At 36.7% G+C, this 144,179-nt stretch overlaps 1 pseudogene; it reads right to left on the reverse strand.

The window, feature by feature from the left end:
• Positions 1-49,338: 49,338 nt before the first annotated feature.
• On the reverse strand, positions 49,339-50,856 carry LOC116895950 (annotated as a pseudogene).
• Between the last annotated feature and the right edge of the window lie 93,323 nt (positions 50,857-144,179).

Consider the following 144,179-nt stretch of genomic DNA (forward strand, 5'->3'; position numbering starts at 1 on the left):
GCTATCCTGGGTTTTTTGTTATTCCAGATGAATTTGCAAATTGTTCTGTCTAACTCTTTGAAGAATTGGATTGGTATTTTGATGGGGATTGTATTGAATCTGTAGATCGCTTTTGGTAAAATGGCCATTTTTACTAATTAATCCTGCCAATCCATGAGCATGGGAGATCTTTCACCTTCTGAGGTCTTCTTCAATTTCTTTCTTCAGTGTCTTGAAGTTCTTATTGTACAGATCTTTTTACTTGTTTGGTTAAAGTCACACCGAGGTATTTTTATATTATTTGGGTCTATTATGAAGGGTGTCGTTTCCCTAATTTCTTTCGCTTGTTTTCTTTTGTGTAGAGGAAGGCTACTGATTTATTTGAGTTAATTTTATACCCAGCCACTTTGCTGAAGTTGTTTATCAGCTTTAGTAGTTCTCTGGTGGAACTTTTGGGATCACTTAAATATACTATCATATCATCTGCAAATAGTGATATTTTGACTTCTTCTTTTCCGATCTGTATCCCCTTGATCTCCTTTTGTTGTCTGATTGCTCTGGCTTGAACTTCAAGAACTATATTGAATAAGTAGGGAGAGAGTGGGCAGCCTTGTCTAGTCCCTGATTTTAGTGGGATTGCTTCAAGTTTCTCTCCATTTAGTTTAATGTTAGCAACTGGTTTGCTGTATATGGCTTTTACTATGTTTAGGTATGGTCCTTGAATTCCTATTCTTTCCAGGACTTTTATCATGAAGGGGTGTTGAATTTTGTCAAATGCTTTCTCAGCATCTAATGAAATGATCATGTGGTTTTGTTCTTTCAGTTTGTTTATATAATGGATCACGTTGATGGTTTTCCGTATATTAAACCATCCCTGCATGCCTGGGATGAAGCCTACTTGATCATGGTGAATGATTGTTTTGATGTGCTCTTGGATTCGGTTTGCCAGAATTTTGTTGAGTATTTTTGCGCCAATGTTCATAAGGGAAATTGGTCTGAAGTTCTCTTTCTTTGTTGGGTCTTTGTGTGGTTTAGGTATAAGAGTAATTGTGGCTTCATAGAAGGAATTCGGTAGTGCTCCATCTGTTTCAATTTTGTGGAATAGTTTGGATAATATTGATATGAGGTCTTCTATGAAGGTCTGATAGAATTCTGCACTAAACCCGTCTGGACCTGGGCTCTTTTTGGTTGGGAGACCTTTAATGACTGCTTCTATTTCCTTAGGAGTTATGGGGTTGTCTAACTGGTTTATCTGTTCTTGATTTAACTTCGGTACCTGGTATCTGTCTAGGAAATTGTCCATTTCCTGCAGATTTTCAAGTTTTGTTGAATATAGGCTTTTATAGTAAGATCTGATGATTTTTTGAATTTCCGTTGAATCTGTAGTTATGTCTCCCTTTTCATTTCTGATTTTGTTAATTTGGACACACTCTCTGTGTCCTCTTGTTAGTCTGGCTGGGGTTTATCTATCTTGTTGATTTTCTCAAAGAACCAACTTTTGGTTCTGTTGATTCTTTCTATGGTCCTTTTTGTTTCTACTTGGTTGATTTCAGCTCTGAGTTTGATTATTTCCTGCCTTCTACTCCTCCTGGGGTGTATTTGCTTCTTTTTGTTCTAGAGCTTTTAGGTGTGCTGTCAAGCTGCTGACATATGCTCTTTCCTGTTTCTTTCTGCAGGCACTCAGCGCTATGAGTTTTCCTCTCTTAGCACAGCTTTCATTGTGTCCCATAAGTTTGGGTATGTTGTACCTTCATTTTCATTAAATTCTAAAAGTTTTTAATTTCTTTCTTTATTTCTTCCTTGACCAGGTTATCATTGAGTAGAGCATTGTTCAATTTCCACGTATATGTGGGCATTCTTCCTTATTGTTATTGAAGACCAGCTTTAGGGCCGTGGTGGTCCGATAGCACGATGGGATTATTTCTATCTTTCTGTATCTGTTGAGGCCTGTTTTTTTGACCAATTATATGGTCAATTTTGGAGAAAGTACCATGAGGAGCTGAGAAGAAGGTATATCCTTTTGCTTTAGGGTAGAATGTTCTATAAATATCCGTTAAGTCCATTTGGCTCATGACTTCTCTTAGTCTGTCTCACGCCTCTGTTTAATTTCTGTTTCCATGATCTGTCCATTGATGAGAGTGGGGTGTTGAAATCTCCTACTATTATTGTGTGAGGTGCAATGTGTGTTTTGAGCTTTAGTAAGGTTTTTTTTACATATGTAGGTGCCCTTGTATTTGGGGCATAGATATTTAGGATTGAGAGTTCATCTTGGTGGATTTTTCCTTTGATGAATATAAAGTGTCCTTCCTTATCTTTTTTGATGACTTTTAGTTGGAAATTGATTTTATTTGATATTAGAATGGCTACTCTAGCTTGCTTCTTCTGACCATTTGCTTGGAAAGTTGTTTCCCAGCCTTTCACTCTGAGGTAGTGCCTGTCTTTGTCTCTGAGGTGTGTTTCCTGTAGGCAGCAGAACTGTTTACCCGGTCTGTTTCCTTCAGGTTCCGGCGGTGTCTCAGGCAGGGCTCCTGCCTCACCTGGGCCCTCTCCCACGGGAGCCCAGAGGCCTTATACAGTTTCCTCTTGGGCCAGGGATGTGGGCAGGGGTGGGCAGTGTTGGTGGTCTCTTCTGCTCTGCAGCCTCAGGGGTGCCCACCTGACCAGGCGGTGAGGTCTCTCTCCCACGGGTTTTGGGAGCGGAGAGCTGCTGCGGGCCGGGATCCGAGGGTGTGGGACTTCCGGTAAACACAGGACGTGCCCAGTCCTAGAGGAATTCTGCCTCCGTGTGTCCCGAGATCACCAGGCCGCTTTCTTGCAGCAGAAAAGTTGGTCTTACCTGTGTTCCCGAGGCTCAAGTTCGCTTGCGGGGTGCTGCCCACGGGCTCTCTGCGGTGGCAGCAACCGGGAAGATCTGCGCCGCCTCTTCCGGGAGCCTCCGTGCACCAGGGTTCCAGATGGCCTCCGGTGTTTTCCATGCTTCTGTTTCTTTAGGAATTGTGGAGTTGTTTAGATAGTTTATTTGTTCCTGATAACTGGAACTTTGGTACCTGGGACATGTCTAGAAAATTGTCCATTTTCTCCAGGTTTTCCAGTTTGGTGAATATAGGCTTTTGTAGTATGATGTGATGAGATTTTAATTTTTATGTCTCCCTTTTCATTTCTGATTTTGTTAATTTGGACACACTTTCTGTGACCTCTAGTTAGTCTGGCTAACGATTTATCTGTCTTGTTGATTTTCTCAAAGAACCAGCTCCTGGTTTTGGTGATTCTTTGTATAGTACTTTTCGTTTCTCTTTGGTTAATTTCAGCCCTGAGTTTGATTATTTCCTGCTGTCTACTTCTCTTTTGTTTATTTATTTCTTTTTATTCTAGAGCTTTTAAATGTGATGTCAAGCTGCTGACATATGTTCCCACTTGTCTCTTTTTGCAGACCCTCAGAGCTATGAGTTTCCCTCTTAGCACCGCTTTTCTTGTTCCCCAAATGTTTGGGTATACTCTACCTTCATTTTCATTAAATTCTAAGAAGTCATTAATTTCTTTCTTTATTACTTTCTTGATCATTATCATTGAGTAGCACATTGTTCAACTTCCATGTACATGTGGGCATTCTTTTCTTACTATTGTTATTGAAGACCAGTATTTGTCCGTGTTGGTCTTATAGGAAGCATGGGGCTATTTCTATCTTTCTGTATCTGTTGAGGCCTCTTTTGTGGCTGATTATATGGTGAATTTTAGGGAAAGCACAATGAGGTGGTGAGAAAAAGGTATATGCTTTTGTTTTGTTTTAGGCTGGAATGATCTATAAATATCTGTTAAGTCCATTTGGCTCATGACTTCTCTTAGTCTCTCTATGTCTCTGTTTAATTTCTGTTTCCATGATCCATTGATGAGAGTCGGGTGTTGAAATCTCCTACTATTATTGTATGAGGTGCAATATGTGCTTTGACATTTAGTAAGGTTCCTTTCATGTAAGTAGGTGCCCATATATTTGGAGCATAGATATTTAGGATTGAGAGTTCATTTTGGTGGATTTTTCCTTTGATGAATATGAAGTGTCCTTCCTTATCTTTTTTGATCACTTGGTTGATAGTTGACTTTAACCAATATTAGAATGGCTACGCCAGCTTGCTTCTTTAGACCATTTGATTGGAGAGTGGTTTTCCAGCCATTTATTCTGAGGTAGTGTCTGTCTTTGTCTCTGAGGTGTTTTTCCTGTAGGCAGCAAAATGTTGGGTCCTCTTTAGGCATCCAGTCTGTTAATCTGGTACTTTTTATTGGGGAATTGAGTGCATTGATGTTGAGAGATATTAAGGAATAGTGATTGTTGCTTCAGGTTATTTTTGTATTTGGAGATGGGACTATGTTTATGTGCTTCTCTTCTTTTGGTTTTATTGCAAAAAGATTACTTTCTTGCTTTTTCTAGGGTGTAGTTTGCCTCCTTATGTTGGGCTTTGCTATTTATAATCTTTTGGAGGGCTGGATTTCTAGAAAGATATTGTGTAAATTTGGTTTTGTCATGGAATATCTTTGTTTCTCCATCTATGTTAATTGAGAGTTTTGCTGGATACAATAACCTGGGCTGGCATTTGTGTTCTCTTAGGGTCTGTATGACATCTGTCCAGGATCTTCTTGCTTTCACAGTCTCCATTGAGAATTTTGATAGGTCTGCCTTTATTATATGCTACTTGACCTTTTCCCCTTACTACTTTTAATATTCTTTCTTTGTTTTGTGCATTTGGTGTTTTGACTATTATGTGACGGGAGGAGTTTCTTTTCTGGTTCAATCTATTTGGACTTCTGTAGACTTCTTTTATGTTTTTGGGTATCTCTTTCTTTAGATTAGGGGGTTTTCTTCTATGATTATGTCGAAGATATTTACTGGCCCTTCATGTTATGACTCTTTTCTACCTATTATGTTTAGGTTTGATCATCTCATTGTGTCTTGGATTTCCTGAATGTTTTGGGCTATGAACTTTTTCCATTTTCCATTACCTTAGACAGTTGAGTCAATGTTTTCTATGTTATCCTCTGATCTTGAGATTCTCTCCTCTATCTCTTGTAGACTGTTGGTGATTCCCACATCTGTGACTCCTGATCTCTTTCTTAATTTCTTCTATCTCCAGTTTTGTTTCCCTTTGTGCTTTCTTTATTGATTCTATTTCCATTTTTAACTCCTGGATGATTTTGTTCATTTCCTTCTCCTGTTTGCTTGGTTTTTTCCCAGTAGTTCTTAAAGGGATTTTTGTGTTTTCTCTTTAAGCGTTTCTAGTTGTTTACTTGTGTTGTTCTGTATTTCCTTAAGGGAATTATTTATTACCTTCTTAAAGTTCTCCATCATCATGATAGAATGTGATTTTAAATCTGCATCCTGCTTTTCTTGTGTGTTGGATATCCAGTGTTTGCTTTGGTGGAAGAATGTGGCTCTGATGATGCCAATTATTCTTGGTTTCTGTTGCTTGGGTTCCTTGCTTGCCTCTTGCTATCTGGTACTCTCTGGTGGTAGCTTGTCTTGCTGTTTCTGATGGTGGCTTGACCCTCCTCTAGACCTGTGTGTCAGGACTCCTGGAGACCTCTTTTCCTGTTACCTTTCAGCCAGTTATGGTAACAGAGTGTTCTGCCCTCAGGTCTGTAGTCGCTTCTGGCAGTTGGCTTTCAGCTCTCCATGAGGGAAGGAACTAGAAGGTTCCTGCCCCTACTTCTCCTAGGTCCCCGTATGCAGAGGACACGATGGCACAAGGTGTTTTCCTCTGGAGTTGGGAATGTGGGCAAATAGTAGTCTCCTCTGGTTTCACAGGAGTGTCTGCCCCTCTGATGGTCTAGCTCTCCCCCACACAGAATGTGGGGGCAGGGAGCTGTTTGACCAGTTCAGTTCAGATCCAGGAACGGATGTGGACCTTGGGACTCCTGCAGCTAACTGCTCCTATACTCCTGTGTCCAGAGGCACTATGCAGTTTTTCTCTTGGGCCAGGGATGTGGGCAAAGGTGGGCAGAAGTGGCAGTCTGTCCTGCCCTGCAGTCTCAGTATTGCCCACACTTCTGGGTGTTCAGCTCTCTCTCCCACAGAATTTCAGAGCCTTCTTTTGAGTTTTTGTAGCATACATTTTATTAACAACAACATAAAAACAAACTTCACATTTAATATTACTACTTTTCAATATGGAAGTATCCTCTTATTTCTACACAGATAGACATATGAATACCAATTTCTGGTTATAAGTCCCTTGAAAGAATGCAGCCAACAAAGCACTAGATGATAGCTAAAACCCATTATTTGTGATATAATCAACCTTATAAATAATAAATTAAAACAGAAATAAAAGAAAGAATGAGCATCTCAAGCCTGAGCACTAAGCAGTTGATGTATTTAAACCATTTACATGAGACTGAATGCTTTAGAAATCATTCCTGTGAAAGCTTGTTTGATCGTCAATAGAAGGGAATCTAAAGTTTATAGGGAAAGTTAGTTATTGAATAAATATTTTCATTCAATAAAAATTCACTGTTGAAATTCAATGACCAAGACAAATTTAATGAGTTTGTGAAGCATGTTATATTGGACATCATGAGCAATTGAATAAAATGTACAAATATGTTATCTTTTGTTGGATATAGTGATATGAAGACTATAAAGAGCCCTAGAGATGGAGATCAAGGATAAAGTGAGGGCATTAGCAGTACACTTGTGAATGAAGAATGAGAACTTGATTTTTGATGAGGAACTTGGACACTGACTAAAAGAACATTATTGGCAAAGGCTAATGTAAGAGCAATATTAGCATATATGGAGGGAATTCAACAGGCATTCCATATGAGCAAAGGAACAGAGGTAGGTTTGGAAAACATGGTGCAGAAACAAAAGAAGTGGGAGCAAAGGAATCTGGTCACACAGGCAGAGGACTTAACAGCACTGAGGTATAATGGGAAAACTAGAGAACTGTTGCATCCCTTTCCCTACTAAGATCTCTAAAATTGTTAGGTGGAGAGAAGACTATTAGGAGAAGTTAACAGTGAAACTGAGTTGATGGACACAAGTGCACAAGTGACTTGGACACTTGTGGTATTTATGAAAACAAGAAGATAATGTGTTTATAAAAGCTGATAATAATGGACAATTATATATAAGCATCGAATAGATTTGATCAACTGTATTTACTGATGGAATATGAATAGGTGGTGAATGTAAATGAAAAAGACATATCAAAGAGCATTTTTATTTTGTCCTACTAATATTGTGAATTGTAGAAGACTTTAATGTTATATGTAAAACTAAAAAGTAGAAGACTGAGGTAGACACACAAGGGAGTGAAAACAGATAACACATTAGTTTTTTTTATTTAAATTGTCTAAATATGACACTTTGTTCCTTTGACAAATTCTTGAATTCTGTAATCTAAACTTTTCCTAAGTACCTGACCCTTTACAACCTAAAAGCTTACATTAGGTCCTGATTTCTGCTATCATAAGATCCCTGACTTTTTCCTTTGACCTGTACCAATGTCTGCTTCTTCATTGTAAGTTGTGTGCAGTAGCGGCACATACTGAATACCTAGAATCAACCACAGATTCAATAAATGCCACTTTCAATCTTTAGAGATTATAAGGATATCAATTAAAAGATGTTATTGTGATAGAATTTTAGAATGCTCAGTGATATTGAGCAAATTAAGTGAAAATGGTAGGCTATAATAGTCTGTAGCATTAACTATCATGTTTGGACTATGTAATAATACATAAAATCTGCACATTGTAGATATGTAGACTTTTATCAAATTGCATGTATTCTAAATATAAGGAAGTAGACATTTATTACAGAGATATGGTGAAAAGGTCTATGGGGAAAATTCCTATATTTATCTAAGAAAATTTACTGTAATTTAGATTGTTCCCTTTGATTTTATATACTTTAAAATATTTTTTAAGAGTTTATTAGTGTACTCTCCTCTCCTGGACAAAAAAAAATATTATTTCACATCAATCTTCTGGCATTTATGTAATATTCCCTCCCTATTTTCAATTATATTCCCTGGGCTTTGTGAGAGTGGAAGTCATGATGTAGATCACTTATTTAAGACTAATAATTCCACAGTCACTTATACCATGCATGCTCTTTGGAAGTTAAGAGTCTTTATATCAATCACCATCTGCTTTATAAATATTCTTTTCTAATTGAGTATAAAAATTGTACCAGCCTTTGGGGACAAGCATAAGTATTTAGAAGTCAGTTTAACACTGTGTCCATTTAACAAATACAGTGGTAGAGCAAAATATTCCCTGAAGTATGGGTCCTTGGCCAGAAATACAATACCAACCATTAATTCTCTCCTGTGGAGTAGGCCTTGCATTTAATTAGTAAGTTATTGGTCATACCTCTAGCATGTGCACCATTCTTGTACCAATCAGTATATGTGACCAATCCTGTTATAACTATAGCTCACAGATTTATAGATGGATGAGACTGGTTGATGGCTCTTCTCCATACTAGCCTGCCAAGTATCTTTTATGAAAGTTAGCAGGCAGGGAGGAATTTATCAGGGCAGTAACAATTTGATTTTCCTAATCCCTGTGATCAAAAAATATGTATCCTCAGCAAGACAATATTGATGGTAAAATCCATTTTAAGCAGTTCAGCACTCTAGCACAGGGGATTATGAAGGCCCACTCTAGCCATGGAGCTATTGGCAATTGATGGCCATGTAGAAGAGAAAGTCAGTTTTATTTAGTTTCCTGATCCATAATTGGTTGCTTATGCTCCAATGGATGACCCCTCACTCCCTTATACATATAAACATCACAAAATTGACACAGTATATCACAAAAATGGGAGACAGGGAGCAAATGGGGTACAGGAGTAAAAGAGGAGGAAAAAGAATAGGAAGAGAAGAAAGAAGGGGAGAAAGAGAAGAAAGAGGATGAGGAAGAGGAATAAAAAGGGAGAGGGAAAAAGACATGATGTAGGAGAGGAATACAGGAGCAGAGAGGAGTTGGAGAGAAAAGCCAATGATAAATATGGTCAGAATACATTGTATTAATATATAATTTACCAAAAAAGAAATACATTTTTTAAAACTTAAAAGCTAAAATATTATAAGTAGTGCATGCCTTTTGTCCTAGCAGTTCGGTGACAGAGGCAAGCATATCTCTTTCAGCTCAAAGCTGGAATAATTTAGAAAATCCAGAAAACAGCAAAATATTCTAGGTAAAATGAGATTCACAGTCACTTTCATTTTTGGAGGAAAATTAAAAGAGGACAAGGATAATAAACGATTACTGAAATACCTTTTTTCTAAAAAATAAAATAAAAAACCTTTGAAAAAACTGAGGGCCAGCTTAAGCCTGAATAGAGATTAAGAATTCTGTGACCAATAGCTCAATAAAGAATATAAGTTTTCTAACCTTATAATATTTTCATTGAGTTACCATTAAGTACTTCTAGAGAATACTTAATGTTGCTGAGGACATGATACACTTAGGTCAAAGTAAGTGATTCCCATCCCAAACAAATATGAAGAAGTGCTTAACTACTATGAGATAGGTGGTAAGAGACTACAGATAGAACATCGATTGAGTCAAAGCAACAAAGGGCCAGTCAAGTCTTACATCAAGGACACATAGCAAAGAAGAGTCTCATAGCCACTCCATGCTTTCACCAACTCTACTCTATCATCACACTAAAAGTGAACAAATACCTTTAGGGGGAAGAGAAACCTAAAACAGGAAACTCTGGGGACATGATTGAGTTAGACAGCAGCCAATAGCCACTCAAGAACAGAGTAACATGCTTTAAACAAGGTGAGATTTTTCCATTTTTCTGAAGATGATGACAAGCTGTCAAAGGACTAAGCGGTAACTACAGTACTCTTGACACTAAGGTGTCAAGGCTTGTCAGAGGTTCTGTGCTTAGTTTGACTTCAAATCATTTGGCAAGATGGTTGAATTGTATTTAAATGAGGAAAACAGCATCCTGACTCATCTACACATGATCAACTCAGCCTACACTTACATGATCTGATGGAAAATGAACAACACCCTCTTCTGGGTTTTCCTATCATTTGCTTGAAACTCACTGTTCCTTAAAGTACAGGTTTTTACTTACAATAAGAAGTGATGATACATGTAGAAAAGTCAAGAAATATAGCTGATCATCAAAAGAAGCAGATGAAGAACCACAAGAGATACCAATAATGTTGAAGGGGAAAATTTGCCTATGAGCAATACACTAAATGAAACTGCAGAAGTAAATGTAAAGAAGTTTAAAGGTTATCATTGTCAATCATGAATCAAAAAAAGAACTAAATATAAAATAAAAAGTCACAATATTGCAGACAAAAATATTCATGTGGAAAGTTACTAGGACACTAAACACAATGAGTTTGCATAAAAGACAACTGAAGCTGTAAAAGCTGAAACAAAACCACGAAAAGAGCATCCATTAATAAGAAAAAACCAGGATAGAGAGTACTATCCTCAACAATAAAAGAGCTTCTGGGGGAATCACTATCTTTAACCTCAAGCTGTACTACAGAGCAATTATGATAAAAACTGCATGGTATTGGTACAGAGACAAACAGGCAGATCAATAGAATAGAATTGAAGACCCAGAAATGAAGTCACTTGTTCTTTAACAAAGGAGCTAAAACCATCCAATGGGGAAAAAGACAGCATTTTTGACAAATGGTGATGGTTCTACTGGAGGTCAGCATGTAGAAGAATGCAAATTGATCCATTCTTTTCACCTTATACAAAGCTCAAGTCCGAATGAATCAAGGATGTCCACATAAAACCAGATACACTCAAACTAACGGAAGATACAGTGGGGAAGAGCCTTGAACACAGAGCCACAAGGGAAATTTTCCTGAACAAGACACCAATGACTTATTCAATAATATCAACAATCCACGAATAGGACCTCATAAAATTGCAAAGTTTCTGTAAGTCAAAATATACTGTCAATAGGACAAAAGGGCAACCAACACATTGGGAAAATATCTTTACCAATCCTATAACTGATAGAGGGCTAATATCTAATATATACAAAGAACTCAAGAAGTGAGACTCCAGAGAATCAAATAACCCTATTAAAATTGGGTATAGAGCTAAACAAAGAATATTCAACTGAGGAAAATCAAATGGCTGAGAAGTACCTAAAGAAATGTTCAACATCTTTAGTTATTAGGGAAATGCAAATCAAAACTATCCTAAGAATCCACCTCACACCAGTCAGAATGACTAAGATAAAAATCTCAGGTGACAGCAGATGCTGGCAAGGTTGTAGACAAGGAAGAACACTCCTCCATTGTTGGTGGAATTGCAAGCTGGTACAATCACTCTGAAAATAAGTCTGACAGTTTCTCAGAAAACTGGGCATAGTACTATGTGAGGACCCAACTATAAATCTCCTGGGCATATACACAAAAGACTCTCCAAAATATACCAAGGCCACATGCTCCACTATGTTCATAGCAGCCTTATTTATAATAGCCAGAAGTGGAAAGAATGCACATGTCCTTCAACAGAGGAATGGATACAGAAAATGTGGTATATCTACACAATGGAGTACTACTCAGCTATTAAAAACAATGATTTCATGAGACGCTTAAGTAAATGGATGGAACTAGAAAATATCATTCTGAGTGAGATAATCCTATCATGAAAGAACACCCATGTTATGCACTTACTGAGAAATGGCTATTGGTCCAAAAGCTAAGAATTCCCAAGATACAATTTATAGACCACATGAAGCTCAAGAAGAAAAAAGACTAAAGTGTGGATGCTTCAGTCTTTCTTAGAATGGGGGACAAAATAATTACAGGAGGAAATACAGGTAGAAAATAGGAAGCAGAGATTGAAGGAAAGACCATCCAGAGACTGTCCCACTTGGGGATCCATTCCATATACTTTCACCACACCCAGACAACATTACAGCTGCCAAGAAGTGCACATTTTCAGGTGCCTGATATAGCTGTCTACTGAGAGGCTATGCCAGAACCTGACAAATGTAAAATTGAATGATCGTGGCCAACTGTTGGACTGAAAATGGGGTGCTCAATGGAGGATTTAGAGAGATTATTGAATGAGATGAAATGGTTTGCAACACCATAGGAAGAACAACAATATCAACCAATCAGACACTCCTGAACTCCCAGAGACTAAACCACCAACAAAAGAGTACACATGGGGGACCAATGGCTTCAGTGGCATATGTATCAGAGGTTGGCCTTGTTGAGCATCAACGGGAAGAGAGAATGCCAGGGCAGGGAGGAGGAAAGGAGTGGGTAGGTGGGTGCAGCAGCACCCTCATAGAAGCAGGGGTAGGGGGTATGGAATAGGGGATTGCTGGAGGGGAAATCAGAAAAAGGGAAAACATTTGAAATGCAAATAAAATATCCAATAAAAGAAAATTTTTAAAAAGGAAAAAAAAAAGAAGTGAAGATCAAAAGAACAAAAGGGGGTGGGGAGATGTGGCATCAATAGCAAATGTAGAGCAAAGAAGAGGGTGAAGTGTTTCCCAGGACAGTGGGCTTGGCAGCTGGGAACCTTATGGGACAGACGAGTGGAAGAGACCTGGAAGGAGAGCATGCAATCATGCCGATATGTTCATTTCATTCTGCTGAAAAAAAAAAAAGAGTATTCATTATGGGCAGAACAATTGCAAACGTAAAGTTATGACAAGCAAAGAACTGGAGCATAGAAGAAGCAGGAAAATGGGATAGAAAGAACATGTGAAAATACAAAAATATATCTAAAATAACATGCAATGAACACATCTATTTGTGAAACCCAAGTAGAATGAGGAGTAAGAAAACTGCACATAGGCATTATTTAAATAAGAACATATAGTTAAACTATTTTCTCTCTTCACAGCTCTCCAGCCATTCTTGTATACCCCAAATGCATGACCTCTTAGGCCAAATATAGATGATATGAATGTAGATATAGATGTAGACAGATATTTATGTGTATACACATACACACAAACACACACACAAATACATATACATATGTCCTGAGTATAAATTGGGCTTTTTTATGTGTATGATTTTAGGGCTGACGCCTTGGTATTATATAGTTATTTTGGAAATTTATTCACGGAGAATACAAGTGTAAGTAACCTTAAACAGAGACAAACAAACAAAAAGCACAGTTTCTTATAAAAAAAAGTATAAAAATATAATAATTTTAGAATTTACTCATTCCCACTCTATCCATGACAAGACTGAAATTTTTCCATGTTTATACTTTGCCATGTTAACAAATTTATAGATATTAGTGTCATTTTTAAGTATCTTATTTTATGAAAATAAAGCTTTTGCCAAAGCCAAAAGACATACCCCTTCTGCTGGAATTGTCTCCCCTGTGCAGCTGTAAATCGACATCCAGAGAATTTATGCTTAGCATAGACTGGCTAATATTTTTCTTTGAGGTAGCCCTTCATGTTCTTGCAAAAGCAGTTCTTTGACCACAAAGAATGTTTGTTAACTATAAACCAAACAGTGCTTTCTTTCCACAGAAGGGGAGACACACAGGTACAGTCCGAAACAGTTTTATAATGACAGAAGAAACAAGCTCACCCAAGAGCCGTACCAGTGTTTGTGTAATGATTATATTGAGCCCCTGAGTCACTTGATCACTCTTTGATTGTTCTTTATTCTTTTATTTCATTCTAAAATGCTGGATATGGAGGATATTAGAAGGCACTGTATCCTGCTAAGAAGTTAGCTTTATAGTATGGAAAGCCAGACATAAATTATTGCAGGTTTGACTTCTCTAGATCTCTCTTGCTGTTATTTCCCAAAACCTGAATCATTATTTTCCTCAAACTTCACTAAATTTTATTCATCCAAATGTTTTCCTTTTTTAAACAAATTAATAGATCAGGCACAAATCTATAGTTACTAGCATAATTAAAGTGTTTTAAATGGTACATTATACTAAGTACCATTTTTAAAGGTTTTAAAGCAACAATAGGTTCAAAACAAAAAAAACGAAAGAAAGAAAGAAAGAAAGAAAGAAAGAAAGAAAGAAAGGAAGGAAGGAAGGAAGGAAGGAAGAAGGAAAGAAAGAAAAGAGCCTGTGGTAGTATCCACAGAGAGACAGGAAAGTGGATGAGAAAACATGACACAAGTCAGCTGACGAATAGAAATATTGAGGATCAGTGAAAAGACTCAGATCATTTCAGGACTCTGAGGTCAGCTCTGAGGTTGGCTGGGATACTCTCTGGATCAATCATATGAGTTGATTACAATCAGATGCAAATGAAACTGGATCTGATAAATGAAAAGGATGCTGTACAGATGAAGGAAGAACATGTCCTGCTTTATAATCATAAATCCATGGGCCTCTTCAGAACCTCTCTCTATTTTTTAATAATAAGTAAACTAAAATATCTTTGTGTCTACTTTGAACAAGACCCCACAACTTCACTTTCTTGCATTAAATGTTGTTAGATCCTTGTAATATATTTTTGGAAGCAACAGAAATTTTTCTACCCAACCATATTCTCTTTGTACTATTGTTCATGCACAACAACGCTAGTAGTGCCCGTTGGACACACTCAGAAGAGGGCCTCCAAGTTACCTTCCTCTGTCAATTGCAGTATTTCAGAAGGGCAACCCTGAACTAGCATGTCCATGTCAGTATCCAAGTGGAATAATATGAATGCCAAAACAAATTATTGGAGTGTAAGTTTGTCTCTATTAACTGAAGTAACTTTAGAATAACTACACCAAAATAATGCAGAAAAAAGAAATCATGAAGGTTTTGTATGTACATTTTACAAATACTGAATTATTATCAAAAATTGAAAGTATCTTTTAAGTACATCTAGACCTACATCCTAATCTGATATCAACTCGGCCTGTTCACCTGTCCATACTGGAAACACTAGGGCTCACTTCACTGCCTGCATCGTGCTGGAATCTTGATACTAGTGGAGCCACCTAAGCTAAAATCCCTGTGCATCTTATCGTATGCCAAGCTTCTCTCTCTGTGAACATCATGTCTTTTTCATTCATACTGGGCACCAGGAGCCTGACTTATTTCTCCAATAGTGTAAATCCCCTATGGGCACAGTAGAGTCACCCTTGAATCCCAGCTCTGGCCACTGTTTTATTTATCTTTAGCAATTGGTTTCAGTTATCTTTTGTGCCATTTTGGAGCATGATCTCTGTTTCATGCACTGATTTCCCTATTACAGAATGAAAAACAGCCATGAAGTGATGGCACAATGTGGTAAGGCTCAGCCTCCTTCCTAGGCCTGTGGCACTTAATTATTACACTTTGTTTGCCAACTATTTCTTGGCATCTAATTTAATTTGGGGACTTGCCTAAGCATTTAATTGAACTTGGAGAACTCTTTTCAAATATTTATCACCACTTTTTTCTCATTCTCCTCCTGTCACATAATGGTTTTGCGCCAGATTTTTAGACCACATGCACTTTTTTCACTCTGAAACACTTGCTAAGTTTTTTTTTCTAAGTGTAGTCGCTCACAGCCTGAACTCCAATAAGATTTTATTACTTAACACTACAGTTTTTCTCTTTGTTTAAATGCTTTAAATGAACCACATTTTCTGTATCCATTATGCTGTGGGACATCTAGGTTGTTTCCAGCTTCTGGCTATCACACAAAAGGCTATTAAGAACATAGTGAAACACATGCCACTATGGTCTGGTGGGGAATCTTTTGGATGTATTCCCAAGAGTGGTATTGCTGGGTCTTCAGGTACATATATTTCCAATTTTCTGAGGAACCTCCAGATTGATTTGCAGAGTGCTTATACCAGCTTGCAATCCCACTAGCAATGGAGGGGTGTTCCTCTTTCTCCATATCCTGGCCACCTGAAGTTTTGAACTTATCCATTCTGATTGGTGTAAGGTGGAATCTCAGGTTTATTTTTGTTTGCATTTCTCTGATCACTAAGAACTTTGAACATTTCTTTAGGTGCTTCTCAGCCATTCCAGATTCCTCTGTTGTGAATTCTCTGATTAATTCTATACCTTATTTTTTGATTGGGGTTTTTTTGGGGGGGGTTGGTGGTTAACTTCTTGATTCTTTAAATATGTTAGATATTAAACCTCTATTAGATGTGGTGTTAGTGAGGATTTTGCCCCCACTCTGTAGGTTCCAATTTTTCCTATTGACTATGTCATTTGCTTTCCAGAAGCTCTCCAGTTTCATGAGGTCCCATTTATCATTTCTTCACATTGGACAATAATCCATTGCAGTTCTATTTAGGAAATTTCTAGTCAATTTTATTTTGCAAATTTTATGAGTCCAATATATGTGTCATTCTACCTCTTTTTCTTTCCACTCCAACTTCTCCAAACCCCTCTCAACTTCTTCTTTATTATTGTTTTATGATATAAATATACATATAATCCCATTTAGTGTTGTTCATGTGTTTTATTCATATATATGTACGCATCTATTTGTTGTTGTTGCTCTTTCTATGTGTATTTGTTTATAACATCTTAGAACTAGATAACGCATAGATGTAAATAGAAATCAAATGTGGAATGCATCCATAATACATATCGATTCAATTATACATATAATTATATACCTCATGTATGTATGCATGTATATATGTTTGTATGTATGTAAACATGTATATTTATGTTTAAATGTATTCATGATATATGTATATACATATATGCTAATGCTCAAATGTCAGATTCAGATTCTTTATTTCTGTATTTCTATATTAAACAATCATCTCTAGTCCACATTAACACTATACAGTGAATGCACATACATCTCTTAGTGCTCCATTAACTTGTATCATTATATTTAAGAAATCAAGGAGCAGCATAGGCTTCTTTAAGCATGTTGTGCAAATGTTAAGCCTATAAAGACTTTTAACATGTAAATAATGTAAAATGTGTCATAGTGACAGTTCTTATACTGCACTATTACATTTTCTGATGATGCCACATTTATACAGAATTTTTTACACATAGCCATTCCATATGCATATTAAAATGTGATATTTACAGCATCTACAAGATTTTAGAATTATGTCCTGATGACTTTACTTCTCAAGTGTGAGAAGGACTCTGTAAATATCCACTGTTGAGAAGATCATACACAGAGGATACACCAGCAAGGTGCATTTATTTACTCAAGTTGTTTGAAACAGAAATATGTGACCCTGGAAGGAATTTTTGAGGTCATTTTAGACTCAGTCAAGCTAACAGATAGCAAAATTCACCCCCAATATTTTCAGCAAATTTCTGGTAACCATATTGTTGCTTTTTTTCAAAGAAATTGCCTGCTTTCTGTGTTTTACATGCCATTGAAATGTCTTACTGTTCATGATACATATTCCCTGGCCTGCATTGTCATAGAAATCTTCTAATAGGAAAACTCTATAGTAATCAATTGTACCTTTAGTGAGGGCTCTTTTTTAAAAGAAAGAAAATATGCATTACCACCTATAAGGGAAGCAAGTACATCACTATAAAATTATCGCTCTTTTCAGTTACATGCAAATTTCTGACATCCCAGAACTTCTGGAATACAGGTCCCCAGGATCACAATTGTTTAATCAGCTGTGTACTATGATATAGATGGACAGCCAGATCTATTTTAATCCCAAATTTTATTCCTTTATTTTAAGTAATTTTGTTTTTAAAGTTATTTTCAACTTTGAAAAAGTAAGCATAAGATTGTTTTCAAAAGGAATTAGAGCTGAATACATTGAACTATTAACAAAGAAAAGGTAGGTTCCTTTTATGTCGTTCAAAGGCTTGATTTCTTATTTAGAGACATAAAAAAACCTATTTACAATAAAGACTCAGAAACTCAATACAAAAAATGAATATTTTAAACAATTAAAAATGTTTTAAAGCATTTAAGATTTTTTATTTTAACGTTTTATTGATTCAGCAGTTTCACATCATGTACCCTAGGACAGGTCATCTCCCTGTTCCTCCCAAAATAAAACACACACGCACACACACACACACGCACACACACACACACACACACACACACACACACGCACACTCACACACACACGGGCACAAAACAACAGCAAAACAACCAAATAAATAATAAAACAAAGCATAAGAAACATCTCATCATGTAAACTGTGATATGTGTGTCCCATAGCATATCCCTCTTTCCACACATCTTCACATGCAAATGTTCATAAAATGAGTCATAAGTCTAATTTGAGATCTCTAGTTTCTGTGACACTATCAATATTAGATCCTCATCTGGACTCTGAAGTGGATTTCTGGTTTCTGTGGAGACTCTGTTGAGTCATGTGATGATTTCTGGAAACTGTCTTATGAGAGGCTGTCCTTGCTGAATAACACACATGAGAGAATGTTTTGCTGAAAACAGACACATGGTATTTTTCTGGAAGCAGGCTGATAAAAGGACATGGGATGCTATTATATTGAATGACTGAGAGAACATGTGATGGTTGGAAAGGTTATAAAGATGATCAGAGCTATAGATGCAAGCATCACCAACAGAATAAAAGAGATAGAAGGGAAAACGCAAGCATAGAAGATACCATAGAATATATTGACACGTCAGACCAAGAAAATACAAAACCAAAAATGCTCCTAACACAAAATATCCAGGAAATTCAGAAAATAAGAAAAAGATAAAACCTAAGAATAATTTGAAAAGAAGAGGGTGAAGAATCCGGAATAAAGGGTCAAAAGATATCTTAAACCAAATCAGAAGAAAAGTCCCCTAACCTAAAAAAAGTGGTAGACAAAAATGGACAAGAGGCCTGAAAAACACCAAATAGATGGACTAGAAAAGAAAATCCTCTAATTGTATAATAACCAAATCCTAAATGCACAGAACAAAGAAATAATATTAAAAGCTGTAAGAGGAAAAGGCCAAGTACATATAAAAACAGACTAATCAGAATCACAGGAGACCTCATCAGACACTCTAAGGCCAGAAGATCCTGGAAAGACGTCATCCAGAACCTAAGAGAACACAAATGCCAATCAAGGATACTATATCCACCAAAATTCTCAATCACTATGTACGGAGAAACCAAGCTATATGAACAAAAACAAATTTAAACAACATCTTTCTCCTAAGTCAGCCCTAAGGAGGATACTAACGAAATCTCCAATACAAGGAGAGTAATCATACCCAAGAAAACTCAAGAAATTAAATATTTCACAACAAACCCAAAGGAAGAGAATCATAAACACAAAATAACATCTCCAGTAAAAAAATGACAGGAATTGACAAGCATGTGTCTTTAATATCAACATCAATGGACTCAATATCACAATAAAGTGACAAAGGCTAACAGACTGTATACATAAACTGGTTCCAGTACTATGCTGCATATACCTCAATGACAACAGCAGACACTACCTCAGAGCTAAACATAAGGAAATGTTTTCCAAGCAAGTGGTCTCAAGAAACAAGCTGGAGTTGACATTCTAATATCCAATAAAATAGATTTTCAACCAATATTTATCAAAAATGGAGAAGGACACTGCATAGTATTAAAGGAAAAAACACCAAGATGAACTCTCAATTCTGAACATGTATGCTCTAAATACAAGGGCTTCTATGCTTGTAACATTACTGAAGTTCAAAGCACACACTGAACACACAATTGTAGGAGATTCAACACCTCAATCTCATCAAAGAACAGACCGTGGAAAGAGAAACTAAACAGAGACAGAGGAAACTAACAGAAGTTATGAGCCAAACATATTTAACAGGTATCTACAGAACATTTCACCTTAAAACAACAGAGCATTCTTTGTTCTCAGCACCTCAGTGTATCTTCTCAAATATTGATGATATATTCTGACTCAAACAAACCTTAACAGATGTGAAGCATTGAATTAATCCCATATATTCGATGCTGAAATACTCAATAAAATACTTACAAACTGAATACAAGAACACTTCAAAACAATCATCCACCAAGTCCAAGTAGGCTTCATCCCAAGAATGCAGGGATGGTTCAATGTATGTATTTATATATGCATTAATGTAGCCCACTATATAAACTCAAAGGAAAAAAAAAAACACAAAATCATCTCATTAGATCCTGAGCATGCCTTCAAGAAAATAAAACACCTATTCATGTTAAAAGTATTGGAGAGATCAAGAATTCAATGTTCATCCTAAATATAATAAAAACAATATGCAGCAAACCAATAGCCAAAATTAAATTAAATAGAGAGAAACTTGAAGCAATCCCATTAAAATCGTGGACAAAAACAAGCTGCCCCTTCTTAGCCTACCTATTCAGTACAGTACTTGAAGTTCTGTTCAGAGCAATTAGACAACAAAAGGAGATCAAAGAGATACTAATTGGGAATAAGAAATTCAAGATATCGCTATTTGCAGATGATATGATAGTGTTCCCATACTCATGGATTTGCAAAATTAATATAGTAAAAATGGCCATCTTATTGAAAGCAATGTCCAGATTCAATGCAATCCTCCTCAAAATTCCAACTCAATTCTTCATACAGTTAGAAAGAGCAATTCTCAAATTCATTTGGAATACAAAATAAAAAAAAAAAAAGGATAGCAAAAATTATTCTCAACAATGAAAGAAATTCTGGGGGAGAATCACCATCCCTGACATCAAGTTGTATTACACAGCAATCATGATAAAAAAAACTACATGGTTGTGGTACAGTGACAGGCAGGTAGATCAATGGAATAGAACTTAAGGCCCAGAAATGAACCCACACACATTTTTGTCCATTCATGTTTGACAAAGGAGCTAAAAACATTCAATTGAAAACATTTATTAAAAGACAGCATTTTCAATAAATTCTGCTGGCTGAACTGGAGGTCAGCATATACAAGAATGCAAATTGACCCATTTTTATCTCCTTGTACAAAGCACAAGTCCAAGTGGATCAAGGACCTCCACATAAAACCAGTTATGCTGAATCTAATTGAAGAGAACGTGGAAAAGAGCCTCAAATTCTTAGGCACACAGGCAAATTTCCAGAACAGAACACCAATGGCTTATCCTTTAAGATCAACAATCAACAAATGGAACCTCATAAAATTGAAAAGCATCTGAAATAGAAAGGATAGTGTCAATAGGACAAAACAGCAACAAACAGATTGGGAAAAGATCTTTACCAACCTTACATACAATAAAGGGCTAATATCCAAAAAACAAACAAACAAACAAAAAAACAAAAAAAAATCCAAAGGACTCAAGAACTTAGACTCCAGACAACCAAATAACCCTATTAAAATGGGGTACAGAGCTAAACAAAGAATTCTCAACTAAGGAATATCAAATGGCCACGAAGCACCTAAAGAATGTTCAACATTGTTAGTCATCAGGGAAATGAAAGTCAAAGTCCCTGAGATTCCACCTCATAACAATCAATGGCTAAGATATTGGCTAAGATCAAAAATGAAGTTGACAGCAGATGTTGGTTGGCGAGGATGTGGAGAAAGAGGAACATTCCTCTTGGAAGGGAACCTGCCTTGATCTCTCTGGACACCAGAACCTGAGAGTAGTCAGGGACAGGATCATTCCAGTCTCTGCCTGAACCCAGAGCTGAAAGCCAGTCTCCAGGAGTTCTAGCATACCTGACAGCAGAGGTATGACTACCAGTTCTTCTCTGATGAACCTGCCTGAAGCCCTCAGGGCACAGGAACCCAGGAGTAGTCTGGGACAGGATCCTTCCAGTTTCTGCCTGCACCCAGAGCTGAGCAAGTTGTTGAGCTTCGAGTTGCTAAAACAATGTTGAAAAATATATCTAACCCAAAAGCTTACAATGCCCATGATATAATCTGCAGACCATATGGAGCTTAGAAAGCAGGAATACCAGGGTGTGGATTCCTCAGTTTGGCATGAGGCAGGAACAGGATGATCGTGGAAGGTGGAGGGGAAGGGAGGGAAAGAGGAGGGAGGGAGAGAGGAGGGAAAGGAACTGGGTATTAGGAACTGGGGGGGGGTGGGATATGAGAGAGATACAGAGGATCAGGAAGTCGAACAAAAATATGTAGCGGGAGTTGGGGGTGAGGAACTGGGGATAGCCACTGGAGGAGTCCCAGACAGCAGGGAAACATGAGATTCAAAGGACCCAACAGAGATGGCTTTAGCCAAAATGCACAGAGAGTGAGGTGATAAAAACTGTAAAGACCACCTCCAGAAGCTAGGTGTGGCTTCTGGTTGAGCGATGGGGCTACCCACCCATCTCAAAGTTTTTAACCCAGAAATCTTCCTGTCCAAAGGAATAACAGGGACAAACCAAAAAGAACAGAGACTAAAGGAAGAGCCATCTAAAGACTGTCCCACCTTGTAATCCAGCATGTCTGCAGACATCAAACCAACACTGGTTGTCTTGGTCAAGAGGCACCTGCTTACAGAAATCTGGTGTGGTGCTTTCTTGGGAGGTTCTGCCAGCAAGTGACTAATGCAGATGTGGATACATGGAGGTATCCATCAGACTGTGCTCAGGGAGCCTGGTGGTAGAGCTGGTAGAAAGATGGGAGGAGCTGAGGGAGATTGCAACCCCATTTGAAGAACAAAATAGGCTGGCCTGATTACCCAGTTCTACCAGAGGCTAGACAACCAACCCAGGAGTATACCTGGAGGGATCCATGCCTCCAGATGTGTAGCAGAGAATGGCCTTCCCTGGCAGTAATGGGAGGGGAGACCCTTGATCCTGGGGAGGTTTCATGCCCCAGAATATGTGACTGCTGGAGCAGTGTGTTGGGGAAGGTTGGGTGGGTGGGGAAGCACCCTCATGCAAGGCAAAGTAGGGAGGGGAGGGAAGATGAGGGATGGGGGTATGTGGAGGAGTAACCAGGAAGTGGTATATCATTTGAGATGTAAATGAATGGAATGAATAATTTAAAAAAAAAAAAGAAAACAAAGAAGACCTCAGAAGATGGATATATCTCTCATGCTCATGAATTGGTAGGATTAACATAGTGAAAATAGTCATTTTACCAAAAGCAATCAACAGACTCAATGTGATTCTCATCAAAATACAAATAAAATTCTTTATAGATATGAAAAGAGCAACTCACAATTCATACAGAAAAACAAAAAACTCAGGATAGCCAACAGTTCTCAACAAGAAGAACCTACATGATTGCTGGGACAGGATAATATCAGTGTCTGCCTGTGTCCAGAGCTGACCCAGTCCCACAGCTCATTGTATCTAAATCCAGTGGGGAAGAGAAACGGACTCTCAGAAGTGTAAACAATCCTGAATGCTCAGGAGAGACCACCATTTCTGCCCACATTCCTGGCTCAAGACGAACCGCCTAGATCCCTCTGGACACCAGAACCTGAGAGTAGTCAGGGACAGGATCATTCCAGTCTCTTCCTGAACCAGAGTTGAAAGCCAGTCTCCAAGAGTTCTGGCATACCTGATAGCAGAGTTATGATTACCAGTTCTGCTCTGAGGGACCTGCCTCAGAGCACAGGAACCCAGGAGCAGTCTGGGACAGGATCCTTTCAGTTTCTGCCTCCACCCAGAGCTGAGCAGGTTCTACAGGTCTCTGTACACAAATCCAGTGGTAGAGAGAGCTGTGCCCTCAGAAGTGTGGACAATCCTGAAAGCTCAGGGAGACCACTAGTTCTCACATTCCTGGCCCTTGAGGAACCTTCCTAGAGCTCTCTGGGCACAGCAACCAAGGAGCAGTCAGAAACAAGATCTTTCAGGTCTCTGCCTGCACCCAGAGCTGAAAGCCAGTCTCAGAGAACTCTGACACACATGAGAACAGAGACAACACCACCACTTCTGCTCTGAGGGACCTGACTGGAGCCCTCAGGGCACAGGAAACCAAGAGCATTCTGGGAATGGATCTTTTCACCTTCTGCCTGTGCCCACAGCTGACCCTGTGACATAGCTCTCTGTACCCAGATCGCGCTGGAAGAAAGATGGTCTCCAGGAGTGCTGTCAAAGAGGCTAACAGGTAGGTCAAGCCACTGTCAGAGACAGGAAGGCCAGCTAACACCAGAGAGAATCAGATGGCAAGAGGCAAGCTCACTAACCTAAGTAACAGAAACCAAGACTACTTGGCATCATCAGAGCCCATTTCTCCCACCAAAGCAAATACTGGATATTGCATTCACCAGAAAAGCAATATTTGGATTTAAAAATCACATCTCATGATGATGAGAGAAGACTTTAAGAAGAACATAAATAACTCCCTTAAAGAAATACAAAACAACACATGTAAAAAAGAAGCCCTTAAAGAGGAAACACAAAAATCCCTTAAAGAATTACAGGAAAAAATAACCAAATAGGTGAAGGAATTGAACAAAACCATTAGGATCTAAAAATGTAAATAGAAACAATAAAGAAATCACAAAGGGAAACAACCCTGGAGATAGAAAACCAAGGAGAGAGATCAGGATTGAAGAATCAAGCCAGAATCAAGTATTAGGTTGTCAGAGAGAAAGGGTTTCTAAATGCGTCCTCCATAACAGTTGGAAACAATTGATCATGAGAGTTCAATGGTAGTCACTGAAAAAACATCCTGTATTTCCACACAGAAAAATTTGGAGACATTTCCTAAGATCTCTGGTCACTGGGACATAGTATCTTCTTTGGCCAGTAAACCTTCTTTTGACATGCACACAGGAAAACTATTCAGGGTGAAACGTGTCCTTTGTTTTAGATTGCTTCTTCCAAAGAAGTCTAATTCCTGTGGCTGTTCCATCTTTTGGAAACAGAAAAATGCCTCCTGAATAGGTAATTGGATACATAAGTTTGAAGGTGGCAGATAGTAATATAAGTATTATGTCCAGGATTTTACAGTTAAGCAAACTAAACTGAAATAATAATCAACAAAAACTTTTCCAGAATGTCCTTCAGTCTAAAACCATACCATCCAAAATGCCAGATACTTAAATTATAGAAAGATAAGCTCTGCGTACCCAAACCCTAATGAAATTATAAATATGTTCAATGAGTTAAATTTAGCCTTGCTCAAATAACTGCCAGAGTATTTGATGACAATGTCTCATCAAATGTATGAAAGACAAATAAATATTCAAAGACCTTAATGGATTCAAACAATAATGTAACTGTCATCTTTTTCATCTGGTGCTAAGATAGAATACTCTGACTTAAGCAACTTAAAGGAGAAATTGTTTGTTTGTTTGTTATAATAATAGTAATAATAATAATAATAATAATAATAATAATAATAATAATAGTGGGGAAACAAAAGGAGAAGGAGCTTGAAGCAGCTGTCACATTGCTTCCATATTCAAGAAACAAAGGGTAACGAAGTCTCTTTACCCATTTATACAGTCCAGGATCCCAGCCATGGAATATTACCTGCCAATGTTGGCTGCTCTTACCATTTCTATTAAAGCAGTCAGCATAATTCCCTCAGCCTCCAAGGTCTGGACTCTAACTGATAATTACCAACAACCATAAAAATAACAAATGAACATTTTACACTCAAAAGATTGCTATTAGATGTAAACTAGCAGAAGAATTAATCAAGGAGGGAAACTACACCCTAGAGAAAGCAAGAAAGTAATCTCCTTGCAACAAAACCAAAAGAAGAGAAACAAATAAACATACTTCCACCTCTAACAACCAAAATAATAGGAAACAACTATAACTATTGCTTAATATCTCTTAACATCAATGGACTCAATTCCTCAATAAAAAGACATAGACTAACAGACTGGATATTTAAAGAGGACCCAACATTTTACTGCATACAGGAAACACACCTCAGTGACAAAGACAGTCAGACACTACCTCAAAGTAAGAGGTTGGAAAAAATTTTTCCAAGCAAATATATATATGGACACTTCACACTCATCAAAGGAAAAAAAGTCTACCAAGATGAACTCTTAATTCTGAGCATGTATGCAACAACTGCAAGGGCACCCACATTCTTAAAAGGAACCACTAAAATTCAAAGCACATATTGTACCACACACAAAAAGTAGTAGTAGATTTCAACACCCCCCATCCTCATCAATGGGCAGATCATGGAAACAGAAACTAAACAGAGACTCAGAGAAACTAACAGAACTTATGAACCAAATGTATTTAACAGACATCTATAGAAGAATGCATCATCCATATATATACAGCCACCAAAGCTAGATAAGGTTGATGAAGCCAAAAAATGCATGCTGAAAGGGACTGGATATAGATCTCTCCTGAGAGACACATCCAGAGCATAACCAATACAGGGGTCAATGCTAGCAGCAAACCACTGAAATAAGAATAGGACCTTCTTGGGGGTAATAAGATGGAGTGTTGAAAGATTTGAAGGAGCTTGCAACCCCATAAAATCGCTAATGCCAACCAAACAGAGCTTCCAGGGAATAAACCACTACTGAAAGACTATACATGGACTGACCTAGGGTTCCAACTCCATATGTAGCAGAGAATAGCCTTGTTGGGGAGCCAGTGGAAGGGGAAGCTCTTGGTCCTGCCAAGGTTGAACCCCCAGTGCAGGGGAATATGGGAGGAGGCAATAAGGGGGATGTATAAGGGGAATACCCTTATGGAGGAGGAGGAGTGGAGGGAGTGGGGGTTTATGGGAAGAGGAATAACATTTGAAATGTAACTAAAGAAATATATCTAATAAAAACTAAAAAAAAAGAGAAAAAGAAGAAGAATGCATCATAAAACAAAAGAATATACCTTCTTCTCACACCTTATGGTACTTTCTCAAAAACTGACCATATAATTGGTCATAAAACAGTCCTCAATAGACACAAGAAGACTGAAATAACCCCATGTATTTTATCAGATAACCATCTATTAAGGCTGGTCTTCAAACAACAAAAACATCAGAAAGCACACGTACACATGGAAGCTGAACAGTGCTCTATTCAATGACAACTTGATCCAAGATGAAAGAAAGAAAGAAATTAAAGAATTTTCAGAATTTAATGAAAATGAAGACACAGCATACAAAAACTTATGTGGTACAATGAAAACAGTGCTAAGAGGAAATCTCATAGCTCTGAGTGCCTCTAAAAAATAAACTGGAGAGAGCAGACGCTAAAAGCTTGACAGCACATCTGAAAGCTCTAGAACAAGAAGAAGCAAATTCACACAAGAGGCGTAAATGGATACCAGGTACCAAAGATAAATCAGGATCAGATAAACCAACCAAACAGTCTCATAAACCCTAAAGAAATAGAAGCAGGAAAAGATGGGTTTAGTGCAGAATTCTTTAAGACATTCAAAGAACACCTAATACTGATACTCTTCAAACTATTCCATAAAAGAGAAACAAAAGGAACACTACCCAATTTGTACTTTGAAGCCCCAATTCTCTAGCCAGAGCAGTTATAAAACAAAAAGAGATCAAAGGAAAAAGTCAAAATATCACTGTTTGAAGATGATAGGATAGTTTACTTAGTTGAACTGAAAAATTCTACCAGAGCACTCCTACAGCTGATAAACAACTTTAGTAAAGTAACTGGATATATAGTTAACACAAACAAATCAGTAGCTTTTCCTCTACCTAAAGAATAAACAGGCTGACAAAGAAGTTAGAGAAATGACACCATTCACATAGCCACAAACAATCTAAAATACCTTGGAGCTACTCTACTCAAGCAAGTATAAGATGTGTAATGCAAGAACTTCAAGACTCTGAAAAAAGAAATCAAAGAAAATCTCAGAAGATGGAAAAATCTTTGATGTTCATGGACTGGCAGGTTAATATAGTAAAAAAAAAATCAACATCTTGCTGAAAGAAATCTACAGACTCAATGCAATCCTCATCAAATTTCCAACTCAATCTTCCATAGAGTTAGAAACAGCAATTTGCAAATTCATTTGGAAAAGCAAAAAACTCAGGATAGTGAAAACTCTTCTCAACAATAAAAGAACTCCTGGGAGAATAAACATCCCTGACCTCAAGCAGTATTAAAGAGTAATGGTGATAAAAACTGCATGGTACTGGTACAGGGACAGACAGGTAGATCAATAGAATAGAACTGAAGACCCAGAAATGAACCCACACACCTATGGTCACTTGATCTTTGACAAAGGAACTAAAACCATCCAGTGGGGGAAAAATATCATTTTCAACAAATGGTGCTGGTTCAACTGGAGGTCAGCATGTAGAATAAAGCAAATTGACTCAATCTTACCTCTTTGTACAAAGCTCAAGTCCAAGTGGATTAAAGATTTCCACATAAAACCAGATACACTCAAACTAATAGAAGACAAAGTGCCGATGAGCTTTGAACTCATAGGCACTGGTAAAAATTTCCTAAACAAAACACTAATGGCTTATGCTCTAAGATCAAGAAAGGACAAATAATATCTTGTAAAATTGCAAAACTTCTGTAAGGCAAAGGACACTGTCAATAGGGCAAAGCAGCAATCCTATTTCTGATAGAGGGCTAATATCTAATATATACAAAGAACCCAAGAAGTGAGACTCCAGATAATCAAATAATCATATTAAAAATGGGGTACAGAGCTAAACAAATAATTCTCAACTGAGGAATACCAAATGAATGAGAAGCATCTAAAGAAATGTTCAACATCCTTAGTCATCAGGGAAATGTAAATGAAAACAACTCTGAGATATCACCTCACACCAGTCAGAATGGCTAAGATCAAAAACTCAGGTTACAGCAGATGCTGGCGAGAATGTGGAGAAAGAGAAACACTCCTCCATTTTTGATGGGACTATAAACTGGTACAACCACTCTGGAAATCAGTCTGATGGTTCCTCAGAAAATTAGGCACAGTGCTACCTGAGGACCCAGCTATACTACTCCTGGGCATATATTCAAACTATATTCCAACACATAACAAGGACATATACTCCACTATGTTCCCTGTAGCCTTATTTATAATAGCCAGAAGCTGGGAGAAAAACAGATGTCCTTTAAAGGAGGAATGGATACAGAAAAATGGTACATTTACACAATGGACTACTACTCAGCTATTAAAATCAATGACTATCTGAAATTCTTAGGCAAATTAATGGAACAAGGAAAATATCATCCTGAGTGAGGTAACTCAGACACAAAATAACACACATGGTATGTACTCACTGATAAATGGACATTAGCCCAAAAGCTTGGAATACCTAAGGAAAAAAATCACAGATTATATAAGGCCTAAGGAGAAGGAACACCAAAATGTGGACACTTCATTCATTCTTAGAAGAGAGAACAAAATACTCATGGAAGAAAATGCAGAGAGGAAGAGTGGAGCAGGGGCCGAAGAAAAAAGTTCATCTAGTGACTGCCCCACCTGGGGATCCATCACATAGGCTTCCAACAAACCCAGTCACTATTGCTGTTGCCAAGAAGTGCTTGCTGACAGGAGCCAGATATGGGTGTCTCCTGAGAGTTTCTGCCAGAGTCCTACTGATACAGATGAGGCTGGTTGCAGCTAACCATTGGACTGAACAAGGGGACTCCAATAGAGGAGTTAAAGACTGAAGGAGCTGAAGGGGTTTGCAACACCATAGGAAGAACAATAATATCAACCAACCAGATACAACCAGAGCTCCCAAGGACTCACCCACCAACCAATGAGTACACCTGGAGGGACCCATGACTCCAGCCACATACATAGAGGATGGCATTGTCCAGCATCAATAGGTGAAAAAGCCCTTGGTCCTGCTCATTCCCCAGTGTAGGATAATGCCAGGGCATTGATTTTTGGAGTGGGTTGGAGGAGTGGGATTATCCTCATGGAAACAGGGGAAGGGGGAAAGGGATATGGGAGGGGGGAAAGGGGATAACATTTGAAATGTATATACATAAAATATCCAAGAAAAAAAATTTTTTAAAAAGGTGTATGATCTCAAACTAGTAACTTAACTTTCTACCTTCCCATACTGGTAAATTAAGTCTGATGCAATAGAAAGTATAAAATAAATAAATAAATAAATAAATAAATAAATAAATAAATCATTGATTATTAAAATAAAAATGGAAAAACAAGGAAGAAATATCAATATAACTGCAATCTTTTTTGAAATTTTTTTTAAAGCTGACTGTAAAATGATCAGAAAAAAAATGGTTCTGGGTGCTTACACTGATTGGCTCTGGCCTGCTGTGCTGCAGTCTCTTCTGGCACAGTCAGCACCACTGCCTGCACTGCCTCAGGACCTACTGGGTGATTAAGCCACAATCTCCAATGAGAAGACATATTCCTCAGGTCTATGGTGTTCTATGGTGTTCTTGATCATACATTTATGGAGTTTCTGAAGGGTAGTGGAGATTACTGCTAGACACAACACGACCTTTATGCAGACAAGTGACCTGTAGAAATTCATTACTGATCCATCATTTCATTTCATTGCCAGTTTCTCCTATTTCATACTCAAAGCACTGATAATTTCATGTGATATATATTGAATATTGAAGTGGATTTCAGGTTGTTTTTTGGTTTTGTTTTGAATCACTTCCGTATTCAATTTTTAATTCTTTTATAACCTCTTTTATTATATCTAAATTAACATGGCTCAAGTGAAATGCCCTGCTCCTGTAGAAGTCACTGAACGACAGCATGAGATTTCTTATTGCGAACAATCCAACCAATGTGACTTTAAACAAATTTATAGAAGAACTTAAGAAGTACAGAGATAACACAATAGTAAGAGTGTGTGAAGCAATTTACGATACTACTCTTGTGGAGAAAGAGGTCATTCGTGTTCTTGACTGGCCTTTTGATGGTGCACCACCATCCATCCAGATTGTTGATGATTGGTTAAGTCTTGTGAAGATTAAGTTTCATGAAGAACCTGGTTGCTCTATTGTATAAAATATCATATAAAATATGATATTTATCCATATACACATATATAAACATGTACATATACATGGTTATTCTCATTTTCATCTAGGAATCTAGAATTTTAGTATATGTTTAAAAAGTCTACCTATATAACAAACCTAAGAGCATGTATGTACACATACATCTATACAAAATATATATCCCCACCCTAAGATTCAAGGTAGCAGAAAAAGTATAAGAGCCAAAGGAAACAGATGACTACAAAGAAATATCTTCTGGACACATCAGGGCAGTTGCATATATGGACCCACAGCAGTTATGATAGAATTCACAAAACCTGTGAAAGGCACAGTCAGACTAGAATAGAGAGAGGAGTTGGGTTCCCTAACCAGGAACAATTTGGCAATTATTAGATACTGGAAAGGGATGGTTCATCTTTGAGTGATAAGCTAATCACGCTCCAGTGGAAAAACGTGCATCCAAAAATAGTTTTAACATCGTAATTTTGTCTTGAAATGTTTAAAGAAAATGGAACATTTTCAGTGGATAGGGAAGTGGGGTCAAAAATATGTGCCTGGCTGAATCTGACCAAATCATATTATATGAAACCTAAAAAGAACTAATAAGAGAATTGTTTTCTGGTAAACAATTTTAAAGCCCAATTTTTTTCTTTAAATTCTGTGAAACATGGAAAGTACATTAACATTCAATTTTCACAAACAATTCACCACAGAAAAGAGGACCAAACAAACCCCAATTGCTTAGGAAATAAATATTACTCTGATTGTAAAGCACAATTGCAATTGAGAACTACCAATTAATTCTCTACTGAAGTGTGCTTCTATCTTCCCAAAATACTACTGATTTTAATAAGAAATTAATGTTAAATATAAAGAGAGTGAGAAACCTGATTCAGAGGACAGAATTATTGTTGCTGGGAAAAATACAGTGTTATATTCCCATGGTCACAACATTTTCATCAGGTGATCAATACATAGCCTTGTTTTATGTCTCTTGGCTCAAAGTTCATTTGCTGTTGATTCATTAGCATTGAATTCATCATGGTCAAGAGCTCCATAGCTCATGTCTAAATAAAGTTTATGTAGCACATGCGTTTTCTACATAAGCACACTGTACACAGACGCGTGGTATAGCTTTCTTGAGATAATCCTAGGGGACATTTTCAATAGCAAAATCATTCAAGTTAAATATGAAGATAATTGATTAATGTAAGTATTTGTTTATTTTATGAATTCTTAAACAAGAAGGAACATTGCTATCTTTTCAAACTTCAGCTGTTTGTTCCATATTGGATGACTCAAGCATTCATGTTTTTTTACACAAGCCTGTAATGATAATAAGGAGATTCAAATACTTACTTGTAAACACATACTTTTTATAAAGTAGGTGCATATAAAAATATAAAAACTGCAAATAATGAATATTGATCATATGCATAAGTTGATGCCAGCAACATCAAAATTGTATGCAACCAAACCAACTGAGATTTGTCCTTGAAATGCAAGTTGATCTTACATACAAAAACCAATTAATAAACCATAACTTAGAAGAAAATACAAAACATTGATAATCATTCCAACTGCGTCAGGCATACCATTTATAAAAATCCCATACACATGGAAATAGTGAGTACTGTCAGAACATGGTTATCATTTTAAGCCTAATAAAGCATGCCTATGAGAGTCTAGTACAAGGTCAGAAGTAAAGAAAGTGTGCTCCACTCTACCACCTTTATTTAGCATAGCAGTGGAACTTATATCCATGTCAATCAGGTAACAAAATAATATAAAAGAAGTGCTAATTAGAGAGGAAGAAATATTATTTTACCGATGACATAATCTTGTCTACAGAGATCATTAAGGAATGGTTTAAATTATTGAAAATAATAGATGAAAGGCTCATGCTTTCAGTTTCATGTAATAAATGCACTAGAATAAAAAAATCTAATAATGAATCAGTAAAACAATTACATTTTTGAGAATCTGAGAAGCAAAACAATACTTTGTAACAAATTTAGCAAATCCGGCAAAATTACACACATTGAAAAAATTAAAGAAGATTGAAGTAAAATTAAATCTGTTCTTAATTCATAGGAAGACAACCAACACTGCAAGATGACAATACCCTGAATGTTTACCCAGATTCAGCAGAAACCATCTGAAAACCTCAGCAGTATTCTTTCTGGAATTGATGGAGTTCATAATACACATGCGAAATGAAGGTATGCACAATATATAAAGCAATATTGAGATGTAAGAGTAAAGTTGAAAATGTATACTTTCTACTTTTAATACAAAACAATTCTATGGATATGATTGTGTATATTGAAAAATGATAAATAAAATATCAGTAGAACAGAAATATCATTAAAGAAATATACTATTGCAGTTAGTAGAATATCTGTCCGGGCTCTTCTGGCATTTAGAGTCTCTATTGGGAAGTAAGGTATTATTCTAATGAGTCTGTTTTATATGACAGTGGTGGTTTTCCCTTGCAGTTTTTAATATTTGTGTTGTGTACCCTTAGTGTTTTGATTACTATGAGGTGAGGAGAATTTTTTTTCTAGAGGACACATGCTCCTATTCTAACTCAGAAGCTATATCTAATACAATGAAAATGTATTTTCCCCCAAGGGAATTTCACTGAAGAAACAAACTATCCTTAAGTGTAGGTCATATGCTCAGCACTAAATGGCCAACAAAAAACAAACTGATCAGCACCTTTGAAGGTTCCTTGTATCATAATGTTATGTGATGATTTTTTCTTTTTAAATTTTAACCTTTCTATTTTTCTCTATTTTGTTTTAACTCCCTTGGGAGAAAATACATTTTCATTGTGTTAGATATAGCTTCTGAGTTAGAATAGGAGCATGTGTCCTCTAAAAAAAAAATTCTCCTCATCCCATAGTAATCAAAACACTAAATGTACAAAACACAAATATTAAAAACTGCAAGGAAAAAACACCAACTGTCATATAAAACAGACTTATTAAAACCTCATATATTATGGCTTCTGCTTTTGTGTTTTTAATGAAGTTCCTTAGTATGAAAATGAGTGGGTCTTTGTCTGTCCTGGGCTTTTTCTTCTGTTTGTTTCTTTGATCCTGTTCTGATGTTTCTTGTTGTTTTATCTGATGTATTACATTTTATTTTTTATTTTTGCCCCTAAAAGTCTGTTTCCTAATAAAAGACAAAGTATGGATAAAACTGGATGGAAAGGGAAGTGGGGAGACACTTGGAAGGATAGAGGGAGGAAAAACATAATAACGGTATATTACATAAAATATCTATTTTTAATACAAGAAAAAGTAAAGAAATAAGAAATAGTATATAAAATATTTTTACACTAGCAATTAATTAACCTGGGATAAGCTACTAAGATATATCACTTGTTAAGTAGTGTCTATTTGGCATATAATATGGGGGCAGGTAAATATCCACATGCCTAAATGGACCACTTGTTCATAACCAAAAAAATTTTTTTTCTTTTTTTCGGGGCTGGGGACCGAACCCAGGGATTTGCGCTTGCAGGCAAGTACTCTACCACTGAGCTAAATCCCCAACCCCATAACCAAAAATTTTTACACTAATATTATTGTTAGTTTCTGTGTAGAAAATAGCACTTTGCAATTCTTTAAAGAAAATATGGTAGTGATACTTGTAAGCTTGAAGTAGATGTGAAAATCAAGGAGAAAGAATAAATTGGAATTCATTAAAGTCATATATTAGTATTTTAAATATATTCTTAATAAGATAAAAATGGTGGTTCATAAAATGTAAAAAGAAGATTGAACACAAATACTAGTGATACTAACATTCTCAACATATAAGTAACCTTTTGTCTTTTATATATTTCCATTAAAGTAGAATTATATTACTTTCCATCTTCATTTTCATTCTTCCCTTCTTTATGAAGTCCCTTCCCTCCAGTTCCTTTATGTCCCTTCCACTCTGAAATTTATAGCTTTTTTATTATTTTCATTATAAACACATATATGCATAATATATGGTTACATATGTATATATGTGTATATATGTATATGTGTACATGAATATATATGTATATATACATTTTCATATAAATGTATACACGCATATAGGTGTGTATATACATATGTGTGTGTGTTTGTGTGTATGTGTGTGTGTGTGTGAATGTATGTAAAAGTATGTACCAATATATAAGTACAATTGGATAAACAGGGAGGAGACCCATGCCTGAAAGAGCTTAATTTACTCTATGACATTAGTTGCTGGTAGGGCGTTTGTGTGTGTGTATGTGTGTGTGTGTGTGTGTGTGTGTGTGTGTGTGTGTGTGTGTGTGTGTGTAAGTGAAGAATTCTGTGGAATTTTCTCCCTCCATGATAGCATGCCTATTGATACTGTCTTTTTTCTGGTTTTGTATGTTGCAGATTTCAAAGAGAAACTATTTCACAGTAGATCCACCAGTATTCCAGCTCTTTCAATCTTCCTATATCCTCCTTCATAACGTTCCTTCAGTCACAGATGCAGAAGTTGTGATATAGGTATACCCATCCCTGGTACTAGAAGCATACAAAACATACCAGGACTAGTTAAGTTATGGATCTTGGAAGACAACCTACTACTGTCATTTTGCAAGACTATTGTAATCTGTAACTACCTTCTCAACCTTCCCTTTATCCCTGCATTGAAAACTTGTCTTTGTATAAAAATCAAGAACAGCACAGAAACATATAATGTGAAACAATGCAGTGATAAACCGATCATAGAGAACCCAACACCAATGTAATAATAACTTCTATAACAAAAATAAAGAGGAAAAAACTGCAAAATGGAACCAGTATTATAATATTAGGATTGCTATTTCTCCAAATAATACAAACAAGTATGCAATTTTGATAAGTTCAACATCATTATTCTTCAGAGAAATGATGACCAAGATAATAAAATCTAGTACTGGGAAGAGTAAAATTGAAGAACTGTAAGTTGCAACCTTCCTGGTGTACACAGTAAGACCTTTCACACTCACCAGGATAGGTAAAATAAGTCATAGTTAATGTGAAGTGTTTGGAGAAGGGGAAATTTCATACATTTCATATAATGTATACTCATATAAAGAATAGTCTAGCAGGCTTTTTAATTTAAAAATTGTTTGAGAATCTCATACATGACTATAATGTGTTTTACTTGAATCACCCTACAGTCCTTCCTTCTCACATTCCTTATACCTCCACATTTCCTATGCCAAGTTCATGTGTTGTTCTAAAGACTCAGCATACTCATAATGATGCCATCATGTGTGGCAGTCTAGGGCTCTACAGAGCAATATTGACTTTAAAAAAAATTAGATGGAAAAAAATGACTTTCCCTTTTCCAGTGCTATCAGTTACCAAGAAATCTTTAGCAAAAAGTAGTACCTTTGAACCACTCCTCTAACTAGGCTAGAATTTTAGCTAACTTGATTGTATGTAAGTCTTCTACATGTGGTTATAGCTGCTATGAGTTCATCTTTGCAATTGTATTATACTGTCTAGAACACATAGCTTTGCAGCTGCCCTTTACTACCGTTATTCTTACAATCTTTCTTCCTCCCTTTTGGTGTTGAACCCTGAGCCTTGAGGGCACCATATAGAAAGTAGATGTCTCTTTGTACATTTTACAATTCTTTGTACTCTGACAAGTTCTGTATCTCTATATTAAAACTGACTACTTCCCCCTTTCCTTCTCTGGTGAGGATTTAGAGGTTTACTACCCTATATACATAGATGTAGATTAGATGATAGATATAGATGATAGAGAGATAGAGATAGAGAATTTTATCACATTGGCAAAATAATAGTAAGTTTGCTTTGGGGTCTGATAACATTAAGTATAATCAACTCCAGGTGTATAACCAATAAAATGAAGTCATATTTTCAAACAAAACTGCACATAAGTATTTATAACAGATTATTTATGAAATGAAAATACTAGGAACTTCTGAATGTCTTTCATTATATGTTCAAACAAACACAATGTAGCATATCCACTTAAGTATAAAATTTCTTCCCCAAGCTAATTATGGATAAATTCACATTTTCTTATCTGTCAGTATCGAGTGGAGAGTAGCAAGTGGTACCTTATAGATTCCAGTGACATGTAAACTTTGCTTTCCACATTCTTGACCTGATCATCTTCCTCTCTCAGCTCTTGTCAACTGCTCTGACACTAATGCCATCATCCTAGTCCACTGAGGTGCTCCCAAGCTCTTGTAACGTGCCTGGTGTCATTTTTTCTTCTCAGGACAACTGACACACTGTTTTCTGATTTACAGTTCTGTCTTATTGACCTATAGTACTGACATACACTACTATATCTTACCACCTTACAATTTATTTTATTGTCTGTACTCACTACTTAAGTGTAAGTAAAACAAGATGGGTATCTCTCTCTACAGACTGATTGTTCTTACATATACGAAGTGCCAAAATGTGTCTGCCATTTCACAGGTTGATTTATTTTCACTCCTTCTAATCCCAAACCTCCTATTTAATTTTATAAATTAATGCTATGCTATGTAGGTTCCAGTCTCCAGTAATGATTGAACACAGATTTGTGTATTTTGACAAAATAGCTAGTCAGAGTACAAGATCTCACAGTGAGTTTTTTACTCTAAAGGCAAATTATGAGGGTAAATTATACAGTAAGTCCTGGTAATACTAAAAATGAGAAGATACTTGGAAAAATATTGTTTAAATCAAGAATGTAGATGGAGATATATTTGACTGGAGAAAAATCATGCTAGCAACTTCATGCTTTGCTTATAACACATTGCTGAAAACTTAGCTGTTTATTACAATAGAGATTATTTTACTTTTGTGAGCATCAGAAATAATATACAGTGAATAGAGGTTACATTCTATGTGTAGAACAATCCATTTTTCTACATATATCAACATCTAGACTTTAGATACTAGAGGCTGCCTAAATTCTTCAGCTTGTGGTCTTATAGGACTAAAACTCTACCTCCATTCTCATGTTCAGTCTTTTTCTTATACTTTCCTTTTCACATTCACAGAAGGAAATAAAACTTTCCCCAGCTTATATTGGGCCTGGTTTATATCCAGGATAATCTTTCGATCTTAAGAAGATCATGTAACCATCACATCTGTTGTCTCTACTGGCATATAAAGTGACATATTTAATATTCTTAGGAATTAGGACATGGACTTTTTTGCTAGATTATTCTGTCTAACATGAAGGATAATATGATCCAGTTGAATATGAACCTTAATGGGGCAACTGAGGAGATTAAGAACTTTAAAAAACACAGTGAATTTAATGAAGAATCATTTTAGTGAAATTAGTATTATACTCAACAGTTCATCTCAACCAAAACCAGTTTGTGTAGCTCAGTGTTGACCTAGATTTTTATGCATGATTAATGCTGACTTAGTAGTTTGGAATGCTGCCTCTGTGCTCTTTGTAGAACTGTAGATGATTTGGTATAAAATTTAGAGCAATCAATCCATTCTTATCACCCTGTACAAAGCTTAAGTCCAAGTGGATCAAGGACCTCTACATCAAACCAGATACACTCAAACTAACAGAAGAAAAAGTGGGGAAGAGTCTCGAACACATGGACACTGGGGAAAATTTCCTGGACAAAACACCAATGGTTTAAGCTCTAAGATCAAGAATCGACAAATGGGACCCCATAAAACTTCAATGCTTCTGTAAGGCAAAAGATACTCTCATTAGGACAAACAGAAACCAACAGATTGGGAAAAGATCTTTACCAATCCTGTATCTGATAGATGGCTAATATCCAAAATATACAAAGAACTCAAGCAGTTAGACTCCAGACAGCCAAAAACCCTATTAAAAATGGGGTACAGAGCTAAAGAAAACATTCTAAGCTGAGGATTATCGAATAGCTGAGAAACACCTAAAGAAATGTTCAACATCCTTAGTCATCAGGGAAATGCAAATCAAAACAACCCTGAGATTCCCCCTCACACCATTCAGAATGGCTAAGATAAAAAAAAACTCAGGTGATAGCAGATGCTGGAGAGGATGTGGAGAAAGAGGAACACTCCTCCATTGTTGGTGGGCTTGCAAACAGGTACAACCACTCTGGAAATCAGTCTGGAGGTTCCTCAGAAAATAGGACATTCCACTACCTGAGGACCCAGCTATACCTCTCCTGGTTATATACTCAAAAGATGCTCCAACATACAACAAAGACACATGTTCCACTATGTTCATAGCAGCCTTATTTATCACAGCCAGAAGCTGGAAAGAGCCCAGATGCCCTTCAACAGAAGAATGGATTCAAAAAATGTGGTACATCTACACTATGGAGTACTACTCAGCTATCAAAAACAAGGACTGCATGAAATTCATAGGCAAATGGAATGAACTAGAAAATATCATCCTGAGTGAGGTAACCAAATCACAGAAAAACACACTTGGTATGCACTCATTGGTAAGTGGATATTAGCCAATAAGCTCGAATTACCCAAGATGCAATCCACAGGCCACAGGAGGCTCAAGAAGAAGGATGACCAAAATGCGGATGCTTCCACTCCTGCTGAAAAGGGTAAAAAAAATATCCATAACAAGGGATATGGAAGCAAAGTTTAGAGCAGCGACTGAAGGAACAACCATTAAGAGCCTGCCCCACATGTGGCCCATATATATACAGCTACCAAACTAGATAAGATTGATGAAGCTAAAAAAAGAAAGAAAGAAAAAGAAAAAAAAAATGCATGCTGAAAGGGACTGGATATAGATCTCTCCTGACAGACACAAACAGAGCATGTCCAGTACAGAGGTCAATGCTAGCAGCAAACCACTGAACTGAGAACAGGACCACCTCAGGGGGAATTAGAGGAAGGATTAAAAGAGTTGAAGGAGCTTACAACACCATAAGAACACCAATGCCAACCAACCAGAGCTTCCCGGGACTAAACCACTACCGAAAGACTATACATGGACTAACCCAGGGCTCCAACTCCATATGTAGCAGAGAATATCCTTGTTGGGGCACCAGTGGAAGGGGAAGCTCTTGGTCCTGCCAAGGTTGAACCACCAGTGCGGGGGGAAATGGGGGGAGAGAGTAAGGGGGAAGGATGCGGGGAATATCCGTATGGGGAAGAGGGGAGAGGATGGGGGCTTATGTACAGGAAACCCGGAAACCAGGAAAGGGAATAACATTTGAAATGTAAGTAAAGAATTATATGTAATTTAAAAAAATTAGAGTAAAATGGCTGAAATATTTGAGGGATAGAATAAAATAGCTATATTTTCTGTGGTAAACATCAAAGCTTTTAAAAATAATTAAATGCTTAAACAATAAACTAACAAAATTTTTTATACATACCATGCATTAAAATATCTGTATTCCTCTGAAATAAATAAATTCCCCATATTAGTGCAAAAATTAAAAAGTGTAATGAATTTAAGACACGGTATTGTTTGAAATGTAGTGCTCTCAAACTTTTGTACTCAGACGAAAATACTGCAGAAGACACAACCAAAACTTATTTAATTATATTATACATATTTCATTAATATAGCCATGAAACAAAAAAATCACGATGTGGCAAAGAAAAACTAGACAACTAGATCAGTGAAACAGGATAAATAAAGGACACATATATAATTACATGTGCCTAATTATAGCTACCTAAAGTTTGACAAATTATATAATGCAGAAAAGGCAGTGTCTCAAACAAATGGTTCTTGGAAACCTCAAAAACGATACTCAGATTAAATTAGATTTTTGCCTGTCACGCTGCAGAAAACTTAACTATAAATGCATCAAAGACTTCAAGATAATATCTGATAACTCAAAACCACAGAAAAAATTAAGATGGGCACTTCAACATGGCACTGGTAATGACTTTCTGAATCGTGCTCCAGTAGCACAGGAAATAAGAACAAGGACTGCCAAATGCAGTCTTGTAAAGCTAAACATGTTTTGTGCAGCAAAGGAAAATATCAACCTGGTGAAGAGGAAGCCCATAGAATGGGAGAAATCTTTGCCAGCCATTCATCTGGTAGAATATTAATGTCTAGAATGTACAAAGAACTAACTAAGTAAATGTTAAAACAATCACTTTTCATTCTCCAGTAAATCGTTACTCTCCCTTGCATACACAGGCAGCACTAAATGGACTCAGAGGTATTATAAAAAAGAGAAATGGAGAAAGCACATGAAATTTTGAGGGAAAAGAGACGGAGGGTGCTAGATGAATTGAAGAGAAGGGAATGGAGAAAGTATTTGATCTAAATACATTATACACATGTATGAATATTAAACAAAATGTTTACTAGTAGGCCATAGGTCTCACTATAAATACCTCAAAAGAAGTGAAGTTGACTATTAAACACTGTTAAATTGTTTGCTATCCTTAGCTATTAGTGAGGTATAGATTGAAATTTCTCTAAGATTCTTTCTCATCCCATTCAGAGTGGTCACTATCAGGGATACAAATAATAACGAATGCTGGGAAGGATGTGAGGAAGGGCGAGTTCATATGCAGTATTGGTTTGAGTGTTAACTAATGAAGCCATTTGGGAAATCAGACTGAATTTTTCCCCTAAAACGAGAAATTAACCTATAGCATGATCCTAAAATACATTTCTGAGCATATGTAGCCTAAAAAGATGTATATCCTGCTACTACAGGGATACTTATGTATTCATGTTTGATGCTACTCTACTCACAATAGATAGAAAATGTACACAGGATACCCTTTATAATATTGGAGTTGCCATAATCTTTTTTAATAGAATACCTACAACATGGTAACTCACTCCCCCATTCAACTAATGGGATTACATGAAAACAATACTGTGTTTGCATAGAAGCTAATGCACCTGTGGGTACACTGTAACAAAAAGAAAGCAGAACAAGAAAATAAAGGGAGATGAGGAAGGACTGGATACACATATTAAACTCAAGTTGTGAGAAAGTATATAAAGCTTATTGCTTTTCTAGTTCTAATTCTGTTGTGAAGTTTTGTGTTAGATAGTGAATTAATGAATAAAATATATTCAGTACATAAAGTGTAAATTTTAATATGAAACTTTCTAGCTTCCATTTCAAATATTTTTAACTATATTTAAGTTCTTGAAGTTGTATTGACATTGGATCAGGTTAATTTTGAGATGTGATGTTTTTATTCATTTGCAAGTACTTTTTATCATAAGGCTTCTAAAACAAAACAAAGAAAACAGATGTAGAAAAGAAGAGTCAATAAAATCAATCAAGTCCGAAAAAGTAAAAAAGTTCCTAGAAAAAAGTGAAAATAAAAATGCATCCTATCACAATCTGTGCATGTAATCAAGGCTTCTCTAGGAGAAAGAATTCTAGGTGTAAGTGCTCACACTTTTTTCCTCCTTTAGCTAAGAAGTTACTCGTAGTTGATTATGACTGGGAGGTTGTTTTTCTTTTGAAGATGGCAACTGGGATGTTGACCCTGCCTTAGTAATTGATTGCATTCCGATATGCACGTTTATAGGCTGGCTTCCTATAGGTGTTTAGAATTCAAAGGTTGACTTTACATATTTTCCTTTGAAACTCTACTTCTCTAGCTTATTTTATTTAACAAATTCTTTCTCTGAAACTGAAACTGGAGCTCACCAAGTGACTGACCAATGAACCCTTGGGGATCCATTTGTCTTCCCCTTCCTCTGATGCTGTGGTTTTCAAACAGGTACTATGGCTGTTTTTCATGAGACCTGGACTTGGGTCATTATGCTTACATAACAAGTGTTCTACTCACTACAATCTCTGCAAAATATATAAGAATATGTTTTCACCTAAAAGATACAGACTTCACTTATGTATCACTCAGTGTTATCAATATATTCGTAGGGAAATATCTATCTGAAAGAAAAGGTGAGTGAAATCAATGATCTTTTTATAAGAGAAGAAAAGTAAATTAGGATTAAATAAAGATATGTACTGAATTTGTATAAATCCATATTTGTAAAAAATAAATCTGTGATAAAGACAACCCTTGGAAACACATAAGTCATACTTTTGTTGCTGTTCTTGTTAATAATGGCTTTCAATGTTGTCCAGATTGGCCTTGAATTTGTGTGTTTTGTTTGCTTTGTTTTTTTAATTCTTCCCTCACCACCACCACTTCTCTTCCCCAGATCCATTCTTTCTCTATTTTTCTTCAAAAAACAGCAGGTCTGCCAGGGAAATCATAGCATCTTGTAATAAAACTATGCACAAACCCTCATATCAAGACCTTGTCAAGCAACCCCGTGGGAGAAAACGATTCCTAAAAGCAGCAAAAGAATCAGTGATAATTCCCATTGTTATGAATCCCAAAAGAACACTAAGCTACACAACCACAACATAAATGCAGTGGACCTGTCAGACCACACAGGATTTCTGGCTAGAGGCTCAGTGTCTGTGAGTGCCTGTGAGCCCTGCTTAGTTGATTCTTGCAGAGAATCAACCCTGCAAGAGTTGGCCTGTATTCCTCTGGCTGCTAAATTCCTTCCTCAGGGTTACTGCGCTCTGCATGTTTGTCTGTGGGTCTCTATATGTGTTCCTGACAATTCCTGGATGAAGCTTTTCAGAGGGCCGGGTTCTTGTTCATGAGTATAGTGAAGTATCGTTAAGATTCATTTCACTGACATTCTGTTTGGTTGATTTTTTCACTTTAGTTGCTGTTGGGGTTTTGTTGTTGTTGTTTTGTGGGGTTTTGTTTCGTTTTGTTTGTTTTTGTTTGTGTGTGTGTGTGTGTGTGTGTGTGTGTGTGTGTGTGTGTGCTTTTTGTGCCCGTTTTTGGTACTGCCCGTTGTGTTTGGTCCAATCCTCTGGGCACTGTTTCCTGGCCATCCAGACAGTGTCTTGCATGGACTTCCTCTATGGCTTGAGCCTCAAGCTGGACCAGTCACTATTCACACAAGCTCTGTGTCACTATTAACCCAGTTCATCGTTTGGGAAGGACATGGTTAGGTCAAAGGAATCCCTCCACTGGAAACCTTATCTGGCTATAGAAGATGGCTAGTTCAGATTCCATATACCCCTTCCTAGGAGTCTTTACTGTCACCATCATAGAGCACAGAGATTTTCCACATTAGGTTTCTATATCAGCCCAAATCACATCAATCTCAGTAATCATTCCCTCTATCCCTCCCCAACTCCTTGACTGTTCATCCTTTTTCCATCTCTACACATCCTGAGCCCACCTACCAAATCTATTTTATGTTCCTTTCCCAGGGAGATCCATGCTTACCCCTTCACTTGAGCCCACCTTTTAATTTGGCCTCTCAGAGTTTGTGGATTGTAGCATGTTTGTCCTTTACTTAAAACCTAATGTCAACGTGCAAGTGAGTACATTCCATGATTGTCTTTCTGGATCTGCATTGTCTCTCTCTTGTTGCCTATTTTTAGAAACTTCCACTTGCCTGAAATTTTAATGATGTTATTTTTTAACAGTTGAATATTATTCCATTGTGTAAATGTACCACATTTTCTTTATCCATTCTCTAGTTGAGGCCCACCACCTAGGTTCTTTGGGGGTTCTGCTTATTATTAATAAAGTGTCCTTGAGGTAGAATAAACCATCATTTGGGTATATGCCTAGGAGTGGTATTGCTTAGTCTTGAAGACCAATTTCCCAAGAAACCACCATAATGATTCCTAAGTGGTTATACAACTATCACTCCCACCAATTGTGCTCCATATCATCTCCAGCATTATCTGCCACTTATGTTCTTGTGATCTTAGCCATTCTGACGGATATAAAATGGAATTATAAAGTCATTTTGATTTGCATTTCCCTCATGACTGAGAATGTTGAACATTTTTTTGTTTCTCAGACCTTTAAGGTTCTTCTGTTAACAATTCTGTTTTTATTTGTGCTCCATTGCTAATTGGATTATTTGGTTTGTTGATATCTATTTGCTTTGAGTTTTTCATTTACTCTGTTTTGGATATCAGTCCTCTGTCAAATATAGGGGTGGTAAGGATCTTTTCCTATCTGCAAGCTACCATTTTGTCATATTGTTGGTGTCCATTACCCTACAGAAGATTTCAATTTCAAAAAGTCACATTAATTGCCAGTTTTAGCGCCTGTGCCATCATTGTTCTGTTCAGAAAGTTGTCTCCAATGCCAATGCATTCAAGGCTACTCCACACTTTCTCTTCTATCAGCTTCACTTCAGTGTGTTTGATTTTATCTTGATGTGTTTGATGCGCTTGAGTTTTGTGCAGAATGATAGATATGGATCTATTTGCATTCTTCTATCTGCAGACATTCAGTTAAACTATAGCACCATTTTTTGAACATACATTCCTTTTTTCATTATATATTTCTAGTTTCTTCATAAGATTCAGGTTTCTATAGGTCTGTAGAATTACATCAGGGGTTTTGACTCAATTCCATCAATCAACCTGTTTCTTTTTATGATGATACCATGTTGTTTTATTACTATAGATTTGTAGTACAATTTCCAGTCAGGAAAAGTGATACCTGTGGAAGTTATTATATTGTACAGTATTGTTTTAGTTATCCTATTTTTGTTTATCAGTTGTGCATTCCATATAAAGTTAAATATTGCTCTCAAGTTCTTTAAAGAATTGTGTTAGAAGTTTTATGTGAATTTCAAAATCCTGTACAATAATTTTGGTAGATGGTTATACTTGCTATGTTAATCTTACCTAAGATCCATGAACATGTGAGATCTTTCCATATTCTGATACTTTCTTCAATTTATTTCTCCAACGACTTGAGGTTCTTGTTATACAGGTCTTTTGCTTGCTTGGTTATACTTACTCCAAGATATTTTACCTTATCTTTGGGTATCATGAAAACTGTAATTTCCCTTATTGCATTCTCAACCAACTTGTCCTTTATATATAGGAGATCTATGAATTTTGGGGGGGAGGGGTTGTTATCTTGTATCCGGCCACTTTCCTGAAGATATTTATTGGTTGTATGAGGTCCCTGGTAGAATTTTTGGGATCCTGTACATATCATCTGCAAATAATGATACATTGTCATTTTCCTTTCTAAATAGGATCCCAATAATCTCCTTAAGTTGTTTCATTTTTCTAGATAGAAATTCAAGTACTATATTCAATAGCTATAGAGTAAACAACTCTGTCTTGCTCCCCATTTAATGGAACCATTTTGAATGTCTCTCCATTTAATTAGATATAACTTATAGGCATCCTGTAAATTGCCTATATTATATTTAGATATGTCCTTTGTATCCCGAATTACTTCATGATTTTGATAATGATGAGGTTGGAATATTTTCAAGTGCTTTTTACCAGCACTTAATGACATGATTGTATAGTTTTTTTTTCCTTTCAGCTTGTTTATATGGTAGATTATATTGACAACATATTTATATATTGAACCATCCTTGCATCTCTGGGATAAAATCTAATTGGTCATGGTAGATCACCATTTTGATAAGTTCTTAGGGTTTGCAAGTATTTTATTGAGTATTTTACCACAATGTTCATGAGAAAAATTGGTCTGTAATTCTGTCTTGAATCTTTCTTTGTGTGGTTTGGTTTTCAGGGTGACTGTGACCTTATGAAATAAATTTGGTAATGTTCCTTCTGTTTCTATTTTGTGGAATAATTTGAAAAATACTGAACCCCCAGTGAATGTGATTGTTGGGGGGAGGGCGGTAATGGGGGGAGATGGGGAGGGGAACACCCATATAGGAGGGGAGAGGGAGGGGCTGGGGGATGTTGGGGGAATAACAATAGAAATGTAAATAAGAAATAAGTTAATAAAGATGGGGAAAAAAAGAAAAGTACTGGTCTTGGCACTTTTTTAAAAGACTGGTAGAATTCTGTGCTAAAAACCATCTGGTCCTGGGCTTTGTTCATTTGGGAGACTTTTGATAACTGCTTCTGTTTTCTTCTAGATTCTAAGTCTATTTAAATTTTTTACCTGATCTTGATTTAACTTTGGTAAGTGGTATTGACCTAGAAAATTGTCCAATTTTTTTGATATTCCAAGTTTGTAGAGATACAGATTTTTCGAGTTCGAGCTAATGATTCTTTGAGTTCCTCAGTGTCTGTTGCTATGTCCCACTTTTCTGGGTATTTTGTTAATTTGTATATCCTCCCTGTGGGTTTTAGTTAGTTTGGATAATGACTTATCTATTTTCTTGATTTCTCAAAGAACAAACTCAATGTTTCACTGGTTTCTTATATTGTTCTCTTTGTATTATATGGATTTCAGTCTTCAGTTTTATTATTTCCTGAAATCATGTTTGCTCCTTTTTTATCCTTAGCTCTTTCAAGTCCAGTGTTAAGTTATGTATATGAGAACACTCTGTTTTCTTTATGTAAGTGCTTAGTTATGTGAACTTTCCTCTTTTTTTGATTCAGAACCTTGTTTTATTTAAATGTTTTCTTCATGTTACAATACAACCTTTTAGTGTCAATCAAATACATCATGTCGATAGGTTTCCTCAAAACTCACAGCCACAGTTCTAAACCTCTTTAAGGCAGCTGCAGTATCCAAAAGATCACAGCATAGTAATTGTGGCACTGAATCCCATTTGTATGTGAATCAAAAGAAAAGTAAATAAAAGAATCAAAAGTCAGTGACATCATTATTTAGGATGCATATTTCTAAACTCACTTCTTTCTCGACATTGGCAAGTTTTAATAACTATCAAAGCCTGGACTCCACCCAGGGCTCTTTTATTTCCTCCTTCAAACTTCCTCAGCAATTCTTATGTAAGGCAGAGTTGGAAATCATTGCTGTAGAAGAGTATCTAATTAAGCAAAAGCATGATTAATTTAAAAAGCACAGCACAAGAAAATTGCAGGCATGAGGGGAATAGATTTAGAAACCAAAGAACACACTGTTTTTGAATAATTTTTACCTCTTCCAAGGCTCAAAGATTATCAATAGCACAATTTCCACCATAATCCTACCAACTAAGGAAAGGTTCTACAGCTAGGGGAAGTGGAGTCCATGGCAAACTGTTTCTTCATCATGCAAGAGACTATTCCATCCATAGCTTACTAAAACAAAGAGCTTAACAAAGCACTAATCACCTGCTGTTATACTATTTGCCACTTGGAGAAGACTGAGATTTTAGGTATACATAATAAAGACATAGTCTCAGGGCACTGGAAGACAGTGAGAATTTCTGGTACTGGATTCCTAGGGTCCCATCCAGGAAATGAATAAAAAAGATCCACCCGTGATAAGGGAATGGACATTCAATTTCTAAGAGTAGTGCTCATTTGAGCCCCTTGTTCATCTTCCTTCAAATTTCAAACAGAACCCCAAATAGAAGGACAAATAAAGGGGCGGGTCTTTAAGTTTTACTAATTGCCCTTCACTATGAAACTACTCACAGATGAATCAAGAGAAGAGATTATCTTCATTTTAGATAGGTTCATGATATGATTGCTATACCAAAGACTGGTTGCAGCCAAGTTTCACTTCAAAGTTTCATTCATTTATAAATTAGACCTTATTTTGGAATGCTTAACTTTTGCTAAAATGTAGATATGATCCAGTGTAGTATATAGTACACTACTTTCCACATTTACTTTTAGGCCCCTTATTAGAAATAGGTTACAAATGCCAGCAATAGGCACAGAGACACCTTGTTGGTGGAATTGTTCTATATCAGGGGCAGAACAGATGGCAGTTCTTTGTTCATTCTAACTTGATGGACAAAACTTGTCTTCTGACTAGAGATCATAAAAATCAAATCACAGCAGCACAGCATGGAAAGAGGAACACAAGGTCTTGCAGAACCCCATGTCATCGACAGACCTGCCCTCCAGTGCATGACCATAGATACCTGCTTGTCACCATGACACATGAGAGAGAAAAAAGGGATTGAAGGCTCAAGAATGGAAAGAAGTAGCCAGCTATGAGTGGACATCCCTGACATTGGGGCCATTTTTGAGTCTGTGGCACCACAGTGTGGTGGGTCAGTGTCCATGGGTCATTATTACCATTAGAGAACACTGGGAGGTCCTGGACTGTGCAGATCTGGTCCCATCCCTCATTGGATACAGCACTCTGGACAGCTGGCCCTGCCACTAGTTTGTTATAAAGTGGTGTGGATGGGATACCCTCCCCCATTGCTGTCTTCTGTAGGGAGAGCTGGCCTTAATGGAATGAGCAGTCCTGGCACCTCACCTGGGCAACACAGTGAAGCTGGCCCTGGTGGTGAAGGCACATTGGGAGAGTTGGCCCAGCCCAGGTGACCAGCTCAATTATCAGCCCAGCCCAGTTTCAGGGTTTTGAATTGATCCACCATAAAACCTATATCATCTTCAAATAGATGGGATTGTGAAAGGGCCAGTCCTGCTGTTCCAAAGCTGTAGGATCTCCATGATACTGCACAGCAACAGGATAACTTGAGGGAGTCCTGATGAGGAGCCAACATTGGTATTATCACAGAAGCTACAGCTTCGACCATGAGATGCTTTCTATGTTTTGGTTTGTTGTTGTTTGTGTTCTACTTATTTTGGGGGAAGTTGCAAGGTCAGATATGAGGGGACAAGTGGGATTGGGCTAAATGATATGAAACAAGGAATCAATAAAAAGGAAAAAAAGTAGAGGTTACATTTTTACCACAAAATAAAAGAATAAACTTATAGCTACTAGGAAGGTAATGAGCTATGAAATTAATTCCCTCTAGTATTGCTTTGAAAATATACCCCTAGGATATTAAAAGAAATTCCAACTCCATCCCAAGGCATTGTTTAACGTGGAGTCTTCAGTCATCATCTACAGTCGACTTAATGGTCACTCCTCTTCTTATCTGACCCCAACCAATTAAACACCAATGTTTCTCAACTCTTCTGCTAAAGGCAATTTTTTCTCCCACTTTTGTGCACACAGGATTCATCAAAGCAATCTTGCCCAAATCAGCCTTGACAGCACTAACTCTTCCTCCTGTTTACAGGAATCCTATGTTGACCATAAGCACTTTATTCTTATACAACTTGTGGACCTTTGCTGCTTTCTTGTCTCCTTCAGTACATATGACCAGAAGACGTCTAAGCAGGAAACAGGATATTTCCAGTTCTGTGAATATTTCAGGTAAACCTCAAACTGCACCAAGCACTTGTCCCACCATTCTGTTTGCTTTCCACAAAGTGGGGTGGATCTTTGTTCCAACTTCAATGAGACCACCTGGGGCAGCACACTGAAGATCATTATGTTCCACAAAGAGTGACACAACTTTGGAAAAAAAATGGTTTACACATGAGTTTTCCTTCACTATCTTTGGAGACAATACCAGGTCTGACTTCTATCTCATGGCTTATGTTAAACACTCCTTTTAGAATACTGTTGCCAGCTACACCTCCCTTAAGGTCATTGACTTCACAGCCAGGTTTGTTGACATCAAATGACTTGATAACAATAAGATGGGGCTCTGAAGTAAAGTTTCTTGGGGGCACTGGTATTTTCTTTACTATGTACTCACAGATGACTTCAATATTGCATTTCAGCTGAGCAGAAATTGGAATAATTGGCACCCCTTCTGCTACTGTTTCTTGCACAAATGCGAGGTTTTGCTCGTATTGTTCCTTAGCCAGACCAATTTTATTCTGTATGATCAAACTATGCTTGAGTTTCATGATTTCTATGGCAGCCAGGTGTTTGGAAGTCTGGGGCTGAGGACATGATTTATTCCCAGCTATCAAGAGAAGAGATGCGTCCATCACTGCTGCACCATTCAGCATCATAGCCATCAAAATAACATGACCAGGACAGTCAACACAGGAAACGGGCCTGACTAATTTGAAGTTCCCTTTGGTCCCTGGAATTTCTGTAGGAAACTCATCTGGTGTACTACTTCCACATGATCTATAACATCCTGGTCTAGGACAACTTGGGTCATCAAGTTTATAAATCTTAGCATTAGCATATCCAAGCCTGATGATAATGTTTCTTTCTAGCTCATTTTTTAGTCCAACAGTCTGAATTCCAGAAATAGCCTTTACCATGGATTTCCTATGAGCCACATGACTAATTATACCATTATCAATTGTAGCTTGTCTGATGATAACTTCATAGGAAAGTGGTGTCAACTTGGTAGCATCCAATGTGGTGAAATCCTGTCGGGAAAGATGTGGCTATCTGAGAGTCATTCCAACCTCACCACAAGCCACCTTGTTCAGAGAGAAAAGGGTGAACTTTCCTCTTAACATTGCTTTCTTTGTGTCTCACAAGTTTGGGTATGTTGTATATTCAATTTTATTGAATGCTAGGAAGTATTTAATGTCTTTAGTTCTGCCTTGATTTAGTAGTCATTCAGAGACTTTTTTAGTTCTCATGAGTTTGTAAACTTTTGGTTGTTTCTGTTGTTAAAATACAGCTTTAATCTATGGTAGTCTGAGAAATTATTTAAATTTTCTTGCATCTGTTCAGACTTTCTTTGTGACCCATTATGCAGCCAATTATGGAAAAATTCTGTGAGGTGCTGAGAGTAAGATATTATTTTGTTTTTTGGGTGAAATATTTTGTAGATACCTATTGGGTCCATTTGGTTCATAATATCCCTTGGCTCTAGTATTTCTTTGTTTAGATTTTGTCTGGATGATTTGGTGGAAATGGTCTATTGAAGTACCCTACTTTTAATGTGTAAGGGTTGATGTTTAATATAAGCTTTAGTAATGTTCTTTTTACAAATATGGGTGCTCTTGTGTTTGGGACACAGATGTTAAGAACTGAAATGCTATCTTGGTGGATTATTCTTTTAATAAATATTGTCTTTACTACCTCTTTTAATTTTCATTTGGGATCTATTTTCTTTTACAATCCATTGGCTTGGAAATTTATTTTCTAATTCTTCACTCTGGGGTAATGTCTATCTTTGATGCTGAGGTGTGCTTCCTGAATAGAATTGAAGGATGGATCCTGTCTCCCTATCCATTTTGATAGTCTGTGCCTTTTTATTGGGAAATTGAGCACACTGATATTGAGATATATTAATGACCAATAGTAATTAATTCTTGTTATTTTGGGGTGGTGGTTCTAGTAGTAGTGGTGTTGTTAATGGTACTAGTGATTTTGGAATATGAGTGTGTGTTAGTCTGAGATTATATTTTTCCTGTTTTTATGGTTGTAGCTAACCTCCTTGAACTGGGATTTTCTTAATAGTTATTTTCTATAGAGCTGTGAATAGATGTTGTTTGAAATTGACTGCATCATTGAATACCTTGTGTTCTCTATCTATGGTGATTGAAATTTTTTCTGGATATATTAGTTTGAGCCAGCCTCTGTATTCTCTTATAGATTTTAAAATTTTAATCTAAGAAATACTGCTTTAATAAACTTAAGATAATAGCATATATTTTTATAATTGATAATACAATTAAATTACAAGGCCTTTATGTACCATTCCACAGAGTTAGAACATACATAATTGTGAGGCCACATTGTAGCCATGCTTCTAGATTCAATTTCTTTAGAAAATACATAAAATATGGCCAGAATCTAAACAAAATCAAGAAGTCTTTTCTGTAATTGCCAATACTCAAATTATCTAGGTATGCAAATTGAAAAAAGTAAAATCTGGCCTGTAGAATATCAATTTTTTTAACGATTTGCTTCATTTTCATTATGTGTCTGTGTGGGTAGGTTGACATGTGCTGACCGAGGACAGAGAAATTACGTCACTGAGAACTAGACTTACAGGCAATATGGACACTTGTAAACTAACTTGTGTCCTTGCCACTGAGTTATGCCTGCAACCTCCAATAATAGGGCTTTGTCTATACCATTAACATTATATAAAAGAATGAAAGATATTCCTAAAGATCTAATCATTAAGGTGAATTTCTTATTTTTATCATGTTCATTTCAGAGAATATATGTATTGTAATATGAAAGGTTATAATAACACATTAAAATAAAAAAATGACCAGAAAGAAATGATGCTCTTAAATTACCTGAACTCAGAGCAAATACATGAGAAGTAGGTTTGTTTCAAGGGTCAGAAATGAATCTTTTACTCCATGAAGGATTGTTTATGACAATCAATATGCCACTCATTTTCGATGATCTTTCTCTGCCTCACATTAAATGCATCAACATGTTTGATTTTTAATTTAGCCTTGTTAAAGCAATTTAGTTCAACTTCACTGAGGAAATAGTATTATTTGCAATGACAGTATATGTTATTCAATATCCTTGGGCAAGCAGACTGTCAGATTCTCTGTGGATCATTGAGGTGACACAGTGAAGAGACTATTGAGGATTGAGAATGATGATCCAAGCTTGTTTTGCCACACAGAAAAATTATTGCCTTTTTTACTTTTTCCCTTCTTTGTCTTATTTTTCCTATTTCTTTCTCCCAGTGTATTTTGATCACGATATTTCCCTCTCTAACTACTCTCACATCCTAACCACCCCCACTCAAGAACGTCATGTTCTACTGTTCTTTTATTTTCTGATTGTGTCCATTTTGCTCATGTTAGGTCTAGAATCACAGTCATTTTTGAATCATCTCTACACCATGTCAACTTAGCTTAAGTCATATCAACCTATATTTCATGTCCAACCCACATAGCTTCATCCAATTTCATTATTGACATTTTACAACTCAGTACTTCCCAGTAGCATTTACTTCCCCTCCTAAATATCATAGAATTTGGCTGTTCATTATCTTTACCAGAGTAAGCTACCTTCTGGCAACATGAAGTCACATATTTTTTGTAAGAGAGGAAAGTTTCAGGCTTGGAATTCAGAGAACCAAAGAGCTGGAAGAACATATTATACACTGCAGGGGACTAAGTAGAAAGTTTTCTTTGAAATGTAGGATGAGTCATACTAAAGTCTGTAATTTTCATGAGATCTATCTATTGGCCCGTTATAGAGGTAATTGTCCCAGTATTGTAGGTAAAATTAAGAAAATTTAAAAACAAAGAAATAAGTTTAAAAAAATAAAAGGTGACTAAGTAGAAGGGAGATAGTTCTTAATTATGGGAGAGATTTCCACATTTCAACAGAGGTTATATTCAGATCAATATGACACCAATTGGGAAACAATATGATAGGTTCTTCAAAGCATGAAAATGAAAGAACGAGAAGTCCTTAACATTCATGGGGTTTACTTTGTGTGGTGGGAACTTTGCTAGTGTTGTACTTGGATTCTATATAATCACAACCTAAAGCAGACATTGCGCTCATTTTGCAGATAACCAAGTAAACAGTTATTTTAGGTAGTGAAAGACATGTTTCCAGTAAATGAAACACAAATCAATGGGGAATGGTACATCAAAAATGTATTATTTATTTCATGAATTTTTGACCATATGTACATAAAACTTGCCTAGTAGAAATACATGTAGAAAAATGAATTTTAACCTCCTACTTTTGCTAGGGTGGTTATGTTTATGAAGTAACAATAAAGGAAATATGCAAAATCACACATTAGAGTTACATTACTCATTGTTATTTACTTTTCACAAATATCTGAATAAAGTATTTTGGAAAGAATATAAATCTTTTTGGTCAATATATTTTCATTGCACACAGCTACACATGCAGAAAAAGATCGGCCATAGTAGAAAACACCTGCTTATAATAGTCTTCCTTGCAACTGTCTTTAGAAACATGTAGTTAAACAATAATACTAAGAAAATCTTATAGTAGAGAATTCTGAAAAAAAGACTTTAACCTAGAATTTGTACAGATTTGTATTTTTCGAAAAGGGTTCTCTCATTTAAAGATGTTGGGATGATATTCTTTTAACCTCTGAGATTTCTAAGACAATTGATACACAAATGCAGGAGTGAGTGCTTTAATGATATATGTCAAATTGAGAATGTTTTCATTCTTATTTTTAAAGAAAACAAGTCTTTTATATAGTTTCCTTTTAGTAATGACAATAAAGAAAACTATATGGGCTTGACTTAATCAAATTGGTGGAGAATGATATGGTGTATTTATATGAACAGAAACCCCAGGTTATATGTATATTTTTATTTTTATGCCAATATGAGAGAATCCGAGACAAAAACATTCCAACTTTAAAGCCAGTGTCAGGTATACAGCAAGATTATGAATTAAAAATCAAACATAAAACTACAAAAATAGAAAGGAATATGTTTAGGAAATATTTCTCATTCAAACCATTTATAAACATATGGTTTGTATAAATTATAAACTTATAATTCTGAAGAAGCATTCATTTTAATAAATAAAATCTTAATATAGTTTACAAAATCATAAAAAGAAATTCATATTTAAAATACCACAAGGGACGGTGGAAAGACTCTAGAAGCCAGAATGCCAGAGTCATCTGTACAACAGTTTTCTTGAAAAGGGTTGCATAAAGCAGACCAGGATAATGGTAATATTAATGTATATGTTAATGTGGAAGGAAATATTTTCATGAAGTCCCACCCACTGAAAAACAGCTAGAGTCAACTAATGACTTCTGAGATAAAGAAAATTAGTTTCTTTATTGGTGTCCAATGCAAAGTGGCAAGCTTTGAACATAAAGACTCAAAATGGACTCTCTGATAACCTTTAAAGTCTACAGTTATCAAAGCATATACAAAATTATGGTGGTACAGTCCTTAGCCACAAAGCAAATTCAGATATTTCATGATGAACCTTGCATATCAATGGTGATTATGCAAGAATCCTCCCCTAGTTTATTTCTAAATCTATATACTTCAACCTAATCTTTTACATGAAAACCTCTTGTATTATATATTATTCTATAAATAACTAATACATTGTGAGTTCTTACTTCCCCTTTTAAAGTTACACAAAACAGAAATAAGAGAACCAGTTTTCATTTTTCCCATTTATTCATTCTTTTTTCTTCCTTCCTTCCTTCCTTCCTTCCTTCCTTCCTTTCTTTTTTTCTTTTTGTTTAAAGTACTTTAATCCTTTTTTACAGTTTAGATGTCATCCCCCTCTTGGTCTGCCCCCTCCAACCACTCCCCATTCCATACCTGTCCCCTATCTCCAAGAGAATGACCCTGACCTCCAACTCCCACCCCACCAGACCTACTCACTCTATGGGACCTCATGTCTCTCCAGGTTTAAGTAAATTGTCTCTCACTGAGGCAAGACCAGGCCATCCCCTGTGTACCCCATTTTAAAACTGGTTTATTTGGGTTGCTGGTTTCTAACGTCTTGAGTTCTTTGTAAATTTTAGAGGTTAGCCCTCTTTCAGAAGGACGATTAATGAAGGTCCTTTCCCAGTCTATAGGTTATCTTTTATCTGATTGACAGTGTCCTTTGCCTACAGAAGCTTTTTAGTTTCAGGATGTCCCATGTATCAGTCGATGATATTAGAACCTGAGCCATTGGAGTTGTCTTCAGGAACTTGCCTCCAGTATCAATGTGTTCAAGGTTGTTTTCCAATACTCTTCAATAATATTTACTGTATCTGGCTTTATGTTGAGCTCTTTGATCCATTTGGACTTGAGTTTTGTGCAGAGTGATAAATATGGGCAAATTTACACTCTTTGACATGTAGACGTCCAGGTAGACCAGCAGCAGTTTTTGAAGATGTGTTCATTTTTCCATTATATGGTTTTGACTTCTTAAACAAATACCAAGTATCCATAAGTATGAGGATTTATTTGTGCATCTAGGATTTGATTACGTTGATCAATATGTTTGTTTCCATATGAATACCATGCAATTTTTACACTGTTGTTGTGTAATACACCTTGAGGTCAGAGATGGTGATACTTCCCAAAGTTCTTTTATGGGACAGGATTGTTTTGGCTATTCTGGTTTTTGTTTTTTATTTATTTTTTTTTATTATTAACTTGAGTATTTCTTATATACATTTCGAGTGTTATTCCCTTTCCCGGTTTCCGGGCAAACATCCCCCTCCCCCCTACCCTTCCTTATGGGTGTTTCCCTCCCAACCCTCCCCCCATTGCTGCCCTCTCCCCAACAGTCTAGTTCACTAGGGGTTCAGTCTTAGCAGGACCCAGGGCTTCCCCTTCCACTGGTGCTCTTACTAGGATATTCATTGCAACCTACCAGGTCAGAGTCCAGGGTCAGTCCATGTATAGTCTTTGGGTAGTGGCTTAGTCCCTGGAAGCTCTGGTTGGTTGGCATTGCTGTACATATGGGGTCTCGAGCTCCTTCAAGCTCTTCCAGTTCTTTCTCTGATTCCTTCAACAGGGGTCCTGTTCTCAGTTCAGTGGTTTCCTGCTGGCATACGCCTCTGTATTTGCTGTATTCTGGCTGTGTCTCTCAGGAGCGATCTGCATTCACATTTTGATCATCCGTCTTGAGTTTCATTTGTTCTAGGCATCTAGGGTAATTCAAGCATTTGGGCTAATAGCCACTTATCAATGAGTACATACCATGTATGTCTTTCTGTGATTGGGTTAGCTCACTCAGGATGATAGTTTCCAGTTCCAACCATTTGCCTCGAATTTCATAAAAGTCATTGTTTTGATAGCTGAGTAATATTCCATTGTGTAGATGTACCACATTTTCTGTATCCATTCCTCTGTTGAAGGGCATCTGGGTTCTTTTCCAGCTTCTGGCTATTATAAATAAGGCTGCGATGAACATAGTGGAGCACGTGTCTTTTTTATATGTTGGGGCATCTTTTGGGTATATGCCCAGGAGAGGTATAGCTGGATCCTCAGGCAGTTCAATGTCCAATTTTCTGAGGAACCTCCAGACTGATTTCCAGAATGGTTGTAGCAGTCTGCAACCCCACCAACAATGGAGGAGTGTTCCCCTTTCTCCACATCCTCGCCAGCATTTGCTGTCACCTGAGTTTTTGATCTTAGCCATTCTCACTGGTGTGAGGTGAAATCTCAGGGTTGTTTTGATTTGCATTTCCCTTATGACTAACGATGTTGAACATTTCTTTAGGTGTTTCATAGCCATTCGGCATTCCTCAGCTGTGAATTCTCTGTTTAGCTCTGAACCCCATTTTTTAATAGGGTTATTTGCCTCCCTGCTGTCTAACTTCTTCAGTTCTTTGTATATTTTGGATATAAGCCCTCTATCTGTTGTAGGATTGGTAAAGATCTTTTCCCAATCTGTTGGTTGCCGTTTTGTCCTAACCACAGTGTCCTTTGCCTTACAGAAGCTTTGCAGTTTTATGAGATCCCATTTGTCGATTCTTGATCGTAGAGCATAAGCCATTGGTGTTTTGTTCAGGAAATTTTTTCCAGTGCCCATGTGTTCCAAATGCTTCCCTAGTTTTTCTTCTATTCGTTTGAGTGTATCTGGTTTGATGTGGAGGTCCTTGATCCACTTGGACTTAAGCTTTGTACAGGGTGATAAGCATGGATTGATCTGCATTCTTCTACATGTTGACCTCCAGTTGAACCAGCACCATTTGCTGAAAATGCTATCTTTTTTCCATTGGATGGTTTTGGCTCCTTTGTCAAAAATCAAGTGCCCATAGGTGTGTGGGTTCATTTCTGGGTCTTCAATTCTGTTCCATTGGTCTATCTGTCTGTCTCTGTACCAATACCATGCAGTTTTTATCACTATTGCTCTGTAATACTGCTTGAGATCTGGGATAGTGATTCCCCCTGAAGTCCTTTTATTGTTGAGGATAGTTTTAGCTATCCTGGGTTTTTTGTTATTCCAGATGAATTTGCAAATTGTTCTGTCTAACTCTTTGAAGAATTGGATTGGTATTTTGATGGGGATTGCATTGAATCTGTAGATCGCTTTTGGTAGAATGGCCATTTTTACTATATTAATCCTGCCAATCCATGAGCATGGGAGAACTTTCCATCTTCTGAGGTCTTCTTCAATTTCTTTCTTCAGAGTCTTGAAGTTCTTATTGTACAAATCTTTTACTTGCTTGGTTAAAGTCACCCCGAGGTACTTTATATTATTTGGATCTATTATGAAGGGTGTCATTTCCCTAATTTCTTTCTCGGCCTGTTTCTCTTTTGTGTAGAGGAAGGCTACTGATTTATTTGAGTTAATTTTATACCCAGCCACGTTGCTGAAGTTGTTTATCAGCTTTAGTAGTTCTCTGGTGGAACTTTTGGGATCACTTAAATATACTATCATATCATCTGCAAATAGTGATATTTTGACTTCTTCTTTTTCCGATCTGTATCCCCTTGACCTCCTTTTGTTGTCTGATTGCTCTGGCTAGAACTTCAAGAACTATATTGAATAAGTAGGGAGAGTGGGCAGCCTTGTTCTAGTCCCTGATTTTAGTGGGATTGCTTCAAGTTTCTCTCCATTTAGTTTAATGTTAGCAACTGGTTTGCTGTATATGGCTTTTTACTATGTTTAGGTATGGGCCTTGTATTCCTATTCTTTCCAGGACTTTTATCATGAAGGGGTGTTGAATTTTGTCAAATGCTTTCTCAGCATCTAATGAAATGATCATGTGGTTTTGTTCTTTCAGTTTGTTTATATAATGGATCACGTTGATGGTTTTCCGTATATTAAACCATCCCTGCATGCCTGGGATGAAGCCTACTTGATCATGGTGAATGATTGTTTTGATGTGCTCTTGGATTCGGTTTGCCAGAATTTTATTGAGTATTTTTGCATCGATATTCATAAGGGAAATTGGTCTGAAGTTCTCTTTCTTTGTTGGGTCTTTGTGTGGTTTAGGTATAAGAGTAATTGTGGCTTCATAGAAGGAATTCGGTAGTGCTCCATCTGTTTCAATTTTGTGGAATAGTTTGGATAATATTGGTACGAGGTCTTCTATGAAGGTCTGATAGAATTCTGCACTAAACCCGTCTGGACCTGGGCTCTTTTTGGTTGGGAGACCTTTAATGACTTCTTCTATTTCCTTAGGAGTTATGGGGTTGTTTAACTGGTTTATCTGTTCCTGATTTAACTTCGGTACCTGGTATCTGTCTAGGAAATTGTCCATTTCCTGCAGATTTTCAAGTTTTGTTGAATATAGGCTTTTTTAGTAAGATCTGATGATTTTTTTGAATTTCCTCTGATTCTGTTATGTCTCCCTTTTCATTTCTGATTTTGTTAATTTTTACACACTCTCTGTGTCCTCTGGTTAGTCGGGCTAAGGGTTTATCTATCTTGTTGATTTTCTCAAAGAACCAACTTTTGTTCTGTTGATTCTTTCTATGGTCCTTTTTGTTTCTACTTGGTTGATTTCGGCTCTGAGTTTGATTATTTCCTGCCTTCTACTCCTCCTGGGTGTATTTGCTTCTTTTTGTTCTAGAGCTTTTAGGTGTGCTGTCAAGCTGCTGACATATGCTCTTTCCTGTTTCTTTCTGCAGGCACTCAGCGCTATGAGTTTTCCTCTTAGCACAGCTTTCATTGTGTCCCATAAGTTTGGGTATGTTGTATCTTCATTTTCATTAAATTCTAAAAAGTCTTTAATTTCTTTCTTTATTTCTTCCTTGACCAGGTTATCATTGAGTAGAGCATTGTTCAATTTCCATGTATATGTGGGCATTCTTCCCTTGATTGTCATTGAAGACCAGTTTTAGGCCGTGGTGGTCCAATAGCACGCATGGGATTATTTCTATCTTTCTGTACCTGTTGAGGCCCATTTTTTGACCAATTATATGGTCAATTTTTGAGAAAGTACCATGAGGAGCTGAGAAGAAGGTATATCCTTTTGCTTTAGGATAGAATGTTCTATAAATATCTGTTAAGTCCATTTGGCTCATGACTTCTCTTAGTCTGTCTACGTCTCTGTTTAATTTCTGTTTCCATGATCTGTCCATTGATGAGAGTGGGGTGTTGAAATCTCCTACTATTATTGTGTGAGGTGTAATGTGTGTTTTGAGCTTTAGTAAGGTTTCTTTTACGTATGTAGGTGCCCTTGTATTTGGGGCATAGATATTTAGGATTGAGAGTTCATCTTGGTGGATTTTTCCTTTGATGAATATGAAGTGTCCTTCCTTATCTTTTTTGATGACTTTTAGTTGAAAATTGATTTTATCTGATATTAGAATGGCTACTCCAGCTTGCTTCTTCCGACCATTTGCTTGAAAGTTGTTTTCAGCCTTTCACTCTGAGGTAGTGTCTGTCTTTGTCTCTGAGGTGTGTTTCCTGTAGGCAGCAGAATGCAGGGTCCTCGCTATGCGTATCCAGTTTGTTAATCTATGTCTTTTTTATTGGGGAGTTGAGGCCATTGATGTTGAGAGATATTAAGGAATAGTGATTATTGCTTCCTGTTGTATTCATATTTGGATGTGAGGTTATGTTTGTGTGCTTTTCTTCTCTTTGTTTTGTTGCCAAGGCGATTAGTTTCTTGCTTCTTCTAGGGTATAGCTTGCCTCCTTATGTTGGGCTTTACCATTTATTATCCTTTGTAGTGCTGGATTTGTAGAAAGATATTGTGTAAATTTGGTTTTGTCATGGAATATCTTGGTTTCTCCATCTATGTTGATTGAGAGTTTTGCAGGATACAGTAACCTGGGCTGGCATTTGTGTTCTCTTAGGGTCTGTATGACATCAGTCCAGGATCTTCTGGCCTTCATAGTTTCTGGCGAAAAGTCTGGTGTGATTCTGATAGGTCTGCCTTTATATGTTACTTGACCTTTTTCCCTTACTGCTTTTAATATTCTTTTCTTTATTTTGTGTTTGGTGTTTTGACTATTATGTGACGGGAGGTGTTTCTTTTCTGATCCAATCTATTTGGAGTTCTGTAGGCTTCTTGTATGCCTATGGGTATCTCTTTTTTTAGGTTAGGGAAGTTTTCTTCTATGATTTTGTTGAAGATATTTACTGGTCCTTTGAGCTGGAAGTCTTCACTCTCTTCTATACCTATTATCCTTAGGTTTGATCTTCTCATTGAGTCCTAGATTTCCTGTATGTTTTGGACCAGTAGCTTTTTCCGATTTACATTATCTTTGACAGTTGAGTCAATGATTTCTATGGAATCTTCTGTCCCTGAGATTCTCTTCCATCTCTTGTATTCTGTTGGTGATGCTTGTATCTACAGCTCCTTGTCTCTTCTTTTGGTTTTCTATATCCAGGGTTGTTTCCATGTGTTCTTTCTTGATTGCTTCTATTTCCATTTTTAATTCCTTCAACTGTTTGATTGTGTTTTCCTGGAATTCTTTCAGGGATTTTTGTGACTCCTCTCTATGGGCTTCTACTTGTTTATTTATGTTTTCTTGGAATTCTTTTAGGGATTTTTGTGACTCCTCTCTATGGGCTTCTACTTGTTTATTTATATTTTCCTGGAATTCTTTTTAGGAATTTTTACATTCCTCTCTGTAGGCTTCTACTTGTTTATTTATGTTTTCCATGCTTTCTCTAAGGGAGTTCTTCATGTCTTTTTGAAGTCCTCCAACATCATGATCAAATATGATTTTGAAACTAGATCTTGCTTTTCTGGTGTATTTGGATATTCCGTGTTTGCTTTGGTGGGAGAATTGGGCTCCGATGATGCCATGTAGTCTTGGTTTCTGTTGCTTGGGTTCCTGCGCTTGCCTCTCGCCATCAGATTATCTCTAGTGTTACTTTGTTCTGCTATTTCTGACAGTGGCTAGACTGTCTTATAAGCCTGTGTTTCAGGAGTGCTGTAGACCTGTTTTCCTGTTGTTTTCAGCCAGTTATGGGGACAGAGTGTTCTGCTTTCGGCCAGAAGTTTTTTTTTCTCTACAGGTCTTCAGCTGTTCCTGTGAGCCTGTGTCTTGAGTTCACCAGGCAAGTCGTTTGTACCAGAAAAGTTTGTCTTACCTGTGGTCCCCAGGCTCAAGTTTGCTCGCGGGGTGTTGCCTATGAGCTCTCCACGGCCTCAGCAGTCAGGAATATCTGCGCCGCCCCTTCCTGGGAGGTTCCGTGCACCAGTATTCCAGATAGCTTTTGTTTTCCTCTGGGGTCAGTACTGTGTGCAGTGTGCAGTCTCTTCTGGTTTCCCAGGCATGTCCGCCTCTCTGAAGGTTTAGCTCTCCCTCCCACGGGATTTGGGTGCAGAGAACTGTTTATCCGGTCGGTCCCTTCAGGTGCGGTGTCTCAGACGCCGTTTTTTATTTTTTTTTTATTGGATACTTTTTATTTACATTTCAAATGTTATTCCCTTTCCTGGTTTCCCAGTCATAAGCCCCCTATCCCATCCCCCTCCCTTTCTTCTATGAGGGTGTTCCCCCTCCACAACCCCCCCCCGAACTCCCCCTCACCTTCTCCTATACTGTGGAGTCCAGACTTAGAAGGTCCAAGGGCTTCTCCATCCATTGGTGCCCAACAAGACCATCCTCTGCTAACATATCAAGCTGGAGCCATGGGTCTGTCCACATACAGTCTTTGGATTGTGGTTTAGTCCCTGAAAGCTCTGGTTGGTTGGTATTATTGTTCTTACGGGGATGCAAGCCCCTTCAACTACTTCAATACTTTCGGTAATTCCTCCAACAGGGACCCCGTTCTCAGTTCAATGGTTTGATGCTAACATTTACCTCTGTACTTGACATACTCTGGCTGTGCCTCTCAGGAGACAGCTATATCAGGCTCCTATCAGCATACACTTCTTAGCGTCATAAATTTTATCTAGTTTTGGTGGAGATATATATATATATATATCCCATGTGGGCCACACCTGAATGGCCATTTCTTCAGTCTCTGCTTCAAACATTGTCTCCATATCCCCTCCTATGAATATTTTTGTTCCCCCTTTTAAGAAGGACTGAGGCATCCACACTTTCATTGTCCTTCTTCTTGAGATTCATGTGGTCTATGCATTGTAATCTTGGGTAATTCAAGCTTTTGGGATAATATCCACTTATCAGTGAATACATACCATGTGTGTTTTCTGTGATTGGGTTACCTCACTCAGGATGATATTTTCTAGTTCCATCCATTTGCCTATGAATTTCATGAAGTCATTGTTTTTGATAGCTGAGTAGTACTCCATTGTGTAGATGTGCCACTTTTTCTGTATCCATTTTTCTGTTGAAGAACATCTGGGTTCTTTCCAGCATCTGGATATGATAAATAAGGCTGCTATGAACAAGTGGAGCATGTTTCTTTATTGTATGTTGGAGCATCTTTTGGGTATATACTGAGAAGAAGTATAGCTGGGTCCTCAGGTAGTGGAATGTCCAATTCTCTGAGGAACCTCCAGACTGATATCCAGAGTGCTTGTAGCAGTTTGCAATCCCACCAAAAATGGAGGAATTTTTCTCTTTCTCCACATCCTTTTCAGCATCTGTTGTCATGTGAGTTTTTGATTTTCGTCATTTTAATTGGTATAAGGTAGAATCTCGGGGTATTTTTAATCTGCATTTACTTGATGACTAAGGATGTTGAACATTTCTTCTGGCACTTCTCAGCCATTCAATATTCCTCAGCCGAGAATTCCTTGTTTAGGCTCTGTATCCCTTCTTTAAATCAAGTTATTTGACTCTCTGGAGTCTAACTCCTGAGTTCTATGCAATATTTTGGATATTAGCCATCTATCAGATGTAGGATTTGTAAAGATCTTTTCCCAATCTGTTGGTTACCATTTTGTCCTAATGAAATAGAACCATTTTCCAATCTTTGGTTTTCCTATGAAATGATTCCAATAATTCTGATAACTTCAACTCTTAATAATCCTTTCTAATAAGTTGATTTGGTAGTATCTTCTATATACCATGTCCATAATGACATTCATTTCTATGTCATCTAAACTTCAGTTCAACCACATCATTCTTCTGCTTAAAGATCCAGATAAAGTTTTCTGATGTCACAAAGGGGTTTCCTATATACACTTTTCTGCTTTTGTGTTCCATTTATATTTATTTCCAAATTTGTGTATCAACAATGTCAATAATTTCTTCTTCAGCAGGAAGCTAATTTTGACCCCATGATCCTCCAAGATAAGATTATCACACTGAATCCTAGGTTTCACTCCAGTAGAAAAAAGATCTTTAGGACTGCTCTCAAAAATCATCCCTTATTACTGACCTCACAGTAGTATACAATCAGTATTTAATGACTATCTGTCTATCTAATGATAATCAGAGTGAGTCAAAACTTTACTTCATATGAATATTTCAGGTTAGATTGCATACATTCAGAAATGTGTCATATTTTGCAGTTCTTTTTACTGTTTTAATTCACATGTTGGGATAACCTTCCAAATGACAGAAATCTAGGCTATAATGTAAACTGCCTTAATTGATATATATTATTTTTCAAAATATTCAGAAACTGAACCAATATAGTATCCATTTAAATATTTCTGCATGAGAGATTATCTCTAGACAGAGTAAAATGGATTTATGTACTGAGATATTAGAGGCAGAATTTAGCCTATTTTCCAGCACACTACATTGCAATGTGGGAAAAAAGGAATATAGAAATATTGTTCAGAATTTTTTTAACTATATAGCCAAAGGCCTACCAGAACAACATTTTTTAAAGAAAAGACTTGGAAGGCAGAGGAATGCTTTCATAGTTTCAGAAGAATCATCCTATAATTCTTGATTCCATTATTTCTAAGCTCTGGTGAGATAGCATCATGACCAGAAGGCCTGATATAGCGAAGCTAGTTACTCTATTAGGACTAGCAATTAAAGACAGAATTTTTATAGCAGAGGGCCTCTGTTTTCCCTCCCATTCATCCTCATCAGACCTTAGCATATAAGATTACATATTGTTCACACTGAGATCATATCTTCACTTCTCAGCTTGTCCTGTGTTAAACTACTTTCACAGACATGCCTAGTGGTGTGTTTCCATAATTTCAGTGCTTCTCAATGACATCAAGAGAGTCATCCAGATAAAGATATAGTCAATAAGACAAATCAAAAACCTAAGGGTTTGGGAAAAATCTCCACTAATCCCACATTCAATACAGGAATAATATCCAAAACATATAAAGAACTCAATAAGTTAACCTCCAGAAAAACCAAATAACCCAATTAGAAAAAAACAGGCTTCAGAGCTAAACAGAGAATTCACAACAGAAGAATCTCCAATGCCAAGATTCCCTTAAGGAAATGTTCAGGAGGTTGGGGATTTGGCTCAGTGTCAGAGTGCTTGCCTAGCAAGCACAAGGCCCTGGGTTCAGTCCCCAGCTCCAGGGGTGCGGGGAGAAGCATAAAAAAATATCTAAATGAATGAATGAATGAATGAGTGCTCCTGCTGCAAGAAAAAAGATACTTTGAGGTTGGGGATTTAGCTCAGAAGGGGTTGGGGATTTATCTCAGTGGTAGAGTGCTTGCCTAGCAAGTGCAAGGCCCTGAGTTCAGTCCCCAGCTCCAGAAAAAAAAAAGAAAAGAAAAGAAAAGGAAAAAGAAAAAGGAAATGTTCAAAGTCCTTAATCCTCAGGGAAATGCAATTCAAAACAACATTGGGATTCTACCTTGTACCAGTTATAATGACTAAGATGAGAAAATCAGGTGACAGCAAATATAGGCAAGGATAAGGAGAAAGAGGAACACTCTTCCACTGATGGTGGGATTACAAACTGGTACAACCACAATGGAAATCAATCTGGTTGTTCCTCAGAAAATTATAAATAGTTCTACCTGAAGATCCAGCTATACAACTCTTGAGCATATACCCAAAATATGCTCCACCATACCACAGGGAGAAGTGTTCCTCAATGTTTGTATCAGCCTTATTTGTAGTAGACAGAAGCTAGAAAGAGCACAGATGTCCCTCAGACAAATAATTGGATACAGAAAATGTTGTTTATTTACACAATGGAATACTATTAAGAATGAAGACATCATGAGTTTTGTAGGCAAATGGATGAAACTAGGAAATACCATCCTGAGTGAGGTGGTACAGACCCAAAAGGACATGCATGGTATGAACTCACTAATAAGTGGATATTATCCCAAAAGTACAGAATATCTAGGATACAACCCACAGAATTTAAGTAATTTAAGTAAGGGTGCTCCAATCCCACTTAGAAGGGGAAAGAAAATAATCACAAAAGACAGAGTGAGGAAGAGACCTGGGTGAGAAAAGGGAGAAGGAGGGGAAAAGGGAAACAGGATCAGATATTGGGGGGACAGGAAAAGCCCAGAAGATCAAAAAAATGAATGGAAATATGAAGCCTCAAAAGGTAAGAGGTTGGAAGACCTGCTAGAAATTTTCAGAGACCTGGGAGGTCAGAGATGTAGTTACCTTAAATAAAGTGCCCAACAGTGAAGAAAGGTAAATCGAATAGTCCACCTCCAGTAGACAGACAGGGCATTAAGAGGAGGGACGGGGTTACCAACCCATAGTCAAAATTTCCTACGCAGGAGTGTTCCTGTCTAAGAGATCTGCAAGGATAGAAATGGAGAAGAGACTGAGGGGAAGGTAGTTCAATGACTAGCCCAACTGGGAACTCATCTCTTGGGGAGACATCAATCTCTGACACTATTACTGATGCTATGATGTGCTTACTCATAGGAGTCTAGCACGGCTGTCATCTGAGAGTCCCAATCAGCAGCTGATTGAGACAGATGCAGTTACTCACACACACAACCTTTGGACTGAAGTTGGGGGGTTGGGAGGAATAGATGGTTGAATTCACTGAAAGATAGAAGAAGCTGAAGAGGAGGGCCACCCCATAGGAAGACCAGCAATCTCAACTAACCTGGACCTCTGGGATTAAGAAACAAGACTCCTTAAAAAGAGTCTTTTCTGAAATAGTTTGTTTGAAACCATGAAGTAGCAGGTGCTTTATACTCTCATCACTGAAGAGAAAATTATATAAATCATGTAAACTTCTCCAAAATAACAAAGTCAACACCAAAGGTTAATTAGATTTTAAAATGATATTGTAAGTAATTATGTTGATTCTTATTTTTCTTCTAAATAATACTTAATAAAGGCTACAGTAAATTTATGTTCTATTCATTTTTCTGTTTGGGATTTTTATTTATTTATATATTATTTTGTTGACATTTCATGTAACATGTTGGCCACACATCAGAAACTTTCAAAATTAATATGTAATATCAATTAGTGAAAAAAAGAGGCAAGGAAATTGAAGACAAAGTTGAGAAATATTGATACATTTGGAAGGAAAAAAAGGAAGCCGGAAGATGTAATTATATAATATATATAATATTATCATAAATAAAATTCAAAAAAATAATAAAATTCCAAAATGTTAATGACTTCACAGATAAAGGGAAAAGTAAGTACATACTTTTTATTTGTGGACAATCTCTGTTTTTTTTTTTTTTTTTTTTTTTGACCTTATCTTAAATATTTTGCAATGCAGTGTCAAACGGTGGAAGAGTCCATGTGTCATCATTGGACTATCTCTTGGTCCCCACTGCTTTTAATGGAGGTACTTTTCCCCTGAACTCCAGAGAGATATTTTGTGCTAATCTATGGTTTAACTTCAATTTGGAGACTGAAGAGAAGCTGGAAACCCCACAGAGTTTATTATAGGTTTTGAGAAATCAGAGGACAGAAGCAAAGAGAGGGGCTCAAAAAAAAATAACCTAGGACTGGCTGACCTTGAAATTACTAGTCCAAGTTACATTCCAGAATGTGCCTTTTAAACAAAATCTATGGTGTGATGTTTCTTCTATTTTCACAAGGTGGTTCAAACTATTCGTAACCTTGAGTGACCCTGTCCAACACATATTTCTTTGCTCCTGAAACCACCATCATGTTTGTGATAATGGTGAGAGAACTTATGTTACTTTTTACATAAGAACAAGACTAGACCCTGTATTTAACAGGAACTAATATTTTGAGATAGTTACATGAGGCCAGGAAGTATTATACCTGCTTATACACTATAGCTTAAATTATAAGAGCTTCATGCAAGTCCCAAATAGTTAAAAGTATTCTCTATAGAGAAGGTATTAAGAAGCATCATTTCTTGCCCCAACATATAACAAAGACACGTGCTCCACTATGCTCACAGCAGCCTTATTTATAATAGCCAGAAGCTGGAAAGAACCCAGATGCCATTCAATAGAGGAATGGATACAGAAAATGTGGTACATCTATACAATGGAATATTACTCAGCTATCAAAAACAATGACTTTATGAAATTCAGAGGCAAATGGTTGGAACTGGAAAATATCATCCTGAGTGAGGTAACCCAATCACAGAAAAACACACATGGTATGCACTCATTGATAAGTGGCTATTAGCCCAAATGCTTGAATTACCCTACATGCCTAGAACACATGAAACTCAAGACGGATGATCAAAATGTGAATGCTTCACTCCTTCTTTAAAAGGGGAACAAGAATACACTTGGCAGGGAATAAGGAGGCAAAGTTTAGAACACAGGCAGAAGGAACACCCATTCAGAGCCTGCCCCACATGTGGCCCATACAGCCACCCAATTAGATAAGATGGATGAAGCAAAGAAGTGCAGGCCGACAGGAACTGGATGTAGATCTCTCCTGAGAGACACAGCCAGAATACAGCAAATACATAGGCGAATGCCAGCAGCAAACCACTGAACTGAGAGCAGGACCCCCATTGCATTAATCAGAGAAAGGACTGGAAGAGCTTGAAGAGCTTGAAGGGGCTCGAGACCCCATATGAACAACAATGCCAACCAACCAGAGCTTCCAGGGACTAAGCCACTACCAAAAGACTATACATGGACTGACCCTGGGCTCCAACCTCATAGGTAGCAATCAATAGTCTAGTAGAGCACCAGTGAAAGGGGAAACCCTTGGTCCTGCCAAGACTGAACCCCCAGTGAACGTGATTGTTGTGGGGAGGGCGGTAATGGGGGGAGGATGGGGAGAGGAACACCCATAAAGAAGGGAGGGGAGGGTTAGGGGGATCTTGGTCCGAAACCAGGAAGGGAATAACTTTTCTAAATGTAAATAAGAAATACTCAAGTTAATAAAGATGGAAAAAAAGAAGCATCATTTCTTATTTGTATTACATCTAATTCACTATATTAATCTTCAGTCCAGAACTAAATAGATTGGTTATCACTGTTATTGCTTCTCTTATTTACACAAAACAGTTGATTTCGATGTTTGTAATTTATTATGATCATATTCACCTCACTGCGCTCTCTTATTCCTTCCCTCCTCTTCTTGTCTTTCTTTTCTCCAATATACCCCTTGCTACTTACATGTATTCTTTTTATAGACTCTAAACTTGAAATAACACATGATATTTGCATGTCTAAGTATGAAGGATGACTTTAGCCAAAATATTCAACAAACGGGAGATAGAACTTGTAGAGGCAACCTCCAGTAAATAGGCACAGTCCCCAGTCGAGGAAAGGGGCCGCCGCACATTTCAAAATTTTTATCCCCAGAAATGTCCCTGTCTGAAAAAAGACAGGGATGAATATGGAGCAGAAAGTGAAGGAAAGACCACTCAGAGACTGCCCCGTCTAGAGATCCATTGCATCTGCAGACATCAAGCCCCCATACTATTGCTGATGCCAAGAAGCACTTGCAGACAGGAACCTGGTATGGCTGTTCACTGAAAGGTTCTACCAGTACCTGACCAATAAAAATGCAGATATCCATAGTCAACCAGCAAACTGAACTCGGACCCCAATGGAAAAGCTAGGAGAAGAACTGAAGGAGCTGAAGGGGATTGCAATCCCATAGGAAGAACAATACTAGCTAACCAGACCACCCAGAGCTCCCAGAAGCTAAACCACGATCTGAACAGTGCACATGGAGGGATCCATGGCTCCAGATAATATTTGGCAGAGGATCGCCTTATCTGACACCAGTGGGAGGGGAGACCCTTAGTCCTGTGGAGGTTCAATGTCCTAGTATAAGGGGATGCTAGAGCAGCGAGGCAGGAGTGAGTGGGGGAAGGAACTCCTTCATGGAGGCAAAGGAGAGGGGAGAAGAGGGCAGATGGTGTAGAGGGATTGTGTGTGTGTTGGGGGGGGGGTGGCAACCAGGAAGGGAGATATCACTAGAAATGTAAATGAATAAAATGATTAATAAAAATTTTTAAAAGTATGGCTTATTTTGTTTACCATGGTAATAATTTCTAATATTGTCAATGTGTTCAAGGGGTTTTATTTCACCCTTCTTTATGGCTGAATTTTATACATTCATACATATAGGCAATTGCCCACCAATTGTAGACTTTGCTATAACTCTGTCATAGTACACATTAACATATAAATATATCTGTGGCATGCTGATTTGGATTTTTTTTCAAATATGTGCCTATACAAACAGCTAGATTACATGGTAGTCTTCTTGTTTAGCTTTGGGAAACCTTTCTTTCCCACTTGTACAGTGTGTATGCTAATTTACCTTCCTATAGTAAAAGTTCACTGTGTTGGTACAGTGTCTACTTTTCACTCTGGATAGTTTTGGTATTTCATAAAATAAATGGGATTTAAAATATTTGGAAAATATTAACTACATTTTAGAAGTACAGGAGTCCCCCTATTATTTCTGAGGTTTGCTAATTTTGTTTAAATAAATTGTTTCAAAAGTAAATCTTTTTGAGACTGAAATATGATTGTGTTGGGTTTTGTAATCTATCCTACCATAATCCTATAGTTTGAATGTTTGAGGCAGGAGGAGAGCTAGATTTCATGATAGCCTTACTTTTCAGTGTGGGGAAAAAGTATATGCTCACTTGCATTCTGTGTATGCATGAATACACACATACATTATCATTATCTACAGTAAGTTCAAGGCAATCTTTGAAAATACAGATGATTTCAAACCATAAATAAATGAATTAAATAGCCAGCATTCTCCATGTGGAGGCAAGTCGAGGGTGCATGAGGAATTAATTACACATCAGATTTCATTGACATTGCTGGGTTCCAGATTCTCTGTTCTTTTTGTTATTTCTTAAATACCCAAAGCAATGAGTAAGGCACAGGTATGTATGTGTATGTGGGCTTACTGTCGTGTTTGGTGAAGACCAGTTTTAGTACATAATGATCTAATAGGATGTATGGGATTATTTCAATCTCTGTATCTATTGAGGCCTCTTTTGTGACAAATTATATGGTCAATTTTGCAGAAGGTACCTTAAGGTGCTGAGAAGAATGTATATTCTTTTGTTTTAGGATGAAATGATCTATGAATATCTGTTAAATCCATTTATTTCATAACTTCTGTTGGTTTCACTGTGTCTTTATTTATTTTCTGTTTCCATGATCTGTCCATTGATGATAGTGGAATGTTGAAATCTCTCACTATTATTGTATGAGGTGCAATGTGTACTTTGATCTTTAGGTAAGGTTTCTTTTATGAATGTAGGTGCCCTTGCATTTAGACCATATATATTCAGGATTAAGAGTTCATTTTTGTGGATTTTTCCTTTGATGAATATGAAGAGTCCTTGCTTATCTCTTTTGATAACTTTTGGTTGAAAGTCAATTTTATTCGACATTAGAATGGCTACTGGAGCTTGTTTCTTTTGGACCATTTACTGGGAAAATTGTTTTCCAGCCTTTTAATCTGAAGTAATGTCTGCCTTTGTCACTGAGGTATGTTCCTATATGCAGAAAAATACTGAGTCCACTTTATGTATCTAGTCTGTTAGTCTATATCTTTTTATTGGGGGAAATGAGTCTATTGACTTTAAGAGATTCTAAGGAATAATGATTGTTGTTCCTTGTTATTTTTGTTGTTAGAGATGGAATTATGTGTGTGTGGTTCTCTTCTTTTGGGTTCCTTTCAAGGATATTACTTTCTTTATTTTTGTAGGGTGTAGTTTCCTTCCTTGTGTTTGAGTTTTCCATCTATTATCTTTCATAGGACTGGATTTGTAGAAAGATATTGTGTAAATTTGGTTTCATCATGGGATTTATTGGTTTTTTTCAATCTATGAAAAACTTAATTGAGAGTTTTGCTGGATATAGTAGCCTGGCTGGACATTTGTGTTCTTTTAGGGTCTGTATGACATCTGCCCAGAATCTTCTGGCTTTAATAGTATCTGGTGAGAAGCCTAGTGTAACTCTGATAGGTCTGCCTTTATATATTACTTCACCTTTTTCCCCTACTGTTTTTAATATTCTTTCTTCTGTTGTGTGTGTTTGGTGTTTTGACTATTATGTGACAGAAGGAATTTTTTCTGGTCCAATCTATTTGGATTTCTGTAGGCTTCTTGTATATTCATGGGCATCCCTTCTTTAATTTAGGGAAGTTTTCTTCTATAATTTTGTTGAAGATGTTTACTGGCCCTTTAAGTTGGGAGTCTTCACTCTTTTCTATACCTATTATCCTTAGGTCTGATCATCTCATTGTGTCCTGGATTTCCTGGATGTTTTCTGTTAGGAGCTTTTTACATTTTACATTTTCTTGGATGGTTGTGTCACTATTTTCTATGGTATCTTCTGCCCCCTAGATTCTCTCTTCTATATCTTGTATTCTGTTGGTGATGCTTGCCTTTATGTCTTCTCCTTGTCTTTCCTTGGTTTTCTATCTCCAGGATTGTCTTCCTTTGTGCTTTCTTTATTGTTTTTATTTCCATTTTTAAGTCCAGGACAGTTTTGTTCAATTCCTTCAACTGTTTGTGTGTGTTTTCCTGTAATTCTTTCAGGGATTTTTGTGTTTCCTCTTTAATGGCTTCTACTTGTTTACCTGTGTTATCCTGTATTTCTTTGAGGGAGTTATTTATGTTCTTAAAGTCTTCTATCATCATCATGAGATGTGATTTTTAAATCCAAAGCTTGCTTTTCTGGTGTGTTGGATATTTGCTTTGTTGTGAGAACTGGACTCTGATGGTACCAAGTAGTCTTGGTTCCAATTGCTAAGTTTCCTATGCTTGCCTCTCACAATCTGCTTATCTTTGATGTTAGCTTGTCCTACTGTCTCTGACAGTGGCTTGACCCTCCTATAAGTTTTTGTGTCAGCACTCCTGTAGCCCTGCTTTTGTTTGTTTGTTTGTTTGTTTGTTTGTTTGTTTTCAGCTGGCTCTGAGAACAGAGTGTTGTCCCTGGTTTTGTGTGTCCTGAACCTTCCAGGTGGTTCACTTGGATCAGTAGAATTGATCTGACCTTTGCTCTCAGGTGTGCCAGCCCTCTAGGAGACTAGCTTTTGACTCTTGGTACAGGCAGAAACCGAAGGATCCTGTCCCTGACTTCACCAAGTTTTCCTGTGCCCAGAGGGCGCAGAGGGCCTTAGGCAGGTTCCTCTTGGGCCATGAATGTGAGCAGGACTGGCAGTCTCTCCTGAGCTCTCAGGATTGTCCGCACTTCTGAGTGTCCTGCTCTTTCCCGGTAAGATTTGGGTACAGAGAGCTATGAGAGAGGTTCAGCTCTAGGCACTGGCAGAAAGCAGAAGTGTCCTGTCCCAGATGACTTCTGGCTTTGTGGGTTCTGAGAGCACCATTTGGGTGGCTTGGAGCAGAATTGGTCTTACCTGTGCTTTCAGGTGTGTTGGCACTCTTGGTGACAAGCTTTTGGCTCTCAGATCGGGCAGAAACCTGAAGAGTCCTGCTCCTGACTGCTTTTAGGTTCCACTATCCAGAGGGCACTATGCAGGTTCTTCTTGGGCCTGGAATGTGAGCAGAAGTGGCAGTGTCCCCTGAGCTCTCAGGATTTCTGCACTTCTGAGAGACCAACTTTCTCGCATGGGATTTGGGTACAGACTGCTGTGGGACCATTCAATCAGAAGTCGAATGTTTAGTTTTAAAAGTCACTGCTTGAATTGATTATTTATGGTTCATAAGAAAAGCTAAATAATTTTTTACTTGAGATTAAGGCATAACTTTTAATTTCTTGAATAGCCCTAAACATACTTTGTAAAATATTATATATCCATGGAAAGTAGCATTCTCAATGTTGACAGTTGTAATGTCAAAATATCTATTAATTATGAAAAACATCAAAATGTGCTGTATTCTATAGTATCAAATTTTCACTCCATATTTTTATTTGTTTGTGTAAATAAATAAACAAGCACACTGTTAGCATGTAGAATTTTCAACTTTAATAAATGGCAAAATTATATGTGAGGAATGAATTGCTTTTCTCTAAGATTATCAGTAAATATTTGACATTCATATACATCTCCAACATTTGTAAAACCAGATCATGTAAAAGGTTCCCAAATGAAATGAGCTCACAAATACAAGAAATTCTGCTCTGTGAAATTCTTTCAGTTATGTCAATTCCTAGGTCATACATGAAGATGTCTTTTAGGTGATGAGTGGAATTCAAGAAGCATAAAATTCTGATTCCATCTCCTTTGTTTCTGAACAGTACAAGAACTTCTCCTTTTAACCAATTAGATTATTACAGAACATGTGCCTTATGGTCATTTTAAAGCATTCCTGCCTTCCATGTGAAAGATAAATATCTCCATATCATTCTCATTCTCAGAAACTTGTTGGTAACTGAAATTTAAGAATGACTACAGCCTACGCACCACATGCATTTTTATTTGGCATGAATAGAGCCACTCATTGATTTGTATTTGGTATTCCTTGTGTGCTTTAGTGGCTCTAGAATGGTATAGCAGGCCCATTTATGCAGAATTCTACAACGACACAAACATTCCAAGGATCCACAGAATGCAGACAGTTTAGGCTCTTGTTCAGAAAGCAGACTATGACCTTAAGAAATTTTGTTCATGTTATCTTTTACTCATTTTCGTTCTCTCAATGCACTCTCTTTTAGAAGATTGAATATTGCACCAGATCTGGCATTTGGTCTCTTGTTATCATCTGATTTTTTAAAATGTTTTCTTCCCAATATTTAAGACAATAATCTCAAGCCAAAGATTTTCTTCAATAGAGTACACCTACAATCCACCATGACTAACACTTGACTTAATTTGAAGATTTTTTTTTTTGTGACTTTCAGTCTTATAAAGTTCTGATTACTTGAGAGTGTCATTGTCCCTCATAGAACCACCAACCAACCACGTTGCTCACCATGAACAGAACCATGAGTTCTGGGCATCTAGGCTGTCACAAAATATTTGGAACAAAGTTATTGTAATTATACTCATAGTTTAGTAATTATCTTACTTTATTCAACTGAGTTCAGACAAGAACATTAAAGACCTCTCAAATATTAGAACTAAATTGTGGAAATATATCTGGTCATTCTTTGCAAGTAAGGTTTAAAATAATAGAAGTCAAGTTTGCTCTCCAAATTCATTACCTCTTCAAATCAATTCATATGTCAAGATTTTCCATTAGAGATAAGATTTCCTATTTTTAAACCTAAGTACTTTTAACAAGTGCTTTGCATTCTTGCAAAGGAAAACCACACTTTAAGTGATGTATATCCTGACTGTGCTTCCGCTTACAAGAAAACAATGAAAGCAGTTGGTGTTGTGATGGTGTTAATATATTCATGTGATACGTTGGTAGACATATGGGAATCCAGAATTTTTCTCTTGCTTGTACATTTTAAAAGGAAAGTTCTAGACATGCACTTTATGTACATAAAATATAATGTTCAAATAGGGACAGTGTATGAGAACATGGCAGTTGTCAGCTTGTGCTGTCAGCAGGGATGAGTTTTCAGTGTGTGGTATTTTGGACTTCATTATATTGTCCCATGGAGCATTCCTAAAAAAGGAGCCTGTAAAAAATCAGGAGCATTCGAATGAAATGAGACTCACGAGGGTGAAAAATGTGCCTTTTGCCCTTAAATTGTCTCTATTGACAGAGTTGATTTCACTTTGCCATTGAACTCTGACAAGGTGATTATTTTTAAAAAACCAAAATAAGGTGCATAATACATTTTCGCCTGAAGCTAAAAGTTAAGTGTGAATATTCATTCATTTTTCCTCTTCCATGGGAAAATGAGAAAGGAAGGAAAATCTGTTGCAAGAGATTTGAAGTGTTAAGCTCTTTCAATTATGTGGAGTTAAAAGATGATGGTTTTTTTTTTTTAAGATTTTAACAATATAAATTCTTTTTATTTTCATGTTGAGGGAAAGAAAACTTTCAATTTTTTTTCATTCAGACTAAGCTTTCAATTTAGTAGTGGAAAAGGGCATATTTAAATATAGAAGAGCACATGGTTCAAACATAGAACACAATGTCTTACACAAAAGTGAGAAACCCGAGAGCATCCTGTCAGCAGAGACGTGTTCTACATATGTGGACTCAGTGTAGTACATAGACCAGTTTCTATAGTTCATGATTTGGATCTTTCTGTAGAGAAAATGCAGCTCGGAATAGTGTTCCTCTGCCTCCACTGTGCAAGCGATCTGACTTACAGTCAAGGGCATGACTCAGGCAAGGTCAGGTGGTAAGTCCTCAGACAGCTCATCCCCCCTGCCAGTGCGCTGATGGCTTATTCATTAGGTCTGGCTTCCTAGTCTCCACAGATCTTTAAATATGAGTGGCCTTTACAAGAGGAACTAAATCAGAGCATTAATCTGGGCAAAATTTTCTAAATTAACTACAGAGAGGCAAATTGAATCTAGACTTTGGGCTTACTCTACTAAAAGTGACTAGTATTTCATTAACCAACCTGTACAATCAAACAAGCAAGAATATGTATCTTAGATGACATAAATCCTGGTCACATTCTCTCAATATGGAACTAAAAGAATAAAAAAGAAAATAAAATTTTAAACAATTCTTTAATTTGCTTTTTTTTTTTTTTTTTTGAGATGTAGTCTTTAGATGTAGCTCAGATTTTTCTTCCACTTGTAATGTCATCAAAATTGGCAGAATCAACTACATACAGTGGAAAAGGGGAAAGGTCAATATGTGAAATGATTACCATGACTAATATATTTAAAAATATTATAAACATTTTTAAATTCAAGTTTTTATAAATGATATTATAATTATTTTGAAGTTTCTCTTTCCTTTCCTTTTGAAACTTTCTTTAAGGCTGAAACAAAATTTGAAAAAGATCTTAAGTAGAACTAGGGACTTTGCTAATTTTTGACAGCTTTTTGAGATATATATTTATAAACATTTAATGTTACAATTCCATGTAATTAAATTATACTAAGCCTTGATATTAAGGCATATTAATTGTACAGAATATGGTGCTTCCGACAAAGAAAAGCTAGAGTTTCAATATAGAGAAACTTGCTGAGAAGCTTTCCTGTGTAAAAATGTGCCAATCAGTGTATAGAAATAAAGAAACATATATACATATATGTATGTACATATATCATAATATGCATATTTTGTAATAAAAGTCAAAAGAACAGTGTGAAAACATCTACAATTTTTTATTTTAAGACATTTTCACTAATATGTAAATACAGCGATCACTTTTTAAGTGATAAATAATAAAACAAAATACATCCAGCCAACAGAAAATGGGAAATGGCTAAGTAGTAGAAATTATTCAAATTGGCTGCTCATTAGAGAAATACAATTTAAACTATGAAAAGATCACAGTTTGACTAGCAGTTTGACAATGGATTAAAATCTGGGACTAAGGCACTGCTAACAAGACAGAAAGCAAACACATCTTTTGTTTTGATGATGTAAGATTACACTGCAAAAGTAGGTATAATGTGGTTTGATATTAGCTATAAGAATTTAAAACTCACCATTCCTTGACCTAGTAATTCCTAACTACCAGGAATTTATGGTACTGATAATCTCAGTACTACATTATCATATTCATAACACATTTTTATCTGGTAGTGAAAGGAGGCAAGCTTAGGTGTCATCAGTTAAGGACTGGGATAGATTCCATAGGAACAAAACACAATCTATGAACAACAGTGAGTATTATTTGTGCACATGGGTATAAAAATAACTCAAAAATATGTTGCCAAGAGGAAAAAAGTAAGGCATGAAACTGTATTACATTCACTCTCCACTTTAAAAGGGAGAGAAGATTTACTTTCCCTGAAAATATTTGTACCTATCTCAGGTGTTCCAAGCATATTCAAAAATAAATAAGAATATAAGAGCTCTTTCAGAGGAGAAGTATCTAACTAACTGAGGAACAGAGGTATACCCTTTGAGGAGATCACTACAATTAAAACTTATGTGGACAAAATATTTAAAAAAGAATGTGGTATTCTAAGTTATAAACACATTATAAAACTCAGATAAATAGGCCATGAAATTCCTCAAGAGACCAAGTACTTCCAACTATTTTTAGCCTGTGAATGTATGTCTGCACTGGCCATGGATTTACCCACAATATCCAGTCGCCAGTCACCTGTGATGAAATGTCCCATAGAAACCAAGCTCTCCACAAACTTTATCAACTCAGTGGGTGGTAGTTACATAACCACAATAGTTTCATTAAAGCAAGAACACAGTTAAAATTTGGAGTAAAGGTTCCAGGCTCCACTAAGATATCTGAATTTCCTGGTTAGGATATTTCAAAATGGCCACTGGAGAGCAATTGGGAGAGAAAGAACATGAACCCACCTACTTTACATAGAGAACAAACTAATTAGATCAGTGTCATTAAAACAAACTTCTAACCAAGTTAGGTAATGTAAATCCAAATTACACAGAAAATATAGGAAGTCATGTTGACCATTGATTTTAGGGCAAACAGCAAATAAATATTCAGAAAATTCATGAACCTTATTAAATAAAACAATTTAAAGACGGGTTAAATATATAATCACCAAGGATTCTTTCAAAAATTGTATTTATATCTCAGTACAATTAAGATAAACCACACATAATTCAAAATAGTCTTTCAATCATTGTATTGTTATTAAAAACAGAATAAATTATATCAAAATTTCTACTATCATTGGAACAAGTAAATCACTTTAAATGTTTGAATGTATAATTCCTTGTTTCTTGTAGGATGCAACTTTTTTACTTTTTAACTGTTCTATCCCTGAAATCCAAACTCCAAGTACCATCAAACTTTGGGATCTTGAATTGTCATTATTAAGGAATCTTTTCCAGTCTTCCCAGGCAGGAATAGTCCCAATAACTAATATAGCTGAATACTTTTTCACATCTGTGTCCCTAAGTTCTGAGGTGACTGCAGGCAACTTGATGAAAAAGACTTGGCCACCATCTTTTAGAGTCTGTATTACACATGGTGTGACATCTTGTTTACAGTGTATCTTAATAAATATAAAAATTAGGTCGTAGGTGATCCGAAACATCATATGGAAAGAAAGCAAACCACTGTGGAATTACAAATTTGAAAAAGAGAGCAGTAGTTCACAAACTCCAGGCATGTGTTTCAAAAACCTTGTTCAAATCATACACTAGAAAAATCCATTCAGAAGCCATGCATGAAAGACTGTAGCATCATGAATATTATGAATAAAATCTGAGCTGAATATAAGGTGATCACATTTTCAATTCTTGACCCCAGACTCTTGGTACCAATTGAAAGGCTACGATGCTCTCAGGAGACAGGACCTGGGTGGTAGAAGTGGATCACCAGAAGTGCGCCTTGACAATTGTACCTTATCCTAGCCTGGCTCCAGGTCTTCAGCACTGTGCTTCCTGACCTGCTAGCATGTGTGCCTTTAATATAGCATTCAAAACTTGTGTATTTTTAGTAGGACTACAAATTCTGTCACTCTAATCATGGCTTAACTTATAATGTGGACTGGGACCTTCTCCCGTTTAGTCTTTTTTTTTTTTTTTTTTTTTGGTTCTTTTTTTCGGAGCTGGGGCTCGAACCCAGGGCCTTGTGCTTCCTAGGCAAGCGCTCTACCACTGAACTAAATCCCCAACCCTCCCGTTTAGTCTTAATAAACCTTTTTTCCTTGTAGTTTCTTCTGTCAGGTATCACATCTCAATGACAAGAAAAAATAAGTCTGACAAAGTGCCAAAATTGCCCCCATTCCCCATTAACTTTTATAGACAGCAGAATCAAGGCCCCTAGCCTCACAGTTGTTCACAGACCCGTGATCACTGGGGACACGTGATCTCTCTCTCTCTCTCTCTCTCTCTCTCTCTCTCTCTCTCTCCTCTCCCTCTCTCTCTCTCACCCAGGGCTATTAGCACATATCTATAACTGCAGCACTTTCAAGGTGAGGACATGTATTCAGAGTTGGAGGGTAACCTGGGCTACAGACAGGAAGAAAGAGAATAATGGACCGAAGGAGAAGGAAGGGAATCCAAATGAGCCATCAGTAAAAATTTTGGTTTCACTTTTATAGACCGTGGAAAGGTATGATAAAAGCAAACAAAATAAAATGAAAAGTAACTAAGCATGTATTTGCCCAGTTTGTGAACCTTCAGTTTGAGAGCTCACATTGAGCAGAGTGGTTTTCAGAGTAGTCCCCAAACCAGGAACTGTCTTAAATTTAAACTGGGGAAGTATAAAACAGAAATCCTCGGTCTTCCCTGTCCCACACAAAAGCAATGGAGACAATGAGAAGTTCTCAAAAGAAGAATCAGAAATCTAAATATTAAAGTCATGAAGTCCATTGTTCCAATATTTTAAAAATTATTTTATTTATTTACATTCCAGCCATTGTCCCCCTCTCAGTCTCCCGTCCGACAGTTCCTCATCTTATTCCTCCTCCCCCTTGCCTCTAAGCGGGTGCTCCCTACCCACTAGTCCTCCTCGTTCCCTGAGGCCTCAAGTCTCTCAAGGATTAGGCTCATCATCTACCACTGAATCCAGACCAGGAAGTCCTCTTCTTTATATGTTCCATGTGCATCTGTCTCAGTCAGCTGCAGTCTGGGCCTCTCAGAGGAGAGCCATGGGAGGCTCCTATGTGTAAGCACATCAGTATTAGTGTCAGATCTTAGTACCCTGCCCCCCATGAGATAGATGCCAAGTTAGGCCAGTCATTGGACTGCTCTCCTCAGTCTCCATTTTTGTTCCTGTAGTTTTTTAGACAGGAACAATTCTGGGTCAGAAAGTTTGACTGTGGATTGGCAACCTCATCCTCCCATTTGATGCCCTGTCTCTTTTTAGGCTAAGGTGTCACCTTCCAAGGCTCTTTTATTTTCTAGAAGTTCCCTCTAACTCTCAACGCCCCACCTCCTCAAGGCTGCATATTTTCCTCCATTCTGCTGGGCCTCTGGGCTTCTCTCCTGCTCACCCTTTTCCTGTTCCATTTTTCTGCTCTTCCTCCCCTCTCCCACCCATATCCCTCTCACCCTGTGCCTCTCATGATTATGTTCTTCTCCCTGCTAAGTGGGATTGAAGCATCCTCACTTGGACCTCTCTGCTGGTTAAGCTCCTTTGGTCTGTCATGTACTTTTTGGGTAACATTCACTTATCATTGAGGACATACCATGCATGTCCTGGTATGGGTTACCTCACTCAGGATGAGATTTTTCTAGTTCTAGTAATTTGCCTGCAAATTTTATGATATACTCATTTTTAATAGCTGAATACTATTCCATTGAGTAAACAAGCCATATTTTCTGTACTCATTATTTGGCTGAGGGACACCTGGGTTGTTTACAGCTTCTGGCTATTACAAATAAGGCTGCTAGGAACATAGTGGAACAAGTGTCATTGGTATGGCATGGTAGGATATATGCCCAAGAGGGATATTGCTGGGAAATGATAAAGACACAAAATACTCATTTGAGAAATTGACCTTGAAAATGAAAGGACCATTGAGACAAAAAATTCCAATGCACATAAATATGAGAAAAAATACCTTAAATGTGGTTTATGTACCCAGTGAGACTCCATTGTAGAAGACTAATCTTTTCATTGTACATGGTCATCAATTATTATTGTTAGATATTGCTCCCCATATATACTTCCTTACCCTTTTCTTCACCACTCGGTACTTAATCTTCCTATTACAGTCTCCCTCATCTCTTCATAATTATTCCATTTTCTTCCCCTTGTCCTTTACTCTGTACCCTAACTTCTGTGTTTATATGGATTGTAGTATGCTTATTGAAAGCTTAAAAGCTAGAATCCATATAAAAGAATACATATAACATTTGCTCTTTTTTAATGCACCAAAACTGTTTCACTTGACACTATGAGTTCCCAGCACATCATTGGCTAGAGCTTATACTTCATCTATAAACTGACTATAACCACCCTTGTTGCTGCCTTTGTCCAGACCTGGGTAAAAATATGGCAAATGCTTGTATCCAGAATATATATAAAATAATTTCAATGCAATCCTGTATAAATGTACAGTATTAAACTGATACTTCACAGGAAACACTGTTCAGTAAGGCAATTATTAAAAAATTGAAAATCAGAGAATTTGTTATAATAATGAGAAGAACAAGGAAGTACTGTGATTGCTATATTATTACCATGATGACTAAAGTTATAAGTTAACACCAAGATTTCGTGGCACTATATTTGGAGAAACTAGAGTGCTTAAAGTGCTTGTTGGAGTCTATAATGTAAGAGAGTCTTTAGGAAAGAATTTGCTGATTTCTTATTTTAAACAGATACTTAAGTATAGCTCACCAAAACTATACTTCTATCCGTTTTTCCAATAAAAAGGAAAACAACAGGACTCACAATAGCCTTACTAGTAGTAACCACATTAGGAACCTAAGTGTCCAGATTCTAGCATTTTCATCTTAAAAGGATGATATTCATGGTATGAAGGACAAACCCAGAATTGCTAGCATCATGCAGGAGTCTCACAAGCACACTAAGTAACAGATCCCGATCACAAGTCATGTGATATATAAAATATAATATGATTCTGTTTACATGAAGCTCTGAAGCAAGCAACATAATCTACAGGAGAGCAATCAAATCATCCACATGTAAGTTAGAAGATGGCTTAACTGCTATACAAGAGGCCCCATTCCTATACAAACAGTGTTTGGGAAGATAAATTCTGCATTTTAATTAGTGTAAGGATAACAAGTAAATATTATTAATAAATTAATCAAGCTTTTCTAATGATTCCCTTAAAGTTTATGTATGCAGTTTTTCAGATGTGAGTTGAGAAAAAAATAATTCTGAGTTTAAGAATTCCAGAGATTATTAAGATCTTAATTATTTAATGCACTTTATAATTAGGTTTTTTCTTATCTTATTCAAGACTTATAAAATGCTTTACATAGAAAAACACTTTAAGTCCAATTACAGCCCTTCGTAATAACACATAAATTGCCATCCTTACTTAGAAAAGACTAATACTATTTAGGTGTCTTATATTTGTTTCCACAGCTCTTACTAAGTTCAAAAGAATAATTATTGTTATTGTGAATGGTTCTTCCAAGGAATGTTTATATGTCAATTTTATACTTTTCCATGTTAAGTGAAATAAAGTCACTGAGACGATAGGCAAGCAATGTCTGTACCACAGAAAATGGTGAATTAATAATTTACTTCTTTATCTGGACAGTAAAAAATTACTACTCTGTTGCCATGATTTCTAGCTTGTGAAGAGTCAAGATATAATGACTGATTTGTTTTAAAATGGGGAGAGCAACTTAAATTTTACTCTACCTCATGATGTTTGAATACAAATAAATATGAGTGAATTAAATGCCCCATACCATAGGGTTAGTGTGCAGCTATCTCTGTGGACTCAAGAACATAAGGTGTTCAGCTTGATTTGGAATCTGTGCTGCATCTTCTATGCTCAGTGTTGCTTTACTCATGAATGACATTAAAACCATTTCCTATAAGAGCCGTAAGACTGGCGTGACAGGGATGTCAACTGGCATTCCCAAAGTACACAGTTCTCGAAGTGTTTTCATGACCAGTTCGACACATACCTTCTTAGGTGCTAGAGAGCAGCCATCTTTAAATTGATTTCAGTATGAATTAAATTCATATGCCTTTAAAAAGCCTGAAGTTAATAATAAGAATATTTCTGTGTCTATTTTTGTGGCTTTTCTCTTTGTTTATTTGTTTGTTTTCATTGAAGCAATATCTTAGTCAAGTCCATTTAGAAGTTTCTATGTAAATCCAGGATTTGCTTTGAACTCGAATCCTACTGTTTCTCTCGCCTGAAATGTGCACATACTGCATGCTCAAGTAGGACTTTCTTATACTTTTACCATGTGAGAGGCATAATTTATATTTTGAGTTTTGATGATTCAGGAAATAAAAGATACTCTCAAAACTATTTGAAGAGTGTTCTCCATTCTCTCATACATGTGGTGATCAAGGCTTGTGTGGTGGTTTGAATAGGAATCCCCCTCATAGACTTGTGTGTTTGAATGATTGTTCATACAGAAGATCACTATTAGGAAGTATAGTCTTGTTAGAGGAGGTGTGGTCTTGTTGGAGGAGTAGGTATTTTGTCTTGTTGAAAGAAGTATGTCACTGTAAAGGTGGGCTTTCAGGTTTATGTGCTCAAGCTAAGACCAGTATAGCACAGTTGCTTCTCTTCTTCTTCCTGTGGATCACCATCTAGAGCTCTCAGCCCCTTCTCCAGCACCATGTCTGTCTGCATGGCCTCATGGCAATGATAGACTAAACCTCTGAAACTGTAAGCTAGCCTCAATTATATGTTTTCTTTTATAAGAGTTGCTGTGGTCATGGTGTCACTTCACTGATAAAAACCCTAACTATGACAGTTTATGAACTTGATCACAGTTACTTAATTGAAAATTCATTGGTCTTCATTTCCACTTCTACCTTATCAGATTTTCTGCATCACACCTGTCAAATACTATCATACATCTAATACCACATGTGGTTACTAATTGGAGGTGTTAACAGCCAGTTGTATTGTATTCCAGTCTATTACATATAATCATCAAAATATCCCTCCCCGTGTAGTAATCTGGTAATGCTTGCCACTGTTTAAAGCTAGGATATTGCTGTATGCATTCATATTGACATATTTCTCAACACTGTATTCTATGTCTTTCACAATAATATCAGTCTTTTGGAACTTGATTTCAGTCCTCTTCATCTTTCACTCATTCACAGATATAGACTATTCATTTCTATTTCAGATCCTGGTTTCTTTAATAGAACTGGAGACATATTTCATACTTGCATAATATATTTATTGTTATTCACTGATAATTTTGCCTAGAAAATTGCACATGTATAACTCATTTGTAGTGTGACTCTGTAGAAGTTTATAAATGTGTAGACTGAACCTTTTCCTACTCAAATAAATATAAAATATATATAATAAATATATAATAAGTATATGATTCTTATCCAAGTTCATAAGACACTAAATTTTTGCAATATTGTGTCATGATTTAAAAACTACTTAGGTCATGAATGCACTAAGATTATAGTAATATAAAAAATGGCTCATGAAAGAAAATGTTAGAAAGAATTGAGACACAAAAGGATGTTTTCTCCTGCTACTTCTCTGATTTTGATATATTATTTATATTTATTTGATGAATGTCATCATGGTTTTGAGTAGACTTCAACTCTGCGCTGTGGTCAGTGTTTATAGTAGGCAAGCGATCTACTACTTAACATCATCCCCATACCAAATGCAAAATGCAAATTAGTCCCACACTCATAATCCTACAGCCATATTCTTCTCAAATCCATCATTATCAGGGGTTGCCACATCTGGCTTAGTCAGTTGATTGCATAAGTTACTTGTGGATATGTATTGTATTTGCAACACTGAATTAGGAGTTCAGATCCCACCATCTCACTATACTTACTGGGTAAATCACTGTACCTGGACCTAGCATTGTTAGTGCTGTCTCTGACACTGTCTTTGTAACAAGACATTTTAATGTCTCTCTCTGAGAGCCAATTTCTCCCTGAAGAAAATAAGTGTAAGACATAGATATTTCTAAGCTTCTTTTCTCTTTTGTAAACAATCCCTCTAGATTACAACCACACAAAGATCACAACCAAAACTATCAGAGCAAATGCCAAGTATATACAATACTTCTTGCCCTTCAGTAAATCTAATATAATACTTTAAACATAGATGCTGAATGTTTCATAGTAGATGACTTTCTGCAACTGTGTGTATGCATATTATATATTATTTTACATGTATAATATATGTATATATTGGCTTTTTCAAATATATAGGTTTGCCTAAACATTAAATTTCCTCTGTTTTCCATGCATTTACTTTTTCTCTCTTGTCTATGCTTTAGTCAATTTCTGTATTCACAGGTCTTGGCTACAGCTTTCTTTTGTTCTTAAATTTAAAGTGTTTATTTTATAATTAGTAACAAATTAGTAATAAAATAAAATATTTATATTTCTTTTGGCCATAGTCAATATGAATTATTAAGACATTCTTTAAAATAAAGCAAGACTTTCATAAAAATATCTATCCAATGGAATCATGCACTACTATTCCTTATAGAGTCTATTGTGACTAAATCTATGTATCTTTCTCTTTAAAAATATGGTTGATCATTCAATTCAAAAGGAGTGCAAACTACTTAGCTTCCAACCAGCTGCTCTGCAGAAAAAAAGTATTAATGGACGCACAACACCTTCAGCCTCTTGTCTCCAGTCACTGTGCTTAGCTGCAGGGTCCCCATTAACATTAATGGGAGCTCCATGCACACATCACCTGGAGAACAGACCCCTTGTGCTTGATCATTATCTTCCTAGACAGGTAGGAATGGCATCAATCAGGTATCCAGCTTAGTCTCACAGTATGTACTATTAAAGGCATCAGAGCAATAAAAACACAGCCTTCTAATACTTTTTTTTAAAACCTATTTTTTAAAAAAAAAGTATTGAACAACAAAGGGAGCAGATTTTAAAAGCATGCAAAGTGTACACCATTTCCCTGCATATCCTTTTATAATTACAAATGACCTAAAACTAAAGCAAACACATTATTTCCCTTCTACGACAGCGATAATGGGGTAATAAAGAGAAGCTTCATTATGTAAAATGGATTTGATTTACTATAAAGTAGCCAAATGGTGAACAGATAGTGGAGTTTACACAGAATCTGCTTGACCTCTGTTTTCTCTTTTGCTTTTAACATTTTCCCACCTGAGCATTAATACATCAAGCACTTTTATGTGCCTTGAAAGAAAACATGAGTGATTAATACTAGTACAGGAGCTCCATAAGGTTAGAAGGGACACTAAGAAAATAGAGACCTGTTTTCAACTCAGATGTATTATATGTTTGCTGAAGGAAAAGACAGTGTGGGGGTGGAAAGAGGAAGGATGTGCAACAAATCCTCCTCTTATGAGATGTGTGGTCTGGCTTCAGAACTGATTTTATCCACTACAAACTGGGGATGGATCATCTAACCTTTTAAAATCAGCTTTTCATCTTCAAAACAAACTTTAACTATGTACATTTTAGACTAATTAGAAAACTTACAGGAATCATTCAGTTTAGCAGATGGAAATAATAAATGTTTTGTAAAAAAATAAGTGACTATTATTTTCCATGTTCTACATTATTAACCATAAAAGTTAGTGTGGTATTACAGACCAAACACAAGCAGACAGATGCAGCTAAAGAGCTCAGGTTCTACATCTAAACAGGAAATCCTAAGCAAGCTTTATTTCATCATACCTTTTTCAAATATGGATATGTGGTGCAGCATATAAAAATATCCCTACACACTTAAACTGAAATTTTATATATATGTCTGTATATCTTATGAACCAAGCTATTTTGCTTTACAGCTTTAACAAATCTTATATCTATGACATCTTACTAGATTTATAACAGTAGAACAATAACAAGTTAAATAAACAAGGTAGAAAACCAGGTTAAAATAGATTTCAGTGTCATAGTATGTAACCCTAAAGTCTCCATGGTTACACTGAACCATAGACTTAAGATTAGAAAATCAAAAATTTAACTGATTTCCTTGCCACATGCCCTTGCCACACCCAGTACTAAGCCACATGTGACACAGCCAAAGCAGAGGGAAGCTTAAATTATATGTAAGACATCTTCAGGTCAATCTTCTTCACTTACCAGTTTCCTAATGCCCATTTATGTAAACTCACATAAGATTGGTACTGACCATGAATCTCAGTCATTGTAGTAATAGACTTAGGGGATATAGGTAATATGCCTTCAATATGATTGTTATAGAAATTAAATGTTAAAATCCTTAGTACTAGTTTTCCAACTATTAATTCAAATGCTTGTTACTAATTTTACTCTTACACGTCCAAAAATTTTATATAAGTTCAAAATCCTCATGTCTAAAATTCACATGACTAAAATTTCTTTTTCTTAACAAATATAAATCAGTAAGCCTTTACATAATACCAAAAATACCTTTTCTAAAATGGATGTGGTGTCATGTGCATTTAATTTCAGAATCCAAGAGAAGCTGGCATAAGGAATATAATCATGATCTTGAACTCAGTCTGAATCGTATACCTATTCTTGAGGCCAATCTGAATTATAATGTGAGAACCTGTCTCGTAGATAGACAAACAGACAGACAGACAGATAGATAGACAGACAAACAGATAGGTGGATGGATGGATGGATGGATGGATGGATGGATGGATGGATGGATGGATGGATTTGATAGATGGATAGATGATAGATAGATACATGATAGATAGATAGAGAGAGAGAGAGAGAGAGAGAGAGAGAGATGTAATTTAATCACAGATGGCTGTTGGTTAGTGTATTGTGTTTTAGTATATCTTTGGATCTTGAATGACATTCTTCAACTTGTCTTCAATAGACTTGTAAGAAGACATATACAACCAATATTATTTCTAGAGGCAGCAACTCGTGACTGAGCAATAAGGTTCAGTTTGCAAGTTTTATGGACCAAATGCAAAGATATGAGCATTGAGCTGGAGGAAAATTTATCTTTTTTAATTTTCTGTAACATTTTAGACCTGCATACTTGGGTTCATTTTTTTCCTCCATCTTTATTAAATTGGGTATTTCTAATTTTCATTTCAATTGTTATTCCCTTTCCTGGTTTCCAGGCCAACATCGCTCTAACCCCTCCCCCTCCCCTTCTCTTTGGGTGTTCCCCTCCCCATGCTCCTCCCATTATCTCCCTACCCCCAACAATCCTGATCACTGGGGGTTCAGTCTTGGCAGGAAAAAGGGCTTCCCCTTCCACTGGTGTTCTTACTAGGCTATTCATTGCTACCTATGCAGTTGGAGCTCAGGGTCATTCATGTATAGTCTTTGGGTAGTGGCTTAGTCCCTGGAAGCTCTGGTTGGTTGGCATTGTTGTTCATATGGGGTCTCAAGCCCCTCCAAGCTCTTTCAGTCCTTTCTCTGAATCCTTCAACAGGGGTCCCATTATCAGTTCTGGGGTTTGCTGTTGGCATTAGCCTATGTATTTGACATATTCTGGCTGTGTCTCTCAGGAGAGATCTGCATCCGTTTCCTGTCAGCCTGCACTTCTTTGCTTCATCCATCTTATCTAGTTTGGTGACTGTATATGTATAGGCCACATGTGAGGCAGGCTCTGAATGGGTATTTCTTTAGTCTCTGTTCTGAACTTTGCCTCCCTATTACCTCCTAAGGGTATTCTCGTTCCTTTTTTAAGGAAGGAATGAAGCATTCGCATTTTGGTCATCCTTCTTGAGTTTCATGTGTTCTGTGCATCTAGGGTAATTCAAGCATTTGGGCTAATATCCACTTATCAATGATAGCATACCATGTGTGTTTTTCTGTGATTGTGTTACCTCACTCAGGATGATATTTTCCAGTTCCATCCATTTGGGTATGAATTTCATAAAGTCATTGTTTTTGATAGCTGAATAGTATTCCATTGTGTAGATATACCAAATTTTCTGTATCCATTCCTCTGTTGAAGGGCATCTGGGTTCTTTCTAGCTTCTGGCTATTATATATAAGGATGCTATGAACATAGTGGAACATGGGTCTTTGTTATATGTTGGGCATCTTTATGGTATATGCCCAAGAGAGGTATATCTCTGTCCTCAGGTAGTTCAATATTCAATTTTCCGAGGATCCTCCAGACTGATTTCCAGAATAATTGTACCAGTCTGCAATCCCACCAACAGTGGAGGAGTGTTCCTCTTCCTCCACATCTTTGCCAGCATCTATTGTCGCCAGGGTTTTTGATCTTAGCCATTCTGACTGGTGTGAGGTGGAATCTCAGGGTTGTTTTGATTTGCATTTCCCTTATGACTAAAGATGTTGAACATTTCTTTAGGTGCTTCTTAGCCATTCAGCATTCCTCAGCTGTGAATTATTTGTTTAGCTCTGAACCCCATTTTACTATCTCCAAGAAATTCTAAGAGTTTCTAAGATACAGAAAATGTGGTTCATTTACACAATGGGATACTACTTGGTCATTTGAAATTAAAACTCCATGAATTTTGTAGGCAAATGGATGGAAATATAAGATATCATCTGGAGTGAAGTAACCCAGACACAAAAGGACATGCATGGTGTGTACTCACTGATAAGTCAATCTTAGCCAAAATGTACAAAATACCCATGATGCAACTCACAGACCATAAAAAGTTTAATAAGAAATAAAGCCCAAGTGAGGATGCTTCAATTCTAATAAGAAGGTGGAAGAAAATAATGACGGTAGGCAAAGAGAGAGGGACCTGGGAGGGAAAGGGGAGGGAGAAGGGAAAAGGAGGACAGGATTAGGTATGGGGGAGGCAGGAAAGAAGCCCCAAAGGCCAAGAGAATGAGTGGAAATATCCAGATTCAGAGAGAACTTCTGGAATATCCCAGAGAACTGGGATATGAGAGGTTCCCAGGGCTCAATGGGATTGACCTTAGCTGAAATGCCCAAATGTCCAACATTGGACTGCCTCTAGTAGATAGACAGGGTCTCCAGTGGAAGGGTGGGGCTACCCACCTATCTTCAATTTTTTGACCCAGAATTATTCCTGCCTAAGGAAACGAAGGGACAAAAATGGAACAGGGACATTAAGAAAGGCCATCCAGTGACTGGCCCAAATTGGGATATATCCCACATGCAGGCACCAAACTCTGACACTATTACTGATGCCATATTGTGATTACAGAGAGAATCCTAGCATGGCTAGTCTCTAAGAGGCTCTATCAGCAGCTGACTGAGACTATGCGAGTACTATGCGGAAATCCCTATAGGAAAATTAAGGGAAGGATTGAAGAAGCCAAAGGAAGAACAACACTATCAACTAAGTTGGATTATCAGATCTCCCAGAAACTAAGCCATGAACCAAAGAGCATACATGGATTAGTCAGTGGTCCCTGGTACATATGTAGAAGACGGCTGTCTTGTTTACCATCAGTGGGAGATGATGTGCCAAATCCTATAGTGATTTGATGCCCCAGGGAATGGGAATGCTGGGGAGGAGTAAGGTCACCCTCTTTGAGGCAAAGTGGGGGCATGGGGTGAAGAATTCTGGAGTGGAGACTGGGAAGGAGGAACAACATCTGGAATGGAAATAAATAAAATAATTTAATGAAAAACTATTTATTGACAGCAAATTCAAGTTTATGTTATATTTAAAACATTGAATAATATCAGTTCTATCATAAGAATTATATTTAGAATTATGTTTAGTCAATAGGCTCTCAAGAACTATTATACTTGAGTGGTTCAACGAGATGCTAGGAAAATCTCAAATAACAAAATATTGTGTTAATTGCAAGCTATTGTATTGTAGAAGATTCAAAGCTCTTGGAGTGAGTCAAGCGTGACAACCTGAGTTCAAACTTCAGGATCCACATGATAAAGAGAGAGAATAGATCTCCTCAATTATTTTTCTGACCTGTACATATACTCTGTAGCATGCACACAGAGTGTACATACACACACATACACATCACCACCAACAACAACAATATCAACATCAACAATTAAATGTACAATAAAATTAAATGTTGCAAATATTAATAGAAAATATTTCCCACACATGAATTAGCAAGTAAAATTGGTAAAAGGTGTGAGAGGATAACAAGAAGATAGTTTATTAAGTAAATTTAAATACCTAATAGAAAAAAGAACTCTACAAGAATTCAAAAGTACTACTAAGCCATTTTATGATATATTTTCAGTCCACTTTTTAATTCCAAGATTTATAGTGCATGAAAAACAAAAATTCCATTGACTTTCTTGTGAAGTATATAGTTGCTAATGGCATAGCAAAAGAAATATAGACCATATGTTAAAAGGTGTTGGACCACAAAGCTATCTACTCATAAAGATGTTTACTCTGTATAAAAATTGTTTTACCAAAACTATCTAGATTGCCTTATATACCAGGGCTTGAATATATCCCTTAGAGTCTCATGTATTAAATGTTTGGTCCTCAGTGCATTGCAATATAAAGGTGTGTGCCACCACCCCCATTCTGCTCCAAGTTTGTGTTTGTAAATCTATGTAAACTGAAAATAACTTGTCTCCTTGGGAAATAAAGGATGACAGGAAATCTGCACTCTATGGGAATGTCTTTCATTTCTCTTTTTTAACCAAGTCTCACATTTCCTATATTCGTTTATTCAGCTTAGAGTCAAGTTCACATCTTCTTGGAGATGTGAAGAAAAGATAAAACTGATACAAGTGAGAAGTCCTTTCCAGGACAAGTTAATGAAACGCACAGCTCTGTTTTCTACTATAGACTTCTGAAGGGGAAGAAAATGCCTTCCTAGTAAAAACAAAACAGTAAAGAAATCATTCCACATTTTGGTGCCAGGTAATTTTCTGAATAACACTTATTATTCTTCAGTTGTCCTTGGGAACAGTCACAGAGGCAATATACTTGACTTTTCAAAGCCCTGAATAAAACTTCTCTTTCAAAAGACCACACCAGAATAAAAGGTTCAACATTTGGCTATTTGCATAGAATATTTTAGTTTAATTTTTGTTTATTTGTTTGTTTCCGCTTTATTTTTATTAGGTATTTTATGTATTTACATTCAAATGTTATCCCCTTTCCCCCCTCTCCCATGCTGACTCCCCCCGCCCTCTACTTCTATGAAGATGCTCCCACTTCCAACTCAACACCCTGGCATTCCTCTATACTGGGGAAATAAGCCTTCACAGGATCAAGGGCTTCTCCTTCTATTGATCCCAGACAATGCCATCCTCTGCTACATATGTGTAGCATGTGGGTCCTATCCCATGAACTGTTTGGTTGGTAGTGTAGTCCCACGGGAGCTTTGGTGAGTCTGGTTGATTGATATTGTTGTTTTTCTTATGGGATGCAAACCCCTTCAGCTCCTTCATTCCTTTCTCAAACGTCTCCCTTGGGGTCCCGTGGTCAGTCCAATGATTAGCTGGAAGCACCCTCATCTGTATCAAAAAGGCATTGTCAGAGCCTCTCAGGAGACATCTATATCAGCCTCTGGTCAGCAAGCATTTCTTGGCATCAACAATAGTAAGATTCATAGGTAAATGGAGGTAACCAAGTCACAAAAGAACACATATGGTATGCACTCACAGATAAGTGGATACTAGCCCAAAAGCTAAGAATACCCAAAAAAAACTTCACAGATCACATTAAGCTCAAGAAGGATGACCAAAGCGAGGATGTTTTGGTCCTTAGAAGGGGGAACAAAATACTCACAGGAGGAAATATAGGGACAAAGTGTGGAGTAGGGAGTGAAGAAAAAGTCATCCAGAGACAGCCCCACCTGGCGATACATCCAATATCTCAGTTTCTTTCCTGGGCATTTTTGGTTACTTTCTTCTTGCTGCTATAAAACACCTTGACCCAGACTGATTTAAGGAAGAAAGTTCATTTTGTCAGGAAAGTTTTTAATGTCAGGAAAGGCATTGTATCAGGCAGCAGGAGTCTTAGAAATTTCATCTTTGTCAGAAGCACTAATCAGAGAGTGCAATTTCATGTTGTGTGAGATTAAAACTCTCAAAGGTGTGTACTTTCTCTAACATATTTTAACCTTTTAAAGTTCCCAAATATGCAAAACCCTAATGATATTTCATATTCAAGTCACTGTACCAGGACTATTATTGCTTTGAGTTTTCTTTGAAACATGTAATGATATATGCCCAGAGATATGGTGAAAAGAGTCTCAGGAACATGTTGGTATGTCTAGAAATATTTTTTCCAAAATAATTTTTCTTATGAAGAAACGCTGTGGGTTCCTCAGAAAATTGGAACTAGTTCAACCTGAAGACCCAGATATAACACTCCTGGGCATATTCCCAGAAGACACTCCACCATATCACAAGGACATGTGCTTCACTATGCTCACAGAAGCTTTATTTATAATATACAGAGGTAGGAAACAACCCAGATATCCCACAAGAGAAGAATGAATACAAAAATATCTTTAATTTACACAATGCAATATTACTCATCAATTAAAAATGAGGACATCGCAAATATTGTAGGCAAATGGATAGAACTGGAAAATACCATCCTAAGTAAGATAACCCAGATGCAAGAGGACACACTTAGTACATGCTCACGTATAAGTGGATATTAGCCAAAAAGCTCAGAATATCCACTATATAACCCAAACACCATATGAAGCTTAAAATAGAAGATCAAAGTGTGGATGCTTCAGTACCATTTAGAAGCAGGAACAAAATAATGGGAGGCAGAAGGAGGGAGGGATTTGTGTGGGAGAGGGGAGGGGGGAAGGAGGAAAGCAGGAATGTGGGAGACAAGAGAGAAATCTGGAGGGCCAGGAGCATTAATCAAAATATGTAGCAGTGTGGAGTGGGATATGAAGATAACCAGTGAAAGTTCCAGAAATGAGGGATGCAAGAGATCCAATGGCGAAAACCATAGCCAAAATGTCCAACAGTGGGGTGATAGAACCTGAAGAAACCACCTCCAGTAGATAGACAAGGCTCCTACTTGAGGGATGGGACCACTCCCCATCTCAAAATTTTTAAAGGAGAATTGTTCCTGTCTAAAGGAGACACAGGGACAAAAATAGAGCAGAAACAGAAGGAAAGGCCATCCAGTGACTGGTTCAACTTGCGATGCATTCCAAGTTGTTGTGCAGACAACAAACCCTGACACTATTGCTGATGCCAAGATGTGCTTGCAGACAGGAGCTTAATATGGCTATACTCTGAGAAGCTCTGCCAGCACCTGACTAAGATAGAAGAAAATACATACAGCCAACCATTAGACTACGATTAGGGACCCCAATGGAAGAGTTAGGGGAATGACTGAAGGAGCTCAAGGGTATTGCATACCCATAGGAAAAACAATAGTTTTAACTAGTCAGACCCAGAGCTCCCAGGGACAAAGCCACTAACCAAAGAGTATATATACATTGGACCATGACCTTGTACTACATAGATACCAGAGGAATGCCTTGCCTGGTCTCAGAGGAAGAGTATGTGCTTTGTCCTGGGGAGGCTTGATGTGTCAGAGCAGGGGAATGCTAGAGGAGTGACATAGAGTGAGTAGGTGGGTGGGGGGAGCACCCTTTCAGGGTTCAGGAAAATGGGATGGAATGAGTGAGTTAATAAATGAAGGGCCAGGAAGGGAGACAACATTTGAATTGTAAATAAATAATATAATTAATTTTTAAAAAGATCTAGTCATACAAATTGTTCATTTGCTTGGTTAGAGTCACCCTAACATATTTTGAAGGTTGTCTTTTCCCTAATTTCTTTTTCAGTCCATTTATCCTTTGAGTAGAGGAAAGGTACTGATTTGTTTGAGTTAATTTTATACCCAACCAATTTGCTAAAGTTGTGTATCAGCTATAAGAGTTTTCTGGTGAAATTTTTGCAGTCACTTAAATATACTATCATATCATCTGCAAATAGTGATATTTTGACTTCCTCCTTTCCAATTTGCATTCATTTGACCTCTTTTTGTTGTTTAATTGCTCTGTCTAGGACTTCAAGAGCTATATTGAATAGGTAGGGAGAAAGTGGGCAGCTTTGTCTAGTGTCTGATTTTAGTGGGATTGCTTCAAGTTTCTCTCTATTCAGTTTGAAATTGGCTACTGGTTTGCTATATATTGCTTTTCCTATATTTAGGTATGGGCCTTGATTTACTGATCTTTCCAGGATTTTTATCATGAAGGGGTGTTGAATTTTGTCAAATGCTTTCTCAGCATCTAATGAGATGATCATGCAGTTTTTTTTTCTTTGAGTTTGTTTATATAGTGGATTACCTGAGGAAGTAATCCAGTCACAAAAACACACACATGGTATGTACTCATTGATATATACATATTAGCCCCAAAGCTTGGGATAGCCAGGATAGAATTTATAGAGCATATGAAGCTCAAGAAGAAAGAAGACCAAAGTGTGGATGCTTCATTTCTTCTTAAGTAAGGGAATAAAATACTCGCAGGAGGAAAAGTAGGGAAAACAAGTGGAACAGAAACTGAAGGAAAGGTCAACCAGAGGCTGCCTGACTGTGGATCTATCCCATATGCAGCTACCAAACCCAGTCACTATTGCTGATGCCAAGAAGTGCTTGCTGACAGGAGCCTTATAGGGGTGTCTCCTGAGACTCTTTATCAGAGCCCTTCTGATAGAGAGTAAGATGCTTGCAGTCAATCACTGGACTGAGCACAGGGACTCCAATGGAGAAATGAAAAAAAAAAAAGACTGAAGGAGCTAAAGGGGTTTGCAACCCCATAGTAAGAACAACACTATCAACCAACTATACTCCCCAGAGCTCTTAGAGACTAAATCCCCAACCAAACAATACACATGAGGGGGACCCGTGGATTCAGCAGTATGTGTAGTAGAGGATGGACTTGTTGGGCATCAATGGCAGTGGTCCTGTGAATGTTTGATGCCCCAGTGTAGGGGAATCCAGGGTGTTGAGTTAGGAGTGGGTGGACAGGAAACATCCACATAGAAGCTGAGGACAGGGAATGGAAAATGGAATAACCAGAAAAGAGGATAACATCTGAAATGCAAATACATAAACTATCCAATAAAATGAAGAAACTCTAAGAGCATTTCTTCAGCTAGCATTTTTCTTAATTTGAGCATTGAAACATATCAATATGAAATTTCTGTGATTATCTTCAATTTATGAATAATGAAATTGTGGCTCAGTGAGATTATTATTTTGATGTTATTTTTCCTTTTCAATAATAATGAAATTGAGTCATAATCCCTACCAAGACAGATAACAAAGCTCTAAATTTATATGCTGTGTTGTTTCATGGTATAACGGCTTTAGGAAATAACCATTTCTTCTGTTGTACTGAATGGTACTTTATCATTTTCATATTTTTATTTACATTTTATTAATACAAGTTAATCTTATTAACCTTATAAATTTACATTACACAATAATCTTATCTCATGGCTGAAAATGGTTATGCCCACAGATGCTAATTATCTAGGTGGTTGCACATGTATTTTGTATCACTTAATAGCTGGTCTTTCTGTGTTTAAGATCTGGAAACTTGTAGAAAACAGATAGTCTAAGAGTTAAGAGCTATCCTGGACCTCTTAGCTGTGGACCTTTCTGTGGGGACAGACTGCTGCTAGTCTGCTCCCTGGAAGAGGCTACATCGTGATGTATTCCAGAGGACCCACTGTACTCAGAGCATTTGGTAAGCACCACCCCAAGTCCCACTTCTGCCTCTGGGATCACAGTGGACTCTGGGACCCAGCATTCCTCCAGCACTGCCCCCCGCCCACCGAATACCAATCTCCTTCTGCCTGGACCTTTCTGCTGGGAAAGACTGCTATCTAGTCTGCTTCCAGTAAGATGCTATATCCTGAGGCACATCAGAGGATCTGCTGCACTCAGAACATTTGACATCATATCCTGAAGCATACCAGAACAACTGCACTCAAGTCATTTGATACCATATCCTGAGGCATCCCAGGAGATCCACTGCACCCAGGACACCACAGCTTGAAGGCATTCCAGGAGTTCTGCTGTACTTAGGGCAATAGGTCAATTGCAGTTGACACCACAGTATGAAGAACTCCCAGGGGCTCTGTGGAATGCATGGAAACTGACCCAAAAGGCTGAAAACCCCCATCAAGTGTGGGTACACACAAGGAAACAGAAACCACAGTCCATTGACACCATCCACACACACACCCCACTCCCAGGAGAACAGCTTCACACAGGACAACAGTTTGATTGCTCCTCTGAAGACCCAACCATCTGAAGGCCTCCCAGTCTCCAGACACATTCACCCAGATGAGCAATCATTAGGGATAAGCAGATGTCAAGAGGCAAGCTTAAGACCATAAGCAACAGAAGCCAATATACATGAGCATCGCCAGAACCCAATTTTCCCACCACAGCAAGCCCAGAATACTAACACACCTGAATATCAAGAAGCTGACCTAAAATCCTGTCTCATGAAGATAATAGACTCTTTTAAGGAGGATATAAACAAATCACTGAAAGAAATACAGGAAAACAAAGGTAAATTACTAGAAACCATTAAAGGGGAAACAAATAAATGCCTTGAAGAAATATAGGAAAACAGTCAAACAGGTAAAAGAACTGCATAAAGCAGTCCAAGACCTGAAAGTGGAAGTAGAAACAATTAAAAAAAACACAAATGGAGGCAAACCTGAAAAGGAAAAACCTAGGAAAATGGTCAGGAATTACAGATATGAGTGTTACTAACAGAATATAAGAGATAGAAGAGAGAATCTCAGGTATAGATGATACTGTAGAAGAGATTGATATAATAGTCAAAGAAAATTCAAAACATAAAAAAACTGCTAACCCAAAACATCCAGGAAATTGAGGACACAATTAATAGACCAAATCTTAGAATAATTGGAATTAAGGAGAGGTAAGATTCCCAGTTCAAAGGACTTGAAAACATCTTCAACAAAATCAGAAAAGAAATTTTCCCAACTTAAAGAAAGAGATGACCATAAACGTACAAGAAGCCTACAGAACACCAAACAAATAGGACCAGAAAAGAAAATCTTCTTGTCACATAATAATCATCTAGTGTTTACTAAATGCACAGAACAAAGAAAGAATATTGAAAGCTGCAAGGGAAAAGGGCCAAGTAACATACAAAGGCAAATCTATCAGAAATATTCAAGACTTCTCAACAGAGACTATGAAAGCCAGAAGAACCTAGTCAGAGGACATGCAGACTCTAAGAGAATGCAGATGCCAGCCCAAGCTAATATACCCAGCAAAGCTTTCAATCAACATAGATGGAAAAACCAAAATATTCCAGGGCAAAACCAAATTCAAAAAATATCGATCAATTAATCCAACCCTACAGAAGATCCTATAAGGAAAATACCAATACAAGGAAAGAACCGACACCAAAGAAAAGACAAGATATTAAGCATATCACAGCAAAACCAAAAGGAGAAACCACAGCACATAAAGCTACCTACAAAAACAAATATAACAGGTACCAACAGTCATCTGACATTAATATCTCTCAATTTTAATGGACTCAACTCACCTATAAAAAGACATAAGCTAACAGATTGGAAACACAAACAAGATCCAGCATTTTGCTGCATACAACAAACACACCTCAATGACAAAGGCAGACACTATCTTAGAGTAAAATGGTGAAAAAGAAATGTCTTCCAAGCAAATAGTCCCAAGAAAAAAGCTGGAGTTGCCATCCTAATATTCAATAAAAATAGACTTTCAACAAAAAGTTATCATGCATAATGATATAGAACACTTCATATTCATCAAAGAGAAAAATCCACCAAGGGAAAGTCTCAATTCTGAACATCTATGCCCTAAATGCAAGGGCACCCACTGTCATAAAAGAAACTTTACCAAAGCTCAAAACTCACAATGAACCCCACACAATAATAGTGGGAGACTTCAACAACCCACTCTCACCAATAGATAGGTCATTGAACAGAAACTAAACAGAGACATAGTAAAACTAATAGAGGTTATAAACCAAATGTATTTAATAGATATCTATAAATTATTTATTCCCAAAATGAAAGAATATACCTTCTTCTCAGCACCTCATGGTACCTTCTCCAAAATTGAAAAGAATTGCAAGATCATCCCTTACATGCAGAAAAAGCAATTGACAAAATACAATACCCCTTCATGTTAAAAGTATTGGAGAGATCAGGAACTCAATGCCCATATCTAAACATAATAAAAGCAATTTATTGGAAACCAACAGCCAATATCAAATTAAATAGAGAGATACTTGAATCAATCCCACTAAAATCGGGAACAAGACAAGGATTCCCACTCTCCCCATATTTACCCAATATCGTACTCAAAGTGCTAGTTAGAACAATAAGACAACAAAAAGAGATCAAGGGGATACAAATTGACAAAGAAGAAATAAAGTTATCACTATTTGCAGATGATATGATAGTATATATAAGCAACTCCAAAAATTCTACCAGAGAACTTCTCCAGTTGATAAACAACTTCAGCAAAGTGGCTTGATATAAAATTAACTCAAAGCAGTAGCCATCCTTTATACAACCCAATCAAAAAATGTGGTATAGAACTAAATTGAGAATTCACAACAGAGGAATCTCGAATGAGTGAGAAGCACCTAAAGAATTGTTCAAAGTCCTTAGTGATCAGAGAAATGCAAATCAAAACAACCCTGAGATTCTACCTTATACCAGTGAGACTGTCTAAGATGAAAATCTCGGGTGATAACAGATGTTGGCGAGGATGTGATAAAAGAGGAATACTCCTCAATTGCTGTTGGAATTATAAATTGATACAACCACTCTGGAAATCAATTTGGAGGTTCCTCAGAAAACTGGAAATAGGCCTACCTTTATGCCCATAAATACCACTCTTTGGAGTATACCCAAAAAAAATGCCCTACCATGCCACATGGGCATGTGTTCCACTATGTTAATAGCAGTCTTATTTGTGATAGTTAGAAACTGGCAACAATCCAGATGTCCAACCACAGAAGAATTGATACAGAAAATGTGATTCATTTACACAATGGAATGCTCATCTATTAAGAATGAGGACATAATAGCAGGCAAATGGATGCAACTAGAAAATATCATCCTGAAGCGCAAGGCCCTGGGTTGGTCCCCAGCTCAAAAAAAAAAGAACAAAAAAAAAAAAAAAAAAAAATATCATCCTGAGGAGGTAACTCTTTCTTCAGACTTAGAAGGACATGCTCAGTATGTTCTTTCTAATAAGTGGATATTAGCCAAAAAAAAAAAAAAAAAACAAAAAAACAAAAACAAAACAACAACAACAAAAAACCAAGATACAGTCCACAGAACTCAAAATGGTCAACAAGCTGAAGAGTCCAAGTGAAGATGCCTCTGTGGAAAGAAAGCAACCACAAGGTGGAAGGAAGAGACGTGAGAGGGAAAGGGATGTGGGTGTGGGGAGAGGGGAACATGATCTGATAGTGGGTGGGAAGGAAAGGACTGAAGCCTTAGGGGCCAGGAGAAAGAATGAAACAGGCGAACTTGGGAAGAAGGAGGTTTCGAGGAACCTCCAGAATATACCAGAGACCTGGGAAGGACTCAAAGGGGAGGACTCAAATGAAATGCCCTATATTGGGAAGAGGGAACTTGTTGAACCCATCTCCAGCAGAAAGGCAGGGCATCAAGTTAGGGATGGGGTTACTATCTCACAGTTAAAACTCTGACCCATAATTCTTGCTGCCTGAAAAAAATGCAGGGAGGAAAATGGAGAAGAGCCTGAGGTAAAGAAGATCCAGAGGCAGGCTCAAAGTGGGATCCAGCTCAAGGGGAGGCCCTGATACCTGATACCTTTACTGATGCAATGGGAAGCTGATAAAAAGGGACCTATGATTACTGCCCTCCAAAAGACTCAACAAGCAGCTGAAAGAGTCAGATGCGGATATGTACACTCAACCAAAGAACAGAAGCTGCTCACCCCTCTGGTTGAATTAAGGAAAAGCTGGAGGAAGCTGAGGAGGAGGGCGAACCTGTAGAAGGGCCAGCAGTCTCAATTAACCTGGACCCCTGAGATCTCTGATACTAGACCACCAACCAGAAGCATACACCAGCTTATATGAGGCCCCGAACGCATATACAGCTGAAGACTTCTGGGTCTGGGTTCAGTAAGAGAAGATGCACCTAACCCTCAAGGGACTTGAGGCCTCAGGAAGTTTAGAGGTTTGGTGCGGTAGGTGGCATAGGGACATCCTCATGAAGATGAACAAGGGTGGGGAGAAGGTATGCGATGTGGAGTAGTGGGAGAGTGGACCCAGAGGGGAATAAAATCTGAAGCGTAAAAAGCAAGGAAAGAAGGAAGGAAGGAAGGAAGGAAGGAAGGAAGGAAGGAAGGAAGGAAGGAAGGAAGGAAGGAAGGAAGATTAAAAGTCATGAAAAAAAGAGCTATCCTGGAACAAAATTTATCCATCCCTCTGCTATATTATTTTCAGCGACATCAATGGTGTGTATCAAAGGACCTATGGCACAGATCAAGATTCCATCTCACCCCAAATTTCTTCTGGGATAGTAGTCCTGTGAACTATTTACAGAATATATATATCTCCCAATGGTAAATGTTGCATCTTGTTCTTAACAGTTTTAACTACAATTTCTTTAAGCATATTAAATTCTTTGAGAATTACATTATATTATGCAACAATAATACATTTGCCATAATATGAACATGTTTCTTCAACTTAAACAAACTTCACAGTAGTTTTAGTACATAGAAACTTTTTAATGATATATGTGACTAGGTGCTCCACTTGTCCGTTGAACATGGAGACCATTACACAGCATGCATTTTCTGTGTTTTTAAAAGATTATAAGTGAGAATGGGACCCCCGCTGAAGGAATCAGAGAAAGGACTGAAAGAGCTTGGAGGCGCTCGAGACCCCATATGAACAACAATGCCAACCAACCAGAGCTTCCAGGGACTAAGCCACTACCCAAAGACTATGCATGGACTGACCCTAGGCTCCAACCTCATAGGTAGCAATGAATAGCCTAGTAAGAGCACCAGTGGAAGGGGAAGCCCTTGGTCCTGCTAAGACTGAACCCCCAGTGAACGTGATTGTTGGGGGAGGGTGGTAATGGGGGGTGGATAGGGAGGGGAACACCCATATAGAAGGGGAAGGGGAGGGGTTAGGGGGATGTTGGCCCGGAAACCGGGAAGGGGAAAAACAATCGAAATATAAATAAGAAATACTCAAGTTAATAAAGATAAAAGAAAAGATTATAAGTAATCACGCAGTAGAAAAATAACAAGAAGAAAATAGCAAACTTCGAATACAAAGACTGATTTTGAAAAAAATGTTACATATTTATATTTCTCATCTCTCCTTCCCTATCAACATATTGACTTCATTTTTCTACCCTTTTTTCTTTCTTCTTTCTTTCTTTCTTTCTTTCTTTCTTTCTTTCCTTCTTTCTTTCTTTCTTCCTTTCTTTCTTTCTTTCTTTCTTTCTTTCTTTCTTTCTTTCCTTCCTTCCTTCCTTCCTCCCTCTCTTCTTTCTTTTACAAATTTTAATTTTCAGAGCCAAAGGTAGTAACACCACCCCAGTCTTCATGTCCATCTTCCCACAATACCTGCCCCCTCATCTCTATCCCTTGCTTAAGCTTAGTATTTCTATTGTTGTGAAGAAACTCCATGGCCATGCCACCTTTTATAACAGAAAATAATGCATTGGGACTGGCTTTCAGGATGAAACATTTAGTCCATTATGGTCATGGTGTATAGGCAGACATTGTACTGCAGAAGAAGACGAAATTGTACATCTCAATCTACAGACAGCAAGAAAAAGAGACACTGGGCCTGGTTTGAGCTTCTGAAAGTCTAAAGCCTACATGTAGTGACACAGTTTCTCTAATAAACACTCACCAGTTCCAACAAGGTCTCACCTCCTAATAGTGCACCTCCAAGTAGCCAGGCATTCAAATCTATGAGCCTATGGGAACCATTCTTATTCAAACCAACACAAACCCAGATATAGATAATTGAACCAATCATATCTACATTTCTTAAAAGTAACAAGTCAACGGCAAAAAAAAAAAATCTGGATTCCACAAGTATTTCAAGGAATGTGTTAGGAGAGTATAGCATGGGAGAGTTAAGTATTATAAATACCTATGATGGAATCAATGAGTGAATAAAGTCAATATAATTTATAGAATTGTCCTACCTGGAATATATGTAGGTTCACTTATCCCTGTCACAAATGTACCTCTCCACATAACTGCTATTGTATCAGATTTTTATCAAGAGAAAATTTATATTCATACTGCAGTGAGCCTAAAGGAAAATCTTTTTCAAGAGCATAAACCAATAATTTAGTGGATTAATCTCAGTCTGATTGTAATTTTTCATTTTCTAACACTTAATGAAGTTCCTAAAGGAACATCCAAATAGTTTAATAAAAAATAATGAACTATTGATTCTTTTCTCCTGAACTTATTCTACTCCTTGACTTATGCTTTTAGACCATAGTGTATGAAAGAGAAAATTATAGCTCATGAAGGCACATGTAAAGAGCAGATGACAGCAATGACTCACTCATTAAAATCAAGCTCAAACAATGTTTGCATTCAAATTAGCCAAGCCTTTTTAATATGTCTTACTTTTATGATGCTTTCTGCCACTACAAATCTATAGATCACATAAGCTAGAAATCTCTCTCTGTCACTCAGAATTATAATCTTTCCTTATACATTTTAAATAAGCAAAGTAATTAACTGTTTTTAAATACAGAATAAATACAGAATTCTTAATGAAGTTACAGAATTCTTCCTGATCCCTTTATCTATAGAGACTCAAAAAGGGAAATATATGGAAATGGAGAAAGATCTACTGTAAGCTTCCAGGCACACAGTGATGGTGTACTTAAAACTAGCTACTTAAAACAATGTGCTGCTTTTAAAAACATACCCAGCCTGGATATCTAAAAGAAATCTGCTGTGGTTACCTTGTCCACACTGTCTTCCTCTCAAAGAAGACAGTTTTGGTTAAAGGCTTAAAGCACAGCAAACCAAATAATGTATGCACTTAAAAGACAGACTCTGAAAGCGTATTGATTATGCTTTCCCCTGTTTATTGCTTGTGTGGAGAACACTGCTCTTTGCACAGAGAGATTTTTCTTCCTTTGCCTGTCTTCATTACTAACATCCAAGCTTTCGTAAATATCAAAAGAGGCCAGAACTATACCTGAAATAAAAACTGTTTCCCTTCATGTAATTATCAAGTGGCTTTCAGAGGATCTTTCTCCAGTGATTACAGACTATCTCCACAGAGGCTGTCATTTGAAGGTGAAAAATTTGCAAGGACAGCCACACCATCTGTCATCAACTGGGTTCCCTGACACCCAGAGCTGCTCTGAAATGGCCAGCGGCTTCATGCATAACAAAGACCTTGCCCCTTGGCTTTGTTTATTCTGTGACCTGTGCAGAGTCCTTCAAAGGGGGCTTTACTGAACCATTTCAGGCCTGCCTTTCAGGGGCAGTGTATTGTAACGGAAAAAAAAATTAATGCATATAGGAAACTTGAAATGTTCAAGTCCTAAATCTCAACCAGTTAAAACACCCTGGAAATTTTTTCTTAGAGTTATGCCAGTAATCCAAAAATACAAACCTCTTTAGGATTATGTTTTAACTTTCTACTTTTGAAATATAGTTTACATTATAATGTAGGAGTTAAACAATCCATATATATATATATATATATAGCCAAAATATGTAGATTACATGCTACTTTTCATTGAAACACAAAGACCCTTCCATAATCAAAAAAATATCTCTTTGACGAAGAAAATCCCTATGCCTCTCACTCTGAAAGTGATCGACAAGCTTTTATTCTGTGTCAAGGACTACTCTGGGGTTTAAACATTAAAATCACATGCTAGGTCACTTGTGCTTGAAGAATAATTCTGGCTGTATTTCATAGTATCTAAGAAAAATATAAAAGGTCGAGTATTGTGAAATATAACTACTGAGTATATACTCTCGTATGCTATAAATGTAAAGACACATTGAACTGCCTAGTTTACCCTGGCTACAAAATTTGGGGAAATCTTAGACAAGAGACTAGGAAGAGACTGAGTTTGAAACCTAGGAGGATCATTGTTGAGAGGTGCTGAAGCCATTTCTAAGAAACAATGGAGAAACACAAAAGGATACTCCCTCTGTCAGTATAATTAATGATAAAACTTTATGAGCTCCATTTAGTCCCTAAATATAGTCATCTACAATACATGAGTGTATGTTTAAATGCACACTGTATAAATATGTAAAAGTCACATCATTAAATCTTTCATATGTCTGTGTTCACAACACACAAAGCTGTTTTTAAATTATTTAAAGATCTATTCTCTCTTCTATATACATTAATACTAATAAGAGTTTCTGTCAACATCAAAGGGAAGCGAGACCCCTAATTAGGGTTCCAGTCTGCTCTGCGAGTTACAGTGCAGAGGTACAAATAGAGATTCAGTTTGGCATTTAAAAAACAAGTCTTAAAATGTTCATTCTTCACTTCTTAATAGTGCAAAGATCTAATGATTCATTAACAATAAAAATGTGATTGTTTTCTATCATAACTGTGATAGCAAACTTTAGTAAAATTTTTCAAACAAGACCATAGAACCGAGAAACCTATTAGGCCATCAAATGTTAAGATATGCACAGGCACAATAGATGAAGGCATTGTTTATAATATGAGATTTCAAAATTTTCAATACTTCCTGAATTTCTTTCCTTTGAACCATTTTCATTGTCAGATTGACTAAATACTTGCAGTCTTTCAGAAGGCTAATTCATGCCTGGAAGCTTCTCTGGAAAAAACTAGCACTGCGAATGTCGATCATAGAGCAAGTAGCTGGAAAGACAGCACCATGTGCCATAAAGTCTGCTAGATGCTGACATTTGTGTGAAGTTGTTCCCAGGTTGGTCAAAAGGAAAGCAAGAATACAGCAGGCATATTGTTAAGTTTACTGACTTCAGGGTGGTTTTGATATGAAAGTAGTAAATGTAAATGTTTAAGAAACTTAAACTTTAAGACATCTGCTACTACTTTGATTGCTGTTTTTATTTTCTTGCCCTGAATTGTAAAAGGAGTATCTTGTGTATTGTAAAGATGCATCACCTGCCACTTTAAAAGCCTATGTGTGGCCTATGGCTTAGGCAGGAAATAGAGGTAGGATATGTGGGAGGGAGAAAAGATTATGGGATAGAACCAGGTACAGAAAGAGTCCCCACGAAGATGTGAGGAGATGGACACATAGTACCCAGGCACAGGTAATCAGCCATGTAGCAGAATGTAAATTAAAACAAATGGGTTATCTTTTGTTATGATCTAGTCAGAGTAGAGCCTAGAGTCTAGCTACATAGCCAAGATATTTGTAAATATATTTTGAGTCTGGGTCTTATTTCTGGAAGCATGGAGCTGAGAGGCAGAACCATGCTTAAATTCTACACTGTATAGTTTCACAAAATTAATCTTATGACATATATATATATATATGTATGTATAATATATAATATATATATTGCAGATTCATGAAATAAACCTTCATTTAGCACTCTACCTTGTTATCAAGTCATAATGATGGTTTTGATCTACAGCCTTTTCTTCATGTTATTTTTAAATATTTTAAAGAAGAAAAACTTCTAAAGAATAGTGAATGCAAGTTCTTTGCATATTACTCTAAGAATTGAAAGGACATCCCTCCTTCTAATGCATGCTATGAGGCAAGCATCATCTACTTAAAAGAAACAGACAAGTGATAATAACACAATTATGCACCAGTAGCCCATGAAGCTCCATGAAAATCTTCAACAAGTAAACTGAATTCAACACCACAACAAAGAAGTTATATCTCATAATTGAGCTGGCTTTATACTGGAGGTACAAAGAGGACTCATCCTTCTAAATCAATAAATGCAATGCAACACTTAAGGACAATGAAGAATAAACGTAGAAAATTTCAGAAGTCATTAGAGGACAGGTCACTAAATCCTGTCAAAAAACTCATGTTCTTGCTTCTTTCTTTTCTTTTCCTTTTTATTAAATGTGCTTCATTTACTACATGAAAGATCTGGAGATTTTTATTCTTTAGGTTAGTTTTTTACAGTCTGAATGTTTTTCTCCCCTCCCCACCCCACCCCCAATTTTTTTTAACTATAAAAAAAAATTGGTCATTTTGGAAAATTTTCACTCTACAAATTATCAAAGTAGTGAAGTAAAAATAGAAAATTCTTAGATATTTTTCCCTTCTGCCATAAAACATTGTGGAAAATAGAATAAATAAATGCAGAAAATGACAAAATTATAAAAAATATACTTGCAAAACTTGTATTCCATTAATGTATCTAAGTTGCTGTTATTAATGGCTGCTAAGATAAATTGTGAGGGGTTAATGGGGGAATTTTAATGGGTGGATAGGGTTGACAACTGAACCTACTCATTACTATTCACATCACCCAGCCTGAACAAGAAGGAATCCTATCCCTGTGACATAATGCACAGGCCAGACGACTGAATCAGTGGCCAGGGTGCTTCCTGCACAAGCATGTAAATATGAGTTGAGACCTCAGTACCAGTGTAAAAAATCAAGACATAAGATGATTTTTATTTCCCTCCAAAATCTTATAGTAAGCCCGTATTGCTGGAGCCATCATGTACTTGACTCTTACAACATGAATAAATAAGGTTATTGTAGACCTGGAAGCTTTACCCCTAATGGGTAGCCTTCATGGTGCCTAGAGGTGCTATGCATGCTACCAGAGGACAAAAGTAATTACTAATCTTTTCCAGGTGTAAACTCTGTTAGTTATAACTCACACAAGTTATAAATCACTATAAAGATATATATATATCACATATATATATCACTATATGTGACATATATATCTATATCTATATCTATATCTGTATCTGTATCTATATCTATATCTATATCTATCTATCTATCTATCTATATATATATATATATATATATATATATATATAATACCAAACCTGGCAAGAAATGCCCACTAGAGTAGAATAATGGTATGACTATCCTGCTATTATGGAAGTAACTAGCCACTTTTTAGCTACATTTAAGGCCTGCTCCAGAAGTTGAAATTTATATCTCATACTAATAATGGTGTCATGAACATGTGACTAAACAGGACATAGGCCCTAGGAAAGACAAACTTCTGTTATTACCCTGTTAAATGGACATATCATTAAATTAACTCCTAATGAATAAAGATTATAGTATGATCATATATATATTTTTCCAGTAACTAATACACAGATCCACAACTGGTGAGTATACAGACATTAAGAGACTATAGAATGCTCAATCCTAAATATGATATCTTTATCACATTTCATATTCCTAAAGCTTATTGTAGAAGGATGCAGAAAAATTATAAACATCAGAAGCAATCTGTAATAATGCACACGAATCTCTCTCATCCTCTTGCCTGATTATCTGGATGTAGACCTCTCGGCTACTTCTCCAGCACCATGCATGCCTATGTGCTTTCAGGTTCCCTGCCACAATTGAAATGAACTAAATCCCTGGAATTGTAAAGAAGACCTGAGCTAACTTTTTGCTTTCATAAGAGTTGGCTTGATCCTTGGAAACTGTACATATTTAGCAGAGGACTGCCTTGACTGGCCTCAGTGGGGGGGACAGGCTTGGGCCTGTGGAAGCTTGATGCACCAGAGAAGGAAGATGCTAGAGCAATGACGTAAGAATGGGTGGGTAGGAGAGTACTGTCTTAGAGGCAAAGGAGGGAGTTGGGACTTATGGATGGGGAACTGGATAGGAAGAAAACATTTGAAATATAAATAAATAATATAATTAATTTTTAAAAGGAAGAGAATAAAGAATTGGCTTGGCCCTAGGGTCTCTCCATAGTACTGGAACACTGACTAAAGAAAGTGTGTACAGAGATAATGGGATTCTGTTTAAGATGTGATAGTGATGGGATAAAGAAAGAGAGGCTATAGTAATAAAATAAAGTAGAAATGCAAATAGTCATATAAATGACAGAGGAAATGTTGGAATAGCTGTATATTTAAATATTTTCTTACTATAATATAGTAATTTTCTAACTAGAATTTTATGATTGCCTAAGAATAACTATTTTACTTATTTTAGATTACCTTAATTTGTTTTAGAAACATATTAAGTACTGTATTTATACCATTTCTACCCCTTCTTTTCTTCCCTCTATCTTCTTCTATGCCCTCCCACCAATTTCTGTTCAAATCCATGTCTTTTCTTCTTTCTTCTTTCATTGGGTCTCTCCCTCCCCCCTCCTCTCTCTCTGTACATAGGACCTGCTTAGTCCATAGACATTACTGTGCCCTAAAACAAAATGCCCTCTGCTAACAAATCTCCTCTCTATGTCTGTTTGCTTGCAACCATCTACCTTTGGTGAAAATCCCATTGTCAATTTTTGGCAAATCTGAGCTCATGACAAGTTTCAGTTGCTTACAACAGCTGAGTTTCTAAAACTCTGCACCTTCTATTGTTTATTCTCCCTGGGGCATAGCTCTTATTTTGTACCACAGTTACTTCCAATAGAATGAATTCATAATTATGCTTATTATCTTCTTTACTAAATGTTTCCTTTTTGTGAACCTTAAATGTTGCTTCGCAGTAACATCAACTATCCAGTCACTGCAAACTAAAAACTTAAAGCCATCCTTGATATTAAATGCATGTTTTATCTATAATTCAAATTATAAGCATCTTTTATGCATATTAATTAATATATCTCTGTGATGGTCAATTCTGGTAAAAGTTATTGTCAAAACTGACTTAGATGGTATTATGAAAATTGTTTTTGCATGAAATTAACATTTAAACCAGTGTATTCTGGATAGAAAAGATTGATATCCATGTGACTGAGCTTTATTAAGACAGATGGAGATCTACATAATCTTTCTGAGTGAGAAAAAATTCTCCAGCAAGAATCCCTTATATTTCATCTCTATCACATGTTTCCCCAGGTCTACTTGCTTTAACTTCTAGATACAAAGTCTGCCACACGTACATAGGACATAACTTGTTATAGTCTATACTCATTTGAGCCCATTGTATATCTCTTCCTATATGGCCATGAATTACTTCATGAAAAAGGTCACACTATGATAAACGGGTTACTATCAAATATTACCATAATATGAACATCACATAAACTCCAAGTTATGGCATCACAAGAAAGTTTAGTCTTATGAGATCCTCAAATATATGTCATCAATATATGTAGTTTTTCATGCTGTGACATAGCTCATGGATATACATATGCACTTCCAATACTGTTGATATGTATGCTTCACTTATATTTCCACAACAATATTTTAATTGCTTGTTTATAACTACTTCTTCTGGGAATTATGGATATTTGAGTACCATGTTGTCCTGAATGAAGTAGTGAATTTCTCTCACAACACAGCTAGTGGCTGATAATCCCATCGTCACTAAGAAGTGAGAAAATGGACCATTAAAGGGTACTTAGCTGCATAGGTCTTAATAGGTCACAGATGTTGGGGTGTGGCAGGGCTTTGGTGACATTACTAGTAGGTCTAAGTTGAAACTGTTTGGTCCCTCCAGACCAGGAGGCTATATACCAGGCCAAATGAGAAATACATAGATTCAGTAAGACAGACCAGAGTGCATGTGTTTGCTAGCCATGCTTTTAAGGAATTCTGGTATGGGTCACTTTAAGTTCTTAGGTGAATTCTTATCTAAGTTGTGGTTATCTGTGCTGATCAAACATCATCAAGTGTTGGGAAAGAAAGTGTTTGTTTGTCTTATGCTTCCACATTATAGACTATCATTAAAGGGAGCCAGGACAGGAACTCCAACAGGGTGGAAACCTGGAAGCAGGCGCTGATGCAGAGAGACCACTGAGTGAGTGCTGTATTACTGTTCTATTTTTTCATCATGGCTTGCTCAGCCTGCTTTCTGGTAGAGCCCAGGACCACCAGACTAAAATGAACTCCAAGCACAATATGCTGGCCTTCCCATATCAATCACTAATTTAAAAAAAATGTTCTACACCCAGACCTTATGGGCACATTTTCTTGATGTTCTCTCTTCTCAGATAATTCTAGCTTGTGTCAAGTTGATATAACATTCGCAACACAACACTAACCGAGGGAAGTGATGAAAACAGAGGAATTCAGTTGGTTAGACTGGTCTTCATGAAATCTGCCAATAGGATTTAACTTTGATCACTTGGGACTGGGAGCTGAGCCAGAGTTGACTAAGCTTCTGTCCTAGGACAAAACAACCACCACCGCAACAAATTCTGCCTTCAGAAATGGGTTCCAAAAGAAGTAGGACTATAAGCATTAACTGTGCATATTTCATCTGTGCATGTTCATTATTTGTCACATTGAAACATAAAGAGGGAAGGAAGGAGGAAACGGGAAAAAAACTACTGAATCTAAACTGGAGAAACTATTCTAAAATAATGGGATAATCTTAAAGTTAACGTGAAATGAGAAGCCAAGAAAGCACAGAACAAATTCCACATCACTATAATTTCACAGATCTCTCCAGACTCTCAGTTTCTATATCATTTATGACAGCCAAAGTACATCTACACTAAAATTCAATTTATCATGCCCTTCATTTATTTTTACATTTTTGCATCAGATATGTTTTTTACCCCAAAGTGATGAGTCAGAGGACCAGCAGGGAAGTGGCAGGTAGAATCTATGAGTCCTTGCCTTGAGTGTTGAGTGACTCATAGTCCCTTGGGTACAAGTTTTCTACCTGCAAAATGGAATTTCAATAACTAACCAATTAATTGCAAATGAGGTGAAATACAATGGATTGGCAGATTAGACTTAAAGTCTACAGTCATAATGAGTAGGCATTCTTTCTTTATGTCTCCAACGATACTCTGTGTTAATCCAAGCTCATTTTGACGTTTTCAAGTGTATAATAGCAAATAAATCATTTAAATTTTCTAAAAATTAATGTACAAATCTAGTCTACCAAAAAGTCAAGTCTACAAATCTATAAATAGCATAATAATATAAACTCATCCAAAGAACAGAGAAATCTGGAATACTTTGTTTTTTGTAGCATACCAAATAACTTAACGCAATGCAAGTTTCCTAATAATATGATGTTGGGTTATCATGGAGCTGTTTGCATTACATTCCTTATGTGTTAAATAAAATCATAATAGATTTCTTTGAGAATGAACAAAATTCTACATGTAAATTAGTTACTTTAGCACAGGTTGGCTAGTATTGAAAATTGCAGTAACCATATTTATTACAGAGTATATAACATCGTGATGTTCATGTTATAGTTCCTTAAAAGCCACATCTGCAAAGTTTTAGATCTAGCTTAAATTCTTATATTGATTCACTGCTGCTTAATATTAATTTTGTTTTAATAGATGATAAATATCATAATACATGTTATTCAATAAAATGTGTTTAAAACTTTTTCAGATTATGTATGGCATTCTCTGCAGTATTATAATTTGTTTTATTTTGTTTGTTTATTTTAAATTTGCTCCCTAAATCGATTACCCAGGACTGTAAACTCACTATTCTCTGAACAGGAGTACTTCTTTTTTTTTTTTTTTTAAATTAACTTGAGTATTTTTTATATACATTTCGAGTGTTATTCCCTTTCCCAGTTTCCGGGCAAACATCCCCTCCCCCCCTCCCTTCCTTATGGGTGTTCCCTCCCAACCCTCCCCCCCCATTGCCACCCCTCCCCCACAGTCTAGTTCACTGGGGGTTCAGTCTAGCAGGACCCAGGGCTTCCCCCTTCCACTGGTGCTCTTACTAGGATATTCATTGCTACCTATGAGGTCAGAGTCCAGGGTCAGTCCATGTACAGTCTTTAGGTAGTGGCTTAGTCCCTGGAAGCTCTGGTTGCTTGGCATTGTTGTATATGGGGTCTCGAGCCCCTTCAAGCTCTTCCAGTTCTTTCTCTGATTCCTTCAACGGGGTCCTATTCTCAGTTCAGTGGTTTGCTGCTGGCATTCGCCTCTGTATTTGCTGTATTCTGGCTGTGTCTCTCAGGAGCGATCTACATCCGGCTCCTGTCGGTCTGCACTTCTTTTCTTCATCCATCCTGTCCAATTGGGTGGCTGTATATGCATGGGCCACATGCGGGGCAGACTCCGAATGGGTGCTCCCTCAGTCCCTGTTTTAATCTTTGCCTCTCTCTTCCCTGCCAAGGGTATTCTTTTTCCCCCTTTAAAGAAGGAGTGAAGCATCCACACCCTGATCATCTGTCCTGAGTTTCACTTGCCCTAGGCATCTAGGGTAATTCAAGCATTTGGGCTAATAGCCACTTATCAATGAGTGCATACCATGTATGTCTTTCTGTGATTGGGTTAGCTCACTCAGGATGATATTTTCCAATACAGGAGTACTTCTACATATTTTGATTATACAAACTTTAAAATGTACTTACAAAAACAGAAAAACACACATATATATACACACAAATCACAAATACAACAATTACAAAAGCTGTTATCTATCTTCCTAACCCAGAGACGGAGGGTAGAATCAAAAACAATTGGAAAAAAGCAATGAGGGGATTCCTAATAATATTCAGCTATACTCATTGGTAGGTGCCAAGCTCAATCAACATCAGAGAGGCTTCCTCCCTCATCTGATGAGAGCAGATGAAGAGACCCACAGATAAACATTTGGTGGAGGTTGGAGAACCCTGCAGAAGAGGGGAATGAAAAATTATAGGAGCTAGAGAAGTTGAGGAACTTGGGGTGTTGAGGACATCAGGAATGCATAACACACAAAATAAACTAAACAAGGCTCAAAAGTGCTCACAGGGACTAAAACAGAAATCATAAAGCCTGTATAGGTCTGTGCTAGGTCCCCTGAATATATGTGAAGGTTGTTTATCTTGGGGTTTTATGGGACACTTAACAGTTGGAATGGGATTATCTCTGACTCCTTTGCCTTCTCTTAGGAACTTCTTTCTCCTACTGGGTTGCCTCACCCATCCTTGATGAGGATTTTGTGCCTTGTTTTAATTGCATCTTGTTATGCTGTGTTCAATTGATATCCCTGTGAGGCCTGCTCTTTTAAGAAGGGAAACAGAGGAGCAGTGGATCTAGAGAAAAAGGGAGGTATCAGGGAACTCTGAGGGAACTGGAAGAATGAAGAGAGGGGAGGCTGCCATAGAGCTATATTATATGAGAGAAGAATAAAGAAAAAGAACAAAAGGTTCTTTGAAGAATAATTTCTAAATATAAGCCATATACAAAGATACTATTTCAGAGCATATAAATAAGCACGTATATCCCAATATATAAGCTATATTGGTAACCCTGTATAATTCATATAACCATATGTTTACTTTGCTCAGATTAAAGATAAAAGGCCTGAAAGATAATAAAGTGCTTGACAAGAAAATATGTGGGTATGAGTTTTTATCCAGAAATTTATGTAAAAAAACCATATGCATGCATTTTACTCCCAGTACACCTATACAAGGTGTCTAACACAAATATGAGATTCTCAGAGGCTTTTGTGGGACAGGCAACTCACTGTTTACCAAGAAATTAGAGACCCTACCTCAAATGTAGTGAAAAGGAAGGACCTATGCCCCAAAGTACTCCTCTGACCTCCATACCTGAGGTGGATAAACCAATAATACCTCATTTTATTCTTTTAATGAAGGTGACTAACACATGTTTTCTGAAGACACAGTTTAGACAGTATTCTACTTAATAGACATATTGGCTTCCATTTTACAAATTTATTTATTGCAATATATGCCTATTTTAAACTCATTTGTGGTTTGTTTCTGAAAAATTATGGAAAGATGCCTTTGAGACTTTGAGTGAATGTGTAATGTGGTGGGAGTCTGAGGGAAGACAGCGCCCTTACTCATAATCTACCACTGTTGAAGCAACTAAAGATCACTATTTATTAAAAAATAAAAAATAGGAAGGATGCCAGGCATCACTGTTCATAGAATATATTATGGTTATACAAATCCAGTTGAAATTCTTTTCAATTCATTAATAGCAAATAATATAATGATAGTGTGGATGGCAGAGGGTCACCATTCTCTGTAAGGAAGCCTGCATTTGCTTAAAAATAATTTATCCCATAACAAAGTGAAAACTAAAGACATTTGAGCCATTACTAATGTTTTTCTGTGAGGTATGAATCCTTGATAGGGTAGGGTGTACTAAATGGTAACGCATTCTGCTGCTAGTACAACAGGTCTTTACTAAAACAAGCATGAGAATGGAAATACCTTTAAAATGTCACGATATTCTTCTCTGTAGATGACCTCAACTGCTCAGCTAATGTCGCAGTAAATTTGGCATAGAACCCAGTGCCTGCATCTGAAATTAGATGAGAGAGGTTCATTAACCCTTGTGTTAGTTTTCTGTTGACTACAGAATTGCTCTCATTCTTTTAAATGAAGTGTTTGTACAGTTCCCCTGTCTTCACTGAAGATTTCACTGTACCTGTGATTCCTTTTGTTAGAACACAAATCGTTTGTAGCCAGAAGATAGAGAACAAATTGAGGCAACAGAGAAAATACTTGGTACTGTAGCCAGCATGAAAAAGGCCCTTAAATAAGTGGGACAAAGAGTGGAGCAGGAGCTGAAGGAAAGGCCATCCAGAGACTGCCACACCTGGGGATCCATCCCATATGCAATCACCAAACCCAGTCAGTATTGCTGATGCCAAGAAGTGCTTGCTGATAAGAGTCAGATACGGATGTCTCCTGAGAGACTCTGCCAGAGCCTTACTGATACAGATGAGGATGCTTGCAGCTAACCATCATACTGAACATGGGCACCCCAATGGAGGAGTTAGAGAAAGGACTGAAGGAGCTGAAAGGGTTTGACACCCCATAGGAAGAACAACAATATCAACCAACAAGACCCCTCAGAACTCTCAAGGACTAAACCACCAAACAAAGAGTACACATGAAAGGACCCATGGCTCCAGCCACATTTTTAGCAGAGGATGGCATTGTCTGGCATCAATAGGAGAAGTCCTTGACCCTGTGAAGGTTCATTTCTTCAGTGTAGGGGAATGCCAGGATGTTGAGGTGGTCTTAAATTCCTGTTTTGGTGCCAGGACACGTTTTTCTTCTTTCTTTCTTCCTTTCTCTCTTTCTTTCTTTGTTTTTTAACTATAGGTAGGATAGTGAAACCTCTTTCAGTTCTTTTATTATTCAGTTTACTCTACCTGTACTATTCTTTCCTTCCTATCTATATCTCTATCATATCCTTCAGTTGCCATATACTTATAGCTAAGACTTCAAGTGCTTATATTGAATAGGTATAGAGGCAGTGTACACCTTTGTCTTGTTCCTGATTTTAGTGAAATTGCTTTGTACTTTTCGCCATTTAAGTTGATGTTACTTGCTGTAAACTACTTTTATTATATTAAGGTATGAGCATTGGACTTTGTTTAAGACCTTTTCTGCATCTAATTTGGTGATCATATTATGTCTGTCTTTCAGGCTTTTTATGTAGTGGATTACATTTATCCATTTACGTATGTTGAATCATCTCTACATCTCTGGGAAAAATCTTACTTGATAATGATATATGATCTTTTCTGATGTGTTCTTGATTTTAATTTGTAAGCTGTTACGCAACAAAGACATTGTTAGCCTTTGGTTTCTTCACTAATGTTTTCATCTCATTTATCAAGATTTTTAGGTATGAATAACATTCCCAACAATGTTAAGTTTCCTACAAATATTTTATAGGACATTGGGCACTATTTCATATAGAAATTATTATAGATATTTGTTTTCTTAATGAGGCAACAATATTTTTTAATTCTGCATTATTACCTATGTTTATAGTTTACTTATGATTGTCTTATGACTTATATGTAAAACCTATTATTTGTTCTGTTGCTGATAAAAATATACTTCAACATTCTGGTAATGAAATAATATTACATACTTGACTAAAATATACATTTCATCACTATTTCATGGCATATATCACAAAAGGGAAAAGGATGTATGTCTATACGGGGTGAGCCAAATCAAGACAGACATCAGATTCTATAGTACTATTCCTGCTAACGAAATTATTTCACAAATACTTGGCACCTCAGATCTTAAAAATCCTTTCACGGGTTGGGGATTTAGCTCAGTGGTAGAGCGCTTGACTAGCAAGCGCAAGGCCCTGGGTTCGGTCCCCAGCTCCAAAAAAAAAAAAAAATCCTTTCACAAGCAATATATGGTCAGGTGGAGTTTTTTCATCTTCATTGGTTTTATGATGTGATAGACCTATTTTTCCCATTAACTACACATGCTTTTTTTTATCACCCTAACCCTAAGAATGAATAAAATTTTCCTCTATAGAGATATTTAAGTCTAAGACCTTAGACGTAAAAAACTAAAACTCAACATTTAGAGAAAAAGATGCTGTTTTTCTCAATTATAATAGGATAACTAACATACTACATAGTCTTATTTTTAAATCTAGATTAAAAATTATTAGGTGGACTTTGATCTCATGACCTGTGGTTGCTCTCCACTTCCTGTCTGGCTGTATAACCAGTTGCGTAACAGTGTACAAAAGGTCAGAAGAATCTAGGGAGAAAAGAGAGATTCAAGATACTCAGGTAGAGACAAATCTTGAGATCTAGCTGGAAGCTATATGTATGCATTGAAATTTAAAGCTAGTTTGACACAGTTGTAAGGCATCTCTAAGATTCTAGTAGATTCTATTAAATTTAGTTACATTGATTAAACTGTAATTTTTAAAAAATGATCAAAGATTATTCAAGGAACTTTTTACATAATTTTCACAGTGTGGATGCAGTGAAACAAACAAAATCACAGTTATTCCAACCCATCAAAATTTTTGTTATTGGCTGCCCATCTCTCATTCAGACTGACTATGCTGAGGCTGCAGCCCTATGTAGCAACCATCTGAATACTAGAGTGTAGACCTTAAAAAAGTCTTTGTTCAACTTTAATAGTCATTATACTTCTTATGAAATTTAATATAGATATAGCATCTATCTAGAATTTTGTCTTGAATGTTTAAACTTCTATATTGTGGTCATTTGAATAATAATAATAGCCACATAGTAAAAATTTTAGGCAGATCTATGAAGAAAAGCTGCAAACTAGACAAAGAGAAATATAAATGTACAATATAAAGAGAAAAAGCAACACCAGGAAGTATAATAGAGTTAACTTCAGTGATCAAGGAGATAAAATGTTTAAAGAAAATCATGATACTAAATGGAATAAAGTGAATGGTGACCACAGGTAATAGCTCACAAACCTATTCCTTGTGAAAAGGAATTAAAGAAAATTTTAAGCAGCAAAAGAAACCAAACCACTAACTGTGGAAAGTTGTTGCAGCTGTAACTAAAAGAAGGCCCATGTTCCATCAAACAGTAGAACTTGGCAGCTTCTGTCACATGGTTCTGGCTTTAGAGTAAAAGGATACAATAAAGGGACTGTGGATCCTCCCTCTGAAGCTAAGGAATGCCACTGAGGTCAGGAATATCCTTGCATGGAGCCATTTCATAAGGCTCTGAAGAAGAATCCTATATGATGTTGGAGACTTCAAGATATTGGAAATGCCAGAATTAGAAATGCCTGCAAAGGAAACCTGCAAAGTGGAGAGAAAAGTGTGTTGTTGTCAAAAAAGCTGAAGAGCTGGAGATCTGAATAGTCCTTTCATATCAGTCATGAAGACGAAGAATTTGAAGTTTCTCTTGGTTGTTGGTCTTGCTTTGGTCTAGTATTTTCTCATTATTCTCCATTTCCTCCCTTTTGGAATATAATGTATATTCTGTGCTATTACATATTGAAAGTATATGATGTTATTCCCTTGTGTGTGTGTGTGTGTGAAGAGAGAGAGAGAGAGAGAGAGAGAGAGAGAGAGAGAATGTTTCTCCTTGCTCCTCATCTTTATTGCTGTACATGTAAACCCTTTGAATTCTCCTGGCATTATTAATTATTTGATTCCTCAATAAAATTTGTCTTTTTTTTTAAAAAAAAAGTATATGATGTGCTTCTTTATTTTGATTTTACAAAAGGGTTACACTTAAAGGAATGCCATGAATTTCAGAAGAGACTAAAAGCTAAAAGCTTTGGATTCTAAACTGTGTTGAGAGAGTGCTAGATTATGGGAACTTGTGATGTTGGACAAAATACAAGTTTGCATTATGATGTGTTTCCAAGCCAATGGGTCCATGGAGTGGAATGCAGCATTTTCAACAAGAATGATCATCACAGGCTCATATATTTGAGTGCTTAGTCATCAGGGACTCACACTGTTTGAATATTAGAAGGTGTGGCCTTTTGGAGTAAGTATGGATTGGATGGAGAGAGTATGTCATTAGCCCAGAATCTGTATGCCTGTGAAGCTCTCAGTTACTTTTTTAGCACCATAAGTGCTGCCATGGTTCTACAATGGCCATGCCATTACCCATAATGACAGTGAACCAGCCTTCTAAAGAAAGTCTCCAATTAAATGCTCTCCAATATAAGCATTACCTTGGTCTTGGTATCTCTTCATAGCAATAGAACCCTTATCTAAGACATACATTCAACATTTTAATTTACACAATGTGTTTTAGTTTGGTTACTATTAATGTTATGAACACTATAACCCAGAGCAACTAGAGAAATTAAAGGTTTATCTAACCTAGAAATTGCAAGTCATCACTGAGGAAAGACAAGGGAGGAACAAGAGGAGGAATCTAAAGTAGAGCCCATAGAGGACCTCTCATGTTGCTAGATATTGGCTTGCTTCCTCTTCCTTGTTAATTTCCTTATATAGCCCAGGCCTAGCTTTTAAGAAATGATACTATACCTTCCGGTCTCCATCTGAACCCAGAGCTAGAGCTGTCGGACAGCTCTCAGAGCCAAAACCTGCCCGCAGAGAGCTAATCTGTCAGGAGCGTTCTACCTCCTAAACCCAGAGCCCACAGGTGGGAACCCACTTTCTCTACCCAGACTGTCCAAGGAGAGACCCACCAAAAATACACTGGCCACAGGAGCCGCAGGGCAACCTAGGACAGGACTCTTCAGGTCACCATCAGTGCCCAGAACTAAGGTTATCCCACAGTCTTTCTTCCACAAAACATGCCCCCAGACAGCTTGTCTGCGAGGAGTGCTCTCATTCCTAAGCCCACTGGTAGGACCCCACTTTTGCTCCACAGACAGTCCATGGAGAGACACTGCAGGACCATGCAAGACACAGGAGTCACAGGGTGGCCTGCGACAGGACACTTCAAGGCTCTATCTGCACCTAGAGCTAAGACTGTCCCACAGCCCTCCAGACCTGAAACCTGCCCTAAGAGACCTGGTCTCCGAGGAGTACTCTGACTCCTAAGATAGCAGACTCACAGATTCACAGGCTCACAGACCCACAGAAGAGACAAGCTCCAGTCAGAGACAGCAAGACCAATTAACACCAGATATAACCAGGTGGCAAGAGGTAAGCACAAGATTCTAAGCAACAGAAACCAAGAGTATTTGGCATAATCAGAATCCAGTTCTCCCACCATAGCAAATACAGGGTGTTCTAATACACCAGAAAAGCAATATTTGGATTTAAAACTACATCTCATGGTGATGATACGGGTCATTAAGATGGGCATAAATAACTCCACTAAAGAAATAAAAGACAACAAGAGGTAAACAAGTAGAAGCTTTTAAAAAGGAAACACAAATATCACAGAAGAATTACAGGAAAACACAACGAAATAGGTGAAGCAATTAAACAAAACCATTTCAGTATCTAAGAATAGAAACAGAAACAATAAAGAAAGCACAAAGGGAGACAACCTAGAAATAGAAAACATAGGAAAGAGATCAGGAGACATAGACACAAGCGTCACTAACAGAATAAAGAGTTTGAAGAAAGAACATCATGGGCAGAAGATATCATTTGACACAATACTATTTGACACAATAGTCAAAGAAAGTCAAAAAGCAAAAGTTCCCTAACCCAAAATATCCAGAAATCCAGGACAAAATGTGAAAACCAAATGTTAAGAATAATAGGTACAGAAGAGAACAAAGATTTCCAAATTAAAGTGGAGTGAATAAAGGTGGAGTGAATATCTTCAACAAAATTATAGGAAAAAAAATCCCTAAATTAAAGAAATAGAAGTAAATGAACATAAAAGAATCATACAGAACTCCAAATAGTTTGGAGCAGAAAAGAAATTCCTCCCATCCGATAATAGTCAAAACACCAAATACAGAAAACAAAGAACGAATATTAAAAGCAGTAAAGGAAAAAGGCCAAGTAACATATAAAGGTAGACCTATCAGAATTACACCACATTTCTCAACAGATACTATGAAAGCTAGAAGGTCCTGGACAGATGTCATACAGACCCTAAGAGAACACAAATGCCAGCCCAGGGCTACTGTATTCAGCAAAACTCTCAATTAACATAGTTGGAGAAACTGAGATACTCCATGACAAAACCAAATTTACACAATATCTTTCCACAAATCCAGCTTTACAAAGGATAATAGATGGAAAACTCCAAAATAAGGAGAGAAACTACACCCTAGAAAAAGCAAAAAAGTAATCTTGTAACAAACCCAAAAAAGATAGCCCCAAAAACATAACTCAGCCTTTAATAATAAAAACAAACAAAAAATTGTAACAACAATCCTACTCCTATTATCTCCTAATATTAATGGACTCAATTCCCCAATAAAAAGACATAGACAAATAGACTGGATACATAAACAGGACACAGCATTTTGTAGCATGCGGTAAATGCACCTCAGTGACAAAAACAGACACTATCTAAGAGGAAAAGCTGGGAAAAAGATATTCAAGCAAATGGTCCCAAGAAACAAGCTGGAGTAGCCATCTAATATTAAATAAAATTCACTTTCAACCAAAAGTTAGCAAAAAAGATAAGGAAGGATACTTCATACTCATTTAAAAAAATACCAACATGAACCCTAATTCTGAACATCTGTGCCCCAAATGCAAGTCACTCACAATTATAAAAGAAACTTTACTAAAGTTCAAGGTATATATTGCACTGCACACAGTAATTCTAGGAGACTTCAACACATCATTCTCATCAGATCGTGGAAACAGAAAATAAACAGAGGCACAGTCAAACTAACAGAAGTTATGAGACAAATGGATTTTACAGATATTGACAGAACATTTCATCCTAAAACAAAAAAATATACCTTCTCAGCACCTCATAGTACCTTCTCCAAAACTGATCATATAATCGGTCACAAAAGAGGCCTCCGTAGATACAGAGACTGAAATAATCCCATACTTCATATCAGATCATCACGAAATAAGGTTGGTCTTCAATAGCAATAATAATAATAATAAAAAATAAAAAACCAGAAGGCCAACATACACATGGAAGCCGAACAATACTCTGCTCAATGACAACTCAGTCAAGTAAGAATTAAGGAAGAAATTAAAGAAATTTAGAATTTAATAGAAATGAAGGGAAAACATATTCAAACTTATGGGATACAAGGAAAGAAGTGCTAAGAGGAAAACTCATAACTCTGAATGCCTCCAACAAGAAATTGAAAAGCATACGCTAACAGCTCGCCAGCACACCTGAAAGCCTTAGAAGAAAAAGAAATAAAGTCACCCAAGAGGCGTAGATGGCAGGAAATAATCAAACTCAGAGCTGAAATCAATCAATTAGAAACAGAAAGAACTATAGAAAGAATCAACAAGTAGGAGCAGGTTCTTTGAGAAAATCAACAAGATAGATAGACCCTTAGCCAGAGTACACAGAGGGCACAGAGAAAGTATCCAAATTAACAAAATCAGAAATGAAAAGAAAGGCATAACAGCAGAAACTGAGGAAATTCACAAAATTATCAGATCCTACTACAAAAGCATATACTCAACAAAACTTTAAAAACTGGAGGAAATGGACAATTTTCTAGAGAGAAAAGAGGTATCAAAGTTAAATCAGGATCAGATATACAATCTAAACAGTTCCATAACCCCTAAAGAAATATAAGCAGTCATTAAAAGTCTCTCAACCAACAAAAGCCCAGGACAAGATGGTTTAGTGCAGAATTCTATCAGACCTTCAAAGAAGATCTAATACCAATATACTTCATACTATTCCACAAAAAGAAGGGACACTACCCAATTTTTTCTATGAAGCCACAATTACACTTATACCTAAACCAAAGATCTTACAAAAAGGAGAACTTCAGACCAATTTCCCTTATAAATATTGATGCAAAAAATACTCAATCAATTTCTCACAAACTGAATCCAAGAACGCATCAAAATGATCATTCATCATGATCAAGTAGGCTTCATCCCAGGGATGCAAAGAAGTGCTAATATACGGAAAACCATCAATGTAATTCATTATATAAACAAAGTCAAGGAAAAAAGAACTGCATGGTCATTTCATTAGATGCTGAAAAATCATTTGACAAAATTCAACACCTCTTCATAATCAAAGTCTTTGAAAGATCAGGAACTCAAGGCCCAAACCTAAACATAGTAAAAGAAATATACAGCAAACCAGTAGCCAACATCAAACTAAATGGAGAGAAACTTGAAACAATCCCACTAAAATCAGGGAATAGACAAGGCTGCTCACTCTGTCCCTACCTATTCAATACAGTACTTGAGGCATTAGCCAGAGCAATTAAACAACAAAAAAGAATTCAAAGGACACGAATTGGAAAGGAAGAAGTCAAAATATCACTATTTGCAGATGATATGATAAGTGACACCAAAAATTCCACCAAGGAACTCTGACAGCTGATAAACAACTTCAACAAATTGGCTGTATATAAAATTAACTCAAACAAATCAGTAGCCTTCTTCTACTCAAAGGCTAAATAGACTAAAAAGGAAATTAGGAAAACACCTTTCACAGTAGCCACAAATAACAAAAATTACCTTGGTGTGACTCTAACCAAGCAAGTGAAAGATCTGTATGACAAGAACTTCAAGTCTCTGAAGAAAGAAATGGAACAAGATCTCAGAGGATAGAAACATCTCCCATGCTCATGGATTGGCAGGATTAATATTGTGAAAATGGCCATCTTCCCAACAGCAATCTACAGATTTATTGCAATTCTCAACAAATTTCCAACTCAATTCTTCATAGAGTTTGAAAGAGTAGTTTGCAAATTCATTTGGAATAACAAAAAAAAAAATCCAGCAAAATCAGGAAAACTATTTGAATAAAAGTACTTCTAGGGGAATCATCATCCCTGACTCAAGCTGTATTACAGAGCCATCATAAAAAAAATGTGTATGATATTGATACAGAGCCAGGCACATAGATCAATGAAATAGAATTGAAGATACAGAAATGAACCGATACACCTATAGTTACTTGATTTCTGACAAAGGAACTAAAATAATCCAGTGGAAAAAAGAGAGCATCTTCAACAAATGGTGCTGGTTCACCAGGCAGTCAGCATGTAGAAGGATGCAAATTGACGCATTCTTATTGCCCTGTACAATATGGGAAATGGGGGAAAAGAGGGAAAGAGGATACGATTTGTAATGTAAACACATAAAATATCCAAGAGAAATAAAATTAAAAAGACAAATGGTACTATCTCTAGTGGGATTGGCCTTCCAATATCAATTTGGCATCAGGAAAGAAAACTACAAGGCAAATCTGATGAAGGCAATTATTAATTCAGATTTCAGCTTCTCAGGTGACTCTACTTTTTGCCAACGCATAGTTTGCTATAGGTTTTCCAGCTTTGGTGGCATTTTCTAAAATCAATCAATGAGTATTTAAATAGAATTTGTTCAGAAGCAATATATAAGCAAAAGAAAATATTACAATAATGAATAACTCACATTAATAAATTTATTTAGACAACTTTCCACATGCACTATTATATTGGGCAGAAGATCATGGCCAAAGTTGAGGTAGGTAGAGAAAAACACATTGTGTGAAATAAATACAGTTAGTTAAAATTAAAGTTTTAGATTACTTTCAAATCCTCTTCCACAGTTCCACCTTGGCTTTGATTATGAAATACTATGAATTGTGATACCTATTTGTTAATTTTCTATCAGATAGAGCCATCTGCTTTATTTACCCGCTAATATAAATAAAACACCTGATAAACTTTTGTGATGCTTTTCCAAACAGATGTTTGGCCTAGAAACTTACTGCTGAAGCAGATACACTGATCTGGTCATTCTCACTACATAATGTCAAAGTAATTGCCTGGATCCCTGGGAAGACTGCCATTGTACAAACTATAAAGCCTTTTATTACTGCATGTTAGATCTCTGCAAAATGGATAATGTCTAGTCAACACATGTTTAATCTACTCAAGAAGAATTTATTAAGTATGATTAAGATGTAGCAAGAAGTAGCTGGTGTATTTATCAGAGGATGAGGATGTAAATTGGGTGCATAAAGATAGTGTTATTGTATTTTTAACATTATGAGGTAATGTTTCATCATCCCTTATGCTATGGGTATTAATAACAGCACACCTTGTATTCTTTTTCCTTTTATTAAATAAGGCTACAAATGGTAGTCTTCTGCTATTTAAAAAAATTTAGTTAATGTAAACATATTTCTAACACTACTAATTATTTAATGTGCCTATTATCGTCAATAAAGTAGTAAAGAACAAGTGTTTAAAGCACTTAAAGTTAAATTTGAATGTTTTAAACATGGATAAATTGTCTAGCTTTTCTACTCAGAACAATACATAATGTACAGTAAATTAGTTGTCATATTTCAGATTTTTAGCAGCTGAGCTCATGGGCAATTCTAATGAATATCGACCAGTCTCCATTATTCTAGATTTTTCACTTAATGACTTAGATTCTGAGGTGTTATGCGACATACCCTGCATGCTAATAGGAAAGAATTATTATAATACAAATAAAAAGCTATGTGTACTATTTGGAATATTAAGAAATTCAGAACATTATATTTATGTTTTATTAGATTGTGACAATAAGGACTTGAATGGGCATTTTAATATCATAAGTTATCTAAACTTTGATCATTATATTATTCATGTTTTCACAAGCCTATATATTTATTGTTTTAATCCAAATTTCTTACATTTATGACTACAGTTATGATCATCATTTAAAACACTAAAAAAGCACCTTTTTAAAATGCTTTAGAAACATATTTTTACCTAAGTTTCATTTTGCTTCTTGAGAGACAAGGTGGATATTTCATCCCAAAGAAAGCTCCTACATATATATGTAAGAAGACCGAATCTCTCAGGTCGTGAAATCAGAACTCAGAACCCTGGAAAATTGGCTAAGCACAAACTGGGTTGACGAAGGTTACCATACAGCAAGGAGTTTTGAGTTTGCAAAATTTATAAATATGCTACTATGCAAATTACTGATTTAAAGTGATAGAGAACTGAAATATTGTCTGCAAGAAGTGAGTCATTTATGAACTTTGAAGTGTATAATTAGCCTGGATGACTTTGGTCCTGAAGTGGAAAAAGAGAAACATCCCTGAGCAATGGAAGTCAGGAATGATTCTTAATTATATCACACATGACATATAACATTAAAGATCTAATGCCTATACAATATTAAAACTCCTATGCCTATGTATGCATATACAAGTGTGGGCTCAACTTTCTTCAAGAGAAATCTGTTTTGAGTGTGGATCTCTTTTAGTAATTTATCCTTTCTACAATACTGATTTGATTAAAAGCATTCGTTTGCTGTATATAGTGGTATAAACCATTAATTCCAGCAATCAGGAGGCAGAGGCAGACAAAGCTATGTGAGTTTGAAGCCAGCTTGATCTACATAGTAAGTTACAGGGCAGCCAGAGGTACATAGTGAGACCCTGTCTCAAAACAAATAAATAAATACATTAAAAAAACAGTTATATTTTCATTATCTCACAAGTGACCCAAACATGTGGAGGTAAAAATGAATGCAGAGATTTAAGCTCAAGGTCACAAAATTGAAATGGAAGCCATTCCAAAATAGCAAGCACAAAGAAGCAAACATTTTGAAGAGTGGAATAGAGGTCTGCAATAACATTTTGCACTGAGATGAGCTTTGAAGAATTCCACAATTAAGGAGAAATCATGGACATGCTCAATGATGAAAGGAAGGAAACTGACCAGTGCAGAATGGCTAGGCAGAATGATCCAAAATGTTTTATTGCAGGACATGAACTTAAGAAAAAAGGTCTGAAACAGAACAAGCATATAACTCATACCTGTGCTTGGTGGAGGATTATTTCATAGCAGGTTCTAATGAAAGAAAATTGGAAATGACCTCAAAACCCTCATCTATCATTTATGGGTTGGTATATAGTACATTTAAATTAACTCTATATCTATTTGTCATGCTAGACAATGATTTACCCATCCAAACCTAATTATTTTATAATATTCAGAGCTAAGAATTCCTCTGGGTAAGATTTTAAATAGATCACTGCAGTGGAAAGGTTGATACCTCATGTGAGTCCACTAAATAAGTTGCATTTCTGACAGCCAAACCATCTTGCCAACATGACTTGCCACTTTATGAGTACTCTCAACGCAATAACCTGAGAGAGGATCCACTGCTCTAGGTTATGGCAAGGCACATCACAGGGGAAGTTGCTTTAGGAACAGCATGGTGTCATTTTTGACTCATGAATAGGATGTATTTTCTTTTGACAGCAAATTAAATTAGAAAATATAATGGCTAACTGGAATTCTGAACCAAACCCAGTTAATAACAAATGTAATCATCCAAGGAAGGGCACAACGTTTAAGTAGGTAAGTTCTATGATGCATATGGGGAAAAGAAGTCATAAGATTTTGAAGAAACAAGTAAGGAAATCCAAGAAAGGACAGCTAACACCAAAGACCTCTTGAATGATAATATAAAGACCTATTATATTAAGAGCTTCTTAAAGTAAATGTATATATACATATATATATATGTTATTCTTTGTTTCATACATAGTTACATAAATAAAAATTATCTATATTGTATATATATATGTATATATATATATATATCAAAGAATTATAAAGAAATTACTAAATAACAGAGGAGAGAAAGTCCCAAATTAGACCACTTTCAATCCCAAGTGAAACCCCAGGCCAAGAAAAGAAGTACATCTAATTTAGTTGTTGGACAAAGGGGCACCATGAAAACAAAGCAAAACAAAAATCTCAGATTATTCTCTAAGATATTGTTGTTTCCCACAAACTTATGGTGAGGGCTTGTTTTTGAGACAACACTTCTATATCTGATTGAACATGGAGAATTAGGGCTGGTGCCTAATTAGAGCCTCATCCCTGCTAACTAGTGTTCATGGTTCAGGAAGAAACTCTACATATTACTAGAAGAGAAAGGTAAACACGTACCTAGCTACAAAACCATCTGATCTACCGTGGTCTTCTGTCTGCATAAAATGCTGATACAATAGTGGCACAAAAAGCATGGGAGTAACCAGCTCCTGTTTAGATATAAGGCTCACTTGAAACCCAAGCATGGCTCAAATGGCTAAGAACATCAGGCTAGATTGGCCATAAACCTAGAAGAAAACCATATTCTATAATTGTGCTATAGGAACACAGCAATAAAATAACTCTTAATGAGAAACTTGAAGCAATACCACTAAAATCAGGGAAGCATGACAAATAGAGAGGAGAATGCTACCAGCAAACTATTGAACTGAGAATTGTGTTCCCATTAGAGGAGGTAGAAAAAGGATTGAAGGAACTGAAGGGGCTGGCAATCCCATAAGAACAACAATACCAACCAACCAGAACTCACAGGGACTAAACCAACACTCAAAGATTACACATGGACAGACCAATGGCTCCAGCTGCATATGTAGCAGAGGATGGTCGTGTTGGACACCAATGGGAGGAGAATCCCTTGGTCCTGCCAAAGTTGTAAGTCCCAATGCAGGAGAATGTCAGGATTGGGAGGACGGAAGGGTTTGGGGTTTTTGAAAGTGGGAATAGCCTCATAGAAGAAGGTGGATGAAAAATGAGATGGGTAGCAGGTGCGGACTTAAGGACAGGAAACCAGGAAAGGGAATAACGTTTGAAATGTAAATAAAAGAATAACCAATAAAAAAAACTCCTAACAACATTATCCTATAACCCTAATCAGTATCTCTATCAGGCATCATCAGAACTATTTCCTTCTGTAGGAAATGAAAACTAATATGCACACCCACAACTGGACCATGTACAGAGAGTGGCAGATCTTAGAACACCCAGTCCTGAACAGAGTATCTTCTTCAAAACCTTCCTCCTCAGGTTTCAGAGCACTATTTAGAAGAAGATGCAGAACCACTGTAAGAGTCAGTGACAATGGATGTATGATACCACAGAACCAGTGCATTCCAGAAACAGCAGGACTAAAGTACATAAAGGCTCAAAAAGACTGGCAGCTTCCACGGAGCCTACATTGCTCCAAGCTGGATGGGGTCACGGAAATGAAAAAAGTGTACACAAATCCTCATCCCTAGCATAAATGCTATCTCCAGCTGAAACTCTTACAAAATATTAGGTTTCTCTGATGGCGTCTTACTGTATACACAAACCACATTAAAAGGAAGCCCCATACCCGGAAATACTCAACACAAATCAAACCCCATGGGGTTTAGTCTTAAAATGCTTTGTTTGGGCATGTTTTAAACTTACTTGTCCTTTGCTTACATAGTGTGGCTTCTTATTTTCTGCATGTATGAGTTGTGTGTTTGGGAAAGTGTGTGTGTGTGTGTGTGTGTGTGTGTGTGTGTTCTTTTTTTTATTTTGCAGTTCTTTATTTTTTCTTTTCTCCATTTTTTGTTTTATTCTGTTTTTTATTACCTGTTTTTGGATAGGCAAAGAAAATCTAAAAGGAAACAAGGGAAAAGAAACCAGGATCAGAATATGCTGTATGGAAAATTATTTTGAATAACAGTTTTTAAAAGAACAAAGATGTGACCCATAGGTGATTACAAGTGACGCATTTGGAATGGAAGCTCAGAATTACAGAAATTGCAACACTCCCTGCAAGTGTATTATTAGCATACATGACAATTAAACAGTGAGAAGCGTCTCAGAGCTGGCTGGAAGAGACACCATTTAAAACTCACAGAGAGCACTTCGGCTGCTTCTATTGACTTCCACACCTCATTGTCTCCCCTAATACTACTACTAATAAATAATAATAAATGTGCTTAAATCAATTGGGGGATATTTGGGTCCAAAATATTTCTCAGAACTATATAGAGGATAAATATGAGTGGAACCAAAGACATTGAGTTCAAATCTTATTTTTCCTCTTCCTTCCATGGAATTTGGGACAACTTATTTCATCTTTGGGTTTTCATTCCATATTACTAAAACGGAGATAATGATAAAATTATTTGGCAACTTCTAACTGATCATATTTATCATTCCTGTATTTCTTTCCCCCTTCAGAGAGTGTTTCTTCCTGAAACCATTTCCTGCTGTGATATCATTAATTTTTCTATTAATAATATCACTTTTTATTCCTCATTCTCAATGTTATTTAATGTAATTTTAAATTTTAAATATTTTTCTTGAATAAACAAAATTGTATATATTAAAAAAACAGAGATAATAGCAGGCTTCTCTTTACTGCTAACAAATGTAAGGACAGATATTCAGGTACTTATATGACCTGATACTTTGTAAGTCTTGAAGAATCCTAATGAATATAACTTTTACATATTATCTGCAAACTCTTTTCTTTGCTAATAATGCTCTCATTTTGTAAAAATTCAAAGAATTGCTCTAGAGTAGAATTTTTGAATTAGTTTTAAATTCAAATCTCATTAAGCATGGAATACACACATTTCACTTAAGGATAGATAAAAACATATTCTAAGTTTGATCAATAATTGCTGAGTAGTCATTTTAGAAATGATTGCATTGTTAAGTATAATTTGTATTAGTTATTTATTGGGGGGGTCTATGTAATGTTCTGATCTGCTTTCCCCAAAAACATAAATAAAAACTCTGACCTTCAAGGTTACTTTATTAAACTACAAGGTTGATATTTTTACTATAGACACAATATAATACTCCATGATGCCACACAAAACTTAGTATCAGCATTTACCTTAGGAGAACTACAATGTTAATAACTGATCAATTAGGCAAATTCACAAATAATATACTTCAAACCATAAGTCTGAGCATTTCTTTATAACACTCAAACTTTCCATCATTCCCATCCCCCTGAGCATTTACAGTTCATGGTTCTTTGTGAAGATATTCATCTAATCCTTTGTGTGAAACATCCAGTAAACCACAGCATCAATAAATATACCTGAAATGTGTGAAATTTTTGTCATCAAGAAGAGATTTGAAGACTCAAATCAACCACCTCTGGTGCACAGGATGCAATAGAATGCATGGATGTGTTGCCATTTATACACCAAAATGTATGCTTCCAGAACTCAGAAGATTCAGTGATTACAATTATCCTGGATCTAACTTAGCCTGAATGACTTAGATGTCTCGTTCTAACTTAAACTTTCCTGATCCTACCCTCTTCTTTCAGAGTTTATACTGAGGCTTAGGAACTCCTTACTTATGATTTGCACAGATAAAAACAGATAAATTAACAGTGCCAGTAAATTAAGTGTGGCTTTGTTTAAAAAAAAATCCTTAAAGGTCTTGTGTTCCAATAGCCAAGAAATGCTTCAGAATTCAATAACCTGAAGAGAACTTTGAAATACTCAAATACCTCTCGAATAACCTGCTCAGCTTGGACCTACAAAGACGAATTCAAAGCAGAACTTAGCACTTCATGTAAATTTGATTTCACCTCTCAGAGTGCATAAAGTTGGAAAAGGTAGGCCACACCTTCAATATATTTAAAGATAATTGAATCAGCAAAATGGTTCGGTGTCATCTCAAACTAAAACCAGAAACCTTTCACAGTAAACATGATTTAAAGCACTGGGAGGTGGAATGAGGAGAGAAATCACAGTTCAGCTCCTTTTACAGAGAAGCCGGAGCTTAGTATGCTGCTATTTCAATGAGAATAACACCACACTGATAACACACTGCTCAAATTTTAATAAAGTATTACTCTCTTAATCAAAACATGACTGTGAGGTTTGGACTCTCACTAGAAAGCAGAATAATGTGAACAAAAAAGAAATGGAACCGTGCCTGCATATCAATGATACGAAGTAAATAACATTTTAGTGCACGTGTAGTAATTAAACGCAGAAACTGAAAGGCAGTTCCTCGTTTACTGGTGTCAAGCTACTTTCAAAAGAGAAGGTAGAAGTACAAAAATCAGAGAAGGATGAATAATTTAACCAATGAAGTGCCATGACACCTATATGAACATGAGCATTCTTTTACTGTGGTGATTCTACACAAATGTTTTACCAAAAAACATCTCTACAAGTTTATGTGTAGGACAAGTAAAGATGATCTTCCAGAAAGATGCCTAGCATAACTGTCACCTGAGAGGCTTCACCCAGCAACTGATGAAAACGGATGCAGAGAGGTACAGCCCAACATTAGGTTGAGCTTGGGGAAGTTTATGAATGCAGAGGATGAAGGATTGGAGGAGCCAGCAAGGTGAAGGGCACCACAAGAAAACCTAAACAGAATCAACTAACCTGAGCCCTTTAGGGGCTCACAGAGTCTGGACTGCCAAACAGAGAGCATGCATGGGATCAATCTAGGCCCTCTGCATATATTTACATTACATATACTTATGTGATATATATATATATATACACATATATATATATATATGTCTACACACACACACACACACACACACACAAACACACACACACACTTACAGTTGTGTAGCTTGGTCTTCCTGTGGGTCTCTAACAGCAGGAGTAGGAGCTGTCTCTGACTCTGCTGTCTGCCTTTGGATCCCTTTCTCTGGATTGGGATGCCTTGTCAGTAGGAGAAGCTGTACCTAGTCCTATTTCAACTTGATAACCAAAGCTGGTTGATATCTATGGAAACCCTCCATTTTTCTGAACCTTTTCAGAGGAGAAAGAATAGGAGGATAGCAAGAAGGTGACATGAGAGGGAGGGACTGGGTGGAGATGAGGAAGGCAAATATAAGATTAGGATGTAAAGTAAATAATTTAATTTTAAAAAGAAGCAAAGATTATCATAGTATAAATAAAATAAGCTTTTATCTAAAATAGTATGTGGAATGTGTAGCTACCAAAAGTTTTCTTCTGACTCAACAAATGGAAAAGAGAAAGATCTTGGTCTCTGAATGTCGGTTTCTCTTTCTTGATTTGAGGACTTTGCTCAAATTGAGAATGATAATATTTTCTTTTGATATAAAGTTAAGATAGTAATAATAGATACCTGCTGAGCTGTAAGATTTTAATGAGGCAACGGTTTAAAGTGGTAAGTTCACTATTACTTTTTAGAAGATAGAATATGTTTAAAGGACCTAGAAGTCAAACCTGGCTGATAAAATTTTAATTCCATTCATGAATATAACATGAGAGCTAAGATACCAAAACTGTATTTGTTTATTTTGACTCTTTCCAATTTCTGCATAATGTTTTAAAATCATTACATCTTTAGAATCAATTAGTAAACTGCAGGCAAGGGAGGGGACTATATTTATATGCATATGCCTTGTACACATGTTAGTGTAGAAGCCAGAGAACTTCTAATATCTACATTACTTTCTCTGCCTCTTTGTCTCTGTCTCTCTCTCTGTGTGTCTTTCTCTTTCTCTCTATCTCCCTCTGTGTCTGTCTCTGTCTTTCTGTCTCTATCTCTATCTATCTATCTATCTATCTATCTATCTATCTATCTATCTATCTACCTATCTATCTACCTATCTCTTTTTCTCTTTCTCTCCTCTTGTCTCCCTTCAAACACACAGAGGTACTCCTGCCTCCAGAATGCTGGGATGAAATGTGTGTACTCAAACCTGGTTCAACCTTCTTGTAATGTACACAATTTCTCACTGAAACCTAGACTTCACTGATTGAGCTAAACTACCATGATGGAAAAGCCATGGATTTCAACCTGACTCTACTTCCGAATACTGAGACTTCAGGCTTGTGCCACAGTATAGGGCTTATTTTATGGGTGCTGGAGATCTTCATACACATCTATCAAGTACTATACTTATAAAGTCATTTCCCAGACTCTGAATTAAGTTTTAATGGTACCAATATAATACCTAGTGCATATAATATCATGCACATATAATAATATATGCAAGATGATTTTCAGGTTCCAGTTGATAGTTCATGTAAGTAACGATCACACTAGTTATAAACCTACCAAAGCATTTATAGAACCTGTGTGAAGCCAGCATGCTCCATGCAGATATATCATTAAATGTACTATTTATGCCGGCATCACTGCCCGGATACATTTCTCAGTGTTCTGTGTAGATGTTGGTATGCTGGTGAAAGGTGGCATAAGTTTCTTTAGCCACTAACTAGGACTTAGACAAAGATCAAGCTTTACAGTGAGATTAACCCTAGTGGAATATCAGAACTCTGAATTAAAAATGTTTTTTTAAATACAGAATGATGTGAGTTTCCTTGGACACTAATTAGAAAGAAGGTTGATAAGTACGAAAATGAAGAGATCTGAAGCAGTTCTGCCAGGCAGGATCAGTGGAGCTGAGACATTGAATTTAATCAATGTTCTGAGTATTTTATCTCTTGCATAGGAATAAAGTAAGACCTGGGAATGAAGAATGTGATAGGTAAGGTGTCTCAAGCAAGAGATCTGCCCATATTACAGCCAGAATGAAAAACCATTGAGAATCTTATCTCTCTTTGCTAGCATGTTTTGATAGTGTGACTACCCCAGCAGAGTGATCTGAGAAGATGATCATATTTACAACTTTAATTGCAACTGTCAAAGAAAATTCACAACATAAAAAAAACCTCCTAATCTAAAACATCCAGAAAATCCAGGATATAATAGAAAGAACAAATCTAAATTATAAGAACAGACGAGAATGAAGATTTCCACCTCTAAGATCCTGAAAATGTCTTTAACAAAATCATGGAAGAAAAGTTCCCCAACCTAAAGCAGGAGATGGCCATAAATGTACAAGAAGCCTATAGAATACTAAATAGATTGGAGCAGAAAAGAAAATCCTCTCATCACATAATAATCAAAACACTAAATACACAGAACAAAGAAAAATATTAAAAGCTGAAAGGAAAAAGGGCCAAGTAACATATAAAGGCAGACCTACCAGAATTACACTAGACTTCTCAACAGAGATACTAAAATCCACAACAGCCTGGACAAAGGTCATGCAGACTCCAAAAGAACACAAATACCAGCCCAGCCTACTATATCCAGCAAAACTATCAATCAACATAGATGGGGAAACCAAAATATTCCAGGATAAGAACAAATTCAAACTGTCTTTATCTACCAATCTGCCCCTACAGAGGATACTAGAAGGAAAACTCCAACACAAGGAGGTTACCTACACAAAAGAATGAACCAAGATATTAATCATCCCACAACAAAGCCAAAAGGAATCACATGCACATAATGCTTCCCAAAAAAACAAATGTAACAGGAATTAACAACCATCTGTTTTTATTATCTTTCAATATTAATGGATTCAACTCACCTATAAAAAGACATAAGCTAAAAGACTGGATATGCAAAGAGTATCCAGCATTTTGCTACATACAGGAAATACACCTCAAAAACAATGGCAGACACCACCTCAAAGTAAAAGACTGGAAAAAGGTATTCCAAGCAAATGGTCTCAAGAAACAAGCTGGAGTTGCCATCCGAATATCCAATAAAATAGACTTTCAACCAAAAGTTATCAAATGAGAAGAGAAAGGATACTTCATATTCATCAAAGGAAAAATCCACCAAGAGAAAGCTTCAATTCTGAACATCTATGCCCCAAATGCAAGGGCAACCACATTCATAAAAGAAACTTTACTAAAGCTCAAAACACACATTGAACCCCACACACTAATAGTGAGAGATACCCCATTATCACAACTCTTAATTCACTCTACATTTACTTAGTTAACTGACCTTGATGCTGTGAGGCAGTAACCTGTCTGAGTGCTGATGCCAGCTGTCCTGTGACAGCACTCCAGCAGTAGGACGTTAAAATGTAGACAACAGAGGGCTTATGCATCTCTAGATGGAACAGGAAGGTCTCTGCCAAAAAGCATGGTTATATGTGCATACACCATACAAGCTTATAGCCTGGTGGTATGAAACACAAAAATAAACTTCGTTAAACTCTGCTGGTAAAAAAAACTCATGTCATGATGTCAACAAGGCTGTTTTCTACATGGATTTTTCTTCTAGTCTTATAAATGACAGTATCAACACTGTGTCTCTACACTGCCATCTATGACTGTACTCAAGCTGATTTTTTTAAAGGAACACCAGTCTGTTTGGCTTATGGTCCATCTTAGTGAGTTTATTAACTTAATTGCCTCTGAAAGTGTCCTATCTCCAAATAACATCACTGCTACAAACTGAGTCAAATATTTTAAAATGTGAATGTAGAAATATAATGCCTGATTTTTGAATACCTGTCCTCATGCCTTATGTACAGCAGATGTGCTACAGATCCCTTAATGTACCCAAAGCTCACAGACATGCAAAGTGCCAAGCATTAGGGCATGTTTGTTCCTATTTAACTTATCACACATTCTATCTGTATGTTCTGTAGTGTGAGGTGTAAATAGTGACATGGTATCATATACTTCTTCTTCTACATAATCTGTCAGGGATACAAGATTCATTCTTGTCATTGGATCTTGCTTTAATTTTATTTTTGATGCTGGTAATTAAGCCTAGGCTTTCACTCATGCTAAGTGGGTCCTTTGTTAATGATTTACCATCCTAACTCCTCATCATAGATCTTAAAATCTGAGTAAGATTTTGTCTCTTTGTACATCAAGAATTTTTACTTAAATTACCTTTTATTGGCATGTTTGAACTGCCATCGTCATCATTGTCATACTTGGAGAACATTATTAAGAAAATACAATCAGTTGAATCCAAGCATCATGATACCACATAATGCAGGTGCTCTGGAGACATACATAGAGATACAGTGTGACTATCTGACAGGAATCACACTCAGTATACTTATACTAGACAAAAGTATGATTCCCAGTCAATGTAGTATAGAGTAGTATGACCTAAGATTTCATCACACAACTAGAATGATTTGTAATTTTACATATATTTATTATTTTTATAGAATTTTTAGTCAATATTTTCATATCTCACTTTATTGAAGTAAAAGAAGCCAGAGAAAATAAAATTATGAATCCAGGGATGTTGGAAACTGGGCTTTCAGGTGGGTAAGCAAAGTTGAATGAGAAGAACCAGAGTGGATAATAATAGGCAGAAGAAGAGTTATGCTAGCACACATCAAAACAACTTCTGCAAAAGAATGAGTGAATAGGGATAGGTTATGAATCTTACAACTCAGCTTTTGATTTTCATTTTCAGAATAATGAAAAATATCATTGCTATTGTTTAAAATACCCAAAAGATGAAGTGTTGTTATGGCAGAATTTTACAGCCATACGCTAGTACTGAAGAACCTAGGTACTTAGAAATAATTTAGCCTATGAATTTGTGAGACAGACAATTCAGTACATAAGATGTTGTTAGGAACCAAGACCTATGCAAAACCAATCTGCTAAAGAATTACAAAGAATGTGACCTGTAGTCAGCTTCTCTGAGGCTTATGATAAGAACCAAATAAGTCGCAGGAAAAGTGATAGATTGCAAATTCAAAAATGAGACAAGACTAGATCCTGTGCAATTACACAGGACAGACAAGTAGCTCCAACCTCACTGAGCTGGTGACAGTCTTGTACTGCTTTCAATGTAAAGCTTTCTTCAGAAGATAGATCATTAAAGGGCTACAATGCAAGAATAGTTAGGAAGAGACTCAAAGAATCTAGATGTCCAATAATGAGTTCCAGGGAAGTGATGGAGATAGAAAGTTGTAGTTAAAGATGTCTCTTGATGGAAGAATTAAAAAATATTTCTGATATACATATTGGGAATAAACAAATAATATCAACAATTTACAAAGGTTTTCATTTTGACCAAATGCCAGTAGGAATATGTCCAGTGGATAAGGAATGATTTGTTTGAAAGAATGGAAGGTAAACATTCGTTAATTTAATTAAACTAATAGTATAAATATGCCTTACTAGTTTGGATGACCAATCATGCGGATTTCTTGGTTTTGTGTTGATTTTGATTTTGATTTTAGGAAACATCTAATTCCTGGACTATGGAATTTGTTATATATAGGTGTCGATTGATCAAAGGTATTCATGTGTAAATTTAATTTTTATTTTTCCCCGTGTTCATTAAAATTCCCACAATTTGCATAGCTTTCAGTACTTCTCAAACAAAATTTCTATATGTGATATGTTCCTATGAGAAAGTCAGAATAGGATAACATGGTCAAAGGTTTACGCTAAAGAGAAATCATATTTCTGTACATAAATATAGTGCATACATACCTTATTTTGTATATGTAAAAGATATGCAGAAGTCTTTCTACACAATGTACAAGGATGTAATAATGCTTATGTTCATCACCCAGGGAATCATTAAGCTTTGAAGATTCTCATCTCTTAAGCTGCAATAGAATATTGTTCCACTTTTAAATCTGAGTGGCGTATATATTTTAACTAATAACACCATCATCAATTGTCACTTGAGTTGTTATTAGGTCTAAATTGAAGGATATAGGCTGACTTCATACTAGAGGAATAAAGTAGCTGGATAAATAATAGTAGGCATAATGTCACTGAGCATTCTAACAAGGGAATCATAGGACTAGATTCTGCTTTACATAAACTCCTTGCAACTCCTAAGGGTTATAAAAACCATAGAAGACCTACTAACAGAAATATCAATGGAAAAATTGCCCTAAGCATTTGGTGTATAGTAGTTTGAATTAGATATCTCTGATAAGTCTTGAACATTTGAATACTTGGTCCTAGCCAATGGCTGTTTAGGGGAGAAATAGGAGGCTTAGCTTTGCTTGAGGGATTATGTTACTAGAGGCAAGTTTTGAGGTTTCAACAGACACACTATTTCAAGATAGGTCTCTCTGTTTCCTGTTTGTGGACAGAGATGTGAGCTCTCAGCTGCAGCTCCAGAGCCATGCCACTGTGATGGTGATGGAATCCTATCCCTCAGAAACTATAAACCTCAAATAAACCCTTCTTTCTGTGAGTTGCCTTGGCCATGGTGTTTTATCACAGCGGTGGAAAAGTAACTAAGGCACTACCATGGACAGCCTGAAGCTCAGCACCAGGTGGTAAAGGAAAAGAGGAGAACACTGAAAATAAACAAATATTGTTCTTGCAGAAAATTACAAGTGCCAGTGACCCATTGTCAAGTTTCTAATTTAAATGGTAGGATATGAGAAAATCCTACCAACTGAAGTAGAAAATGAATATAAATAAGGAAGCGATTGGTGTAAAAATAATTTTTAAATAGGATATAATTGGAGATAGATGTGGGTGCTCACAGAAAAGCACCATTAGCCTCTTATAAAATAAGTAAAGATTGAAATGTGCTTTGGGATCTGCTGTCTCTGGGTGCAAGATCTGCCTAAATATGTGAGGTTGTTAGGGAGATCTGTTTGGCTCACGGTGCCAAAGACAGAACCTGAAAAAACAACACAGAGGTGGGAAAGAAGGCAAATGACTTACAGGCAACTTTGACACAAACATCATCTAAATAGAATAGCCCATATGCTGCAGAGAGTCAATTAAAGTGTTGTCCAGCATGGTGTAAAGGGTCTTTACACTGTAAAAAGCATGATATGATAGAATTTCCTGCAGTTCTCATGGAAATATCACTTTGTCTTGTTCTAATATCAACCACATATAAAATATAGTTTGTTATAACTTAACAGAAAGCAAAAGTCACACACACTTGCATACACATTTGCATGCATGCATGTATATGAGCACAAGCATAGGCAGAGAAATTTCTGCACACATACGATCCTGCACAAATATGCAGCCACATATACACATTCATAGACATAATCTGCACACACACAAGCACCTGAAACACACTTGAATATGCACACATATATACATACACATTCACATATGGGTGTACAAATACACACATGTGTATCTGTACACACAGCAACATGCATATTTATGAACATGCATATATACACATGCACATACACAATCCACACACAAACAAACTAAACCAAAGAAAAAACAACTGCTAGTAAGAAAGTAGAGTATTAGAACTCTCACACATTGTTGCTAAGCACTCAAAATAACAGGGTATAATTGCAAGATCACACAGAAATTTGACTTTTAGGGTTCCATCCAAGATAAATAAAAATGTATTTTGCCACATGACTGTCCACCACTGTTGTAATAGCACTTTTCATATTACTTAAAGAAAGAAACTTAAATATCTAGCAACTGATGAACGTGAAAAGAAAACCATTACCCACAAGATACAATAGCATTCAACCATAAAATAATGTAATAATACATGCCTCAGCAAAAATAATACTTTATATTAGATGAACAAAACAATACATATAAGGCCACAAATAGTTTGATCTCATTTTTTTGAATTGTTCATAACATAGACATGCAGCAAGACAGAGAATAGGTTAGTGAATCTGGAGCACATAACATGGGGCCAAACAGTAATTGCTGATTGTGTGGAGTTTTTTCTAGAGCAATAATTCTCAATATTTCTAACATACTGCAACCTGTTAGTATAATTCTTCATGTTGTGGTGACCTCCAACAGTAACATTATTTTTGTTCTTCCTTCATACTGTAATTTTGCTACTCTTATGAGTTGTAATGAAATTATCTAATATTCTGGATGCCTGATATTTTACCCCTGTGAAAGGTTTATGAAGCCTGAAGTGATCAGGATCCAGAGATTGAAAACCATTGTTCTAAAGAATGCAAGTACAAAACAGTGAGCCTAAAAAGCTGTTGAGCTCCACCGTGCTGAGTTCAGTTCATGGAAACCTCTCCATACTGTTAATTCAACGTTGGGTCATTGAAATTGATTGAGGAAATGTAGGGGTGTTGAGGTGGGAGTGGGTGGGGGGGAGTGGGACCATCCTCATATAAGCAGGGTATGGGAGAAGGGGATATGGAAGAGGGGGGAAGGGGCTAACATTTGAAATGTAAATACATAATATAGCCAAGAAAAATGAAGTTTAAAAATGAAGAAAAAAAAAAGAAATTGCCTGAGGGAAATTCCTGAATAGAGAGTATCAAAATACTCAGATACCTCTCACCTACATAGATAGATGATAGATAGATAGATAGATAGATAGATAGATAGATAGATAGACAGACAGACAGACAGACAGACAGACAGACAGACAGATAAAATAAATGTGAAACCCCTGAGGTCTGCCTGCTTTGTGGCCTTGCCACAGCCACTGCAAGAAAGAGAGATGAACAGTTTGAGTATTAGAAATAGAAATGGAGCTAAAGATGCGGGAGTAGAGTAGCCTGTTGTGGATGAACTACCCTGCCAAAAGAGGCCTTGGTGGAATCTCAGTCTATTCTGTCACTAAAGGGCCAAGTTTTGGCCCAGTGCTTTGCAGCAGCAGGGGTCTGTATAATCTTGTTGGTTCATATAAATGCTAAAGACCATGCAGAGGTCCTTGGTCTAGCCTGAGACCATGTTGATATCCATGAGCTATACAAAGCTGGACCCAACACTTACTGGGTGCAGCACTTCTGAAAGTGGGAACTACAGCTCTATAGCACAATAGAGGTGGTGCTGATTGTGTGGGTGTTGGAGAGCTGTAATCTGACCAACTCATCTGCCACCCATGCCCGGATTTAAGGCTTTGAACTGGACCCCCACATTTAACTCATCTATGAAATGCTGCAACATATGAAAGGGCCAACCCTGCCAATCCAAAACAACAGGATCTCTATTACACAGGACAACAACAAGATATCTGAGAGAAGTCATACTACAGTAGTGGGGGTATAGCAGAACCCAGAGACCTGGAACCAATCCAATGACAGATCGCAATGAACATTTGCAAGTAGAGATGTGTGGACAAAGGATATATTGTGGGACACACTGTGACACACTACAACTTACATGACAATTATACTTGTTTCCCTTTGTTTATTTTATTTTTGTTGTGTTATTTTCTTTTTGGGAAGTTGCAAGGCCAAAGGGCAGATATGAGGGGACTGGGAAATGAGTGGAATTGGGATGTATGATGTGAAACTCACAAATAATCAACAAAAGACTTTTAATCCATTGAATTGTACAGTTGAAAATAGTTAAATGGTGATATCTATATTATAGAAATTGTATTTCAATTTTAAAACAGTGTAACAACTTAAATATCTATTAAACTATCGAAAATTGTTTTATGTAAATTAAATGCAGAGTATGAAGGTCTAAAATTTTCTTTTGTATCTGAGTCACAATGGAACTATATTTTAAGTTTCAATACATTAGAATGCAATTGATATGGAGAATGTGTTCTGATTTTGTTTTTTTTTTTTTTCAAGAAAGACCTAAGCTTTGGGCAAAGATGAGGAATTTTACAATTAGTTACTTCTGATATTATAGACATGTGAGCACTGCTTTGGACTGTTGCTCTTGTTAGCTATATGGCAGAACAAAAATCTTTAGAATAGACTCTTGCTCCTCAGTGTGTAGTCCACAGGAAAGTAGGACATCAAAGGCTGGGAGACTTCACCAGATACTGACTGACTTAAATATGCATTTTGACAAGTTCTCCAGGTCATATTTACATATGCAGCTCTGTGTAGATGATTCCTTTTAATGTGGGAAAGATGGATTTTAAGTTCACGACTTGCTGTGATAAATATCACTATTTCTCTCTGTCACCTAATATACTGTCTTTAGAGGAGAATAGAAATTTATACCTATACATTCATGCATCAGGTGCTCAAATATAGGTAGAAAATGATGCCTATGGAACAGGAAGTGAATATCAGTTAACCAATGATGGTCATCTACCTGCTGGAAGTCCAGTAACATAACAAAGTTAGAAGAAATCTTCGCCTTAGAATAAAGCTTATTTTTCTTCTAAATGTGTGTACTTTTCTGTTTTATCAATCTGTTTCTAATTTCTTCAAGCATACATATCTGTTCTATCTGTCTTCATTACTTCTATAATTTCTCCTTTTAAAAATGCCTATTAAAATAACATATTTACAGTGCGTATA

This window comes from Rattus rattus, chromosome 3, assembly GCF_011064425.1.
Source record: "Rattus rattus isolate New Zealand chromosome 3, Rrattus_CSIRO_v1, whole genome shotgun sequence".
In the NCBI taxonomy this organism is placed as follows: domain Eukaryota; kingdom Metazoa; phylum Chordata; class Mammalia; order Rodentia; family Muridae; genus Rattus; species Rattus rattus.